The sequence below is a fragment of the Pipistrellus kuhlii genome, unplaced genomic scaffold (assembly GCF_014108245.1).
Source record: "Pipistrellus kuhlii isolate mPipKuh1 unplaced genomic scaffold, mPipKuh1.p scaffold_m20_p_5, whole genome shotgun sequence".
In the NCBI taxonomy this organism is placed as follows: Eukaryota; Metazoa; Chordata; class Mammalia; order Chiroptera; family Vespertilionidae; genus Pipistrellus; species Pipistrellus kuhlii.
The window spans coordinates 56,143,148-56,287,326 of NW_023425551.1; the positions used below are offsets into that span (position 1 = coordinate 56,143,148).

The window sequence follows — 144,179 nt, forward strand, 5'->3', positions numbered from 1 at the left end:
ATAGTCCACTGCATTCTGTCTATAGGTTTTGCAAGCTTTCTTCCTAATTTAAGTGTAGCCTGAGGCTTCTGAAGGCCAATCTCTGTAGCTGAGTGAGGCCACAAAACAGCAAAGGAGGCCTTAGGGGGAGGGGGGGGGGCCAGGAGTTCCCATCCTTCCTTCACCCCAAATCTGTAAACTGGACTTGACTTCTCCTGACCCAGTTAGTTATCCAAAGGCCACAGGGGTAGGACCTAATGAGTCATCAGAACCAAGCTGGTCAATTCTAAGCACTGCTTTTTTCATATTTGCCCTCTGTACTTGAATTTCATGTTTCACAAATGAATATATATATCATCAGTTCACCTATGCAAATAATCACTAATTTTCCAACCAATGGCTTTTTAATACTTTTTATACTCATATAAAACAATTTCAACTCAAGTACAGTCAAACCTCATTTTTCAAATGTCTCCTATATTGAACAATTCCATTCTCAACCAAGTTGTTCACAGAAAAAATGTCCCAGTTGTCTAACTGACAACCCTTTCAAACTGATACCTCAGCATGACAAAAAGTGTCTCTCAGTCAACAAAGGAGAAAATGCTTTTGTGTCTGGGGAAATAAAAGATTAGCACAATTTTAAAACATAAAAAGGCCATCAAGAATGCTAATGTTGCCAAGGGTGTGAAAGAAACAATGATCAGAGACCAGTGAAGAGGTAGAAACACTGCTGTTCATTTAAGGAAAAGCAGGTAGCCAGTGACAGCCATTTTGGAGGCAGTGATATATGAACAAGAAAAGATGCTAAAAAAAAAAAAAAGCTGCATGCTGACCTAAAAGACTACCCTGGACTGAGTGTTGAAAGTGATGTATTTGCCCTAACCAGTTTGGTTCAGTGGATAGAGTGTCAGCCTGCAGACTGAAGGGTCCCACGTTCTATTCCGGTCAAGGGAATGTACCTTGATTGCAGGCACATACCCATATGGGGTGTACAGGAAGCAGCTAATTGATGTTTCTCTCTCATCAATGTTTCCAACTCTCTGTCCCTCTCCATTCCTCTCTGTAAAAAAACAAAAAAATATATTTAAAAAAGAAAAGGAAAAAAAAAGGAAAGTGATTTGTTTAAAGCTAGTAGGGGATGGTTCGATAAATATAAGAAAAACAGTGTTCACTTATAGACTAAACAGTGTATTAGACATGTACTGTATATAAAAAAGGTTAAAACAGAATCATTTTAGGGTCTGGAACAGATTACTTCAATTTACATTATTTCTTTTGTTGTTTGGTTAATCCTCACCTGAGGATATTTCCCCACTGATTTTGAGAGAGAGTGGAAAGGAGAGAAACATCGACAGGAGAGACACATGCCCTGACCAGGGTTGGGGATTGAACCTGCAATCCAGGCATGTGCCTTTGACCAAAACTGAACATGGGACCCTTCAGGCCGATACTCCTCTGCTGAGCCAAACCAACTACGGCTTACATTAATCCTAATGGGAAAAAATGATTCGGTTTTCAAACAAATAGCTTCTGCAACAAATTAACTTTAAGAACAGAGGTTCCACTATATTTCAAATTTCAGTTTCTTAATCCCCCCCCCCCCCCCCCCCCAGCCACCCCCCCTACACACACATCTTGCAGGAAGCCTAGAGACTTGGCAAAGTACACTCACGACTTAAGGACTAACATTACTGAGAGGTACATGCTATGTACTGTGCCAAGTGGTTTTCAGGTTTTTATTCACTGAATCTCAACTGCTCAGTGTGGTAGAACTAATTTTATTTCCAACTTACACATACAGACACTAGAACAGAGAAATTAAATAACTTACCCAAGGTCACATAGCTAGTAAGTAGTAGAAGCAGGATTTGTACCCAAGTAATTTGGCTCCAAGTTAAAGACTCTCTGTTATTACTGTGGCTTTCTTAGATATAATGTACTACTTAACTCACTTTTAAAAAAGTCAATATCAGCATCAAACAGAATGTAAAATTACAGCAGGAAGGTTAGGGAGAGGTGGGGGAGATAAGAGATCAACCGAAAGACTTGTGTACATGCATATAAGCATAACCAATGGACGCAAAACTCTGAGGTGCGGTGAGGGCATGTATGGGGGGGGCAATGGTAAGATGTATACATATATCTAATAAAAAAAATGAAATAAAAAAAAATGAAAAAAATATAAAAAATAAAAAGTCAGTATCATCTAGCACAAGGCAATACAATCATTTTTAAAAAGTTGCTTTATTTACATTTGCATTTTATAAGCGGCTGATTAAACTAAGACATGATGAAAGAAGTGTACAATTCTAATCATCACTTATATATTCCAATACATTTAAGTTAAAATTAATATGTTAATGCAGAAATATTTTCCGTTTCCTAACTTATGGCAGCATATTTTCTTCCAAAGCCATCATGTACTAGTGTACTTTTAAATACATTATAGAAATTAGAATATTAAAGGATATGCAGCAGAAATAAATTAATTCAGATGTGTGTATTCAGAAAAAGATAGAGATTAAAGAATATGCGGCTTAAAAATCAATACAGCGTCCTTTTCGTTCCCAGTCTCCATATCGGGTAGGTTCTGGGCCCCTGGGTCCACCTCTTTCTTCGGTCACAGGATTAACGTCATCTGGAAATCCTGAAGATGTGAACAAAGCAGTCAATAGAGACAGGAAAAGCAGTATGGTCAATTTTGAAGACAAGGTTGCTCAGTTATGCAATTAAGAGGCTGGACACCATGACTGAGCTACCGTGCAGTCTTGAAATGTGAGCAGCTTTACTGTACTTACTGGTCAGTGGTTCTTTCTCTAAATGGGTATCATCTTCTGGTGCATCAAAACGGCCTTGTGGTAAGTTTGGCTTCTTTAGGGGTTGTTTGGTGGGCTCAGACTTTTCTCCTTGAGAAGAACTTGTTTTCCTCAAAGAATGACACAGAAGGGGGGATCCTAGCAGAGTGATGATAGTGGAAAAATAGAAGCTGTTCATTTATTTTACTTTTAAAATTTAGTAATTTTACTGAATTTGTTTTTAGTTTATACATTCACATTTGTCAATTTTCAAAAAGTAGAAAGGCACATACAGTGAAAATTCTTCCCTCAGTCCATATTTTCCAGACAACCATTTCCTCTCCTTGGAGGCAACCATTGTTATCAGTGTGAAAACAAGAGCTTTGAAATGAGCTGGTTAACCATTATCAAAACAGTAGAATCAGTTTTAAATACTGATTCCTGTCTGAATGGAGATGCAGAAAAAGAAGCCCCTTGTGATATTTTGAAGCCACTGGGCTGACCACATCTTTGTTATACACTCTCTGCGTGGCACATATCCCCCCCTCCACACCAAGAGGGGCATCTTACTGTAAAGGGGGCCCACGTTGAAGTACTCTGACATATGGCAAAGCAAAAGCAAATTCTCTGAGGAGAAATAATTTTTCAATCCATTTCTCATGAAAGTCTCACAGAATCCCAGAAATTCTGGAGCCGAAGAACTCAATAATGAAATGAGGAATGTATGAGATCGCACGGGAAATAGAGCAGTCCAGATGGAAGAGAGAATTAACAACCTTAAAGGGAGAAACCTAGCAATGACCCAGGAAGATGAAAAGAGAGAACTAAGAGGTTTGGGTTTTTTTTTTGTTTTTTTTTAATGAAAGAACTCTATCTCACTACATCAGAGGGAGCAACATAAGGGTAACAGGTATATCAGAAGGAGAAGAAAAAAAGGGAACAGAGAGCCTACTAAAAGAAATAATTGATAAGAATTTCCCAAGCCCATGGAAAGAATAGAACTTTCAAATAGAGAACACCTAATTATAACAATCCAAAAAGATGTTTTCCGAGACACATTTTCCAAGACACATTTTATTGAAACTATCAAAAATTAATGACAAAGAAAGAATTCTCAAAGCAGCCAGTGAAAACAAGACTGTACCATTCAAAGGAAACCCTATTAAACCATCATCAGATTGCTCAATAGAAACATTGCAAGATAGGAGAAAGTGGAAGGAAATCTTCAAAATATTTTTTTAAATATACGTTTATTCCTGGTCAGGGCACATGCCCAGGTTGCGGGCTTGATCTCTAGTGTGGCGAGTGGAGGAGGCATCCGATCAATGGTTCTCTCTCATCATTGCTGTTTCTCTCTCTCTCCCTCTCCCTTCTCTCTGAAGTCAATACAAATTTTATATATATATATATATATTTAAAAAGCTGAGGTTCATTTACATTACTGAAAGATCTCTTACCCTTTAAGACAGCATGGAGGGACCCGGAGGGTATTATGCTAAGCAAAATAAGCCAGAGAAAGACAAGACTCGCATGATCTCTCTCACATGTGGAATCTAAAAAACAAAATGAACTGAAGAACAAAATAGATCCAGAGATATAAAACATGGAACAGACTGTAGAATCTCAGAAATAAGGCAGGATGGGTGAGTGGATGGGATGAGATTAACCAAATAACTTATATACACATATGCATAACCCATGGACAAAGACAACAGTGCAGTGAATTCAGGCCTGGAATGGAAGGTGGGTTTTGGATAGAAGTGGCCAGTGGGGGGGGGGGGGGGGGGCAGACATTCATAATACTTGCAACAATAAAGATTTTTAAAAAATTGAGCAGTATTAATCAAATCCCAACAGGAATTTTATTTATTTTTAAAAAGAATTTGATATGAAAAGCAGATACCCGAGAATAGACACTTCTGAAAAATCAAGATAAGAGGTCTTACCCTACTAGATATCGAGATAAATTACGAAGGTAAGGTTATTAAAGGCAGGTGGCATCAGTACATGAACAGACAAATACAGTAATGCAACTGAAAAGAGTCAAAGAAATAAACTCAGGAATATGTATAGTTGAGGCCTGATGCAAGAAACTTGTGCAAGAGTAGGCCTTCCTTCCCCTGGCTGCTGGCACCGGCTTCCCTCTGGCCCCAGCTTCGTCCAGAATGACGTCCGGTCTAATTAGTATGATATGCTTTTATTATTATAGAGGATTATATATATACATATATACATAATACATACATAATATATAAAATGTAAACTTGATGTATTTTATTTATTTATTTAAATTAGGGACTTATTTTTTTAAATATATTTTTACTTCAGAGAGAAAGGGAGAGGGAGAGAAACATCAATGATGAGAATCACTGATCTGCTGCCTCCTGCGGATCCCCTCAGCCTGCAACCCAGGTATGTGCCCTTGACCGGAATTGAGTTCAGGACCCTATAGTTCGCAGGCTGATGCTCTATCCACTGAGTCAAACTAGCTAGGGCTACATGTAAACTTGATTTATGAATAGCTGGTAACATATCAGTTCGAGAAAGGGACCTGGGACAACTGGTTATTGCTATGAAAAAAAATGAAATTGGTTTCCTGCCTTACACCATACACAAAAATCAATTCCTGGTTAAAACAAAACAAAACAAAACAAAAAAAAAAAGGTTTAAGTATAAAAGACAAGACTATAGAGCTTTCAGAAGAAAATATAGAAAAATATATTTATGACTTTAGGGTAGAAAAGACTTTATTAGACAAGATCACAAAGCACTGACAATAAAAGAATAATAAGATTAAAATAATGAATCAAGACATTTTTGAAGCTGTGTGATTGTACATACAGATTCATTGCTGTATTCCGTCTACTGTCTTACATGACTTAAAAAAAACAGACACCATACAAGTCACAAAAACAGCTCACAAACTGAGGTATTTGCTACTTACAAAACTAAAAAAGGGCCAAAACAGGTTTGGCTCAGTGGTAGAGCGTCGGTCTGCGGACTGAAAGGTCCCAGGTTCAATTCCAGTCAAGGGCATGTACATTGGTTGCAGGCACATCCCCGGTGGGGGGTGTGCAAGAGGCAGCTGGTTGATTTTTCTTTCTCATCGACGTTTCTAGCTCTCTCTCTCTCTCCCTTCCTCTCTGTGAAAAATCAATAAAATATATTTAAAAAAAACACCAAAAAACTAAAAAAGGCTTAGTATTAAAATATGTGGAAAATATAAATAAGACAAACAATCCATGAAGAAAACAAAGATATTTCAGAACAAAACTAACAGTTTGAAAGATTTTTAATTTATCTCACCATAGGGAAGCAAAATCGCAGTAAGATACTATTTCAGCATCCTACAGTCACACAAAAATGAAAATTTCTGATGATATCAAGTGTGGGCAAGTATGTGGAGCAACAGGAATTCATATTCTTCTGGTAGAAATGTAAGCTGCCAGTAAGAATGGACAATGAATGCCTTTATAACTGGCATCGTACTGTAAAATTGGACAGATCTATACCTTATGTCCCAGGAATTCCATTCCTTGCACGAGAGCACCAATCCTATATAATAAAGAGGTAATATGCCAATTGACCATCAGGCCCTTGCACCAGATGGCCACCACAAGTTGGTGGCAGGGGAGGACATTTGGGGGCGATCAGGCCAGCAAGGAAACAGGCATCCATCAAGCTGGCAGAAGAGTCGTTAGGTGGTGGTGAGGCTGGCAGGCAGGTGAGCATTTGGGAGCCAGCAATCCGATTGTGGGAGGGATGTCCAACTGCTGGTTTAGGCCCGATCTAAATGGGCAGTCAGACATCCCCTGAAGGATCCCAGACTGGAGAGGGTGCAGGCTCTCCCACCCGCTCCCAGCATGAATTTCGTGCACCCAGCCCCTAGTAACATATAAGAATGTGTAGCAACCAAACCTGGTGTTTCTAGAATTATCCAAATGCTCATTGAGGAGAATGGAAGAATGTATGATATGTTTTCATAATTGAGCAAATAACTACAACCTCTAACATCACTATGGATGAATCTCAAAATACAGTTAAAAAAAGCAAGTAAAATAAAACAGAAAAAGGGTTGTTGTGTGAACACAACAAAATGTTAGTGTTATTACCTTGGAGTTTGGATAACGTGGGGCTTTCACTTTTTATATTATTCATTCTGGACCATTTAAAATTTTTACTCTTAATAAATTATATGCTTGGGGAGAAATGATTACAGAAAGGAAAACCAGCTGCATAGAAACTTGGGACCCACGAGTACGAGGGGCAGTAATCCTGTTTCCAATTTACACATTTCCTCCCAGATGTCCTAAATTAAAACTATGCTTAGCATACATACTCTGTGGGTTAAGTCTGTACTACACTGAGAAAATGTCCAACCAAAAGGGACTAAGAAATACCGGTTTTCACTGCCAGTATCCATACTTTCCCTGCATTAACAATTCCTAGCTGCATCCCATTTTCATTATTTATTTGCCTGTGGCCCGCTTCTGCACTTTTCCAATTTTTTTTTCATAGTGTAAACTGCACAAATCCTCTGTGATGTAAATAAATAACTACACGAATGACTCCCATTCCCGAAGGGCCCACTTCTGCCACAAGCACGGGTTTAGTGCGCTGAGCAAGTCCCCCAATACGCCACCGGGAACGTTTGCTGGGGTCCCCGGGTCAGAGCAGCGCCCGGAGGAAGGGGGCGGCCGGCGGGAAGGGCGTAGGGATCGTCCCGCTCCGGTCCCAGCCCCGAGGGCCCAGCCGCCCGCACCCGCCGGGGCCGAGCGGAGTGACCGAGGAGCTCGGCGGCCTTCCGCACCCTCTAACGCCGCCGACACATCGGCTTCCCCTTCCTCGCGGCGCCGGGGACCCCGCCCGCGACCCCGGCTCCGGGGCCGGGCGCCTTACTTGCCGTTCTCCACGCTGTAGCCGGCGCGCGACCTACAAACCCCGCGGCGGCCATGGCGCGGACTCCCTCCTGTAGGAGGCGGGACTGCGTGAGTCCGGTGGGCGGGGGCCTACGTGAGTGGGCGGGGCCTCCTCGTGGGCGGGGCTTCCGACCTCCCGCGTTCGGAGTCAAGAGCCTTTGGCTCAGGGTTTTTGTAGACAAAGGAGGCCCGGAGGGACCGCAGCCCAAATTACTCCGAAGCCCGTGGTAATTAAACCCCCACATCGTGGCTGAAGTGGGATGAGGCAATAATTTCGTTTATATATCTAAATCTAAGGGACTAGGTCTCTAGTATACAAAGATTGAGCATCTTTTACCCTTTTCCCTCAGTGCTCCCTCTCGGTTACTTTTTAATCTATTGTTTAGTGAACTCCTCATTCGTCAGTCATTAACCAAATGACCTGAAAGATGAGTTTTGAGTGAAGTACAGAGCAAGGAAAAGCTTTACGTCTGGTCCAGGCTGCTGTGAAAGGAGTCCTGCCAATTGGCCCCTTAAGTTCCAACAGTTCCAATTTGTTGGGAGCATATGTGGCAGACCAGGAGGCTTCATGTAACCCGTGGAAGTCTTTTTAAAAAAATTTATTTTATTTTAGAGAGAAAGGAAGAGAGAGGGAGAGAGAGAAGCATTGATGGCAGAGAGGAACATCCATGGGCTGCCTCCTGCATGCTCCCTATTGGGGGTGGAGCCCAAAACAGGGAGAGGGGGTGGTGGGGTGAAGGGGAGATGTGCCCTCACCAAGAATGGAACCAGGGACCTCTTGGTGCATGGGTCAATGCTCAACCACTGAGTCTCACTGGCCAAGCTGGAAGTCTTAACAGAATTATAGTATAGAGCTCCAGACTTTGTCTGACCACTTGACGTCAGGTGGCTATGCAATCTGAGTTTCCCAACATGAACTGGTTATTATCTTGTTATCTGGTCCTTTTAGATTTTTTTTTTTTTTTTTTTTTTTTACTAAGAGGAAGTGGTTTATACAGAACAGGGCCAGAGACCCCTCCCCCCCAAACAAACAAACAAAACAAACCACAGCCAATTTTCATTAGCATACTTTTGACCCAGAGCTAATATCTACAGTTTAACAAGGAGTTCCTTGTGTGAGAAAAAAACCCTCAAAGATGGATTACAGCCCTAACCTGTTTGGCTCACTGGATAGAGCATCGGCTGGCAGATTGAAAGGTCCCAGGTTTGATTCTGGTCAAGGGCATGTATCGATAACTGGGTTGCAGGCATATCCCCAGCAGGAAGTGTGCAGGAAGCAACTGATCAATGTCTCTTTCTCATTGATGTTTCTCTCTATCCCTCTCCCTTCCTCTCTGTAAAAAAAAAGCAATTATATATATTTTAAAGATGGATTACAGATGAGTTTGCTCAATGCACTGACCCAGTTGGCAAGGGACTGGCTTTGGCTTTTAAAGATCCATTTATGAGAGACCCTCAGGAACAGCAGCGAGGGGGAAAAAATTCTCCTGGAGGGCCGAAGGTTATCTTGTAATTTGTCTGGAAGAAGATATGATATTTCCTGGGCACTGATTTAGTCAAGTGGTAAGGGACTGGGAAAAGGCTTTGGGATACTTCTGTGGAATTGGACCTCTCATAATGGCCCCAAAGCATAAGAATATTTTGATCTGACTGAATGCTCAAAAAAGGTTCTCATTGCCAAAGGGCTCTTAATCAGAACAAGTTTACTTAATTGCTAACATACTATACCAAAATTTTATGGCTTAAAAAAACTTATTCTCTCCCACTTTTTGTGCATCAGGAATCCAGGTGCCAGAGTGCCTCTGGCTCTACCTCTTAAATGAGGTTACAGTCAAGCTGTTAGCTGCAGTTCCAGCCTCATATGGAGGCATGACTAGGAGAGGGATCTGCTTCCAAACTCACTCTCATGATTGTTGGCAGGGTGTTTCAGTTGAACTACATGCCTCCTTTAGTTCTTTGCTATGTGGGCTTCTCCAAAGGTCATCTCATAACAGAGAAGCTGCTTTTTCCATAGAATGAACAAATAAGAGGAAAGGGGGAGGCGTGTTTTGATCAAGACGAGAGACAGTCATTTTGAACCTCATCTCAGAAGTGACATCTATCACTTTTGCTGTATTCTAGCATGAGAAATAAACTAGATCCATCCCACTCTCAAAGTGGGGGGGGGGGGGTTACACAAGGGGTGAATACAGGCAGGTGGGGTTTTTTGAAGGCCATTTTGGAGGCTATCGCAATGACCCACTCTGTAGACAAGAGTCTCCTCCCACCAGTTTTCAGAGGCATCAATGCCATCAGAAATATAAAAAACCCCCAGGTCTTTTTGAGATTGGAACATGGCTCTGATTTTGCTCATCTAGCTTCCTTTATTTTCTACTGTTTACCAGAGCTGGTTCTCCAGCATTTCCATCAATTCTAAGAGCTGCCTAATATTCTTCTTAAGTTTATCTTATTTTCTGTTGTTTTAACCAAGAATCCATATTGGTATACCCTATATAATAATAGCCTAATATGCTAAGTGTCCGGTAGACCAGTTGGCCACTCAACCAATTGAAGTATAATATACTGATATGCTAAGGCCACTTAAATGCTTGCTATGATGTGCACTGACCACCAGGGGGCAGTTGCTCTGATTGGTCGGTTAGATTGCTGCTGGGTCCGGCAGATCAGGACTGAGCCAGATGAACCAGACACACTCTGGAGCCCTCCCCAGCCCTGATCATGCACCATGGGGTCCCTCAACCTGACCTGCACCCTCTCACAATCCAGGACTCCTCTGGGGATGTCAGAGAGCCGGTTTTGGCCTGATGGCGTTATGAACGGTGGCTATGATGCGCATTGACCACCAGGGGGAAGATGCTCAACACAGGAGCTGCCCCCTGGTGAACAGTGAGCTCCCACAGGAGAAGTGCTGCTCAGCCAGAAGCCGGGCTCACAGCTGGTGAGTGCAGCAGCAGTGGCGGGAGACTCCTGCCTCTGTCAGCACTAAGGATGTCCAACTGATGGCTGATGAACCCCCGAGTGCATGGATTTCATGCACCAGGCCTCTAGTGTTTTAATATACTTCAATCTCTAAAAGACAATTATTCTGTTTCAGATAATCATTCCCCAACCCACTCCTGCAATCTGAATTTGGAGGTGAATAGCATATAATAGTTTCCCTGGTGATCCAGAAGTAAAGTTTGTTACATTTTTGAACCATGATTATGGATAGGCTTTTAAAACTGTATTAATACAACCAATAACCAATTAACCAACCATGATCATAAGAGCCATCTACCCTTAAATACAATTATATGATTATGAGTAAAAAGAATCCTTTGATTATCCTGGAAGAGATTATTCAAACTTAGAAATAAGCATGGCATTTCAAATTCAGGGTCAAGATACGTGAAGATGAGAAATATGTGTGGCAAAACTGCATGATAGATAATACATATATTTACATTTTCCAGTTACAATGCACTTGGTATATTATTGCTTAGTCATTTCATTGAATTTTCAAGTACTTTTTAAAAAGTAAAGATTTATGGAGAGCAATCAATGAAATACTGTATAATATATGCAAAAGTTGTAAGTTATAAAAATACTTTACAAAAGCTATGTTATATAATCATACTGGCCTATAATTAATATATTCAATTATAAATAAAAATATACCTCTAGTATTCTGAAAATAAGCAAGTGTTTTTTAGCTGTTCCTCTAGTCATTTGTTCATTTATTAACACCAGAGGCAATGACACAATGCTAAAAATAAACATGCATCAATTATACAATACATACTTACAAAAACCTTACGTTTAATCACAACTGGTGAATAATGCAAGCAGACCTTCTATCCACCTTAGTGCACTATGATTTTCGCAAGTAAAACAATAAAGGAAAACAAAATTTAATGCTGTTCAGCACCTTTAGTAAAGTCTTATCATCTCCATATCAAAAACATTTGCATCTGTATCACCAAACATGTAAAGTTAGTTATTTTGTTCTATTTTTAACATGAATTATTTTATTTACATCACTCTATAGTTCAACAAAATTTAACAATATTTAAAAATTATCTAAATTCATAAAAGTATTTCATAAATTTCAACATGTAATTATTATGTACAGAAGTCCATGAAAAAAGTTAAAAGAAATGTAGTCAGAAAGTTCAAGCAACATTACCAAATTTAACAAAATTCCAACTAAAGGCATTCAAACATTCAAAAATCTCTAGATGTTGCTAACATGAACATGAAAAGTTCCAGTAATAAAAGGCAATGTGAGAAACAATGTTGAAATCACCAGTAGAAAATATATTTTAATAGGCATGACATATGTTTTAATAGTAGTAATGAATTTTTGTAGAAAACTTTTATAACATTGTCACTACCTACCTCATTTGGTGGGGCTGAAGAATTGATTAAAAAAAAATATTTTAGCAGCCATAATTTTATTTCCAGTTAAAACATAGTAAAATGTTAAAAGTAAAATTTGTAATTAACTAAATATACCCAATACTAGAAAATTTAAAATTCCATGCTGTTCTAGCAATCATGGCCTCGAGTATGATGTGTCTGAATATATGGACTGTGGAAAGCCAATAATAATCAGACATACATATGGGCTTAAAGTTTCACTGAAATACTTATGTAGCAAAATATATTAAAAAGTAATAGAAAAGTAAAAAGATAAAATTTAAAAAATATTGCACAGCCATGTTACCTATAAAGTAAAGTTGATGTTTAAAAAGCACTAAATATGGATGATATAAATTATCTTCCATATAAAAAGGTATAAATATTTCTTAGAACTTACCAACATCTATAGTTTAAATATAATACATTATTTGAATCATTGTTGAATGAGGTAATTGTTAAGTATCTTAACAATGTTTTATCCTACTGGAAATATTTGAGAGCAGCAACCAGAAAGAATTTCTCTAAAAATATTTCTGAATCAAGAACAGCTATATGTGCAGCTCTCCCAATGAGTGAGTCAGCTGTATTAGGCAATGCGTTGATGACATTATATCGAACCAAATTACAGTCCTTGCTTTGCAAAATTGGGCGAAGCAAATTGTGGATCATTTCTGAATAGATCTGTCCTATGGAAAAAGAGAAAAAGTAAAATTAGTTCACATGATTAACTGAAAAATATTCTATGCTATTGTATTTTAAAACTTTAATATATATATATAATTTCAGAGAGGAAGAGAGAGAAACATGAATGATGAGAGAGAATCATGATTGGCTGCCTCCTGCATGCCCCCCTAGGGGATCGAGCCTGCAATGGCTCACTGGGAATGGAACCATGATCTCCTGGTTCTTAGGTCAAACACTGAGCCACACCGGTTGGACTCTATGCCTAGTTTAGTATAATTTATAAAATTTAGTTACTTTATTTCTATTTAAAGTAGAAAAAGTTGTCCATGTCTATGTGTCATATATATATTTTTTGCTTAATCCCTTCACCTTTTCCCACTCAGCTCCCCAATCTTCCTCCCCTGATGTATTTATATCTTTGTTTCTATTGTTTGTTAAATTATTATTTTTTATTATATTATACTTTAAACCTGTATGGTTTTATTAATCAATATCACCTCAGTCGATTCAATAAAAAAAGTATTAAATGTTATTTTGAAAGATTTTATTTTCCTTTAATTATCATTTTTGAGACAGTTTTAAAGAAAACATGATTCCATTATTTACCTAGCCAAGTAAAAATAACATATTTATTATACATAATTCTTTCCAATTTAATATTTTTAATTCAAAGCAATAAATATAACAGAGCAAATAGTTTTCTTCAACATTAAGTCTCCTATGATTCATTAAATCATGAAAAGGTAGCCATGCTGAGACATTTTGATAAGGCAAAATTTAAAACTTGTCTACAGCAAGTTTCCACAGCAGTTGACATTTCCCCACATATTTCCACAATACAGGGATCGGTAAAAGTAGGTTAATAATAATAAATAATACAATAATTAATAGATAAATAATAATAAAGTAATTAAGGAATAAATAATACAAAAAATAAACTGTTCGTGTACTCACAACTGTAAACCTACTTTCGCCCATCCCTGTATTTTGAGAAGAATGCCAACTTTCTATACTAGTCGAAGAACAATGTGAGTTTGGCTCAAAGATCAAAGAGGATCCTTTTATTCTGCTCTGAGTATTTATTTAATTCTTGGTTATGCTTTTAATTCTAAAGTTATGCTTCTTTCTCTCTCTTTTTGGTTAATTCTTATAATGGACTTATTGAGGTCATGCTAAGCATAAAAGATCAAAGTTAGATATGTATGCACATAAAAACACAAACTACTTATAAGGAGCAAAACAGTTGTTAATGCTTATGCATTACTATATTACTAACAGATGAGTGCTAACACATATCCACAGAACCTATAAATTTTAGAAAGGCAGGTATTACATTTTGGAGGAGAGGCAGATAGGAATGAAAAGGCAATCATATATAGAAGTACAATTAGAGAAAGGAGAAGTATTTTAGAGGAAGATTAATATCAGATAGATTCACAGACAACCTCTTCTCTTAGTTTTCACTGCTAGTCAAGTTGGATTTCTGGTTTCAAGCTATTTAAAAATTATTCTTACATAGGAAGAAATCCAAACCTCTATTAGATTTTCCCTGTCCCCCAGCGGCAAAACAAAGGACATTTATCTAGTTTTAGTGACCCATCTGAATAAATCTCTTCTAAATTTTTGTCCAAAGTGGACTCTTGCTATGACAGAAGTAAAAACACATACACACACAAGTTATTCTGATGTCTCCAAATACTAAGAAAATATGTTAAATGAGCAGAGAGCCAGCACCCTGCTAGGCAAGTCTAATACCAATGTATCTAAGAGTCTCTGCCTAAAGAAGCTATTCACTGTCATAATGTTTAAGAATTTGTTTAAAATTAACCTTATTCCAAAAAAGGAACAGAGGCAACACAGAGGTAACACCCAAGTTCTTATCCTAAGCCTATAATTAACCACCAGGGACTTTGTATACTACACTTAGCATCTCTGGGCCCCAGTTACAAAGTGAGCAAACAGGACCGAAGTTTCCTTCTGGCGGCAAATAGCTATGATTTCTTTTGTTATTCAAAATTAGCAGAAGAATAAATAAATACATTCTTCATCAGCCACTATCAATAAAGTGGTGCAACTCCCTGTTGCCATTTGAGGTACAAAACAAAGGTTCAGATCAACATGTAGCTTGACCATTACCCCAATCACCAGTCCCAATAATCCTGAAGAAATCAAAGTACAAATTGTTTATGAGGCAGCAAAATGGAGAAGCATTTGTAATTAGATGAGCTATTTCATAAGAACTATTACTGTTTCACTGGTAGAAACAACTGATGTGGTGGGAGCAAAGAAAGGAAGAAAAATGGAGGAAGGATAGCTGTTAATATCAGTGGGTGGTCAACGAAGTAAAAGAAAAAAGAAGGATGAGACGAAGAAGAAAATGACAACAAGAAACGTTTGGGAGAAAACTCAGGTATAGCTATAACTCTTCAAAATACTTATAATGACTTTGTTACCTGACTGTTTGTCCTTTAAAGCTGTTTTACACATTTCAATGCGGGCAGAGTGATAAGGAACATAACGATCCTGCAGAGATCCCACTAGCACAACATTTTTGAAATAATGAAGCCCTGTGAAAAGAAAATACCAATTATAATGCAATAATTAACCAGATTTAGGACTTATTATTTTAAAAGTCTAGTTTTATTTTTAAAATGTATTTATTTATTTTAGAGCTAGGAAGAAAGAGGGGTAGAGACAGAAACACCAATGAGAGAGAAACATGGATGGCTGCCTCCTGCAAGCCCCCTACTGGGAATGGAGGAATCAAACCGGTAATATATTGCTTCATGGGCCAAGGCTCAACCACTAAGCCACAACAGTTGGACTAGTAGCATACTAAGTGACCAAAATATTTTATTTCCTCAGTAGCACTGTTTATGGTTTTTAAAATACCTACTGAATTTTCTCTAAATATCTATATATTACCTAAGCTTCATTTATGTAGTGTATGTGCTCATATGAGACGTGTTTTTGCAGAGTGAAAGCAAGGATTGTGGTGTGGTGGTATGAGCGATGGGGAGAAATTAGATATGGTGGACTAAAATTCCATAGGAAATATTTCACATTCTTACTTTTTAAAGGATATTTCTCAATATTTAGTAATATTTCCCATGAAACCTATATTCTTCCTTTAAAAACAAATGAAACATATGAATTCATTTAAAGCTTTTTAACTTTTTTATTTCACTCTTGCCTAATGTTCACATTTTTTCCTTACTTAAATATGATGTCAAGAGGATACATACTTTGATTTTTTTTTTTAAGTAATAATAATAATGGGCTTCATGACCTGTCAGATTCCTTTATTTTTATATTCTATTAAACTAAGTGATTTGTGATATTAACTAAGTACTGAAACTATGTTCTTAACCACTTATTGTGGTTAATGTTCCAGTTTTACTATTTGTCTCAGACTAGTAAGAAATAAACATTTTATGTGATTATTAAATAACATACAAATCAATAATGGCAATACATTACAATTAGAGTGTGTAGTGTATACAATTTTGTTTCTGGAATGTTCCAGATTAAAATTTTGATACTTCTTGTCCACTGAAATTCATATTTTTAAATAAACCAACTGTGGGAACTATTGTGGATCCAGAATAAAGGAAGCCTTTGTAACTAAGGGTCCTAATAATGAGAAGACTATAGATCCCCGTTCAGCCTGTTGAGACTGTATATAACCTTTATACCAAATATAAGACCATTTTCTTTTTCCCCCCCCCACAATGAGGAGATAACAGCAATTTAAGTATAGAAAATTCAAGGGATATAAGTAAAATAAACATCTACAATAGGAATTCAATTACACAATCATATTTTAAGGATATTAAGAAAAATTGATTTCCCCCTCCATTTTCACATTTCATGAGACAAATTCATTCTACTTTGGCTCCATTTGACAGCAATGTCTTCATCAGCAATTAGTGCTACTTTAGGAATTATCTACGTATCTTAGAGCAGATAGATCTTCAAAGTGGTATACATTTACCCCATAGGTAATTTAAGACTCTCTTAATTTGGAGGTGAGCGATAATTGTAAAGGTGTATAAAGTCCAAAGACAGGTTGATTGATATTTTAAAAATGGGAGATATTATAGTGGTTTGCTACTGACAAGAATAATCTGTACAAAAGAGAAAATTGATGTGAGAGAGGGATGGGGCAGCTATTAAGCCAAGGTTTTAAATAAGCAGGGGTAGATGGGCATGAATAGCTTTAAGGAAACTGATTTCCAAAATCCAACTTCCATATGAGCACTTTTCTATAAATGGCTTGTCCTGCTCCCACATTACAAGAAAAATATATTTCTCCAATTTATTTCAGATTTTATCATGATGTATAGCCTTGGGGCACACATCTTCCATAAATCGAATTAAAATAATCTTTATATTTTTATGACGACATATTTACAGTAAATATGTACAACTGGATATGTTAAAAACATATCCTCTGCAACTATTTCAAATGATAGTAACCCTAAAATTTTATTAGGGGGTATACACTTTTGCAAAAAATTTTTAGTGGTTAAATGAGCCAAACATGTGAAAACCGTCCTACTATATGTCATTACTTCCAAGTGGTTTTTGATACTGCACTTTGTAAATCTAAGTATGCTGCTGTTACTGAAATTTTATCCCAAGTTGCATGAAACTAGTCATATAACAAAACAATTAGCTTCTTTATTTATCTAAAAGGTATATATATGTATACTCCATAAAGGGCTACCATATTGCACAATTTTAGGGGCATAATTCATACCACACTCTGCATAAATAATACTACTTGGAGCTGTGCATTCCATAGTCTATGCTTAATAACGTTCATTTTTATTTTTTCCTATTTTTCCTTAAACTGCCAGCATCTTCTATCCCCTCTTCACTCTTGCTTTCTATTTCACTGAGAATATGATAGAAAAGAACTTCCACATACTCCCACCTTAACACAAACCCACTTACCATACCTGTACTTTCATGTTCTGCCTTCACCCTAGCTCCTTCTGATGAACTGTTCATGCTCCCACCTCAGGCTAGCCTTTTTTAAAAAAATTTCTTTATTGATTAAGGTATCACATATTTGTCCTCAACCCTCATTCCAACCCCCATTCCAACCCCCACTCCTCCCCACTCATGCCCCCATCCCCTATTGTCCTTGACATTGGTTAGGCTCATATGTGTGCACATAAGTCCGTTGGTTGATCTCTCCCTTTTATCCCCAACCTCTCTTTGAGGTCCAACAGTCTAACCCATGGCTCCTTATCTCTGGATCTGTTCTTGTTCATCAGTCTATGTTGTTCACCATTTCCCCTAGATGAGTGAGATCATGTCCTACTGGAAATATACTTATAATAAAACATGAGACAAGCAATAATCGTTTAGCCCTTATACTTGTATGCTAGTATCCCTCCTGCTTATTTAAGGCTATGACTCTAGTAGCTTTCCCATCCCCCTCTTACATTAGTTTTCTCTTTTGTATAGATCATTCTTATCAGTAGCAAAACATTATAATCTCTTCCATTAAAAAAAAAAATCAATCAACCTGTCTTTGGACTTTATACAACATTACAATTACCCCTCACCCTCAAATCCTTTTAAAAAATATATATATTTTATTGATTTTTTTATAGAGAGGGAGAGAGAGAGCTAGAAACATCGATGAGAGAGAGACATCGACCACCTGCCTCCTGCACATCCCACACCAGGGAGGTGCCCGCAACCAATGTACATGCCGTTGACCAGAATCGAACCTGGGACCTTTCAGTCCACAGACTGACGCTCTATCCACTAAGCCAAACCGGTTTCGGCTCACCTCCAATTTCTTGGTACATCTTTATTTATATAGTTATATCATAAAAATAGTAGGCATTACATTTAAAAATTACATTAAATATGCTTTTCAAAATAATAGCTTTTTGCAGAGAATATGATATACTTTAAAATATATATCTAAAATATATATATTTATATATATATTTATATATAGATATATATACATATATATTTATTGAGTTTGGAGAGGGAGAGAAAGACAGAAACATCAATGATGAGAGAATTACTGCTCGACTGCCTCCCACACCTCCCCCACTGGGGATCGAGCCCACAACCCGGGCATATTCCTTGACTGGGAATCAAACCATGATCTTCTGGTTCATAGGTTGACGCTCAATCATTGATTCAGCTAGTTTGGTTGATATACTTCTATAGAGAAATGACACTCAGGTTGAGAATCACTGCTTTAGACTGACATCCTTGAGGGAAGTGTCTATGTCTCCCCAAGTTCAGGCATCTCAATGGAAGAAAGGTAAAATCAATAATGATTAGATTGAGGACATTTCTTTTTTTTAAAAATTGATTTTTAGAGAAAGAGGAGGGGAGAGGGGGAGAGAGAAACATTGGATCAGCTGCCTCCTGCACACCCCCTACTGGAGTTGGATCTTGTAACCCATTAAGTGCCCTGACTGGGAATCAAACCTGCAACCTCTCAGTGCATGGGACCAACTCAGCCACACTGATGGGGCTAGTTGAGGGAATTTCTAAGACACTTTAAAGTGTTAGATTCCATGATGATGAAATAGAATAAAAGATCCTAATTCTATCCTAGCTGGTTTGGCTCAGTGGATAGAATGTTGGCCTACAGACTGATGGGTCCCTGGTTCGATTCCGGTCAAAGGCTCGAGGGCTTGATCCCCAGTAGGGGGTGTGCAAGAGGCAATGATTCTCTCATCATTGATGTTTCTATCTCTCGTTCCCTTTCTCTCTGAATTCAATAAAAATATATTTTAAAAAAGATCTTAATACTGATATAAATATATTGTCATATTTTGAAATGTGATTCCTAAGACAGTACTTTATTTTTAAAATGTATTTTAAATTTAGTAATCAATCTATCTCAATAGTTTTCAACATAAATACTAAAAATGTACTTTTGTTTAGATGATTTGATTTTGTGTTATCCAAGAACCAAGTTAGTTAAATAGATTGTGACTCTTTTTGAATCTTTGGGTTTCAATTCCTTGAAATTGTTTTGGCTGGAGAAGGCACAAACTCAACGTGAAACATGGTAGGCTCAGAGTCTCAATGGGAAGTAAGGGAATAGATAATCTGAGTTGAAGTCCATCTAATAAAAATGTCTGGAGTTTTTTTATTTTATTTTGAAAGCTTTTTATTCTAGGTTCATCTTCTCTGCACCTACACTGATTCTACAATACCTGCTCAAAGATGACCTAGTTAACGACCTTCAGGTTAGCACTTCCCTCACCCCTAAAGTGGCTAATTTTTGGGTGAAGTTACATCTAACTTGTGAAAGTAACAAGATTTTCACCATCTACAAAATGAAATAGAATTTAAAAAGTTTTAAAAATAATTTAGTTTACTTTTCAAGATTACCAAGAAAAAGATTAAAGTAAATCGTCAATATTTTTCTGTACTGTGTAATAACATGATTTATTATATATGAACACTGTAAGAGTGATAAGTTTCATTTTCATTATTATAGTCTTCCTAATACTTTTGATGTCTCATTTTTTTCTGAAACTTTAATGTTTTAAAGCAATTCATATTGATTCATTTTATCTACTTTTTGAAATTGGCTAAAGCCCTGGTTGTTTTGCATATTAAAGGACTTTTAGCAGAGTCTAGAGACATTTTTGTTGTCACACTGTGGACTGGGGGTTTTAAGAGTGCATGTTTTACTGGTATTTTGTGGGTAGAGGCCAGGGATGCTAAATATACCTACTATAATGCATAGGACAATGCATGATGACAAAGAATTATCCAGCCAAAATGTCAATAGTGCTGAAACTAAGAAAACCTTGTACTCATAAAACGGAATCTAAGCAATATTAAACTATTCTTATTATTACTTATTTTAAATACTATGTTAGATAGAATTTGCTTCCTAAAATGTTAGCTGATGCTGATTCGTTCCCATATTTTCAGAAACAAAATATAAATGTTATTTACAAATCAAGTGATACCTAATATTAAACACCCCTAGAATCTACTGGAAGAGAAAATTATCTTGAGCCACAGTAGCACAGCAGGAAGCTCCTTTATTTGTCAGAAAACAACCAGTGGTAAAGAGAATCTAAGCAGATGTTTTTGGGAAGACCTTAAAAGGATAGTATGTTTTTGTAAGTTTCAACATGAATAGATTCTTTTCTGGCTGTATTTGAGCCCTTATAATGGAATGTACAAGTGCCCATGATCCTTGTCTCTATGTAATCTTGACTACTTCACCATTGGTGTCACCTAATATATATATAATATTCATTTACCTTCCACATTGCTCTAGTTCCTTCATCTAAGACTTTGCACCTTTCACAGAGTGAAACCGTAAAAGAGAAATCACCACTAGGACTTTTTGTTTAAAAACACCTAATAATCACATTTTGGTTACTTAAAACGGTTATGTAAACATTGTTCTATGCTTTTTTGTTTTACTTATGTTTCTAATGTGACCCATATATTTCTACATTGTGAATAAAGTAATTATATGTATGTTAGAGGCCCGGTGTATGAAATTCATTCACTTGGGGGTTCCCTCAGCCTGGCCTGTGCCCTCTTGCAGTCCGGGAGCCCTTGGGGGATGTCTGACTGCTGCAGTGGCAAGAGAGGCTCCCGCCACTACCTCTGCACTGGCCAGCCATGACCACAGCTTCTGGCTGAGCAGCGAGCCCCCTGTGGGAGCACACTGACCACCAGGGGGCAGCTCCTCCATTAAGTGTCTGCCCTCTGGTGTTCAGTGTGCGTTTTGGCAACCGGTCTTTCACCATTTGGTGAATTTTCATATTATCCTTTTATTATACAGGATAGAATATACAGTGTAATAATTTCCTAGGAATTGACTACTCATTTCTCACAATTCTCTAAATGACAAAAAAGGGAGGAGGGGGACATGGCTCAAAACAAACTTGCTCCAACCCCTGTGATAATGTTATAATTTAAAAATCAATATTTGTTGATATTTAAAACTGCAATTAGAAATAGCCTCTAAAGAGAAATCATGTAATGAAAATATACATTAATGGCTTAACATAACATGGCTTGAACCATGCTTGAATGCTTGCTTACTCTGTGACCTGCAGCAAATCACTCAACCTCTCTATGACTCAGTGTCCTAATCTGTAGAATGGGGACAATAATAGTACTACTTCATAAAGCTAAATCAGCTAATATGTTTAGTATGCTTAAGTGGTATCTGGAATATAGAAATGTATGTGTCAGCTATTATTTGTTCCAATATTTTAGTATTATTTACTGCACTGGTCATTATTAGAAAAAAAAAACAGTCTTCTTTCATGTTATAGTCCAATAATATTAATTGAATTCAGGCATATATTAATAAACTTATATTTGGGTATAAGTAGAAATCTTAAAACATGACAACAATTTTCATAAGTCATTTGAATAATTTTTATGGCTGGAAAAATAGACATTTAGATGAGCTGATATTTTGCTGTTAATCCTCACTCAAGGATACTTTTTTCATTGATTTTTAGAGAGAGTGGAAGGGAGGGGGGAGAGACAGAGAGAAACATCTCTGTGAGAGAGAAATATCAATTAGTTGCTTCCGGCATGCACCTGAGGCCAGGGGTTGAGCCTGCAACCAAAGTACATGCCTTTGACTGGAATTGAACCTCCAACCCTCAATCTACGGGCTGATGCTCTAACCATTGAGCCAAATCAACCAGGCCTACTTGAGCTGATTTTTAAAAATTTTGTTAAAATATTTCCTAAAATAGATTCATGTGAGCAAATTTCTATTATCTAAAACACTAATATTATTTTAGTTCAGACACTTCTTCATTTAGAGCTATTTTTACTGTTTAACATTTATTGAGTTTTAATGCTATTCAGAATGGTAATTGTTTACATGCATTACCTCAAGTAATCTTTAACAGTCTTGTAAGGAAGATATTATTATTCCCATTCTACCAATGAAGAAACTAAGCTTATTTAGATTAAGTAACCTAGTCAGTGTTTCAACCAGAACTAATACCTATGTGTACCTTCAAGTTTGGCTGTTACATAGTGTTAGGCTGGTACAACCAGAAGCGAGGTGAGAATCTTGCCATACATTATAAATCAAATAATAAATTAATAACTTATAAGCAAAAGTTTTAACTATTCCTTTAGAAATAACTCAAGTGCAAAAGACCTACTCATATCTATTAATAATTATAATCTTAATTAGAGGCCCAGTGCATGGGAGGGGAAAGGGGAAGCTCCCTCAGCCCGGCCTGCACCCTCTCATAATCCGGAACCCCTTGGGGATGTCTGACTGCCGGTTAAGGCCTGCCTGTGGGATCGTCCCTAACCCCTCTGCCTGCCTGCCCCTGCCTAACTGCCTCTGCCTTGGCCCCTGCTGCTGCAGCTTCATCCCAAAGGACGTCCAGAATAATGTCCGGAATGACATCTGGAAGGTCGTTTGGCTGGCTGTCTGGTCTAATTAGCAGATTATGCTTTTATTATTATAGATCATACAAATCTGTTTGGATGAAGAATGCCATGGAGTATATAATTTTTGTACGATTTTATAGTTATGTTTTTATTTTATTTTTATTATAGTAGTACATATATCTCCTTTTTGTTTTTATTTTCTTATGTTGCTAATTAAATTTTACTTTGTAAAATGCACAAACCCTGGGAAACATTTATATTTAATTTTACCTTTCATATATTTCCTTACCCATTAGGAGCAGTGGTAAAAACTTCACACTACACAAAATGGTTCTAGTTAGTGTAAGTTTTTCTCACATGAGAACTATACACTATATTTAAAATTAAGGATTTTTATAAGAATATCTTATAGTTTTACTGATCATATATATATTTCTGTACACTGTAAGAAACTTATTGTTGATCTGTACCTTTAGAAACAAGGTCATAAAACTCAACTTATAAAAAGTTTCTTTCATTGATTCTAATAACAGACAATCCATGAAATAACCATCCCTGATTTTTTATCATATTAATAACAACATTTAAGGTAGAATCCTGAAAGGCTAAAGCAGGACTCAAATGAAGTAGCTATATTCAATTACTAAATCTGTCCAGTGTTCATATCAAATGTTTTAAGAGCAGGATGGAAGATAAAGGATAGATTTAAAAGACCAAAGATTAAGTTTATACAGTCAAGTTACTTCAGACTTGGAACTATCAGTCACCAATACACAGATTTGATTTTCAGCTTACCATATATCTGACCTGCTTTTGGATACTGAAAATAATATTGAGAAGATCACTCATTAATTCAATGGATTTATACCAAACAACTATTAGGAAGAACTATAGTAAATTCTAAGTGTATATATATATGAAGGGTGGAAAGGGTTGTTACAGCAAATCCTATTTAAAGAAAGGAAGATAAGATATATAAAAATGAGGCACATCAGATAAACTGTAAGGAGTATGACAAAATAGGTTCATATATAATATTAATAGGAATTCAGAGATATTAGCAATCTTGGGCTGTGGGACACAAAGAATCTTAGGCTGTGGAATCAAAGATGGCATTGAGGTGTTTCAAACCATGTAATTTAGAAGATAGAGTGCCCCTTAAAAAAGGATGAAAAAAGTGATTGCAAAAGAAGACAATATGTTCAGTAGTAAACATATTTAATTTAATATGTAAGTAGAGATGTCTAGCAGGCCAATGAGGATAGGAATTCATTGATGAAGTAAATCCTGGAAATAAAAGATTTGAGATATAAAGGCATATATTAGGTACTCTGAGAGCAGAGTAGCATTGAATCAGAGAGCATCAAGAAAAGCTTTTGATAGTAAGTGGTGCTTGACTTTAACTTTAGTTTTGAAAAGAAGGGCAAACACATCAGGAGAAACAGTAGTAGAAAAAGTATGGGTAAACATAAAGAAGCATAAAACATGTGTGGTATGACTAAAGAAAAGGATGTGTATGTGGGAAGAGTAAGATAGTAAGCAATTAAAATAAGTAGGGACCAGATTATAAAGGATTCAATGCCCTAAGCCTTAGGATTTAAACTTAAATTTAAAAGTTGCAAGGTATTATGAAAAGATTTTCAAATAGGAGCAATATAGTCTGATTTAATTTTTAGGAGATAATTTCATCTCATAAGGAAGTGAGACTGGAGAGAAGGGGTCATACAGGAGGCAGGGTAACCAGTCTGGAGGCCACAGCAATAACCTAATAAGTAAAAAGTGATGGAGGTTGAATGAGAGCTGTGGCAAAGAAAAGAAAGAGAAGCTAAAGAAAGCTGAATGTTTCAGGGCTTGATAACTCCATAGATATGAGGAGAAAGGGAGAAATTGGAGTCTGGAACAACTTTTAAGTTTCAGTCTGGGTAGATGATAATGGTGCCATTCCTATAGTTGTAAAATCCAGAGAATTAAATCTGAGTTGAAAGAGGGGGTGTCTGAAGCATCTGAGGTACCCATCCTTTAATAAAGAGGGAATATGCAAATTGACCATCACTCTGCCACAAAGATGGCTGCGCCTATAGCAGGGGTGGGGTTTCCTTAACATAAGATGGCTGCACCCACAGCAGAGGCTGAGTTCCGGTTATGAACCTTAACGAGCAATCAGCAGGGGACCTGAGGCTGCGCCTTCCACCCCCCGCCCAGCGGGGCTTGATGGGGGACCTCAGGACATGCTCCCCTTCCCGGAAGGGCTTGACGGGAGACCTCAGGCCACACCGCCCATCCTGGCACCAGGTCAGAGGACCTGAGGCTGGACCCCCCCATGGTGGGGCTTGACAAAGGTGAGACTGGCCAGGTCTGGATCTAGCCCAATTTGGGGAAAAGGGGAAGGGACCAGCCAAGTCTGGGTCTCGTGCAATTTTAAAGCCTACGTGGATGGGTGGGGACTTGACTGTGGGTCCTTTGGTGTGTCCCAGACTCTGACAGGAGAAAGGTTTTAATATACATTTTACAAATTTTCTTTCATCTCTGACATTTCTATTATAGAAAAAGGGCAAATAGCAATATTAAAATATTTCTTCTAATTAATCCTCTTTTAATTTGCATGAATTTCATGCACCAGGACAATTACTAGTTTAGTTATTGACATTTAAGTGAGTATATTCAGTATATTGGGTTTAGTAGGCCGTAGGGATACAATATCTGAGCAGTGCCAATCGTGAAGAAGATGGATATGAAATGATACTATCAAAGGAGAATGTACAGAGTGAGAACAGCAGGTGAGAGAGGCTGGAAAGGAGCCTATGTAGGAAGCAGAGAGCCAAGAATAAAGAAAACCAAGAGAGGCTGTTGTTACAGAATTGAAGGGAGGAAAATGATTCAAGAAGGAGGGTATTTTCATTAATTTATGTATTGTTTATGGCTATTTTTGTGATATGATGGTATTGTTGAGTAGTTGCAACAGAGATCATACGGTCCACAAAGCCAAATATTTGTTATCTGGCCCTTTAGAAAAAAAATTTGCCAACCTCTGCTCTACAGAGAAATAGGGGTGTGTTATTATCTAGGTTTCAGTTATATCTCTACTTTTAGAAGAAAGAGAAGATAACATTCTTGGAAGAAGATAAAGATGGAGATTTTTAAAAAATTTATTGATTTTTAAATTTGACTTGTTATTGAGAGAGAAAGGGAGAGGGAGAGAAAGAAATATCATTGATAAGAGATAATCACTGATCAGCTGCCTCCTGCACGCCTTCTATGGGGATTAAGCCCGCAACCCGGGCATGTACCCTAACTGGGAATTGAATCCTGACCTTTTCAGTGGAAAGAATGTATAGGGAACCAGTTCCTAATCACTCTGCAGCTGGTTTTTAAGATTGTGGAACATTCAATTCTACTTTTGGTGCTTCTAATATTACAGAAGATAGTAAATTTATTATTTAATAACAAGCTAGTAAGAGATGAAGAACAAGACTCGTAAGTGGTAACAATGTGAAGAAGGAATAACTGTTACTAGTTTAGTTATTGACATTTTCCAGAAATGTTTGACAGCCTTAGAACAGGAAAGTAGAACAATAGAACAATATGTGTCAGTTTATAAGAAGATTCAAGATTGGGGTACGAGGCAGCTAGAAGGACAGGAGGGCTAGGATATGCAGAGGACTCGGTAAAAAACTGACTAACTTATAACTGGTATGGATTACAAATGGTAAAAATTTTAGGATAATTTCAATGTAGCTGTGCAGCTCTTAAAAAATAAGTATGATCATGTGAAGAAATTAAACCAATTGCTTAGTTTTAAATGTGAGTCTGCTATTTCATTTACCAAGAAGTTACAATTGACTAATACTTTTTAATCAGCAGAAAGACAGTAGATAATTTACTTGCTAAAGGTTTTTCTAAAAAGGATTTGCAAGTCAATGTTTTTATAAACTGTTACTATATACTTACCCGCTTTATTACTAAGCTTGTATAAGAAAGTTTGGCGAGGGTCTGAATGATCTCGACATGTCAATTGCAAAAGAGAACCTGATTTTTTCCATTTCTGCATAAACCACAGACCTAGAAAGTTATAAATGGTATGTGAGTAAAACTAGAAATATACAGTAACATATGCCAAGGTTATTAATTTTAATATATTTCATTTCAGAAGAGACATCCTCCAAATTAGCATTCTGTTGGCTAATAAATATATTTACATAATATTTTCATTTTTTTATAACAAATGTATACACATCCACATATAGGTTAACTGTGGGTTAACGGACGTTAAAATGGTTATTTCTTTCTCTATCAGTAATAAAATAGATAATGATCTATGAAGAATAAATCTGGGAAATTGATTTTGTCTTTCATTGACAAATTATAAAGAAGAAGGGGGAGATAAAACTTCAAAGTAGTAGATCTGAACACCTAAGTACTGAGACTTTACACTATAATTATAGTTAAGTTATGGCAGACTGATTATATAAGATCAACTCTGAGAACGAGGACTTGATTAATGTTTGTTAGCAATAGCTGAATATAATTTAACTTTCATATTTAACTGTATTTCTTTATATTACCAGTTACCCATATTTAAATGTATTTTCTGTGAAACTCTAATCATTCTGGAATTGGTTTTCAAGATTATGGAATATTCAATTTTACTTTTGGTGCTTCTAATATTACAGAAGGGAAGAGGAGAAATTAAGAAAAAAAACTTAATTGATTAAATCTGATCACTGAAAGCCTATTTTGGAGAAAGTTTAGTGAAGAAAGAAATACAAAGTATTGCATCTTATTTATATGGGTTCTATTTTTTTATTATTATTTATGGATTTCATTTTTCTCATGTCCTAATTTTCAATCTGAAAACATTTAGAACTAGCTATATTTTGGAAACCAGCTTTTAAATAAGACACAAAAGAAACATTTTTGTGTGTGTGTGTGTGTGTGTGTGTGTGTTTTTTGTCAATGAAAGAAGTGAAAGACAAAATCAAAACAATACTTTTAAGGCTCAATAAAAAACAAAAAAAATGAAATATAGTTTATCCTCTCAATAGAAATCAACTGACTAAATTATAAAAACAATTAAAAAAAAATCTAAGGAAAAACAAAGCCAAATAAAAAGTAAATCAAGAATGAGGGCCCTAACAGGTTTGGCTCAGTGGATAGAGCGTCGGTCTGCGGACAGAAAGGTTCCAGGTTCAATTCCAGTCAAGGGCATGTACCTTGGTTGTGGGCACATCCCCAGTAGCGGGTGTGCAGGAGGCAGCTGGTCATTGTTTCTCATTGATGTTTCTGGCTCTCTCTCTCTTCTTTCCTCTCTGTGAAAAATCAATAAACGATATTTAATAAAAAAAGAATAAAAGAATGAGGTTAGTGATGTCCTAGCTGGTTTGGCTCAATGGATAGTCAGCCTGCAAACTGAAGGGTCCCAGGTTGAATTCCGGTAAAGGGCACATGCATCGGTTGCAGGCTTGATCCCCAGTAGGGTATATGCAAGAGGCAGCTGATCAAAGATTCTCATTATTGATGTTTCTATCTCTCATTCCCTTTTCCTTTCTCTCTGAAATCAATAAAATATATATATATATATATATTTTTTTTTAAAAAGAATGAGATTAGTGAGAATATTTTTTCTAATCAAAATGGGCTCTTAACTTTCATTTTAATTTCTTTAAAAATTTTAGAATTTATTTCCTCATAATACCACTGTTAAAATCAGAGTTAACATTTTATATAAAATATTTTATAACTTATATATTAAATATAGACATTTACTGGCTATCTGTTTAACTGATAGAACAGAATAGCCTGTTTATAAGATAAACATTTACTAAAAAGATTTAGTTTAATTAAAAAAAATGCTCTAGTTCCTTTTTACAAATGTCAACTTCAATGTAATATTCATTTTCTGAAATGACTGATCAGCTTATTTCATGGGCATGACAAAACAGAAAACAGCTACATATTTTTTTTCATGAATTTTCAAGTATGTGACCAATTGGCTCTAAAATAAACACACACTATATTTGACTTTTCTTCCCATACCATATTTTTATACTGAACAATAAAACTTTTTACCTGTATTAACAAGAGTACTGCTGTTGTAGAGTGTACCGAGGTGAGGTCCAGAAAGAGACAGAAATGTATGAAGTTTGTGGAGGTAATATTTAAACCTTGGCCTTGTAAGCACTGAACGAATTATTAAATTGCCCAACGAATGTCCAATAAAGCTTTAAGAGGGAAAAAAAAACAGACATTTCTTCCATATGATATTTTTAAAAACAAATATCAAAGTGATATGACTAAACATAGATGTAAAATATTAAGAGTTAAAAATTTTCTAGTATGTTTTAAAATTATAGTTTGATACTTTGAAATGAGATAACTTACATTTTGAAGGAAAAAAAATGTTACTGTAGTAGAAAGTTCCTATTAGTAATTTAAATTGCTTACTCTATGGAAACAATATAATATACAGATAATGTTACTTATACTTTGCAATTGCTTAGAAATAAGTATAATTGCTTACACTTTATAAATAATATACACTGACTAGGTAAATTTGTCTCCCTAGGCACACACACAATTATTTTCTTAAACAATAATTGAAAACAAACTTTTCTGGACCACACTCAAAAGTAGGCAGTTCTTCTGACTACTCTCAAGGCACAGCTAAAACGTGCATTTTCCTACTATAAGTCTAAGATCATTTATAAAGTATTTCACCTTTATTAAGAAATAGTTTAAACGAAAAGAGCCTTTATAGTTTAAATGAAAAGAAACCTAGCATTATTTTACAATAGATAATATATGAATTCCTGGGGACAATAACAAAAAAAGAGCCCTGACCAGTTTGGCTCAGTGGATAGAGCGTCAGCCTGTAGACTGAAGGGTCCCAGGTTGGATTCCTGTCAAGGGCATGTACTTTGGTTGCAGGCACATTCCCCGTAGAGGGTGTGCAGGAGGCAGCTGATCAATGTTTCTCTCTCATCGATACTTCTAACTCGCTATTCCTCTCCCTTCCTCTTTGTAAAAAAATCAATAATATATATGTATGTATATATAAAGAAATGAAAGATGTTTAAACACTGGTTTATCCATATAACTAGTGAGAAGTTCAGGACAAACTTTCCTCCTGAACTGATTTTCCTAAAGCTGTGGGGTGAGAGTAACAGTCCTCAATCAACTAGATCAGGCTTTTGGATAATGGGTGATTATAACTAACAACCTAATCTGAAGAGGGAATAGTTTTGTGGATAAATGAAAAAATTAAATATTTTTCTCATAAAATAGTAAATGAATAAAAAAACATGAGGATCACTGTAGAAAATTTAGTAAGCTAGGAGTATTTTAAAATTCTATAAGTGAAGAGGATTAGAATGAGAAAATAATTTCTTCTCCCAACATACTTGTAGCTATCCCCATATCTTAACAGAAATCTGTTTTGTGTTTTTCTTTAAACTTTAAGTAGAAACTTGTTTATCTATTTCCCTAAAATGCATGTTTTAGCTGTGCCTTGAGAGTAGTCAAAGAACTTCCCACTTTTGAGTGTGGACCAGAAAATACTTTTATACTTTAGACTGGAAACTACAAATGCTTATAGTATACAGAGCCAGCTTCTTCTTCTAACTTAATGGGGATATGAAGATAATTAGTTTATTCATTTTGAAGAATGAAGGTTAGTTTTTGCTAATTCCTAATATACTAGAAGAAATAAATATTTTTCTCTCTCCCATGTATATCCTCAATATCTGATTAAATAATGAGACATATTGGTTTAATCACATCTCTTACTTGTAGAAAACTAACTTATAGTCATAAAACTTTGAAAACATTTTTATTGTTTTATGTGTTTATATATCCATTTTCCTTCTAACTTCTCTTTTTTGTAACATCTTTTTTGATATATAATTCACATACCATATAATTCATCCACTTAAAGTGTATAATTCAATATTTTTAGTGTATTCAGAGTTGTACAGCCATTACTACAAGAAATTTCATAACATTTTCACTAGAAAGAAATGCTGTACTTTTAGCTATCAACTACCTACCTGCCATTTCCCCCCCACTCTAAACAATCCCTAATCTACTTCTGTCTATAGATTTGCAAATTCTGGAAATTCATATAAACAGAATCACATAATATGTGATCTTTTAAGTTTTTCTTTTCTCTTCCAATTAATTTGAATTGTGATCTCCTATATTCAGAATAGGATGACAAAACTGTCACAAAATTTTTTTAGGTTTTCTATAATTCATAGAGATATAAAAATAGTTGTGTAATATAGAAGTTACCTTATTTTTGAAACTGTTAGACTGTATATCTGAATATATTGTATTATCTCATCCAGAAGACGATCAGTCATGCTATCAAAATCAGCGAAAGTATCATTCTAAACAAAAGTAAAATAGACACATTACATACTGAAAATGTATAATCACATGAAAAATTGAACATAAATATTTTTAATTTAGGTACTAAAATATGGTTAAGACCAGAGTTTTTTAAAGATAATTTGGTGAATGTAATATTGATTATATTAAAATAAGCAAAAAATGGTGACTTTCTAGGGAAAAAAGGTTCAATGTTCTTAATAACACTTCATTTAGTTGTTTAACTGTTTAGCCAACTACCAGCATTTATGTTATTTATAATGATTTCATTAATGGAATATTTGCATAGAAATGTAAATCTAGAAATTCTGCATTTGTGAAGAGCTAACAAATAGAACTATCAATCATTTAATTTACTGGGGATATGCATTAATGTTAAATTTTTTAGAAATTAGAAAAAACATTTCTACTACTATAGGCATTTTGTAGTAAGCAAACATTTAGGTAGAAAGTAGTACAAAATTATTTGCTTCCATTGAAAATACTGTGATATCGTACCTGATTTCTCTCAGACATAAGAAAATCAACTCTTCCCCCAGGCAGTCCAAGTTCAATATAAGTTTTTACTAATCGCAGATCTGCACTGTTTCCTAGAAAATAAAGAATTCCATCTAAAGAAGATAAAGTAAAAGGCATGACTAACTGTGCCAGTTATAGACAGATAGTGCATTGTAAAACAGAGTCCTCAATTTTTATTTCAAAGCTGACTTCCATTGGCCAGACAATGTCTTTCAACAGTTTTATCTCTTAAGTTTTGGCCACATTGATGCTTTCACTTTCTTACCTAACTGTGTCTTTAATTGTCAGCACTCACTTGGGTGACTGACTACTGGTTATAGTAGCTGTGAATGACTGACTGAAGTACTCCATACCATGACTACTCTACATGATCATTTTACAAACTTTGAATTTATTTTAGACGTAGATTTAATCTGTTGACTTTCCTTTGACGGTGCTGGCATGGACGAATGAAAATAAAAATTCATATAAATAATCTAGGATGGTTTATCTTAATTACTAACTTAAATAGAAATAGAAAATATTAATACACAAAATAGAAAATAATACATAAATATAATTAATATAATTAATAATATATTAATATAAAATCATTATTATCTTTAAAAATTAGTTTAGTAGCTTATTTAGGAATGAGCATGTCATTATCAATTGTTGAATTTTTACCCTCTCTATATAAATCTTTTAGATATTTCATGCACTGACAGAGATAACTGTTTTATTCCGAACTTTAAAAGGAACACTTCTAGTGTTTAATTACTAAGTATATGTTTCCCACTGGCTGGAAATATATTTAAATCACATTAATAAAAGCTAGTGCTATTTAAGGCTTCAAGTTTGATGCTTAGTTGTAATAACTGGGAATACTGAATTTTATCAATAGTTTCTTACTTGATTTCTGATATATTAATAAATTTCTTTATATTTACTTGTTTCTGCATTCTGGGATTAAATCCTATTTGCTAGAGGTCTTTTTGACATTCAAAAAATTAATTGCCCTAGCTGGTTTGGCTCAGTGAATAGAGAGTTGACCTGCGGACTGAAGGGTCCCGGGTTCAATTCTAGTCAAGGGTACATGCCCGGGTTGTGGGCTTAATCCCCAGTAGGGGGCATGCAGGAGGCAGCTGATCAATGATTCTCTCTCATCATTGATGTTTCTATCTCTCTCTCCCTCTCCCTTTCTGAAATCAATAAAAATATATTAAAAAATAAATAAAAAAATAAATTATTTTTTGCGTATGGGGTGTGATACCTTTTTCAGACTTGATAACAAGGTTAGGTGAATGTTAAGAAACAAAATAAACTATGTTCCATCGTGTTTTTTTTTTTTCTTTCCATTCTGCAATAATTTATATAACATAGGGAAAATTTTTTCTTCAATATCAGAAATTCTACTGGAATTAGCCTTGGGAGCATATTCATGAAAATTTTATTACTGTGGTGAAAAAGGTTAGTACTGGAGGCATTTTATTCCTAGAGAATGAGTTGTTTTTTAAAGAACTTACTATCTCAATCCACTTTAGTATTTTTATAATCTATAAAATCTTTTGTCAATTTGTTCTTATGAAATAACATTATAGCAATACCCTGATAGTCTAGAGATACTTGGCATCTTTTAATATAATTTCTAATAAAGAAAAAAAAAATCTGTTGAATAATAAAAATAGCCATCATAAAACCATGGCACTAAAGCTAGGTATTTAGAATTTAAATTAATCCCTAATTAACTAGTGAATCTTTAATTTTTTTAAACAATGTATTTTTATTGATTTCAGAGAGGAAGAAAGAGGGAGAGAAAGACAGAAACATCAATGATGAGAGAAAGCCCTCGATTGGCTGCCTCCTGACAACCCACACTGGGGATGGAGCCTGCAACCCAGGCATAAGCCTGGACCAGGAATCAAAACATGACCCTCCTTGCTCATAGGTCAACGCTCAACCACTGAGCTATATGGCTGGGCTGAATCTTTAATTTTAAGGTGTTGACTATTCTAGTCCTGTGGTACCCATGAGGTTTAAAGCATCAAGCTAAAAGGGAACTAGGAAGACAATCAAAGGGAGACAAAATAATTGCTATGATCTAATAACTGGGGAAAAAAAAATCAACAAACACAAACAGTATCTCTGTACAGTGATGCTATACAGAGAAAAATCCAGTTAAAATAAATAAATGTTGGCACATGGATGTTAGTTCCATGTAAAATTTACTTAAAAGGAAATCTAATATTATACTTAGCACAATTAAGCATATTCCTATTTTAGAATATATTTAAAATTCAATTAATTTAAGCAATTTAAAAAATCCTTTTTGCAGTTCAAAGAGTAAATAGAATGGAATGAGATTTATTAGGGAAATAAAACATAATTGAGTTGCTATGGGTTACATCAGTAGATGCTTCATACCATCTAAACCATGCACGCAGACAATGAGATGTACTCCATCTTCAGAACCACCCTCTTCTTCCGTGCTAAAGTAAGGGGCTGAGGATGCCAGCAGAGGAGCATCACTGTACATAAATCCAGGGAGTTTAAGTTGCTTCAATTCTTCTTTTGCCTGAAGGAAGCTAAAGCAAATATATTTAGTTTTAGAACCAAAAAGATAATCTGTTGAATTTATGGAAGAGAAGAGGAAGCCCAGAAATTGATTTTAAAATAATCAAAATATGTGGGATCACCTAAATGATTTAAAAATCAGAGAGTAATTTTCTTTACTATTTTTAGTATATATTGTTCAAACACAACTACTATTTTAAATCTGAAATTAAATTTAAGATATTCTTTTAAACTTGAAATTAACAAAGAAAATTAGAGGAGTGGAGTTAATGCTTTCTATAAAATTTTATATTTTATGCATAGAAAAGCTGGAAAAAGTTTTGGAAAAATGACAATCTGATACTCATCCTGTAATCAAATCTTGTCCTTTTTACTCCTTTTTACTTTTAATTTTTGTTAATCCTCACCTGAAGATATTTTCCCATTGATTTTTAGAGAGAATGGAAAAGAGAGAGAGAGACAGAGAGAGAAAACATGACTGCAGTCTAACTGGGGCCAGGGATTGAGCCTGGGATCAAGCCTGCAACTGAGGTCCCCTGACTAGGGCCAGGGATCAAGCCTGGGATGGAGCCTGCAACCCAAGGTACGTGCCTGCAACCCGGAATCAAACCCACAAACCTTCCGTCTTGGGCAGAAGAATTATCCACTGAGCCAAACTGGCTAGGGTTTCTTTAATTTTACATAAATGGAAGGGAAGGAGCTGTTGTAAAAAGTGTAACAATAAGAATGAAGTTATAGTATTAAGTAGATTAAGTTATTTTATTTCCTCTAAACATATCAATCAGAAGGAGCAAAACCAAGAGGGGGAATGTGACTAAATATAACTGGTGACATATATTCATTTGGAATGAGTGACTACTCAACTTGGATGCTGCAAACATAAAAAATTATTTTAACATTATATCATTTAGACTGATAAAAATAAACTCAAAGAAGCTGAACAGAGTAGGATACACTAGGTGAAGACCTATAGACCATGTTTTTCATTAATTACTTAGGAACAGTTGAGGTACCCAGATGGTGATATAACCTTTAGTTTTCTATCATACTATAATTCTCTAATAGGCTGTTATCACCTATCTGGTTTCACTAGCTTTAGGAACTATAGATTTTAATTATGTTTATAATCATATTAATTTGGGAATTTAAAAAATCTCCAATAGGCATGCCCAGACCTTTCACTTGAGGGATTATATCTCCATCTGGAGAAAGACAGTACAATATTTTGAAAGCCAATGCCAGGCTAGTAAACCTATATCATCTTCACATTTTTCTGGATTTTTTTTTACTGGTCAATGAAATCTCAATTCTGGAAACCCTAACTTTGCTGAGGCAATCTGGGTCTGATAGGTTTAGGAAGTCTCTACTAACCACTTATTCATTAACTAATATTGCCCTTATTTGTTAGATGCACCTAACTTTTGTCTGGGAGTTAATGGGGCAAAATAAGGTAGTAATGAAAGAAGAGTTTTAATTGCAATTATTCCATACTTCTAACAAAAAAATAACCAATGAAAAATTTATATCAGGAATGTCTAGCCTATAGAATAGGACAATCATATGGGAAATTATAGGTCTGTCAAGTTGTATGAGTTCATTATTCCATTTTAGATAGCTAATGAAAGAAACACTTTTGTATTACAGAAACCAGAGAATATGAAATATTACCAGAGAAATACATATATTTATAATATTCATATAAAACATAAAAGCTATATGTTTCTCTCACTCTATTAGGACATGTTATTATGCTCCATTACTTACGCTTGTATTTGAGGTTTTGGTGAATTTTCATACCAGGAAACTGATGAAGTGAAGTTGAAAGAAGCGCTGCTTGGCTGCTTTGTAATGGCATCAAATTTACTTTTAGAAGGATGCTTAACACTACAAGGAGACTCTCTTGGTGCAGATGGGAAGGACAAACAACCAGAAGTACAGACAGCAGGCATACTTATACCATCCCTCAGAAATTGGCTGTTTATATTTTCAGATTTTATAAGTCTTTCTTCTTCTAGTGCATCACTCTTTGTATAGTGAGCATTTACAGTTCCATCCAAAGCTGAATAATCTGTTTCTTCATAATACCCATTTTGTACCATCTGTTGATCCTGCTCTTCCTCCTCATCCTTTTTACCCTGTTCCTGCTGAAGATTACTAATTCCCTTTTCAGGAGTTTCCTTCTGAGGGCTAAGTGAATTGTTAAAGCTAATAGCACATGTGTCAGAAATATCTGTACTGCTTTGACAGCCAAAATAATTTTCCACTAGCCCTTGTTTTACCATATCAGGACTAGCTGAAAACGGGTCACTTGTACCCAGATGAGTTTCACTTATAACTGTAGGGGCTTCTGAATTTATATGTTTGAGATCTAATACATCACTATTTTTTCTTTTCACAGTTCTATCTTCACTAACTTCTATATGAGTAGAAATGGAACCTGAAACAACACAAGGGGAGCCTAAACAAACCGGTTTTGAATTTAATGTAACTGCTGTTTCTGCAGGGTTATTAGATTTATCAGGATTCTGGGAGTCTTTACACATAGTGTCCAAATTATGTTTGGAGTTGCAACTACTATTTACAACACTGGAAGTATCTTCATCTGAAAAAACAAATTGTAAAGGGTCTTTAGTGCTTGAATTTAAGAAACTTATTGCTATAGTTTCATTGTCCAAATGCCCTGAAAATATGACACTCTGCTGTTGTAAAACAATACTTGAGTTTTTACTAGCATCACATTTTGGCAAATCAATGGTTCCCAGGTTTAAAACCGTTTTGCTATCACTTAAATGGCATTCGGGCACAACAGATTTCTTAGAATTTTCATCAGGTGACAGTTCATCATCAGAAGGTAGAGAGTTTATGGATGTCAAAGATGACTGTATTTCACTTACAGCACTTGTACTCTCAGTACAATGGCTTCCTAATGAAAATTTTATATTATAATCAGGTTTCATCAAAAGCTGAGGAAATAATCTTTCATTATTGTAAGGACCTTGCCCTTGAACAATTTCGAACACTACATCCGGGTTAGGATGTGTTGCAAAAGAACTTGGTTCACTTTCAACACCTGAATCTGAAAATCTAGATGAGGCATATGTGGCATTAATATCTGGTAACTTAATTGTGTCTCCACTTACTACAACATGATATTCTTTTGTAGAAGAAGCAGGTTGATTACTTCTTAACTTAGCTAATGATTCTCCAACAGAACAGCACTTAACTTCCTGCAAAGATTCCTTTTCAAGTGTTATGTCTATAGATTTAGATTTACCATTAGATTCTAAAGACTCAAAGTTGGGTAGCTGTATATTATCCACAAGTATTTCATCTTGTTGAAGCTCTGTCCAAGGACCTATTTTAACAGTTTTTTCCTCTGCACTGAAAGGATCTTTATTACTGGGATTTACTTCAATTGTTCTAATTCCTGAAGATGGAATTGCTTGATGATCATGGCAATCGTCTGATAAACTTCTGGTTGCCACACTGAGTTCCACTTGTGTAATTTCACTATCGTCCTGGGAGATATCAAGTTTACCTGAAATGGACAAATTTGCACAAAGATTTAGGCTGCCAGAGTTCAAAGGATTAAACAGGTCTGGTTGCATATTTTCAGTATCTGAAGACTTTTTTTCAGTTTTATTTGTTGGCAAATAGCTAGCTTCCTTTTGACTTGTCTGTCTGATGTAGGTCTTTAGGTCAAAATTATATCCACATACTGTGGTATCCAGACCTTCCTTCTGACTATGTGAAGGGTTGCCTTCAAAGCATGTAAAGAGATCACTTGATGCTGTACTTTTCAAACATTTGTAGCCTACCAAAACCACAGAATCCTTAGAGTTCTGTTTTATTAATTTTTTGGTATTTTCAGGTTTCATTGTTTTCATGAGTTTAGTGACCTTAACCTTGGATTTGTTTGATTCTTCATTCTTTCCTTTTAGAGATTTTGGTAGCTGCTTTTCACCTTCTGTATAGCAAAAACTGGAGGCACCAGCAGGTCTGACTTTCACCTCTGGGCTAGAAAGTCCAGCTATAGATCTTTCTTCAGTCTCATATTTATCCATTCTAGTGGACTCTGATCTCTGAAGATTCTGAATTCCCATCCAGGGTGCATCTAAGTCTTTTATCCAAAGAAAAAAAGATTCAGGTTTAAAATAAGGTCTGAGAACTCACATGATTAAGATTATTTTTTCTAACTATAACTTCCTAGTATCCTCAAAAATAAGTAAAACTGGACGGGAAAATAAATGGACCCACATTAGGGAATGGTTTTATGTATATTGGGAAAAATATACTGAAAACGGACACGACAGCTTATATATTTTAGTTAGATTATACTTACCTTCAATAACTGAATCTAAATACCTATCTTCAAAGATTATAGGTAATGAATTGAGATCTCCATCTAATTCACTACATTCAATAGGTAGGGGTGGAAGAGAACTGCAGAAGGAAGTATTTTTGATAGCGGTGCACATCTGTAGATGACTCTGAGCACTGAAAAATATTTCTTAAGTCAGACTGTAATATTTCTTAAGTCAGACTGTAAAAAATTACACCTAATTCCACTTTACAGATTCTATACCCATTCCCCTTCCCCTCACCATTCCTATGCTCCTTCCTCAAAATGTAACCTCATTATGAAAGAGCTCCTTGTTTAGAAAAAACTGGTAAGAAGGAAATTAGTTTGTTGACAATAAATTATTAGCTTATAAAATTATGGTTTATTAAAAATTTATTAATTTCCATTATATTCTCTTATACTTTTTAATGTTATTTCAGTGACTTATCTATGCTTGATGTCTGAACTTTCTAATTTGCTGAGACTAGAATAAAGGTGAAACTCAAATGCCTACTAAGGACTTGATGGTAGGAAAAAAATGTATTCCATTTCTATTGCTATACTTAACTCATATTGATTAATAAACCCAATCACTTAGCCTCAACAATTAACATAGTACCCTTCTTGTTTTATTTATACCCCTACTCACTACCTTTCCCCACACTCTATTACTATTAATAGTTATTTTTTAGGTAAATTCACATCTATTGAAATATACAAATCTTAGCTATCTAACAAATGTATACATAATACAGATTATTTTCATCTACCCGGAGAGTATCCTCATGGTTTTTCCACTCAAGTCAACTCCCAGCTTAAGTCAATAAGACAACCACTGTTTGATTTTTTCACCTTAGTTTTGCATGTTTCAAAACTTCATATAGATAGAATATTGAATCTACTCTTTTATGTCCAACTTCTTTCTGTGCAATTTCCTCAAAATATTTTTTAAAGCCAAAGAAAGGCAACTGAAATTTACTCAGTAACAGACACAACAGAACGTAGTTACTTTTACATATTACTTATGAAAATCTGTAATATGAATAATGAATATAAGAGATTCTGACCTGTGGAAATAGAGATGCAACAGGATGGCCAAATACAAAGCTGGAGCCAGAGCTGTATGGGACTACCAAGGTTATAGTAGATCTGATTTGGGGGGGGGGGGGGGGGGGGCAGAGATAAAGTGTAACACACTTCTTTATATGGGTACTTCATAAAGTAATTCATAAGATTAAACCCAATTTGATTAAAAAGGATCTATCTGAACACCAAATAGTTCTCTTTCTTCATTTTAAATATTGTATATTCTGTCACTAAATTCTACAATAGTTATCTATGTGAAAGGAAATAAATAATTTAATTTTGGATTTAAGCTACTCACTGAAGTTCCTGGTATGCAATGACAGCTTCTCTTGGATGTTCAAAACAAAAGAATGCCTCAGAAAATCTGCGTACCTGAAAAATTCAAAAAGGAAATTTGAATAACATTGCACATTTAAAAAAATCAATCAGGCATGGGATGGTAGGGAAAGAAACCCCTTCATTAGGCCTCCCATAACCAGCCCTGTGAGACTCAATATCCCTCCTCAGTGTTGCCAAAACACTGTATTTTGTGTGACACTGTGTGAAAGAAAAGAAACAATAGAATGTAGAATGAGGAATTTAGGTTTGCATTATAGATTTGTTTTATTTGCTACTATATCTGTTTGTCTTATAAGCTATTTTAATTGCCAATATAGTCTCACAATTAGTGCCCAGTACATGGGAAAAATGAATTTCTATTATGCCACATGTCAGGCATCCAAGTGTGTGCCAGCTGAACTGACTCACTGATTTATTGGAAGTGTAACTTTGGGCATTTCACCTGAGCCTTGGATGACTCAATTTTCAAATTCTGTTTAATACTTGTTTTCTGTAAAAGATTATTTTGAAAATAGATAAAAACAAACTGCTATCAAATAGTTTTTAATCTGGAAAGTGTATGTAAATATAAACTATTATAATTGCCATTATAAGCATTCACCACATTTTTCCTTAAAATAATTGCATATGTGAAGCCCTAGCTGGTTTGGCTCAGTGGATAGTGTCGGCCTGTGGATTAAAGGGTTCAGTTTCAATTCTGGTCAAGGGCACAAGCCCGGTTTGTGGGCTTGATCCCCAGTAGGGGGTGTGCAGGAGGCAGCAGATCAATGATTCTTTCTCATCATTGATGTTTCTATCCTCTCTCCCTCTCTTCCTCTCTGAAATAAAAAATACATTAAAAAAAATAATTGCATATGTGAATTATCTCCTCTTTAATGTGTAATGTTCCTTAGAGTAGGAACTATATTTTGACTAGAGGCCTGGTGCACAAATTCATGCATGGGTGAGGTCTCTCAGGGTGGCCTGCGAGGATCAGGCCAAAACCTGCAGTCCAGTGCTGCCTGCAGCTCTTCCCTGCCACTCCCGCTCATCCCGGCCCCATTGCGCCTGATGCAAGCTCATGCCCAATCAGTTCTGACTGGGAGAGGCTCACACCGCTGCTGCAGCAGCGCTCACCAGCCATGAGCCCTATATCTGGCACCTTCCCAAGAGAAGTGGCCTGTGGGATTGGGCTGAAACGGGCTCTCTGGCATACCCCAAGGGGTCCCGGATTGCGAGAGGGCACAGGTCAGGCCAAGGGACCCCATTGGTGCACAATCAGGGCTGGAGAGGGACAGCAGGAGGGCTCCAGGGTGTGTCCAGCCCATCTCGCTCAGTCCCAATGGGCCAGACCCCAACAGCAAGCTAACCTACAGGTTGGAGCATCTGTCCCCTGGTGGTCAGTGCACATTATAGCGACTGGTCTGTGTTCTGGTCTTCAGTGCATGTCATAGTGAGTGGTTGAGTGGCCTTAGCATATCATTAGCACATTACGTTTTGATTGGTTCAACAGTCGACCGGTCACCAGACAACTGGACACTTAGCATATTAGGCTTTTATTATAGAAGATGATTGTTGTTATTCCCCCAAATATATATCTTGGTATGTTACAGAAGCAAGTACTTGGGTATTGGTTGAATCTTCCATTATATTTGTATTTTGATCCTTACATTTTTAATTATGGAAGAAAAGGCTCTGTCAGCTATTGGAGTAATATAAAGCAACAGTAAGGAAATGGAAAAATGTTTTGCTTGGCAGGTACATGAAGGAGAAATGATTTTATATCTTGAAATTATATTACATCTAAGTTTCTTTTCTAAAGGGAAACATAATTTAGGATTCTTTGGTGTTAAACATATATTGAATTGGTGACATATTTTACTTGTTATCAAGATGTGGCCAGTTGAATTTCAGACTTATTACACTTGTTTCCCTAAGCTGATGAGATTAGGTCTTCAGAGGAACAAGACAGTGAGAGAAGTAGGGAGAGGAAGATATGAGGAATCTATGAGGATGCAACTTGTGCCTTTACTTTCAAATGTCCATTTGCCTCTTTATTCTCTCTAACACTAAAGATGAGGAGAAATATCTGTCTGCTTGTCTATCTATTAGAGATGTTTCACCTGAAGGCTATAAAATATGAAGAAATGCAGCCTGAAGTCATCTGGATTCCTGTAGTTGCAGCTGGGCCTGCAAAACTAGCTAGTTGCTTTTCCTTCTCTACCTTCTCTGATTCCTACAATAACTATCATTTCTTGATAGCATTCTACCTACCAGGCTCTGGGCTAAAAAGGCACATTATTGTCTCCCTCCTCTCCCCTCCACTCCCCTCCTCCTTCTCTTTCTCTCTCTCTTGATAATCCTCACCCAAAGTTATTTTTTCCATTAATTTTTAGAGAGAAGGGAGGGAAGGAGGTAGACACACACACACACACACAGACTGGGTGCCGGGAATGGAACCTGCAACTGGAATTGAACCCATGACACTCTGGTGACAGGTTGGCACTCTAACCATTGAGAAACCCAGCCATGGCTCAATTCTTTCATTTAAACCATATAGAAACCCAATGAGTGCGGAAGTGGGCCCAAAGAGATTATGTACCCAGCAAGTGATAAAATGGGATTCAAGTACGAACTTGAGAAATTCTAAATCTTGTGCTCCAAATTGCTTACTTCGTCCCTTCTATATAAGACTTCATTACCAGAAAGTCTTTTCTCTCCTCTATGCTACCATACAAAATTTTCTTTCTAAATTTTCTCCTGTCAATATTTTCATGCTGTGGCAATGTGTAATGAAAAAGCCTATTAACTGTATTGTGTAGGCATAATTAAGGTATGACTGCCACTTGATGGGGCAAAAGACATGCATAGAAACAATGTTAAAATTATAAATTCAAACGTAGGATATCAGTAATATATTTTACTAGGGGCCCAGTACACAAATTCGTGCACCTTGAAAGGAACTGTGGGCTGCAATAGGCACAGGTGAGGGTCTTGGTCTGTCCTCCGTGCCCCAGCCTGGCCCCTACCGCCACGGCCTCCCTGCCTCCCCTACCCTCCCCCCGTCTCCTGTCTGCTGGCAGCCCTGCTCTGCTGCCGCCAGTCACACGTAGACGGCAGTGGCCCCGCTTGCACCTGCTGCTTCCCCCATTGCCCCTCAGAAGCAGGGGGCAGTGGAAAAGCCCTCGGGGGCGATGGGGGCTGGCAGCCACCCGTACATCCACTGACGGCACCAAGTGATCAGGACCGGCACTGGGTGCAAATGTTGGCTCCAGTGCTGGCAGTGAGTGTGAGTGGGGCCGGCACCAGCAGTAGGTGTGAGTGCCAGGTGGGACTGTGGTGTGTGCAAGCAAAATATTTTCAGTAACCACCAGAGGCTTGCCCCAGTGACAGTGACTGGTGTCCCACCTTGGTTTGGCGCCCCTGCTCACCTGCTCCACCATCCTGCCGCCCACCATGTTCTGCGTGTGCCCCCCGGTGGTCAGCATGTCATAGTGACTAGTTGTATGTTCTGTGGTTAGGTCTATTTGCATATTAGGGTTTGTTTTTTTTAATATATTTTATTGATTTTTTACAGAGAGGAAGAGAGAGGGATAGAGAGCTAGAAACATCGATGAGAGAGAATCATCGATCAGCTGCCTCCTGCTCACTCCCCACTGGGGATGTGCCAACAACCAATGTATTATACATGCCCTTGGCCGGAATCGAACCTGGGACCTTTCAGTCCACAGGCAGATGCTCTATCTACTGAGCCAAACCGGTTTCGGCACATATTAGGGTTTTATATATATAGATAGAAAAGGAGGCATGTCACTTGGGCAGCTTCACTGCAATTTCACAGTCCTGAGGGAACAACCAGCCCATTCTGTACAGATAACTGGGGGAAGGAGTCCAACAAAAGAGAGACAGATGCATGCCCAGTGAAGTTATGGTGACATAGGGAAGGTACTTGCCCATCAGTCAAACCTGGGGACAGAGATCATTGACCAGAGTGGTGGAGCCAATACAAGCTCATGAATATTTGGGAATATATAATCCTAGACAAAGGAATTCTCTCTCTTGGTTCTCATGTTCACTATGGTTCCACCATTGCAGACCCCACATACAATGGACTACAACTGCGAACTATGTTAGCCTGATTCTGGATTGGACTATGCCCTACCATGGAACATTTAAAACCTCTAGACACTGCCTTTGATTTTAGTCTCTGTGAAGCCATAACTATACTCCTTCCTTGGTGGGATGAAGGAAATGGGACCTTAGAAACTCAGGGGTGTAATTCCACAGAAATAAAGCTTCTACAATATTTCATCCTCCCATGTGTATCTCAGGAAATTCTTTTTCTTGGGGATACCCAAGGAGCCCACTCCCATTAGCAACAGATAGGGAGAAGGACCTCTCCTCAGAGATAACAGAACTGCTAGGTTATAAGGCAGTTCCATTTTTAATTTTCTAAGATAACTCCATAATTGCTTTCCACAGTGGCTGCATCAATCTGCATTCCCACCAACAGTGCACGAGGATTCCCTTTTCTTTACATCTTTTCCAACACTTGTCTGTATACTTATTAATGAAAGCAATTCTGACAAGTGTGAGGTGATATCTCACTGTGATTTCAATTTGCATTTCTCTGGTGATTAGTGCCATTGAGCATCTTTTCATATGTCTATTGGCAATCTGTATGTCTGTTCTCTTTGAAGAAGTGTCTATTCAGGTCCTTTGCCATTTTTAAATGGGATTATTTTCTTGCTGTTGAGTTGTAGAATACTTTATAAAATTTGGAAATTAATCCCTTATCAGATTTATCATTGGTGAATATGTTATCCCATTCAGTGGATTATCTTTTCATTTTGTTAATGCTTTCCTTTGCTCTGCAAAAGCTTTTCAGTTTGATGTAGTCCCATTTGTTTATTTTTTTTTTTTTTATGTTTTCCTTGCCTAAGGAGATATATTGGAAAAGAACATTGCTATGTGAAATGTCTGAGATTTTATTGCCTATGTTTTCTTTTAGGATATTTATGATTCCAATGACTTACATTTAAGTCTTTAATCCATTTTAAGTTTTTTCTTTTGTATGGTGTAAAAATGTGTTCCAGCTTCATATATATGTGTGTGTGTGTGTGTGTATGTGTGTTCCAGCTTCATATATATATATATATGTGTGTGTGTCCAGCTTCATATATATATATATATATATAATATATATTGATATACAATATATTAAAATATATATATATTTTAATGTAGCTGTCCAATTTTCCCCAACACCATTTATTAAATAGACTGTCCTTACCCCACTGTATATTCCTGTCTTTTGTCAATATTAATTGACTATAAATGCATGGATTTATTTCTGGGCTATCGGGTCTAGTAATAATTAATGTCGTTTTTAAACATTCGTTAAAAATCTTGCTTGGCATTGACTTGTATTGACATAACCTTCAAACACGTGGTATCTACAGAACGTGTGAAGTGCAATTAACAAGTTTTGCTTGAAAAAGTTTGTGTTTGGTTTGGTTTTTGTTGCCAAACTAGGGCTAAGAAGATGGCGGATGAAGAGCATATTCGGCACTGCATGCTTTACGAGTTCCAATTAGGAAGAAAAGCAAGTGAGGCTGCAAAAAACATCTGTAGTGCTCTTGGTCAAGATGCAGTTAGTGCCAGAAAATGCCAGTGTTGGTTTGAGAAATTTCACGAGGGAAATTTTTCGTTAGATGACAAGAGTGGTCGAGGCCGTGTGTCCAATTTTGATCAAGAAGCTCTTCAAGCTCTTTTGGTGCAAAATCCTCAAATTACCCAACAAGAGCTTGCGACAACTTTAAATTGTTCACAAAAAACAATTTCCAATCAATTGCGTGCACTTGGCAAAGTCCAAAAGTTTGGAAAATGGGTTCCTCATGAGTTGACCGACAACAACCGTAATCAAAGAGTCACAATTTGCAGTTCGCTCCTCTCTCGTCAAAACCGTTTGCCGTTTTTAGAGCAAATTGTTACCGGAGATGAAAAATGGGTGCTGCATGTTAATTTGAAAAGGCGGCCTCAATGGTTGGACAAAAATGAGGCTCCGCAGCCCACGCCAAAACCTGACTTGCATGCGAAAAAAGTGATGTTGTGTGTTTGGTGGAATTTTAAAGGAATTCTTCATTATGAACTTTTACCATCTACCCAAACCATTGCAAGTGCAGTGTATAGTGCCCAATTGGAAAGGTTAGCCCAAGCTTTAAGAGAGAAAGAACCCGCGCTGATTAATCGGAAGGGCGTAATTCTTCACCATGATAACGCACGACCGCATACTACAAGAATCACTGCTGAAAAACTGCGCCAGTTGGAATGGGAAGTTCTCCCTCAACCTGCATATTCTCCTGATATTGCCCCTTCCGATCACTATTTGTTTCGTTCTTTGCAAAACTTTCTTCTTGGAAAAAAATTTAATAATGAAGAATGCCTCAAAAATGCATTGACCGAATTTTTTGCATCAAAATCACAAGAATTTTACAACAGAGGGATTAAAATGCTTCCTGAGCGTTGGGCACAAGTAGTAGAAAACAACGGCAACTATATTGTTGATTAAATTTTGTTGTATTGTTTAAATAAATTCGATTTAAAAAATATTAGAAAACGACATTAATTATTACTAGACCTAATATTTTGTTCCATTGATCTATGTCTGTTTTTATGCCAGCACCATGTTGTTTTTATTACTATAGCCTTGTAGTGTACCAGGTAGTGTGACACCTCCAACTTTGTTCTTCTTTCTTAAGATTGCAGGGGCTATTTGGGGTCTTTTGTGATTCCATATAAATTTTTAAAATATTTGTTCTAGTTCTGTGAGATATGCCATTGTTATTTTAATAGGAATTATGTTGAATCTATAGATTGCCTTAAGTAGTATGGACATTTTAATTATGTTAATTCTTCCTATCACTGAACATGGCATAGGCTTCCACTTATTTGTATTTTCCTAAATTTCGTTTTTTTAGTAACCTATAACTTTCCAAGTATAATTTATTCATAGGTACATTACTATTTTCTTTTTTTTTTTGCAATTGTAAATGAGATTGTTTTCTTAGTTTTTCTTTCTGATAGCTCATTATTGGTCTACAAAAAGGCCATCAATTTCTGAATATTTTGTATCCTACTTTACTGAGTTCATTTATCAGTTCTAGTAGTTTTTTTGTTAAGTGTTTAGAGTTTTCTATATGCATCCTTTCATCCGCAAATAATGACAGTTTGCTTCCACCTTTCCAATCTGGATGCCTTTTATTTCTTTTTCTTGTCTCATTGATTGTCTGGATAAAATTTCTAGAATTATGTTAAATAAGAATGGTTAAAGTGGTTATCCCTGTATTATTCTTGATCTTAAGGGAAATGCTTTCAGATTTTGTCCATTGTCTGTGATGCTGGCTGTGGGTTTGTCAGATAAGGCCTTTATTATGTTGACATATATTCCATTTATTATGACTTTGCTGAGAGTTTTTATCATAAACGAGTCATGGATTTTATCAAATGCTTTTTCTGCATCTATTGATATGATCATGTGATTTTTATCTTTCATTTTGTTTATATGATATATCATGTTTACTGATTTACAAATATTGGACTAACCTTGCATCCCTAGAATAAATCCCACTTGATCACAGTGTATGATCTTTTTAATCAGGTATGCGAATATTTTGTTGAGCATTTTAGCAGCAAGGTAATTTTTCAAGTGGGAATTAAATCTCAACTTACATAAGTATTTGTTCCAATACTGATTAAAAACACCAAAACTTATTCCCTTTAATTTATTTCACCATTTAATTGTTAAACAGAAGAAGCAGTTATTAGATTTTTATGCCTGGTTTTTGAAACGTTCCCAATAATTCAAGAAGCTTGCATTGGAGTTTATAAACGTTAGATCTCTTGAATGCAAAGTTTTTGTGCTAAGCCTCTGAGGACTATGAATTTTTAAATATCTAATATATACTGATATCAGACATGAGAATCTACTGTAAAATATATACATTAATTAATTTAGATTTAAAAAACATTTTCTTCTCCATTGCCATATGGATTTACGTCAAACATTTAATAAATTAGTGATTTCAAGAAAACTGGAGTCCTGTGAGGACATAGTGAGAAGACAAAAATCTATAAACCAGGAAGTGGGCTCTCGTCAGACATGAAATCTGCCAGTACTGGGAACTTCACAGCCTCCAGAATGATGAGAAATAAATATTTGTTGTTAAAGCTATTAAGTCTATGGTTTTTTTGTTATAGCAGCCTGAGCAGACTAAGACAGAGAGATGAATGTGGCTGATACCTTCCTTCTACCCTTTACTCTCTTGAAAGCTGATGTCTAGAGTCCTGGCAACTATTTTTAATTTTAAATTGATTTCAGGAAAAGAGGAAAAGAGAGGGAAAAATCAGTGTCAGGTGGAAACATCAATTTTTAAAAAAAAAAATATATTTTATTGATTTTTTACAGAGAGGAGGAGAGAGGGATAGAGAGCTAGAGACGTCGATGAGAGAGAAACATCGACCAGCTGACTCTTGCACACCCCCTACTGGGGATGTGCCCGCAACCAATGTACATGCCCTTGACAGGAATCGAACCTGGGACCTTTCAGTCCGGAGACCGATGCTCTATCACTGAGCCAAACCAGTTTCGGCTAGAAGCATCAATTGTTGTGTCCTGTATGCACCCTGACCAGAGATCGAACCTGCAACCTTAGTTATGTGCCTTGATTGGGAATAGAGCCCATGGCCTTTCAGTGTATGATAGGATGCTCCAACTGAGCCACACCAGCCAGGGCCAGGAAAGTATTTTTTAACTTTGAATTATGCACAAAGAGTATTGGCCTAGACTTTAATGACAATACTCCTTACATCCAAAATTGTTGTGTGAAAAAAAACACCTTATTTGAGTCACTGTTGGTTAAGTGTTCTATAATGTGCAGCTCAAATAGTAGACAACTACTAGAGATAGTATCCTACATAATAAAAGAGTAATATGCAAATTAACCACCACTCTGCTATACCCACAAACCATGCCCACCAGCCAATCAGAGCAAATATACAAATAAACCTAACCAAGATGTCTACAGCCACAGAGAGCAGGAGGGAGGCTTGGGTTTCCCAGGCAATGGAGGAAGCCAAGCTTTCCACCTGCCCTAGCTGGCCTAAGCCTCCACTCAAGGCTACAAAGTTTCAATTATAGATGGTAAACAAATCAAAACAGAAATGGCAGCAGCCACGGAGATAGAAAGAGTGGAAGGTTAGGGATGCCCTCGGCAATGGAAGAAGCAAAGCTTTCTGCACATCCTAGCCTGCCCAGGCCTCTGCTTAAGGCTATAAAGTTTCAATTGTAGAAGGTAAATAAATTACAGATACCAGGGCCTCCCCTTGGGTTGCCAGGGGGCATGGTTGGTCTACAAACCACCGCAGGCCCCTCTCTCAGGCCACCTCACATCCCAAGGGAACCCCCACCCTGATCTGGGACACCCTTCAGGGCAAACCAGCTGGCCCCCATCTATGCACCAGGCCTTTATCCTATCTAATAAAAGAGTAATATGTAGATTGACCATCACCCCAAAACACAATATGGCTGCCCTCATGTGGTCAAAGATCCTGCCCTATGTGGACATGAGATGGCCACCACAAGATGGCCAGCAAGGGAGGGCAGTTGAGAGGGACCAGGCCTGCGAGAAAGGGCAGTTGGAGACAATCAACCCTGCAGGGGAGAACAGTCAGGGGTGACCAGGCCAGCAGAGGAGGGAAGTTGGGGGCAAACAGGCTGGCAGGGGAGCAGTTAGACATCAGGTCTAAAAGGTCAGTCGGGAATCCCTCGAGGTGTTCCAGATTGGAGAGGGTTCAGGGTGGGCTGAGAGACACTCCCCCACCACCCCCGTGCATGAATTTCGTTTACCAGACCTCTAGTAATTCTATATGAAGCAATAATTTAAAAATACAAATTATGAATTAAACTGATTTCCTGCTTACATTATTTCAATATTTTCAACAGATATTTGCAAGAGTTGATGCCTTATAAGAAAAAATATAAAGTATCACTAGATCTTACTTAAAGACTTAACTATGAAGACCCTACTTACATAATATAGATGATAATAATTTTCACTGAGTTATCGGAGGACAAATACTAAAAGGATTCACAGAATTAAAATAAAGGATTCACAGAATTGTATTTTTATTTACAGTATCAAGAAATACTGTATTCTTGCCATTGTTAGATAGAGAATGAAACAAAATTTCTTTGAGTGTGTTTTTAAAAACTGATTTCAAGTTTTAAAAGCTCTTCATCCCAAGATTATACTAATCATTTGACTGGATATTTAAAAAAAAATCTTTTTATTGATTTCAGAGAGGAAAGGAAAGAGGGAGAGACAGAAACATCAATGATATGAGAAAATAATTGATTGGCTGTCTCATGTACGCCCCCTACTGGGGATTGACCCAAAACCTGGGCATGTATCCTTGACTGGAATCAAACCTGGGACCCTTCAGTCCGAAGGCCGACACTTTATTTGCTGAGTCAAACCGGCTAAGGCTGGAATTTTTCATTTTTATAGTCTTATTGTGTATTTTTGTTAACCATTTTAATCTGGCCAGAATTAATTTTTAATAGTGTGATGGTGTGAGAGAGAGATCAAACTTTCTTATTTTAACACAGTGTTCCCAACTATATATTGGGTTATTTATCCTCTCTTCATTTATTTGAGCTGCCACCATTCATCACTCAATGGTGATGTACATGTGTATATGTATACAGGATTGGGCAAAAATAGGTTTATAATTATGAATATGGAAAACAAAGTTTATCTTGCACTATTTTTTCTAGAGGCCCACTGCATGAATTTGTGCACTAGTGGTGTCCCTTGGCCTGGCCTGCAGGATTGGGCTGAAACCAGCTCTCAGACATCCCTCAAGGGGTCCCAAATTGCAAGAAGGCAAAGGGCAGACAAAGGGACCCCACCAGTGCATGATCGGAGCCAGGGAGGAATGTGGGAGGTTGGCCAGCTAGGGAGGGACTGTGGGAGGGCTTCAGAGCATGTCGGGCCCATCTTGCTCAAGTCTCAATTGGTTGAAACCCAGCAGCAAGCTAACCTACCAGTTGGAGCATCTGCCCCCTGGTAGTCAGTGCACATCATAGTGACTGGTCAACAGGTCGACTGTCTACTCCCTGGTAGTTAGTGCACGTCATAGCAAGCAGTTGATTGGTGTTAAGCATATCATTAGCATATTACTCTTTGATTGAGCAGCCTTAGCATATCATTAGCATATTATGCTTTGATTGGTTGAATGGCAGACTGGATGACTGGACATTTAGAGTATTAGGCTTTTATTATATAGGATTAATTTTATTATTTTTCATATGAATAACTATAAACCTACTTTTGTCCCACCCTGTACGTCTTGCTAAATTTGGAATGTTTTCGGTCATTATTTCTTTGAATATTTTTCAGCTCATCATTCTTTCTCTTCTACTGAGGATATAGTAGTATTTGTCTCACAAGTCCATGAGGCTCTGTTTTTTCTTTTTTTTTCTCTCCCTCAGTCTTTTTTCTCTCTGCTGTGCAGACTAAGTAAAATCTATTGGTCAGAATTCAGCTTTCTGGTTTTAACCTCTGTCCTTTTTACTCTGCTATTGAGCCCATACAGTAAGTTCTTATTTCAGTTATATTTTTAGTTTTATAGTTTACAATTTTTAACAAGAAATTGGTGTCTTTTTAAAATATATATATTTTTTTAATTGAGCAAGGGAGGAGAGAGAGAAAAATATCAATGATGAGAGAGAATCATTGATTGGCTACCTCCTGCAACCCTTTTAGGGGATTAAACTTGAAACACCCCCCCCCCACACAAAAAAAAAAAGAAAACTGTACCAGTTTATACAACAATTTTCTTCAATTAAAAAAGTTATATCATTTAAAAATTTTGCCAAAAATAAATAAAAACCCTGTTGAATATATTTGTGTTTTTTTTTCTTCTATTATTACCTTTAGAAATCAGAGACATTAACAAAATAAATGTCTCTTTTCTGATTTATCAACATATGAAGTAAAAATCAGGCTTTTCACTCATAAGAAATTTCTGAAGATAAATGTTAATACTTATTAAAATGCTCTAATAACACTTTTCTTTAACTTACCCTCAAAGTATGGTTTTCTTGTGCTAATAAATGATGTAGTTCTTCATGTAGTGTTATAACTTCCAGAAATTGTCCCCATAAAGCCATTAGAAGTGAACAAAGTTGTGCAAGATTCATATTTATATGTTCTGCCAGTTCATCAGGGTTTTCTATTTTCTGAAATGACAAAAAACAAACAAACCCTTAACTGCTCTCTGAGACTTATTATAACACACCTAAAAATAATACATTATTGAGAATATTAATACAAAGGCACATTTTTAGTTTTAAAAAGAAATATGTGTGTATGTGTAGAAAGAAAACTGACCTGTGGTTTTTTTTTTCTATTTGATAATTACTATAGCAATTTTAAATGACTTAACAAATATTTTAATATCTGAGGTATCTTATAACTGCAATAATGTCAAATCCAGTACAAAATTATAAATCAGGATTCTATAGAGCATGATCAACTTCAAATGCTAAAAACTTGGAATTTTAAATACAATATACAAATCATACTGAAAGTTAGAAAATTTTTGAAAGATGAAATCTTAATTTTTCTCTCTCTCCAATAAGCGAATGTAAAGAACTTAAAAAGATCTGTAACTTCTTATAAAGGACTATCTATAGTACTGCTTTTGCATCACTCCTATGTTTCTTACATTTCATTTTGCTGATGATAATTCTTTTACACAGTTGTCAAACACTTTTTCTCTTTATAATATTCATCTACTGTTTATTGAACACATTTTAAATGTTAGGGCCTAACATTCTACAGATACAAAGATTAATGTGAGAAGCTCACAGTCTAGTGAGGAAAAAGTGGTGGGTAAACAATTATGCTATTATGAGTGTTCTAACAGTGGTATTAAATTATTCCATTTATTTAAATATTCACCTAAACTGATGATAAGAGTTCTAGGTTATACTATGGAAGTAGATTCTATTTATTTAAATATTCACCTAAAGTTAGGAGTTCTAGGTTATACTATGGAACTACAATAGATTATACAGAATCTTATAAAAAGCATTTGGTTTTCTTGAATGATAAAATAAGGATTTTTGAATAAAGTATAAAGTGTGTGTGTGTGTGTGTGTGTGTGTGTGTGTGTGTGTATATATATATATATATATATATATATATATATATATATCACCAAGGATGACTGCTTCTCTTTTGGACAAGCATTTTTATTATGAGGACAGGTTTTTCTTTATTTCACCATGACGGTAGTCAGTTTTCAGGAAGATAATTTCTTACTGCAAAAATTTTGTATTCAATTACTAGTAATACTAGAACACCTACTCTAAATATATGGATAGATGCTGATTTCATTTCCCTATCCTAAAGAAGGCAGAAGCAGTATATCGAGTTTGAAGTTGAAAAGTCACTCCCATGGTACCATCTTAATACCACGGACAGCTAAATTTATATCTCTGAATCACATCTCTTTTGACCTATTACCTACTGGATGACTATACCTGGACGTGAAAATAAAGTTGCTCAAGTTCAAATTGTGCCAAATTATACTAATTATATCTCCATACCTTGTAATTATTAATTTTATTTCTCAGGGATTATGGCACCACAGTTTTGAGAGAGGACTTTAGTATGTTCATTTTGGGAAAGCAACTCTTAAAGTATAAATAAGCTACACTTCTTCTGGTTTATATAAATCTTTATACAAGTCTTAAAATGTTAATAATAAATTACTTTTATGTTAAAAAGAAAATTAGTATTAAGTTTGAGAAGGTATTTTATACTTATTAATGTCGGAATAAGATCTTACATTTGTGTTTTTTAAAATAGCCTTGATTATCATATCTTACATGGAATATACACTATGTAAAAACATGCATTGAGTTTGCTTGATTACAAACATTTTTTTAGTGCCATTTTCACTTAATATCACAATATGAACATTTTCCTACATCATCAAACATTTGTTGAAAGTACCATTTTAAAGTTGTGCAAAAATTTGACCTATTGAAATAAAACAAATTTTCATTTCTGAATATCATTTTATAAAAATATGCTAGTTTAAGTGATGCTTTAAAAACTTGTCTAGAAGTTCTTTGAGTAAACTAATTGAAAAAAAAGCACACTTTTGATCAGTTGACTGCTATTTCACTTATATGCAGAATAACATACATTTTAAAGATAATTTTAACTTCACGCTCCAGTCAAATGTCTTTTAACTGTGCTTCTACTATAATCAACAATTTTGTTTTTGCATTTTAGGAAAGATAATTAATTACTAAGTTTTCTTAGACACAACTTTTAGAATAAAAAGCACAATCCACTCAAATGACTTGATCATATGAATTTTAAAAATCCAAGTACCTTAACTTCTTCACATAGTTCAGTAAGCCGAGCTTCTACATCCATATCCTCTGAAAGGATTAAAGAGCAATTAGAGAAAGTATTTCAATGTTTTACCTGAAAACTATTTTTGAAATCATATAAATTAAATTACCTTTTAAAAAGCAGAAATATTTTGACTATATTCAATGAATTACATTTCAACATAATGTATATTCATAAATACATTAATCATGTGGGCAATGTGATAATCATTAAATTCTATGCTCTATTAAATAGAGTGCTTCAGTTCCTATAAGAGGCTAACACAGTCAAGGAAATATTGACTATTTACCTAAAATAACATGTACTGTAACATCACAGAAAAGACAAAACATATAATTAGGTTTTATTGTATTTCACATATTAAAAATTTCACTAAAGCTTAGTAGTGTCTTTTATTGCTTAAAGAGAGTTTAATTGATCCTTCTCACACAAAGGCAAGAATACTTTCTTTAAAATCCTGAATTCACTCATCAACTTACTATCTCATAAGGCATACTGAATGTTTACTACTTGATGAAAAGAATGATAAACATTTAATTTGATAAAATAAGCACTTACAATTATACAGTTAATACAACCAAACTATGCTGTGAACGACAGATGTTCTACTGGTAACTAAAACTAGTAGAACACATATGTTTTGTAATTGACAAAATATATAAATAAAATTATATTTAGTTATTAAAATATACCAAGAAATAGATTACAAATTTGGTCAACCCACTGATAACTAAAGAAATCTGGTAAGATTTCACAAATTATTTCATTGTCAAATAAATCAGCAGCTTCTACTATTAAGTTTTCCAAAATTGAAAAGAAATCAGCAGCAGACCCTGTTTTAAAATCATAACTTTCATATGCCAATACTGTTTTCACATTACTCATGATCTTTACCTGTGATAGAAAAAGTTTTAGTAGTTACATATCCTAGAAATTTTTTAAAAATGAAAAATTTTTTAAAGTTTGAGTTTTGATACTTTTTAAAATCTTTACATAAAGGATCCAAATGCATAAACTGATACATTTATATTATGGCTAGTGAAAGCTACTTCAATGTAACCAGTATCTTAAAGAATGTTTAAAAGCAAAACTTAACCTCAAAATCTTTTGAGTTCAAAAGACTTCAAAATCATTTACGAATGTTATCTGAGTTTAAAATTCTACTTCAATTAATTTTTCTTCTTAACATTATATATATATATATTATATATATATATATATATATATGTATACACACACACACAATTTTATAGAAATGTATAAATGTGATATATTATCTTACATAAAATAATTTATTTTAGCTCCTCCTGCTAATCCTAGGTTAGCACCTTGAACATATTTTTCAAACATACATACATATACATATATTAAGTTTTGGAGTTGCTGTTTTACAAAAATGGGGTATTTTATACATTTTCAGCAATTTGCCTTTTTCTTTCTCTCAGCACTCCATGAAAATCTGGAGCCCTAAAACATTTTCTAAAATGGATGCATAATATTCCTTTGTGTGAGTACCGCATAATTTCTTCTATACTCCACTTTGCCAGATGATGAACATTTATTTTGAGTGTTTTAACACTAAGAACAATATAACAATAAAAATGCTTATACATATATCTTTACATACTAGTACTCTTATTTCTGTTATATAGGTTAACTAAAGTGGGATTGTTAGATCAAAGGGTAAAGTCTATTTTCTAAATCCATCCATTCATTCATCTATTCTGTTATTCAACAGATATTTGTAACATAGCACAGAAAATGCCAATATAATGTTCGCATTTATGAATCAAAGATATCTTAATAGAAGTATTATTTAATAAAAGTATTAATAAAAATTATAATTTAATTCATTACAGTTCAGTTTTAAATCAAGTCTTTTCCCACACCCCTAAAAACTGCGCCCTTCTTTATATAGGCCTTATTACATAAGTAGCATTCTGTAAAATTATTTAAAATGTAAATTGACAGGCTTACAAGTTTATATGAGAATTTTATATATATATATGTTTTCTAGTACAACTGCTTATTCTTTTTTTTTAAGATTTTTATTAAAGGTATTGGGGGAGAAGTATATTTTTATTACTAGAAAGAACACTAACACATTTCAAACAATCAAAGCATAATATGATGATGATATGCTAAGACTACTCAACCACTCGCTATGATAGGGGTGTCGAACTCAATCAGAGAAGGGGCCAAAATATAAAATCCAGCCTAAATCGCGGGCCTAATGGTTTACTGAACAGTCATAAACTGTCATTGTGATGGAAACGCAGCGGAGTGCAGTGATGACAGCGCGGTGCGGGCCACATTGCAAGGCCTGGCGGGACGGATTTGGCCCGCGGGCCCTGTGTTTGACACATGTGCGCTATGACATGCACTGACCACCAGGGTTTAGACAGTTGACCTGTCAACCAATCGCTATGATGTGCACTGACCACCAGGAGGCAGATGCTCCAACTGGTAAGTTAGCTTCTGCTGGAGTCCAGCCAATCAGGACTGAGCGAGATGGGCCCTGGAGACCTCTTGTGATCCTTCCCTGGCTGGCCAACCTCCCATGTCTCTTCCCGGCCCTGATCATGCACTGATAGGGTCCCTCAGCCTGGCTTGTGTCCTTTGCAATTCAGGACTACTTGAGGGATGTCAGAGAGCTGGTTTCAGCCCAATCCTTCAGGCCAGGCTGAGGGACCCCACTAGTGCACAAGTTCATGCACTGAGCCTCTAGTGAGAATATAAAATTGTATTCCAAAGTAGTGATTATAACAAACCTTCAACTTTGTTTTTTCTTCCTGATAAGAAAATAATTTTCTCTCTTAAGTTTTAGTGAAAACTGACCCAACTTAAGTATCCTGAGCTAGTTTTCATCTGAGAAATGTTAAGGAAGATTTTGGCTCCTTAATTTCCTTTTGTTTATAATCCTAAAAACTAGGAAACATGGTGATTTTATTTTATTTTTTATTACTATAGTCTTTCATAACTTTTTAGAAATGTAATTGGGATGGTCTATCCAGCTCAAAGTAAAAACTTTCAATATACTTGTAAAAAAGATAGTAAATTAAATTCTAGTTAATAACAAACTAAAATATATAATGAAATATATCAATAAATTGAGATTAAAATATTTCCTTTACAACATGTAACATACTATTATAGATGGTACTGATACTACTTAACTTTTAAAATTTAGAATAAAAAATAAAAGCAAAATGATATAAAAAGCAAAACCAGATAATAAAGATGTTTCTCTTCTTTATTTCTGTAATGCATGAAACTAACTTCAGTTTTTAAACCATATTTCATTATCATCAGTCATACCTAAAGATAAATTGAAGGCAATATAATTAAATCAACAAATTCTGGCAATAAATATGGTTTCCAAAACGTGCTGTTTGTGGGATTCTAGAAGAAAATGGAAAGAGCCAAAGAAATCTTTGCATTTATCATTTCTAGTTTTAAATAAAAACTTCAATATTATTGTACAAATTAAGAAATTAACCAAAGCTTATCTACAAATCAAATTCTAAAAGTTCTTAAGTAACGGTGGTAGAAACACACTATATAAATACATATTTATAAAATTTTGACACTAATTTAGAGCAAAATTTAGTACTAATTAAAAGGGATTATTTACTTAACCTATTTATAAACATACCTAGACAGGTGTCTTTCTGGGATCGTGGCTGTTTTCTTCTGAGGAGGCGCTCATAAAGGACCTGCATGTTGGCTTTGGCTAGTTATAAGGATTGCACACAGCACTAGTTACTATACTCCTTTTACAACAAAATTTATTAGAATTTCCAAAGTTGTTATTAATAGATTTAGCATTGATCTGATAATGCAATTAGATTAGAATTCTGAAGCAGAATCTTTAAGTTAGTTAATTAGCTTATTAGAGTTACAAATGATGTACATTCAAGTTTATATTACTATGTTCTCTTTCCTATTTAAATGTAAGCGCCACTCAACATTTCATAATTGATATTTTCATGTTTTAATTTTTTAGACTCAGAATTTTAGAGATGGCAGTGATCTCAGAGATCAGCTAAGTCAAACCCTTACTTTTACAAGTGTGGATATTGGAGCCCAGACCAACACTTGCCAAAGCCTAGATTCCAGAACTTGTGACTCCCATTTTAGTAAGAGTTCTTGGCACCAAACCAATATTTAACTATATGCCATCAAAAAAATGTACATCATTCATCTAGGAGAAAATAAAAAGGCAAAAGCAGAAAGAAATTCAAGGCACATTTTAAAAGGCAAAGCAGAGTTTAGATACATTTTCAAAGCATGGTGGAGTTAAAGACTTTTACATATATTTATTTGAAAACTCAAGAAAAATGCTAAATAGTAGAAGGAAATAAAATAAATCTTTTAATCAAGAATTACTTTAAGTCCACTTATTAAAACTGGTGAATATGATGATGTTCAGACAACAGTGTTTTAAGGATGTATTATCTAGTGCCTATAATTTAATTTTGGTAGAATAAACAACATTAATATTAATAGCTAAAAATATGCAGTTTATTTGGAATAGTTGATAGTATTTTAGAGGTTCTCCTAGAAGATGCATTCAAGAATAAAATAATAAACTAAGTCAAAATAAATAGAAAATATAAATAGTAATGAAAAGTTTAAGAAAGTATTACCAATACATATTTATTGAAGAGGAGTCTTGATTTTAAAAATCCCTAGGAAACTGCTATAAGCTATGTATTGATGCCTATAAACTTTTCAAGTAACAACAAAAACTATATTATGCTGTTTTATTTATTCAATCATTCACTCATTCAATAAATATATTTGAGTAAATAGATGAATAAGGTAGTAATAATTTTATTCTATTACTATTATTTACTTATTAAAATTAAAGTTTGGGTTTGCTTTAGAACTTTATTTATTTATTTATTTTAAAATATATTTTATTGATTTTTTACAGAGAGGAAGGGAGAGAGAGATAGAGAGCTAGAAACATCGATGAGAGAGAAACATCGACCAGCTGCCTCTTGCACACCCCCTACCAGGGATGTGCCCACAACCAATGTACATGTCCTTGACCGGAATTGAACCTGGGACCCTTCAGTCCGCAGACCGATGCTTTACCACTGAGCCAAACCGGCTTCGGTAGAACTTTATTTTTTGATATAATATTAAGCATATAATTTAAAATAAAGTTGAAATTAAGTAAATATAAAAGCTCTTTTAATTATGAAATTTTCTACATTGCATCTAGAAGCCCAAAGCAACATATAGGGTAAAAAAAGCAATTCTTACCTGAGAGAAACTTAAAGGCCTTGTAAATAAATGATCACACTGAAGTTAGAGTAATAAATTAGCAAAAAAGTGCTAATATTGTCTAATATATTTGAAATAAATCTTTGCCTTTGAAAAGAGACGCCTGATTTCTTTAAACATCACTTTCTTTTAGAGGAAGATTTTAAGTTAAAATGTAGTTCATGTGTTATTTCATTCACAAATAATAATCTATTTGAAAATTAAATGCTCATAGACTTCTTCCTTATACAGGCATATATAGGCCCATCTCGTATGTAACTCTACATTAAAACCACAAGAAGCCCCGTCTTGCGGGAGAGCTTCTCTCATTCATCCCTATACTGAACTGATTACTTATTAAGGGAAGGGGAGAAGTCAAAGCTCTTTAAAGACAGAGACCCTATTCTTTCCTCAGCATCTGACACATTAGGTACTCATAAAAAGCCCAAGGAAATTATACCATTAAGAAATCTTATTCCTAGAGCTGCTTTATACCCTCTGTCTTTTGGATGTCTTCATCTTTCCTGCCAGACTCATGCACCATATTTGGTTCCCTTTAATTTCCCCTACTCCTTTAGAATGAAATTCGCTTTGCTAGTAAGTAACAGAAATGGCTCCAAACATGTACTCTTTAGCACTACAAGATAAGGCCTCCATAAATTCTACATCAAAACTATTAACAAATTTTTTTGTATAAGTAGCATTACACACGGCTTCTAAGTTTCACACCACTACTTTTTATAACATTACTTTTCAGGTATGTGGTACTGTCTTTCATTAATACTGTGGTTTAATAATTTTGTGGTCTGGTCATTAAATCTAAATTAACCAAAATTTATTGTATAACTAGAGGCCTGGTGCACGAAATTTGTGCCGGGGGAGGGGGGGTTGTGTGTCCCTCAGCCCAGCCTGCACCCTCTCCAATCTGGGACCCCTCGAGGGATGCCCGACTGCCCATTTAGGCCCAATCATGATAGAATCAGGCATAAATGGGCAGCTGTACATCCCTCTCACAGTCCAGAACTGCTGGCTCCTAAATGCTCGCCTGCCTGCCTTCCTGATTGCCCCTAACCGCTTCTGCCTGCCAGCCTGATCACCCCCTAACCATTCCTCTGCCAGCCTGATCACCCCTAACTTCCCTCCCTGCAGGCTTGATCACCCCCAGCTTCCCTCCCTTGCAGGCCTGGTGCCTCCCAACTGCCCTCCCCTACTTGCCTAATCACCTCCAACTACCCTCCCTTGCAGGCCTGGTCCCTCCCTATTGCCTGCCCCTGCTGGCCATCTTCTGTCCACATGGGGACAGCCACCTTGTATGTTGGGGTGATGGTCAATTTGCATATTATTCTTTGTCCCCCTCTTTTTTATTAGATAGGATTCTCCTAAGAAAATATGTCTGAGTTCCAAAGAACTAAGTTAAAAAATATATGCATCATAATTTTTCCATCAATTGAGGAAAAGTGATAGCCTAAATTCATCAATCCTACAAACAATCCTTTCATTTTAAAAAAATTGTATTTTAAGCAGGATTTTTTAAGTCTCTTACAGGATTTTCCTAAGGGAAATAGAAAGATTCAAAGTATAGGAAATAATAGTAAGGAAAAAGAAAATTTCAGAGGATAGTAATCTAAAGGCTTTCACACTTCCATTTTTATCTTTAGAAAGAACACATGAGCAAAAAAGAACAAACACACATTCCTATTGGTTGTGTTTCATGTATACATTGGGATTTTTGCATCAAATATCCTAAATAGACAATTGATACCTGCTTCTTGGTAAGTTAAAAAAGTTTGAACTGAACTAATGGAATTAATCAAACCCTCTGGAGTAGTTGATGATAGGGAATGGCACAATATCCAGCATTTTCTGACAGCTGAATTTAAGTAAGGTACAAATTATTATACTTTCTTATAGTTCTTTTGCATTCCCAAATAGGCAATTATAAAAATAGGCTAATTAGTCTCAAACCCAAGAACTATTTTCAATAACAGTAACTATTTTTAAATGCATCAATATTATAAAAAGACTGAGATTCTTGAGTAACAAAAGAAATAAACAAAGAACCCTGAAAAAATTTAAGATTTAAAATGTAACTTCTGATTTATTCAAATGTAAAATAAAAATAATTTACTCGGTTCCCAGGTTCAATTCTGGCCAAGGGCACATGCCCGGGTTGTGGCCTGGATCCTCAATAGGGGGCGTGCAGGAGGTACCCGATCAATGATTCTCTCTTGTCATTGATGTTTCTATCTCTTTCTCTCTCTTCCTCTCTGAAATCAATAATATAATATATATATTAAAAATAATTTATTCAGGCTGAAACCGGTTTGGCTCAGTGGTAGAGCATCGGTCTGCGGACTGAAAGGTTCCAGGTTCGATTCCAGTCAGGGGAATGTACATCAGTTGTGGGCACATCCCCAGTAGGGGGTGTGCAAGAGGCAGCTGGTCGATGTTTCTCTCTCATCGACGTTTCTAGCTCACTATCTCTTTCCCTTCCTCTCTGTAAGAAATCAATAAAATATATTTAAAAAAATAATAATTTATTTTGAAGAGATCACTAAAATGTGCTTTTATGAGCTATAACTTGATACTTTAAAATAAAAGCTTATTAAAAAACTATCATTGAAAGTCTAAGTAAAAACTTATTTCTGCTAATCCCAATAATTTGTCTTTTGTGAAATTATATATGTACAAGGATTTTGCAAACTATAAAGGACATACAAAGTTAAGGCAATACAATTTTTTAAAATTTATTTTATTGAGATAGGAAGGGAAGAGGGAAGAGAGAGAGAGAACTATCAGTGATGAAAGAGAATCATTGATTGGCTGCCTTCTGTACACCCCTACTGAGGATTGAGCCTGCAACCTGGGCATGAGCCCTGAGCGGGAATCGAAATGTGACCTCCTGATTCACGGGTAAATGCTCAACCAGTGGGCCACACCAGCTGGGCAAAACAATATAATTTTTTTAATCATCTACTGTAACATATATGCAGATTTTATTGTTGGATTAAAATTAAAGTTTAATTCTTTTTTGAAATGAAATAAATAAGATCTGAGTTCACTTAAAACCAAATGTACTGTATTTTTCGGACCATAAGACGCACTTTTTCCCCCCCAGAAGTGGGGGGAAAAAGTCCCTGCGTCTTATGGTCCAAATATAGCCTACACATATACTTTAAAAAAAAAGTTTTTTTACTTGCCCGGCTCTGTGTGGTCTCTGTGTGCTTGCCTGGCTCTAAAATGGTTCTAAATGCTGCTGTTTACTTTACAGGGTTGATTACATGTGTTTATGACTGTGATGTTGGGTTTTAATGCACATAAAATATTTTAGGACACTATTTGTTTCAGAATCTTTTTTTCTTCATTTCCCTTCTCTAAAAACTGGTGCGTCTTATGGTCTGGAGCGTCTTATGGTCCGAAAAATACGGTATATAAAAATGTCCCAAATACCTATACTCTTCTTCAATTCTTAAATATTTGGAAATGTGAGTTTAATTTATGTTCCCATGATTCTATATTTATATTTGCTTTCCAGTATACTTTCTGATTATAGTTGAAGTATATTTTTTAATAAAAGCATATGTTCATATACTATCAAAAGACTCATTTCAAACTTAGCATCAAGAAGTTAGTTCTCAATATCATAAATTGCAGAAAGTAATTACCAAATGTGGAAAAAGATGGAACTGAGAGAAGGAAAAGTGAAGCACTTAACATTACAGTTTTAGTATAGAAAAACTATGTCAAAGCTGATAACTAGTAATAGGAGAATGAAGAAAATTACTTGACTATAAGATAGGTCTGACTACTTTAACATACCTAGTTCTAGTTTCTGACAAGAGGGTATCTCTTCTGTTACCGTGATGAAGTAGCTGTGCAATCCCTTGAAGGCTAGCAGCAAAGTGGCACAAAGTGTATAATGAAAATTATAAGCATGATGTAGGAAGGAGTCTGCAATAATAAAGCTGCAACCCTAAATAAAGAATAGATTTGGGATATAGAGTGTTAGTAACCAAAATATAAAAATGTTACACTTGAAATTTCAGAGAAAAGAAATGAAAAACTTAAGCATTTACTAATTACAGCTTTCCTAAAACATAAGAAATATGGCAATATTTTAAGGAGTTGCTCTTACTACAAGCAATTTAAACATGAAATGCAACTAGCAATTTCAGTGACAGATTTTTAAAACAAGCAGATTATGAGGGTTTTAAAAAAAAACAAAAAACTTTGAGGTTCAAATTACATTTGGACTGAGGGACAGATACTCTACTTTTATAGTATAAGTAGTGTCCTGGTGCACAGATTTGTGCACAATGAAAGAAAATTAATTAGAAGAAATATTTTAATATTGCTATTTGTCCTTTCCCTATAATAGAAGTATCAACCAAATTCACGATTGACAATGACAGATTGATACATATGCGTGCGATTGGCACCAGGGAGAGCTTTATATGTATCATGCATGCGTGAGTGAACTTAGCCTTTTATATATATATATATATATATATATATATATATATAGAATAAACTTGCTTAATTAGACTTGCTTTCTGCTGTAGCTAAACTTTTCCCAGCCCAGTGAAGCACCCCAACTTCTCTTTCAGGTAATTGTTAGCAACACAGCAGTAAATACCAACACGAAGCAGATTATTATTATAGATCACTCAGGGAGAACAAAGGGTAAAATATTTAACTGTAGCAGTGTTTGACTGTATTCTGCACAGTGAGAAAACCTGAAGTCATTTTCAAGGTTTTCAGTTGGGTCAAGTTTCTAAACTTTCTAAATCTGTTTTCCAGCTAATAAAAAGAAAATAGGATCCTACTGAGTCTTCTATCTACCTACTTCAGGAGTTCTGTGAGGATCAAATGAAATGAGGCACATAAACATTTGATTAAAGTCGTGTTCCTGGGCTAAAGAAACTCAAAGGAGACTAGTTGCTAAGGAGAGGAAGCCGGGCGTTGCTATGTGATGTCATTACATGGAGCCCACAGCAACCTTTTCTGGCTGGGCTGTGGGCTGCATTTTGCGCCATGGGGTCTTAGCAGCACTGGCTGTGATTTGATGGGGTATTGCTCCAGGGTGGTGGCAGGGCCTCCTGGGGGAAGCCAAGTGTTAGTTTGTTGGTGCCAGGTCCGCGGTGCTGTTTATTTTTAAATGGCCAGTGCATGTCATGGCAGCTCTTGCATTGAGCATCTGCCCCCAGGTGGTCAGTGCGCATCATAGCTACTGGTCAGATGGACACTTAGCCTTTTCCTTTCAGAGGAGTAATGGCTATACTTGTACTACTACAAGTTGTGCCTAACTTTGCCAAATGTTCTTTACAGGCACTTTTGGAATGATTCTAGCAGGTCTGTTAAGAGAGCAAGAGGTGTCAGTTAGAAGTTTAAAAAGGCAAAGATCTCTATCTATTAAATTTGGTAAAATCTTTAAGTATCCAGTTAAAATTTCAAAATAAACAACTGGAACCAACCAATTTGTTAGAATCATATTTACTGTGTTTCCCCAAAAATAAGACATCCTCCAAAAATAAGACCTAGTGCATGGAAAGATAAGACATCCCCTGAAAATAAGACCTAGTGCAACTTTGGGAGAAAAAATTAATATAAGACACTGCCTTATTTTTGGGGAAACAGGGTAATTAGGTCTATAAGTTGTTGAGCTCAAAATATTAATATAAAAGAAATATCACATTCACAGATAAAACATTAAAGAAACATCTCATTTGAAATAAGAAGGAAGGATCTATAAACATATTAGTTCTTACATCTGGTGATAGCTGTTTTGTGTAGTTAATACCGAAGACCACACTTTCAAGAGTTGGAATCACAGAATCTCTGTTTTGTGCTGGTGCATTTCTATTTAACCAAGTAGTCTTCACAGGGCGAGGAAAGCTGGAGGAATAAGTACATTATGATCACAATAGTCTACTTAAATAATAATTTAAATATTTAAAAAGTCTTATAGGAATAGAATAAAAAGCAAGGGTTTTGCAAGTTTATGATTTCTAAAGTATTCCAAAGTAATTTTTCCTTTAGTAATTAAAATTATTATGAAAAGATACAATGAACATATATTTTTTAAAACTAAGATTAGATGCTTGAGATTATTTTTTTTTATAACTGGGCTTCAGGGAGCCTCAAAGGATCCCGAAGATAAAACAGCGGGATCCAGAGCAGTTAAATGACAAATGAGGGTCAAGCTTTAATTTGGAAATAACGATCTGTCAGAACTGGTTACCAACTTTATAAAGTTAACACTTACGTAATCAAATATGGATACTACATAGAGAAGTTGAGAGCTCCCACATTAAATGTAGGGAAATTACTAAATTTATTTGTGCCTCTATTTCTCGAAAAAGGGTATTTTCTTTCTCTTCACTAAAAGGCTATGAACTATAATAATTCTTCACCACGATAATGCACGACCGCATACTGCAAGAATCACTGCTGAAAAACTGCGCCAGTTGGAATGGGAAGTTCTCCCTCAACCTGCATATTCTCCTGATATTGCCCCTTCCGATTACCATTTGTTTCGTTCTTTGCAAAACTTTCTTCTTGGAAAAAAATTGAATAATGAAGAATGCCTCAAAAATGCATTGACCGAATTTTTTGCATCAAAATCACAAGAATTTTACAACAGAGGAATTAAAATGCTTCCTGAGCGTTGGGCACAAGTAGTAGAAAACAACGGCAACTATATTGTTGATTAAATTTTGTTGTATTGTTTAAATAAATTCGATTTAAAAAAGTATTAGAAAACGACATTAATTATTACTAGACCTAATACGCCCTTCCGATTAATCAGCGCATGTTCTTTTTCTCTTAAAGCTTGGGCTAACCTTTCCAATTGGGCACTATACACTGCACTTGTAATGGTTTGGTTAGATGGTAAAAGTTCATAATGAAGAATTCCTTTAAAATTCCACCAAACACAGAACATCACTTTTTTCGCATGCAAGTCAGGTTTTGGCGTGGGCTGCGGAGCCTCATTTTTGTCCAACCATTGAGGCCGCCTTTTCAAATTAACATGCAGCACCCATTTTTCATCTCCGGTAACAATTTGCTCTAAAAACGGCAAACGGTTTTGACGAGAGAGGAGCGTACTGCAAATTGTGACTCTTTGATTACGGTTGTTGTCGGTCAACTCATGAGGAACCCATTTTCCAAACTTTTGGACTTTGCCAAGTGCACGCAATTGATTGGAAATTGTTTTTTGTGAACAATTTAAAGTTGTCGCAAGCTCTTGTTGGGTAATTTGAGGATTTTGCACCAAAAGAGCTTGAAGAGCTTCTTGATCAAAATTGGACACACGGCCTCGACCACTCTTGTCATCTAACGAAAAATTTCCCTCGCGAAATTTCTCAAACCAACACTGGCATTTTCTGGCGCTAACTGCATCTTGACCAAGAGCACTACAGATGTTTTTTGCAGCCTCACTTGCTTTTCTTCCTAATTGGAACTCGTAAAGCATGCAGTGCCGAATATGCTCTTCATCCTCCATCTTCTTAGCCCTAGTTTGGCAACAAAAACCAAACCAAACACAAACTTTTTCAAGCAAAACTTGTTAATTGCACTTCACACGTTCTGTAGATACCACGTGTTTGAAGGTTATGTCAATACAAGTCAATGCCAAGCAAGATTTTAAACGAATGTTTAAAAACGACATTAATTATTACTAGACCCGATATTTGGCAATGTGAGAAAAGGGAAAAGACAAGAAAGTAAATCAGTTTTGCCATAAGCTGAGAATAGCCTTCATCTGCAAAATCAAAATCCCCAGTAAAGAAGGGAGCAAGTCAATGGTAAATTCCACTTGCTAAGATGCATTTTTGAGAATTGAGTTATAAAAGTTGTACATAAAGAATCTATAATAATAAAAGCATAATATGCTAATTGGAATGGGGGAAGCCAGGGCTGAAAGGGAAGCCGGGTCCCAGGTGCCTGAGGGAAGCCGGTACTGGCAGCTGGGAGGATGAAAGGCCTCCTCTTGCACAAATTTCGTGCATCAGGCCTCCAGTTCATATATAACAAACAGGTTACATAAAAAACAAGCAAACAAAGAAATCCTAACCCCACTTAATTTTACATAACTGATTTAATGGCTATAGTTGGGTTGATCATATAAATTGTTTAATGAAAAGGATATTATAAATTAAAATTTTTTCATTTTGTTTCAAGATAAAAAATTCACCTATAATAAAACTTCAGGAAAAACTTGACGAAGCATAATGAGGAATATTACCCTTAACATGACCCCTCTACCAGCACACCACCAGCAAAAAGCTGTCCCTTACCCTCTCCTTACTTCCCTTCTCCAGCCTCATATACAGGCAAAGAAAGGCAGGGAAAGATGTTGCTTCTTTCAGGGCAAAATTCTAGCAGCAAGAGAGGGAAATCAAGGCCCATGGCAGCTAGGTAAAGAACAGAGCCTCAGATGTTGCAGGCCCCTAATTTTCTTTCCCAATCACTAACCAGAGCCAACACTTAATCCTCTTGGCTTCTGATTCTGAGCCAAAAATGTCTTCTTCCAGCAAACAGTCTTTAGGAGATGAGGTGTCCCTTTCTCCTACTAGTCTGTGGCAAAAACTGCTGCATTACAAGAGGAAGTACACATTTAACTCACTAGGATTAGTATGAATATTGCTACTATATGTATTCAAGGCCTTAGAAAGCAACATTAATAACCTGAGCTAATCTCTATAAACTATGTATTTTTCAGAAGAAAAACCAAGTCAGTGCTATAAAGAAAAAAGAATGGTAGATTTAGTTTAGTTAGGGATTCTTATTGAAAATACAAAAATAAGAGCTTCATAAAACTACAGAAATGTATTTCATAAACAAACTTTCATCATTATAAACTAATATGCAATTCATATAAAAGTAGCATTACATACTACTTATTTCAAAGTTATATTTCAAAAACCACTTTCTTGTTAGAAAGTTTCATTCAGTTATCATATTACATATTAATTCAATCAAAATCTAAAAAATTTTGAAGAAGTTTATGATAAAATAATATATAATAGTACATGGTTCTATTTACAGAAGTTACAAGCAATCGAGAAAAAACACTCAAAGTGCCTAAGAGGTAAGATAAAGATGGCCAAAGATTAGTTACTCATTAGAGAACTAGATCTTACAAGAGAATAAGGAAGGCAAAGCAAGTCATCAAACAGATCTCTTCCTGGCCCTCTGCTCTCAAAGAGTTTATGGGAAAATACTATGGAAGAGGTTCTCACTTAAGTTTTTAAAACAATAAAGATATGCCACAGGAGGCTCTTACTTATGGGCAATATGTTAAATTATGGAGGTATTCTGCAAATTCGGAGGATAATTCTACAAAATTACCTACTCAATGTTCCCCACAAATTAGTCTAATATCATAACCTTTAAGCATTATCCCTAATATCAGTTGTTGGAATCAGATTTGTGTCAGAAATTATAAAATAGACAATTAAAAAAATCCAATGAATTTGGAGTCTTTTCATATATTACTGATTTGAAGTGTCCATGAATTTCCCATACCATAAGGAAAATGTTTTATTATAAAAATGAGAGCTTGAATTGTATTCTTACATTAACAAAAGAAAATGTAGTGGGCAGAACAAAATAACTTCTTCAATGCATTTATTATAATCAGAATTTTATGCACTTTTAAGCTAAAGTGATATACATAATTTTAAAAGATTTAGTCAAGATGTATTAAAATTGATTGAGTTAGAAGACAAGAATTATATTGTATAGATTTAAGAAGATAAAATTAGTCCACCCAGACAAGAGACAAACAAAAATCTAAGAAAAAATTAATATACTTTTCCAGAGGTTGAATAATTACAGTGTAGCACTGCATGAAAACATAAATTCAGACTAAACAATAATATACGGTTATTTCCAGACTGCATTATTTTTCTTGGTCAGTTTATCTGACAATGATTGCTGCATATTTCTGTTACAATAAAGTTATTATTCAAATGTTCCCATATTCTTCAATTTTATTAATTGAATATTTTAGTATAAAATGAAAGTATTTATTAAATAACTATGAATTAGAAATTCCTTAGTTCTTCAGTTATCTTTATCAAAGTATCTGTTTTCACTATAAAAGATATTACATTAATAAAGACCAGGTATTGGGTTAACTTTACCTTATTAGTGGCTGGTGTAGTGCAACCAAAGATGCATGGACTGTAACAGTCACAACAGAAAGGTGGAAATAATCAAACATAACATTAACATGATGATGAAGACCTCTATGGATGTTAAAGTGCAGCTTCAATGTTCGGCTACTTATTAGTTGCAAGGCATTCAGATCATCTGCCCTAGAAAAAGCAACATATGTGCAAATAAGTATAGAATATTTCCTAAAGGCTAATATTCTGTAAAGCTGTTTAAACTATTCAAACATTTAGTTACTTATTTTTTAAAAACTGATAATGTAAATAAATTTTAAAGCATGTTTACATATAGACAGCGATATAAAATCTTGTTTGATTTCACTACCTGAAGCTCATGGCATAAAGGAGTATGCTTAACCACTGGGGAAATGTTGAATTCTAAAAAGTAAATGAGGAATCTAATATTAACAGGTAATAGTTACGATTAACTATGGATTTTTAATTGTTTTCTTTGCCTACTTACGAATAATCTCCATCTGTAAAGTGCAAATCCAAGGATAACAGAAAACCCATTTCCTCAAGAGTTTCTTCAATCTGAAGAAAAATTATAATACAAAGTACTTTTAAAATATTTATAGAAATTATAAATATGCCTTGAGGCTTTACAAAAAAGTTATCTAAATATATATAAAGAGATATTTACCTTTTTTTCATCCAACAACATTTTAACTTTGAAGATCATAACATCATTTAAAGCAACCTCCTCATTTTTATATAGAATTTGAAATGTTTTACTGCAAATCAGAGAATCATGAACTGAAGCTGGAAAGGCTAAAGACGTACCTAAAACAAATAAGATACATAAGTGACAGGTAAAGGACAAAATATATTACAAGTAAATTAAAACTTTTACCTTAAAACACTGTAAACTTGATTATATCACTCCAATGCCAATATCATTTTATTTAGCAATATTAAAACATTTCTGATAATTTATTCATTTCTATGATTAAAAAATGAGAGGTAAGCACATTATAATCATTATTAAGTTGTACAATTATCTTAATCCAAGAAGGTAATATGGAAATCACAAAGTAGATATTTTAAAAGTAAAAAATAGATATGTATACCACAAAAGAAAGCAAGTTAGTTTTTCATAGCTTGCATAATAAAGAATTTGGTTTGCTTTTGTCCTGGTTGCTAGGAAGTAACCTCTAAACCCTGGAATAAAGAGATACTAGGTATCTCTAATACTACCAACAATAAAAATATACTTAAAAAATAAATAAAACAAAAGAATGACAAAAAGGAATCTGGCTGGTCATTGTCCCTGACTTCTGGAAGGTGATCTCTGAATCCTTGGAATTTCTCAGTGATAGAAGTGTCTCTGTTATTCATAGTGGGCTCTGAGAGTTTATGTTAATGAGGTGATTCAAGGTGGGCCCCTAGATAATTTATGCTAAGGAGATTCAGGATGGGAATTGGCCCCACAAGTAAGACCAACCACATGATTAGAGCTGGGACTTTGAACCACATGATGTAAATCCAACCTCCAGGGAAGGAAAAGGGGCTTGAGATGATAATTCAATCAACCATGCCTATATAATAAATCACAAATAAAAACGTTGGACATTAAAGTTTGGGTGAGCTTCCCTGGTTGGCAATATTCTATATTTTGTAACATATCAATATTCTGGGAGGGTAATGCATCCTGACTCCATGAGGAGAGAATAACAGAAGCCTCACAAATCTAGGATTCTCCCAGATCTTGCCTTATGCATTTCTTCTTTAGATTCTAATTTTATCCTTTTGCTATATAATAAAACTGTAAGACAAGTAGAATGCTTTCCTGAGTTATATGACTTATTCTAGTGAATTGTCAAACTGGCAGGGGTAATACAGGAACCAAACTTTATAGCCAGCTGTTCAGAAGTGAGAGTAATTTCAAAGACCATGTCCTTAGCCTATCAAGTATTTTCTGCCCTCTGAGTTGTTGTTATCAAGTCACTCCAACAGGCCACCTGCTGTCTTATTTCTCTATCCTAAGATATAACATGATATGAGGATCCATCAAAGAAACTGGAGATGTTTAAGCCAGAGATAAAGCAAGGTGGACATCTCTTTGGGTTAGCAAGCCCAGTGTGGGATATCAGGGTCCAACTGGAATATAGGAGGGTGGTCTATTCATATTGGGCGGTAGTCTGATGTCTGAGCCTGTGCCTGGTGAGAAGAGCAGCTGTAGTTAAGTATCAGAACCTGAGCAGGGTGAAGAGGGAAATCTAGGTGAAGGGGTGACTGAAAAGTGAGGTATTGGTAGCCACGCAAGCTGAGGAGGGGAACTGTATGGGAGGGTACCTAAAGTTGGAGAGCTGGAGTTCAAATTAGGTAAGGAAGGTGTCCTTGTAGATAGGCATCTGGTATAGGGTATAGGAGTCCAAAAGAGAAGACAAAACTTTCATATGGGGAAAGGGTAAGTGTGGACAGTCTGACACACTCTGATTGAGCCCAAGTAAGGTAAGAAGGGTGTCCACATAGAGGAGTCAGCTGATATGAGGTGTTGAAGCCCAAGTAGCCCATGATGGAAAGGGAATAGTGACAAGAACTGGCACATATAAGGGACTGATTAAATCAGAAAATGTATTAAGGATGTTTAAATATACACATGTGTACAAAATGCACTCACTAGCTGTGTCCACTTAAAGGGCCTAGGATCAGGACAGCCCCAAATACTGATTTTTAGATACTATTATCTAAAAAGGAATCAAGGCTTTTAGAGAAATGGCTGAATCCAGAGCTGTGGCACCAATCGGATGAGAAAAGCCTGGTCCATCTTTTTATACCAGAAAATAAGAAAGTGCTAAAAGAATGGGAGGGCACATAAAAAATACATAAATGGCTTCATATAATTCTGTAAATTACATCTGCACTGAGTGTTCCAAAGAAGAGCAGCTATAGGATCTTATAATATGAGAATGAGCCTGGTCTGTGGAGTCAGGAAAGCTTTTGTTGACAATATAGCATTTGAATTGAAATACCATGATAAAGTATTAGTTAAATAAAGATGGAAAGAAAGAGCACTACATTTCAAGAAGGAACTGAAATTTATTGAAGGCAAAGCTCATGTCTCATATTTCTTACTTCATATAATATGAACATGGTCAGCACTAGTGGAAAAAAATGGAACCCGTGTACACTATTGATGAGAATGTAAAATGGTGTACTTGCTATTGAAAACAATATGGAGGTTCTTCAAAAAACTAAAAATAGGACTATCATTAATCCAGCAATCCCACTTCTGGAAAATAGGATCTCAAAGACATGTATGCATTCCAATGTTCATTATAGCAATTTCACAGTAGCAAAGAGGTAGAAACAACCTAAATGTCCATTAATGGATAAATAAAGAAAATGAGGTATAGGATGGAATATTTTCAGTCTTAAAAAAGAAAGAAATAGTCATACAACATGAATGAACTATGAGGACTGAAACTACATGAAATAGGCCAGACAATGATTCTACTTGTACTGAGTTTATCTAAAATAGTCAAACCGACTAAAACAGAAAGTAGAATGATGGTTGCTAGGGGCTGAGAAGAGGGGGAAATGAAAAATTGCTTTGTATGATATAGTTTCAGTCACACGATATGAAAAAATTCTAGTGACCTTCTGTATAACAATGTGCATGTAGTTAACAACACTGTACTGTACCCTTAAACATTTGTTAAAAGCGCAGATTTCATGTTATGTTTTTGTTTTGTATTAGCCACAAAACAAAAGGAATGAATGTTTTACTCTGGAGTGTTAATACCCCAGGGCAATATCCTATAAAATAAAATCCCAATATGCTAAGTGTCAAATCATTCATTTGACACTTGACCAGTTGCTATGATGTATGCCGACAGGTAGGTTAGCTTGCTCTGGGGTCTGGCTGATTGGGACTAGACGAGATGGGCCAGTCACACCTTGGAGCCCTTCTGCGGTCTCTCTTGGCCTGATAATGCACCGGTGGGGTCCCTTGGCTGGGCTGTGCCCTCTCGCAATCCGGGACCCCTCTGGGGATGTAGGAGAATTGGTTTCAGCCTGATTCCCAAAGGCAAGGCCAAGGCACCCCACCAGTGCACAAATCCATACACCAGAAAAGCCCTGAGGTTTCTGTCCTAAGATAAATAATAATCTTCCTGACATTCTGAATTTGGGCCTGAGTGCCCATCTATACCACAGCTTACCCAATACAAACCTTTATCCCTGTTTTCAGGCTCACCGTTCACCTCCTTTCATCTATTATACCTGCCTAAAATTCCTGGAAGGTGTTCCAGAAGGTAGTTTAGCTCCCACTTGAGTTTTCAGTCCTTCAAAAATTTATTGAAATATTTGTCTGCTACTCCTTTTTGTGCTTTTATATTGCGATTACTAAAGAGTATTGGAAACAAAAAACCCAAAGCATATATGATGCTCAGTTTGTCTTGAGTCTGAAGCCCTCTTTGCTTTTAATATTTACTAGATGATACTCTGCCTATGAACTTAAAAACCACTTATATCTTTTTCATTGCTTTAATTTAAGGGTAAGCACTATGTTTTATACATAATAGGACTCAGCATTATATACTCAAAGGAAAGAAAAACAGAGTTTTCAATAGATATATGTACTCTCATTGTTTACTGCAGCATTTTTCACAACAGACAGGATACGTAAACACCTGAATGTATAAAAAGGTGTGATATGTATTTACAATGGAATATTACACAGTCATGAGAAAGGAGTATATCCTGCCATCTAACAACATAGATTGACCCTGAACACATTATGCTAAGTGAGATAAGTCAAATAGAGAAAGACAAATAGTATATATCACTTATGTAGAATCTAAAAAAGTCAAACTCATAAAAAAACAGTAAAATGGTAGTTATCAAGGGATGAGTAATTTGGACATAGCTAGTTTCACATTTTGTTTTGCCACCAGCTATGTATAAATTTAAGGTGTACAACATGTTACTTTGACACACATATATTGTAATATGATTGCCTTTGTAATTTTTTACATTACATAATTATAGTGAACTATTTTTTAATATATTTTTATTCATTTCAGAGAGGAAGAGAGAGAGAGTTAAAGAGAGAGATAGAAATATCAATGATGAGAGAGAATCATTGATTGGCTGCCTCGTGCACGCCCCCCCTGGGGGGATTGAGCTTGCAACCCAGGCATCAAGCCCTTGACTGGAATCGAACCTGGGACCCCCCAGTCTATAGGCCAATGCTCTATCCACTGAGCCAAACCAGTTAGGGCTGTAGTAAACTATTGTTGTCTATATACATTATACTGTGCATTAAATCTCCACAGCTTATTTACTACACAATGAAGAGTTGTACCTACCCTTAAACTGCTCCCCCTGCTGGCCTGATTGTCCCCCCTTTACCTCTCCACTGGCCTGCTCACCCCCGACGGCCCCCCTACTGTCTGCTCACTCAGAACTACCCCCTCCACTGTCCTGATCACCTTGAACTGACCACCACTGATGGCCTGTTCACACCCAACTGGCCCCCCTGCTAGTCTGCTTACCCCCAATGGCCCCGCCCTCCAAAAACCTGATCACCCACAACTGCTATACTACCCTGTCCTGATCACGCCCCAGCAACCCAAGCTCCCGGCCCCTTTTATTCTTTTCCTTTTTTTTTTTTTTTTCCAGCACCTCCTTGAGCAGAGGCCAGAGTCGGTTAGAAGCAGATATCTGGGATTTATTTATCTTCTATAATTGAAACTTTGTAGCTTTGAGTGGAGGTCAGGGCCAGCCAGCCAAGACGGGCAGGAAGTTTGGCTTCCTCCATTGCCGGGGCAACCCAAGCCTCCTGCTCACTCCAGTTCCATGGCCTCTGCCATCTTGATTGGAATAATTTGCATACTTGCTCCTGATTGGCTGGTGGGTGTGGCTTGTGGGCATAGCAAAGGTACAGTCAATTTGCGTGTTTCTCTTTTATTAGTGTAGATGAGCCAAAACTTGAGTGCTTCTCAGTCTTTCTCATTTCACCAAGAAGTAAATAATATTTTACATGTATAGAACCCTTTACAATTTGCTAAGAACTTTTAGTTATTTCACACCTTATTTAACTTATTTCAACAACCTTGTAAGGTGTAGGAAACACATTTCACAGATGAGAAACTGAAGTTCACACATGTTATGCGAATTTTCCAAGGTAATATAAAAAGGAAGCTGGAGTCCTGATTCCAAGTCACTACTTTATTAACTACAACAGAACCTCATCTTTGAATCTACAACTTCTAAAATACCAAAGATCTATATATCACAGGTGATCCAGATCAATACCAAAATGGTAACTAGAATTGTCTTGTTTTTCCAGAAACGTATGATCCTCTTTCTGTATGCTAAATAGCATTTCAATTTTATAAACCCTTTTCCCTGTTGTGTTACTATAAAAATGTAAATGTTGTTACTTATTTTAACATTTGGAACCAACCCATAGAAAAAGCACATAAGATTTAACTACTAAACAAAATATGAATATTAGCAACCTTAATAATATAAAATACAATATATCTAACAGGTTGGGAGGTAGAGAAAAAGAGAAAATTTGAATAAAAACACAAGATTGTATATTTCCTTACTTAATAAGAAGCCTGTCATATTTGATGAAACAAAATATGAAGCCTTATGTATATTATTTGAAGGTATAGTAATGGTAAGATATGCTGGTGGGAATGCAGACTGGTGCAACCGCTGTGGAGAACAGTATGGAGTTTCCTCAAAAAACTGAAAATGGAACTCCCATTTGACCCAGTAATCCCACTTCTAGGATTATATCCCAAGAAACTAGAAACACCAATCAGAAAGGATATATGTACCCCTATGTTCATAGCAGCACAATCTACAATAGCTAGGATTTGGAAACAGCCTAGGTGCCCGTCAGCAGATGATTAGATAAAAAAACTATGGTACATCTACACAATGGAATACTATGCTGCCATAAAAAAGAAGGTATTCTCATCATTTGCAGCACCCCGGATGGAATTGAAGAACATCATGCTGAGTGAAATAAGCCAGTCAATGAAAGAGAAACACCACATGACCTCACTCATTTATGGATAATAAAGAACATTATAAACTGATGAACCAAAAGATAGATATAGATAGATATAGATAGATATAGATATAGAGACAGTAAAGCAACAAGCAGGCTGTCAAATTACAGCGGGGAGGGTAGGGAGATATGGGGGAGATAATAAGTCAACCGAAGGCTTTTATACATGCATATAAGTACAACCAATGGACACAAAACTCTGGGGAGGGAGGGTATGTATGGGAGGGGGGGAGCAATGGTAAGATATGTACACAGATAATAATTTAATTAAAAAAACACACAAGAAATTTAAAAAAAAAAAAGATATGAGAATTACGGTGTATCTCTTCTTAAAAGTAGGTGGGGGAATAGTGTGAGATAAATTGTCATTTATTATAACAACTGAAAATGTCTATATAGAGTAAACAATTAGGACTAGAGAAACAGTAAAAAGTAGATGCATCTAGAAAATGAGCTATGGTTTTCACTACAAATCTTTCTGGACTAATATTTTAATTATTTGCCTGTATTATTTGCATAAATTTTTTTTTCAAAGAAAAAAGATATATGGATATTAAAAAGCAAATAAAATTATACACTTTTTAAAAAACACTATCACTATTAGAAATGGATATTTATTATTTGAAATTTTTGATGAAATTGTACATAGTCCTCTAAAATTTTAAGCTGGGGCCTAGAACTAGAATGATTTATCTGTTGCAGAAGTCTCTGAATGTATTCTTACTAATCAATTTCAACAGCCAAATACTTGTCTTTCATGACTGATGTTACCAAAGAGGACAGCTACTTCCTGACCCAAGCCTCTCACTGTCAGCATAATCTCACACTGGAAATGATTTAAAAATATTAAAATAAGCCATATAATACCATCTAATATTTCTCCTGCACATCTAACCTGTCCTACTGTGACTCACAGACAAAATCATTATTTTTTCAGTTCTTCTTGAACATTTTCCATAAATATACATAAGATGTAAGAATTATGATAAAACAGTGTTAGAAAGATAAGGTCTTGAAATAAAAGTATAAATCAAAGTTAGAAGAAAAACAGGGTATGCTTATATGTGGAATCTAAAACAAAACTAAAAAGGAACAGACTCAGATACAGAGAACAAACTGGTGTCTGTAGGGGGGATGGGCAAAAGAAATGCAGGAGATTAGGAGGTATAAACTTACAATTATAAAATATATCATGGGAATGTAATGTACAGCATAGGGAATATAGTCAGTAATATTGTAATAACTTTGTATGGTGATTAGAGGTAAGTAAACTTTACCTTGGTGGTCATTGCATAATGTACATAAATACTAAATCAATGTCATATACCTGAAACTAATAATATTATATGTCAATTATACTTCAAAAAAGAAAATTGAGGTATGTATAAAAAGAATAAAGAAAATCCAAGCTGTAATAATTTATTTTATTTGAATATTTTATTTATTTTTTATTAATTATCTGTGTACATATCTTACCATTGCCCCCCTCCCATACTTGCCCTCCCTCCCCAGAGTTTTGTGTCCATTGGTTGTACTTATATGCATGTATACAAATCCTTCGATTGACCTATTATCTCCCCCAGATCTCCCTACCCTCCCTGCTGTAATTTGACAGCCTGCTTGTTGCATTACTGTATGTATATCTATATCTATATCTATATCTATATCTATATCTATATCTATATCTATCGATATATCTATATCTATCTTTTGGTTCATCAGTTTATAATGTTCTTTATTATCCACAAATGAGTGAGGTCATGTGGTGTTTCTCTTTCATTGACTGGCTTATTTCACTCAGCATGATGTTCTTCAATTCCATCCAGGTTGCTGCAAATGATAAGAATTCTTTCTTTCTAGCTTCTTCGGATATAATTCTAGGAGTGGGATTACTGGGTCAAATGGGAGTTCCATTTTCAGTTTTTTGAGGAAGCTCCATACTGTTCTCCACAGTGGTTGTACCAGTCTGCATTCCCTCCAGCAGTGCACGAGGGTTCCTTTTTCTCCGCAACCTCGCCAACACTTGTCGTTTGTTGATTTGTTGATGTTGGCCATTCTGACAGGTGTGAGATGGTACTGCATTGTTGTTTTGATTTGCATCTCTTGGATAATTAATGACTTTGAGCATGTTTTCATGTGCCTCTTGCCCTTCCTTCTGTCTTCTTTTGAAAATATTCTATTTATGTCCATTGCCCATTTTTTAATTGGCTCATTTATCTTCCTTTTATTAAGTTGTATAAGCTGCCTGTAGATGTTGGAGATTAAACCTTTATCAGTGATAACATTTGCAAATATGTTCTCCCATACAGTGGGCTTTCTTGTTGTTTTGTTGATGGTTTCTTTTGCTGTAAAAAAGCTTTTTATTTTGATGTAGTCCCATTTGTTTATTTTCTCTTTAGCTTCCATTGCCCTAGGGGCAGTATCAGTGAAGAAGTTCTTTTGGCATATGTCTGAGATTTTGCTGCCTGTGGATGCCTCTAGTATTTTTATGGTTTCCCGTCTTATGTTTAAGTGCTGTATCCATTTTGAGTTTATTTTTGTGTATACTATAAGTTGGTGATCTAGTTTCATTCTTTTGCATGTATCTGTCCAATTTTCCCAACACCATTTATTGAAGAGACTGTCTTGACTCCATTGTATATTTGTGCCTCCTTTATCAAATATTAATTGAGCATAGTGATTTGGGTTGATATCTGGATTCTCTATTCTATTCCATTGATCTATATGTCTGTTCTTGTGCCAGTACCAGGCTGTTTTGAGAACAGTGGCTTTGAAATACAGCTTGAAATCTGGTATTGAGATCCCTCCTATAATACTTTACTCTTGGCTGACTTCTGTATGTAAGACACCCCTCGATTTTCAGTCTAATTTTAGAAGAAAAAAAAAGTGTCTTATACAGTACATGGAAAAATACAGTACTGCTAGAGAGATGGCTAAGACACTCCCATTGCTTTCTTTGTGTATCTAAACTGAAACCAATTCCTGAATGGCCACCTCTGGCTTGTGGAGTCCCACCTTTTCAAAAGCTGCTCTCAAGTATCAGCCGGCTTTCCAAAGATCACACCACTCTAAATGGAGGACTGCAATTTGCCACCAAACAGTTAAGCTGAACCTAGAGTAAAGCCACTCCCATCCTTGAATTCCTAAAACAGTTAAGAAAACAACCTGTATTGAACCCATCAACACCACTTACTCTTACAATGACTTCCAAAAGGCAGTTAACAAACTCCTAACTGCATCCCTGTAAAGATCCACCATTTGCTCTGATATCTCCTGCGCTTTCTAATTAAGAAAGTAGTACAATTTACAGAGCCCAGAGCTGAGAAAGGAATGCCTCCTCAACTAAACTGCCCTGTCCTGACAAGCTGAATATCCATCCAAGAGGCTCATTACTAAACTACAGGAAATAAACTTTTTGAGCACTCACTCTTGACAGACCCTGTGGATAAAACGAGAACTTCAATAGAGAATTAGTCAAAAAGGGCAATGTTGAAAAAAAAAATAGTCTATTCTCCATATTCAGTTCTCCCCCCCTCCCCCATTTATTATGCCTAACTGAATGAACTCTTACTAGGTATCTACTTATTAATGGGGGGGGGGGAGGAAGGTAGGCTACTACTTCTTTGTTATCCAACCTTCTTAACAGGCATTGTGGAAAGCAGGAGGTTAGCTATTCTCAAAAAATTTCCTAAGTAAACTCTTTTTTGACATTTATTTTTAGGGAGCTAGTTGAATTAAACTGAATAACTTGACAAAAAAAATGGTGGAAATATGTTTTATCTCCCAGATTTTATTTTTTTATTTTTTATTTTATTGATTTTTTACAGAGAGGTAGAGAGAGGGACAGAGAGCTAGAAACATCGATGAGAGAGAAACATCGACTAGCTGCCTCCTGCACATCCCCTCTGGGGTTGTGCCCACAACCAAGGTACATGCCCTTGACTGCAATTGAACCTGGGAACCTTTTAGTCTGCAGGCCGACGCTCTATCCACTGAGCCAAACCGGTTTCGGCTATCTCCCAGCTTTTATATGGAGAGGTCTACAATGGCGTTAAACAGGTACCTGTTCTATAGGGAATATATTTCCTGCTTCTTGGCATCCAAACTTTAGTCGAGAGGAATAAAACATATTCCAAAAGACCAAAGAAAAAGAATTATGTTTTCTATACTAACTGCCAGTGGCTTAAAATATTTCAGTCTGTATGTTTCCTGGAGTAGCACTTAATGCACTTTCCTATCCATTCCAAACTTTCCAGGATTGCTTCTAACTTCAAAGAAACTTTCTATGAAAAGTCTCAGCCTAATATAACCTGAAGTTAGAATTTTAGTGTCACTGTTTTCCTACATAGATTCACTTTAGATCTATTTGAACAAGAAAGTGTATGTACTCTTGTAACACTACAATGTTTATTTAGATGAGTCAAAATGTAGAAGTCAACATAAATAAAATGCTGGAGATTGGTCTTTTCACACACCTATAGTAAAGAGTGAAACCTGTGTATGATCCTGGTTAATTGGACATTTAAAGGATCAGAAAACAGATTGCTAAAGATTTATCATATGCCCCCTTATTTTTTAGTTTTGCTTTTTCCTATTCTCTCTTATCTAAGTGGCATCAAAATCTTAAAGCATTAATAGAATCATAAATTCTATAAATGTGTAGCAACTTTAGGAGGCAGAAGGATGTTTATAACCTACCTACAGGCCCAATGAAAAAAACTGGTGTCCAAGGGGCTCAGCCCTTGCAGCCCCGGCTTTGGCTTCATCTGGAAGTTCGTTTGCCTATCTGGCCTAATTATCATGTTATGCTTTTATTGTTTTTTTCCTAAATATATTTTATTGATTTTTTACAGAGTGGAAGGGAGAGGAATAGAGATTAGAAACATCAATCAGCTGCCTCCTGCATACTCCCCTCTGGGGATGTGCCCGCAACCAAGGTACATACCCTTGACCGGAGTTGACCTGGGACCCCTCAGTCTGCAGGCCAACGCTCTATCCACTGAGCCAAACAGGCTAGAGCAATGCTTTTATTATTATAGAAGATAAGTATTTTGCTGAGACTTAGTAGTCTTAAGGAAAAAAAGGAGAGGATTGTAAAAGGTAGAAAAAAATATTTGTTAGTGAAAAATTACTGAACTGAAACCAAATCATACTGTTTTTAGAAACTGTTCCTATGTAGATATTTTCTATGAAACTGGTTTTAAAAATGTTACAACCTGTTTTTTAGGGATAGGTGAGAAAGATAGGGATAGATTATAAAAACAACATAAAGTAGAACTGTCATGTAATTCAGCAAGCCTACACATCTACTTAATCCTACATAATAAAAGAGTAATATGCAAATTAACCATCACTCCTCTCCACAAGCAACACTCATCAGCCAATCAGAGTAAGTATGCAAATTAACCCCAAACAAGATGGCTGTGGCCATAGAGAACAGCAGGGAGGCTTGGGTTTCTATGGCAATAGAAGAAGCTAAGGTTTCCACCTGCCCTAGCAGGCCTAAGCCTCCACTCCAGGCTGCAAAGTTTCAATTATAGAAGGTAAACAAATCCAAACAGAAATGGCTGCAGCCAAAGAGTGAGCAGAAGGCTTGGCTCTGCTCCAGGCTACAAGGTTTCTTTTTTTTAAGTTGAAAATATTCCTTGTTTAAAATATTTCTTGGCTTACCTGTTGCATGAAACAAACTAGCTTCTACTCTGTGGGGAACTCTTGGTGGAATTTTCATAGATGCACGGATCTGGTAAAAACTAAAGCAAAAGAGACAAATAAACCATTTAAAATATGCAATGCCCCAATTTCTATATAGCTATACATACTAAAGAAATAAATTTGATCTGCTAATATCATTCTCCCATAATATTTACCAATGATAGAAAACAAAATATGAGATCCACAGATTAAATATTAGTGTGGGATAAAACCCAAAGGGAAATCAGTATATTTAAAGATAAATGGGAAAAATGTAAGAAATATAAATGGTATTTCTTACTTAAATGAGAGAATGCCATCACAACCAGAGGAATTAATAAGGCACTTATAGGAATTAATAAGTTAAGAATTTCATTGCTTAATTTTATTTTTTTAAAGACAATAAGGATAAATTATTCTATGTACAATTTTGAAAAATGAGTTACGTTAAAAACTGATTTCATACTATAAAAACCTACCCACTCAAAACAAATCTTAGATGTAACATGTTCTCTATCTGCCTAAAGTTTAATTACTGCTTAATCAATTATCACGTGACAACAATGGTGGCAAATTAAACACTAAGATATTTAGATGAGCAGGAAAAGAACCATAATGAAACATGCACAAGAAATGTTTCCTCACATTCATTTCCATTCACTCCTTATTGGGCTATAATTCCAATGTTATTCAGTAAGATATTTACTGATGTTATTATTTTTTTTTAAATATATTCTATTGACTTTTTACAGAGAGGAAGGGAGAGGGACAGAGAGCCAGAAACATCGATGAGAGAGAATCATCGATCAGCTGCCTCCCGCACACCCCCTACTGGGGATGCGCCCGCAACCAGGGCACATGCCCCTGACCAGAATCGAACCCAGGACCCCTCAGTCCACAGGCTGACGCTCTATCCACTGAGCCAAACTGGTTTCGGCGATGTTATTTTTTAAATATCACAATAAAATATTGCATAGGAATTACTTGAGAGTTTAAGTTTTTCATCTCAGTATCCTAAGTAATCATTTGAAAATAAACTAGCAAAGAAAATTTTATTTCCTAATGTAAATTTAGGTAATTTATGTATGTTTATCTACCAGAGCTGACAGTAACAAAACAGCTAAACACAAATTTGAAATTAACTAGCTTAAATGACAGAATTAGTAAGGACCCTAAGTAGCATAAAGAAAAGATGTAGCCGAAACCGGTTTGGCTCAGTGGATAGAGCATCAGCTTGTGGACTGAAAGGTCCTGGGTTCGATTCTGATCAAGGGCATGTACCTTGGTTGCAGGCACATCCCCAGTAGGGGGTGTGCAAGAAGCAGCTAATTGATGATTCTCTCTCATCGATGTTTCTAGCTCTCTATCACTCTCCCTTCCTCTCTGTAAAAAAATCAATAAAATATATTTAAAAAAAAGGAAAAGATGTAAAAGATTAAAAAAAAAAAGATAAATCAAAATAGAAAAAAAGAATAAATTATATCCTTGAAAATACTCTCACAAATAAGTCAAGCCTTATATCTAAAAACAGTAAGCCTCTCATCATTAGATTTTTAAAAGATCAGAAACAATATTCTTCAAAAGTCCTCAATTGATAGGGAATCAGATTGAAGAATAGCAAATTAATAGAAGCTGTAATTATACACGCTATATTTATGCTGGTTGACAATAAAAGGGAATGATAACTCACTTAATCCTTATACCCAGTTCCAAACCTCCAATTATTTATAAACTACCTCCACTAGGATATGTTAAAGAGAAAACCGCGGGCCCAAATAGTTATTTATGCTAAAACCCATCTCAAAGAACCTAGACTTAATACCTCACCCAAATGTAGTTTCAACCTTTTCTAGGAATGTTATCTTAATTGGTTAGTCTGGAATTTTCTGGCCACTACCTCAATGAGATAATCTGTCAAACAAGCCCTCTCCATCCACCAAAGGAAGTTCAGACAATCTGCCTGATAAGATCCCTTCTTTCCTATAAGATAACCTTACTTGAAATAACTCTATTTTCTAAGAGCTTTCTTGTCATAACTAGTTTCTGTCTAAAAGCGTCTTCCTTCTGGGGTTCCTCTCTACTTGCTAAATGGGATACTGCCTGATTCATAAATCACTCAATAAAGCCAACTGTTGAATTTTTCTTAACATATTTCATTTCAAACTCAACATAAATGAACTAATCTTGAGTCCTACACCCTTCATCTTCTTCAGTATTACTAATATTGTCTAAGTCAATGTGATTTAAAACTTCAGCGTTATCTTTTAAATCTCATATTACAAATTCTAAATCTGTAAAAAGTCAAGCAATGAACTGATATGCCCACTACCTATTTCCATCAATTAAAAAATGTTTGCCATGTTTGATTAAACAGTACTTTTTCCCTTTGTTGAGCTATTTCAAAGTAATCCTAGACATCATGCAAATCCATACCTCTTCATATATATCGTGTTTCCCCGAAAATAACACATCCTCCGAAAATAAGACCTACTTACAGGTTTCCTTCTGAGTGAAATATAAGGCATCCCCCTGAAAATAAGGCCCTCCTAGGCTAAACATGAGAGATTTGGTCCACTGATTCTGAAATGGAGTCACAAGAAATTCACCAGGAAATTCAGGAATTGGATTGTTATGATGATGTTCTAGAAGATAATGACATGATTGTCATTGAATAAATGAGTAAATTCTTGATACTGTAGGATTCAGTTTGTCTGGTTTGTGTTGACAACTACCGTACTACCGTACCATATACAGGTAATAAATTTCCTTTATTTTCATTTAACAATAAAAGTGTACCGTATGCTTCTTCATGGAAAAATAAGACATCCCCTGAAAATAAGACCTAGTGCATCTTTGGGAGCAAAAATTAATATAAGACACTGTCTTATTTTCGGGGAAACAGGGTATTATTAAGTGTTTTATCTCAGCATCATCCTCTAAATGGAATCACTCATTAACTCCTACTATTTATTCCCCAAAATGCCTCTAGAAATTAAGGTGTGATAGATTGATTTTAAAAGTGTTTCCAATTTTTTTGCCCATCCCTGTTTCTAAATCTCTTGCAATGTGACTTCCATTAAAAAGTGAGTGTAGTCCCCAACCCCTTGAATCTGGGCCGGCTTTATGACTTGTTGTGGGAAATACAATGTTGCAGAGATGACAGTATGCTAAAGCCTAGGTCTTACAACGCCTTCTTATATAATTTCTTTCCCTTTAGAAACCTGGTTTTTCCATGAGAATAAGCTGGAATATGAGGGGTCATAAACATAACTGAGTCCATCCAAGTGAGGCAGTAAGTAGTACCCAGCATCAACTAGTACCCAGCCAACCCAGAAAAGATTAGTCAAGCCAGCCCAGATCAGCTGACCCACTCAACTGATTTATAGATTTAAAGCAAAAATAAATGTTTATTGTTGTGATGCACCGAGACTTTGTATTTGTTATTAGCTGCATTACTGTGGCAATATAGAATTAGTACAGAAATTGGTGCATAACAAAAACTTAAAATATGTGGCACTGACTTGGAGACCAAAGTAACAGGTTATAGAGGCAAGAAAAATAAGGAAACTATAGGAGACTTATAAAATGGTAACACGTGTTATGTAGTGAAAACTTATGTAAATATAATGTCAGCAATAACTTAGAAGAATTTAGACAATGTACCTAAGAAATTTTTGTACTTAGCAAGCTAAATTCCAGGCAGAAGGCTAAATGTCACTGGCTGCTCTTACCTAAGTATAAGATTTTGCAAGAAGGAGATAAGCTAAAGAAACAAGTGGTCATCTTACAAGCAGAATCTAAGAGACCAGGACTTGCTGGGTTAAAATATAAAACTGTTTCCCTAAAGATTTTTCAAAATAAAATGCAGCCATAGACAAAGATCAAATCACGGGTATGGCTATAAATCCCTTTCTTAAGCTCTCTAAAGGAATTAAGGCAGTGTCTAAGTACACGTTTTGTTTGACAAGAGGGTTTTTGGGGAATTTAAGGGCATGATCCCACAGAATTCTGATCCTCCAGGAGTAGTGACTACATCTAGAGAATAGTCATGCCTTAAAATACAATTTTGGGTATAGGTTTCATGGAATGAGTTATATAAAAATATCGATACCCAAGAAAAAAGGAGAAGAAAAAGAAAAAATATATAGATATCCATAAAGTTTTAAATTTTATTGGCCAAAGAACCACTAGCCTAGACACCTTGTCTGGTCTTGTAACTTGCTTAGCCAATAGAATGCAGTGGAAGTAACAAGTAGGCCTATTCCAGGGGCCTTGGAATCCTCTGCTCTTTCTTGCTAACCTGCCTCTACCACGAGAAGCAGCCTCGGCTGTCCTACTGAGGGATGACAGATCATGTGGAGCAGAGCAGAGCACAATTGTTTTATATTTTCAACAAAATGGCAATGCCAAGCAAAAACAAACAAATAAAAAACAACAAAAGATTTCTCTCATTCTATTCCTGTTAAGTCACAGCTGCACTACTACCATTCTCAGTACAGACCTTTGGGTATATATCTTGAGTAAGTTCAAGCATCTCTAAACTTTTCTGCCTGCTTCTATTTCTTATACACAGCCAACCATCAATCTAATATATCATAGTCTTCATCAAGTTAGTAAGACCTTATTGTAATAATAGTAATAATTTCATTCTTACTTAGAAACCATCAATAGCTATCCTAGTCTCTAGTCTCAACTCTTCCCCAGATATTAAAAGGCTTTCACAAACATAACCTCTACTTTTTTTTTTTTTTTTTTTACTATCTTTTCTTCTAGAGAATATCCAATCTCCTAAGTATTTTTTGAAATAACGTATTAATTCCCAGTTCCAAGACTTGATTCATGCTGCTCTCTCTTAGATGTGTGGATCTCATACTTTTTTTTTTTACACTAATAATAAATATTAAGAGAGACTGATATTATAAGATAATTTACCCTTTGCTTATCCAAGTCTTATTCATACTTTGATCCTATCATTCCATAATGACTTTCCTAATATATAACTAGAAATATATTTTTCCTAGAGCACTTCCTACATACACTTACTGAACAGTCATCATTTTGTGTCCTTCTTTAGTGTTTCAGATATATATTTTATTTTCCCTGTATACTATAAGCTTTTTAAAAAGGCGAAATGAGATCTTATACATTTTCATTAAAGTTCTCTCAATTATTGGTATAAATATATAAACATGTTAAATATATCCAGTATTATCATTATATCCATGTAGATAATTCTCAAACATGTATTTAAAAATAAATTTCTCTGAGAAAATAATTACTTGAATATACCTCATTGTTTTCCTTATATATACTGGAACAAAAGTGTGTAATTAAATATAAAAGAAAATTGTACATATTATCTTATACAAAATATATAGTTTTCACATTAAAATACATACCCTCTCTGAAATAAATCCACATTGTAGAACTTGTTTAGCTCCACGGAGAATTCTACCATTGCTTGAATTTCAGTCATTTTTAATTTATATTCATAAGACAAATCTGGTAACACCACCGTGGCTAAAGAAGGGGAAAAAATAATGAGAAGCTCAACAACAAAATGCCAACAAAAACACTACCATTTAAACATATTTGAGTATCATATATAGGCAGACGAGAAAAGTGAAGCAAATTAGTGTATCTAACTTAGACTAACCCAACAAAATAGCACCAGAATCTATACTTACAAAGTATACTTACTAATAATATATTTAGTAGACTAGCATTCTATAATATAATTTAAGGTATGTCCTGTTAGAATGCTTTTTCTAAGATTTGTTTCCCTTCGTGGCATATGATAATAAATAATACACCAAATTACTAAAAGAAACTCTTGACTTTATCATAAGTAAAATAGTAACTCATTAAGGAAAAATAATAATCTTCTTCTAGTTCTACATTGCACATAAAGGCAACTCCAAAGTTAACATTCTTTTATCCCCATTTATACTCATGAAGGTTTTTCTCTGTTAGGTGAAGTTCTTAAATGATATTTCATCTTTTAAATTTCAAAAAAATTTTCTTCCTCATTACAAAAACCTGAAAGCATTCATCTTCAAAAATGTTAAAATATAGATAAGCAAAAAACACAATTCTATTCACTAAAATATATACTTTCGTATATATTCTTCATATGTATGTGCATTTGTACAATTTCTATAAAGGGTATCAAACCACATGTGTATTTTATAATCAGTTTATTTCATTTAATTTTTTGTTGTTAATTCTCACCTGAGGATATGTTTTTACTGATTTTAGACAGAGGAAGGGAGTGGGGAGAGAGAGAAAAAGAAAGAAGCATCCTGTGAGTGAGAAACATTGATCAGTTGCCTCCCGTATGCACCTCACCTGGGGATTGAACCCCAAACCTGAGTATGTGCCCTGACCAGGAGGAAATCAAACCTGTGACCTTTTTGTATACAGGACAATGCTCCAATCAACTGAGCCACATTGGCCAGGGCTCACTTAATTTTTTTGATGAACATCTATGTCAATAAATGTAGTTTTGCAACATTATTTTTAAGTGTTAACTATTACACTATGAATGTTATAATTGAAACAATCTCCTATTATTGGATATATCACTGGTTTCCATCTTTCCACTATTTAAAAAAAGCATAGCTATAATCATCTTTATGATAATACATGCTTTATAAAACAATTCAGAGAAGGAAGTATTGAAAGACAATTTCTAGAGTCTTGTGTTTTTGTATGTCTTGCAGGTAGAGACAATGACTACCTATTGTTCCAGGCTATTTTTCAAGGATGTGTTTAGCAAAAACTAAGGAAATCAGAGATAGTATTTCATTCTAGAACACAGGGCAAATATGTTTACTATCCCAAGTAAAAGAGATAAAGTGTCACCCTGAGGCATAAGTTAGGCAAGACTATTGTCCAAAAAAAATATTCAGGTACCCTTAGCTCAGGGTTCCTCTACTATAACACAACCTACTCATATATAGGTGTAGCCTGGTACTCTAGCTACTGTTACTAGTATAAACTGTCCTCCTTGATCCGAGTCTCATGTCTTTTGACTACATCCACAGCACTGGTGGCAGGCTAACTTGTTAGCTTGCAAGTGGGATAGAATCTTAGACCCTTCACAGCTCTTGAAATAGTTCTTCATGGAAATTTGACATACAATCTGATTTTTATTAATTAAATGCAAAAGAAATGCCATGTTCTTACCTCTACTGGTCAAAGCTTCATTTTAACATTATTAAATAAGAAATCTTGTATTTCCAGTTACTGATTCTTGTTAAAAATATATTGTTTCTCCTATGAAAAAGGAAAAATAACATCTCAAATAAAACAGTAAATATAAAAGTCCTCTTTAAGGAAACCTATGCTTTGTTAGTTATTTAATATTCTCAATATATCTAAGAGATCTATTGCAATATATCCTCTGTAAGGTTTAGGAATAAGTTTTAAAGATGCTGTTTTCATTCACAGTTTCATTAACTATTATATCTTTGTTAAAGATCCACTTGTACATATTTTAAAGCACAATAATAAACAGAATACTATTGATACTTTCTTCTGCTTAGTGGTTCAGAAAAAATCTTCATGAGTATCCAAAACATTATAAGTCTATTAATTTTTAAGATGTAGAACCCAGTTTTTAAATAACTCCATGGGTAGAGAAATGATTTCAAAATCATTTCTGAATAAAATATGTGCATGCACAAACACACAATAACACATGTGCTAAATTACCTAAAATATTTTGACAAAAATGTTGCCTAGATTTGCTGTAGTTTTTCCCAAACTCCAAATATTGCTTAAATTAAAAATGAAATCTTTTGCCATTGGTATAATTATTTTAGGTACTAAAAACCTATACATATAAAACCCTAATATGTAAATAAACCAAACAGTGGAACAACCAAACTGGTCGCTATGATATGCACTGACCACCAGGGGCATGCACAGAACATGGTGGGCATCAGCTGTAGGAGGATGGTGGAGCAGGTAAATGGAGACACCAGACCAAGGTGGGGTTCCAGTTGCTATCATCAGGGTGAGCCTCTGGTGGTTACTGAAAATTCTTTGCTCCCGTGAGCCATGGTCCAGCCCTGCACTCACTCCTGCTGCCAGTGCAGCGCTGGTCCAGATCTCTCAGTGCAATCAGCAGTTTCAAGCTGCAACTGCAGGCCCCAATCGCCCCTGGAGGCTCTTCCACCTCCCCTTGCTCCTGAGGGGCAATCAGGGCAGCAGCAGCAGCTGCTTACATCTACTGACAGTGCCAGCCCTGCTCTTATCTGTTGCTGGCACCAGTCCCAATCATTCCACACCGTCAGCGGGTATGAGAAGAGCCGGGGCCATCAGTGCATGGGAGCAGGGCCGCAGGCAGACAGCGGACTGGGGTTTTGGAGGGAGGGGCCAGGTGGAGGTGTGGAGGATGGGCCGAGACTTGCCTCTGTGCCCACCGCAGCCTTGTGTCCCACAGTTCCTTTTAAGGTGTATGAAGTCATGAATTAGGGCCCCCATTGTTAGAATAAAGACAATGTGTACTCTTTGGCAGATATTTTCTTCTCTCCATCGTAAAGATGTAGACTACCACCTTCCTTAACTGCTATTTTGAACCTTAATAGTCACATCAAAAAGCATAAGTTACATACAGTTATATATTGAGAACAATCAGCCAATGACATATAAATTAATCTTACATTTAAACCTGTTATCTGGTGTAATTCTGGCCACCTAAATTGTTTAAATCTTCATAGTTGGTTCAGTCTAAATATCTGTCCTATTTTTTGATGCAGTTGCATTTTGATTGGCTAAGGCCCTAACACTGCATAGTTCCCGCTTGTAAAGGTTAAATATGCTAAGTCACTGGATTATATCCTGCTTTAAAATGGCCAAGCCATCTGTTACTAGTCTGAATCTGAAAATCATCACCATTCAGATGCCTTCAGCCTTCTTTTGCCTTCACAATTATTCACATGCATACACACTTTCATCAGTGATATTTCATTTAAAAAGTGATTTACAGTGAAGGTGAGTTTATCAGAATCATTACAATAGAGGGGACATGGACAGTCACTGGTCTAGAAACTTTTGCTCCCACTCCTTGGACATCAAAATGAACTCCTGAGGGCCAGTCATATGCTATACTGCAGAAATTATAGAAATATTTAAGAAGATAAAATTCTTCTCTTTTGTGGAGAGAAGGTAGATCTTCAAAGGAAAGACAAAGAGAATAGCCTGATAGACAAACTTTTTAAAAACCTCTCCCTTTTGATACCAAATACAGACCAAATAACAATATAAAATAGAAAACAAACAGAACAGACATTCAAAACTTTTTGGAACACCTACTCTTACATCAGTTAACTTTAACTATGTTATTTTATTTAATTATCATAAAAATGCAAAAAAGCTGTTATTACTCTATTTTACAGGTGAGCAAACTAAGGATCAGAATGGTTACATAATTTATCCAAAGTCACATTTAGGAAATAATAAAAAACGACAAAAATCTCAAATGTATAAAACTCCACAGTTTGCATTTAAATTTGCATATTTCTAAAGCCTACACCTGAATTGGTATAGCAAACAGATTCAATGATCATCAAGCCATAAGATAAATATACCAATAATAAAACAAAAACTGAAATCAGAATGCAACAATGAAAAAACATTTGTCCTTGATAAATCACTACAGTCAATTTTCTATTTAATTAACATTATTCCCGAACCATGAAACATTCTAATTTCTCACATCCCATAAACACCATATCTGAAGTTTTAAAGGCATTGTTCTTGCCCTGGCCTGTGTAGCTTAGTTGGTTGGAGCATCATCCAGCACACCTAAAGGTCTTCTTGATCAGGGCACATACCTAGATTGTGGGTTAGATCCTTTACCCTGGTGGAGGTTGGGGGCATGTGGGAGGCAACTCTCAAAACAGAAAACTATTCATTTTGTATAAGTGTGTTAATATAATAGAAAATCCATATAAACTTATCTTTAAACATAATGTAAAAAAAAAGTTAGGAACTTTTGAGAGCCTTTCCATGGTTGACTTAGTACATGAGTATGAAAGTTAAGAAACAGAAAAAACTTTGATTGGTTATTATGGGGCACTTAATGAAAGCCACCTCTCACATTATATGGAAAACAGGATTTAAGTTATCAAAAGCAGTTCATATATATTTTTCAGAGATACATCTATACCATAAAACAAACCTGCCAGTAACATAAGACAGAGTGCCTTTGAATATATCATGTTATTATATGCCTTAAAAACACACACAAAAAAACAGGATAGCCCAAAGTACCAAAAACTAGTTACTCTTTTTAACATAAAGAGAAATTCGGAAAGAACTACAGTCGTCATCTACTTCCTAGTTAGGGAATCTGCCCAGCATTCCTTAAAATATTTAGTGTTATTAGTTATCTCACATACATGCATTGAAAATCACTTAAAACAACTTGGCTATGTTCAAAAACTCGATACATGGGTTCCTCACGAACTGAAAGAATCACAGTTAACGCAACGCATTAGCAGCTGCGATTTGCTAAAGAAACATAATGAAAATGATCCATTTTTAAAACGACTGATAACTGGCGATGAAAAATGGGTTGTTTACAACAATATCAAGCGGAAAAGATCGTGGAGCAGGCCAGGTGAACCAACTCAAACAACATCAAAAGCTGATATTCATCAAAAGAAGGTTTTGTTATCAGTTTGGTGGGATTACAAAGGAATTGTCTACTTTGAACTCTTACCACCCAACCGAACGATCAATTCTGATGTCTACATTGAACAACTAACGAAATTAAACAATGCAGTTGAAGAAAAGCGGCCCGAATTGACAAATCGAAAAGGTGTTGTATTCCATCATGACAATGCAAGGCCACACACATCTTTGGTCACTCGGCAAAAATTAATGGAGCTTTTAGTAGTCTCAAGTAAGAAAAAAGCTCAGAATGAGAACAAATTACAATCCTCTTTCTGAAAAATATTCTAAGAAACAATGTTTTCTTAACTGCCTATGCTTTCTTTAGTCTACATGTAACTTTGGTATCAGACAGACCTAGATTCTAATTCTGACTCCAAGCCTAAATTTTTTCAAAAAGAAATATTTATAATTGCTAGGTCAAACGGTTAAGGCTTAAAAAGATTAAATATACAAAATTTAAATGAAGCACTAAGCATGGCACTTGGAGCTCAATAAATTGGTGACATTTTATTTTATCTCAATTTTTAAATATGATTTCATTCAAGAAAATGTCTATTCAAAATAATGCAACTCAACTAAACAGGCCATTAGTATAAGTTTCAATTGCATGGTTTGAAAATATTTTCATGTATAGGCCATAGGACTTCAAAGGGAGAAGAACTGGCCTCCAATTAAGATCTTGGAAACAAAACAACAAAAAACAAGACAGTGAATATTCCAACTTTCTAATTCGAACAGTATTTCTATTTCATTCCTTATTGACATTTCTCTAGTTCCCCCTGCCTGAAGGACTATTTCAGAACTTCTTTACCAAACTGGGGCCCTTGGCAAGCATTACATTATATAATTATTATACTAACATAAAATATTATAGTTGTAAGATTAGAGAAGAGGACTGGTGACAGCCTACAGTTTAATCTTATTACCTGAGGAAAGTAACTAATTTTCAGTCTTAAAGTAGATCTGAGTAAGAATGAGAGTGGTTTTAAAATCTGGATTTTTCAATTCCAAAAGATAATAGTAATGGCATAGGCTTCCAAGGTCTTAAATTGTGATTAACAATAAGCCCTTTCTTTACTGCTTAGACATTTACAATTAGCAGTACATATTTCCAATTGAAGCCAATAACTTACTGGCAACTTGGAGACATCAAAGAGCAGGTGTCAGAGATAACACTGCTCTAAAAAACCAGTCATGAATGAAGCAGCTGCATCCTTTAAGGCAACTTCAAGGATATTTCAACAAGGGAATGCTTCTAGTTAAGAATATATTAAGAACTACAGCAAAAGAAAAATTAATAAAAATTAACAGAAATAATACTATCAATATCAGAACTCTACACAATGACATAATTGAGAAATACTTTGTATATTATAGATGGTCGAAGAGACCGAATCCCGTAAAAGGAAATATTTTCTCAGAATGCTCTCCAGTTGAAAGACAGTTCATAAAAAATATTTCATCAAAACAAAAATCACCTAAGGGTTATTCAAGTAGGAGACATCTCTTAATGGTATATACCTGACACCTTTACATTCCCATTAAAAAAAGACTAATTTTTATTAAATTTATCACATCATTGGTAACCACGTATGTACCTGTTAAAAAAAAAAAAAGCAGTAATCTTTAAAAATAAAATTTAAAACCTTTGTGGAGTTGTTTCACTCTATTCCTTCTGAAAAATCTAGACCTGATTAACAACTTGTGCACTTCATAACTTTTCTGAAAAAACCATTAGGTCCATTAAGAATGCTTTCTTCTTTACCACCACTCTGCTTCTTATTCTTATTCATCTCTAAACAAACCTTCTTCCTGACAAACAACTTAGGGGGGAAAAGAAACCATCACTCCAGCTGAAACCGGTTTGGCTCAGTGGATAGAGCGTCAGCCTGCGGACTGAAAGGTCCCAGGTTCTATTCCGGTCATGGGCATGTATATTGGTTGCGGGCACATCCTCAGTAAAGGGTGTGCAAGAGGCAGCTGGTCCATGTTTCTCTCTCATTGACATTTCTAGCTCACTATCTCTCTCCCTTCCTCTCTGTAAAAAAATCAATAAAAAAAAAAAAAGAAAGAAACCATCACTCCAGATCTATATGCTCCCATCTTTCACCCATTTCTTTAATGCACATGTAAACATCACAAAGCTTACTGTGAAGCATTTTTCCCTCAATACGTAGAGTTAAAGCAAAGGAAATCCTTGCCCTTTCTATCCTCTCCAATGTTTCCCAAACTTCTCTCATGATGAGAATCACCTGGTGGAGTTGTTAAACTACCGATTCCTGAATCCCTACTAAGAAATGCTAAACTAGAATTTTTGGTAACATATAGGTAAAATTGTATACTTAACTAGTGCTCTAAGACTGAGCACTAATTGTATACTTAACTAGGGCTCTAAGACAAAGCACTAATTGTATACTTAACTAGTGCTCTAAGACTGAGCACTAATTGTATACTTAACTAGGGCTCTAAGACAAAGCACTAATTGTATACTTAACTAGTGCTCTAAGACAGAGCACTAGTTAAGTATACAATTTTACCTATATGTTACCAAAAATTCTAGTTTAGCACTTCTTAGTTGGGATTCAGGAATCGGTAGTTTAACAACTCCACCAGGTGATTCTCATCCTGAGAGAAGTTTGGGAAACACTGAAACAATCCCCATTCTCAAGGGTCTATTACCTACAGTAAACAAAGCTAAAATTTAAGATAAGAGAGAGAAACATTGTAGGTAACCAAAGGTATAACTCTTACATTTTCAGTGCCAAATCCTGGCGAACCAAGGCCATAGTTGTTCATACAACTAAATGCTGTAGCGTTTGTTTTGCTGTACAGTGGTGCCTCGCATAAAGAACGCCTCGCACAGCGAACGCTGCACACAACGAACTTCATTTCATGATTCATACAACGAACTTCGTTTCACACAACAAAGTCGCCCGAGCTTCCACGATCGCTGCCGATGTATTGCATCCTTCCGCGCAGGCACTGCAGGCAGTCGTTAGTCACTGCGCTTAACTTAAGCACGTATCGCGGCAATCGTTCTTCATTACGAATTAAATCACGCACGTATCACGGCAGTCGTCCTTTTAAGTTAAACTCAATATTTTTTTTATATAATTTTTTTTTAAAAATTATGTTTTTAGATGTATCTAAATAAAAATAATAACAAAAATTTATCTTTTTTTATGTCATCTTAGCATATTTTATGCTACAGAACGAATTATTTTTTTTAACATGTATTGTTATGGGAAAACGCGTTTCACATAACGAACTTTTCGCATAACAAACTTGCTCCTGGAACGAATTAAGTTCGTTGTGTGAGGCACCACTGTATATGAACATTAATCTAAGCTAGTCCATAGTTCGCAGCTTTCTACGACTTTTCACAGAAATCTAAAATTAAAACAAAACTAAATCCCAGTGATTTGGGATTTAAGATTTCATTTACACACTACTACACAGTCTAAAAGAGATAAAATTAATACTTAAGTAGCAATTTTTGTCTATGGTGGCCCTAAGCATGTTTATAAATAATTAAGGCTTAGTCTGCTACTAAAAGATTACTGGATGGTTACTCCCCTCCACCCCCCCCCCCGACTCCCAAATTATAGATAGAGACACCAAGTCATAGAGGTTAAGTGGCTTCTATAACCAAATGTCATGAGTCATCATAAGAATTTAGATCTTCTGACTTCTAGTCCTGTACCTGCTATCAACCATTAATCCTTAATTTCTAAGAGCACAGAATCAACTCATTAAAAAATACCAACAAGAATTTGTAAGCATTTACTTTTTTAATGTATAGCTATCTAAAAATAAAAGACTTGCTTTTGAAAAAGCAGAAAGCTTTCTTCCGAAGCAACAGTTATCTACTTGCACTGGAAAAAAATCATTAAAAAAACAAACAAACTTAAAAGCTGAGGAGTGCATCACTGTACCACATACACAATAACTGAGGTTCTTCCAAAAGAAGTGTGGTTTAATGGCGTCAGAGCCTAACCTGTTTCTCTCTCTACCTTTACCTTTACTATCACTTTGAATAAGAAACTATTTTCAATACATTTTTTGTCTTGGTGTTTCCCTTTGTACAACAGAAACTGAAAATTTTAATTCCTACCTGACATAGACAGCATAGGGAAGAATTTACTGTTTGTGGACACCGATGAGATTCCAGAAAGAAATACATAATTAAGTTAATCTTAAACTCTGGGATAAAGGCAAACTTAACTAAAAGCAACTGCTTCAGGAGATGCCTTCAAAATAAGATATACTATATCATGATTTATATACAGACAAGTTTTATGTAAGCCAAATCTTGATCACAGGGAAATGGGGAAAATTTTTCCAAAACTGTTTAGAAAGTTCTTTTGCTCAATTAAAAAATTTAATATTTGTGTTCTCACATATTTCTCCTTCAGTAAAGCACACTAATTCTATTATTTAGTAGACATTGTAGGCAATTACTAAAGGAGATAGAGACCATCAGGAAAATGATGCAATGGACTGAAATAGCAAATGTATGAAAATAAACACCCAATTTTATAAAATAACACTTTGTTAAATCTCATTGAAGATTTGTTCTTGGACGACTGTATTTCCTGGAGGACAATAACACTTCCAAATTTTAACCTTATTAGTTTATAGCTCAGCCTTTTAACGAATCTTAACCCTTTATAATTTCATCCAATCTATACTCAAGTTGTTTCTCCTACTCTGTCAGGTACACCTAATTCTTAAAAAACGAAAACTTCAACCAGTAAGTGTAACAGGTTATTGCCACTGCCACTCTTTTGGTGACAGTTCCATTCGGTGAAGAAAGACGACGAAGAGATGTTATCAAACTGAAAGCTGAACTAAAAAAAAATTGAGTGGACAGTCACCTTAGTAGCTTAGGGAGAAAGCAGAAGGGACCAGAACTGTTGAGTGAATACAAAGTTCAATGGACTGAAGTTAAGAGAACAAATAGGAAGAAAAAAAATTCTAGGTTTGTGTGTTGGGAAAAGGGGAGGGGAATCAAGACTAGAGACCAGAATGGGATCAGAGTGGGAAAAGACAGGCGGAGGGGCAGGGGCCACAGCTGGACCGCGGCCGACCGGGCTGGGTACCAAGGGAGGGAAGGGCCGGGGGAGTGAGGGCCTTCGAGGGGAGGGAAGGAGGGGAGACAGAATCAGCTCAAGCGATGCTGAAGCAGCAAGACGCACAATCGGAAACTAACAAAAGACCAGGAGGATGAAGCACCGAGAGGACGCATACAGTATAGGAGGATAAAAGGCGGCCAAGGAAGAAATCAGAGATGTGTAAATGAAATCTTAAATCCCGGAGTGAGAAACCTGGTCCGGGAGAGAAATAAACATCGATCGAGGGCCAGACCGGGGATGCAGAGCGAGAGGGGAGAAATCGAGGGGGAATACCAGGATGCCCTGCCTCCCTCCGACCCGGGGACCGACCACCGAGGCGAAAAGGCACGTGGGAGGCGGGGGTGAAGGGGCTGCACCCCGAAAGGAGGCGTAAAGACAAGGGACGGAGGAGCAAGGATGGAGCAGAGGGCGAAGGGCAAGCAAGCTCCGTCCGGGAAAGGGACCGCCGAAGGGAGGGAGCTTCAGGCAAAGTCGGCCAAGGGACGCCTCCGATCCGGATCCGAGGCGGCAGGGGGGGAATGGGGGGGATTCCGGCGAGCGGCGCGCCGCGAACCCCCTCGGCGCCCCCCGAGCGCACTCGGCACCGCCGTCCCCACCGACCTTCAGCGGGCCCGGGACCCGGCTCCGAGCGGGAGCCGCCGAGCCAGGAGCCGGGGCGGACGAGGGGGGACAGCGAGGAGGAGGCCGTTTCCTGCCCGGCCCGTGGGAAAGAGGGGCGGCGGGGGGAGGGGAGGGGAGGGGGCGGCGGTGTCGGGACACGGAGAAGAGAGTGAGCGGGGCTTACCTCTCGCCTGGCTCGGCCACCCCCACCGCCTGTCGGACGGAGGAGCTCGTAGTCCTATTGGAAGAATACGGCCCTTCTTCCCGGGGAAGCACCATCCCGCCTCGGGCCCCCCTCACATCGCCATCGCAGCCCCCGCAACCACCGTCGCCGCCGCCGCCGGTTCGTCACCGCCGCTCGGCTACTGGCCCGACGAGGCCCCGGAGCATGCGCACTCGCCCCCGTCCCGAGGGAGCCCGGACCAGTCGGCGCTACCTGCGATCAACAGGTCCCCGGGCCGCTCGGCCCCGCCCCCCGCCTTCCCTCGCCGGCCCCGCCCACCTATCCCCTCCCCTTTCCGAGCCTAGGCCCCGCCCCCTCCCAGCCGGGCGCCCCGCCCCTCCTCCTCTCTCCTCCTCCTCCTCCGTGGAAGCCCCTCTCGGCCACGGCTTTGGCTCCCAGGCCAGCCAACGGAGATTTCGAGAGGCTTGTCCGCCCCGGTACGGCTCCCGCTCCCGAGATCCCGCGAGAATTGGGAGAGTTGCGTCAATAAAAAGCGCGAGGCCCAAGGGTCCGGCGGGGCTGCGGGCTGAAGGGAACTTAGAAGAGCACAGGCGAGGAGGCGGCGGATGCTGCAGAAGAAGGAACCGTAGGAGGGCAGAAAGGGGGCGTTTCTCACGTTGACCTTGATTCTTCCCTCTTCACATGCCCCCTGTGGTGCCGGATAAACTGCCGGTCCCTGCCCCACGCCCTCTGGGGAAAGGAAGCCGCGGGAGGCCCACGCGGGCTCTCGACAGCTGTCTTTTAGGGACTTGGTTGTTGCATTTCTTTGGGGAGATGTGGGTGCTGCTGCGGGTCCTTGTCAGTGACTGATGCTCCCGAGGGCGGGCGCGGGGGAGGCGATGAAGTGAACCTTTGCCTCATAATGCCCACGACCGCAAGCAGATGACGGGTAGCCTGTGAAGGGTCATCCTTCAGTGACTAAGCTCACGCATCCGGGGGTCATGAGTGGAGCCCCACGGAAAGCTTTGTGGTACATAACGCCCAGTAAGTTACTAAAACAAAGTGAATGGGAAGAAGGAAGGTGCGGCTGCAGCCTGTGTGTTAGAAGTGGATGAGGGTGATGGCTGTACAACATTATGACTGTACTTCATGGCAATGAACTGTACTTTTTATAAAGTGTTGAATTGGCACATGGTATGTACGTTGTATCATAATAAAAATGAATTTGAAGGAAAAGCTTTGTGTGCCTGTTTGGGAATATCTTCACGCCCCGTAGTCTAGGCCATTTGGGAGGCAGGTTTGGAATATCATTTAACCACTGATTTTTCTTCATCTTGGTATGTATTTTCAACAATAGGAAATGTCCTGTTGTACCAAAGATAACAGCCAATGTCGTGCTTTCCTGGTTCTTAATCTTGGTCGTTCTTATTAATAGCCAAATCTCATTCGACTATCCTTTCTCATAAGGGCCTTTGTTATTTGTTTTGTGATCTGAATTGTATCCTCAAAATTGAAATCCTCTTCTATTTTTTTAAGTTCTGTCTCAGGAAAGTATACCAAATATTCACTTATTTGCATTTCTACATCTATGCCTTTCCTGAAATGCACTCTGTGCCAAGATGACTTCCCTGTTACTTGTTCTTTTTATTCAAATCACATATTAAAATCATCTATGTGCCATTCAGTGTACTAATCATAGAGGATACCACCAAAACAATTTGGTTGGAGTATTTGCATAGTTACTTTATGATGTGAGAGAACTAATGGCTGGTTGTCAGAAGCATTAATTCAGTTGAGGTTGGGAGAGGTTATAAGTCAGGAAATATTGCAGGAGAAAATGACTCCAGAGAGTTATTGAAGTCGGATGTGTGAGGGGGAGGTGGGAGAGGTGAGAGATAAAAGAAGAAAGGATCACTTGAAGGTAAGAAACCATACGTTGAGAAACATCTTCACACCACTAAAACGAAGAACAATCTGATGCCATAATTCGAGGAAGTGAGGCTAGAGAAGTAGGCAAAGGTCAGGTCATGGTGAGCATTTTAAGGATTTTAAAAATTAAGGATAAATTTAAGTAATATTTTTGAATACTAGTGTGCACCAAGTATAAGGTCCAATGAGGATTAAGATTCAGTTCCAATTGTAAGAGTTTACAATCCAGTATGGGTAAGACAAGTCATCAGATATCAGTGAATTGTCTCTGTGCAAAGTATTGATTTAATCACTTGCAGGCACTAGGTGAGTGCCCCCAATACTCAAGGGTAAGATTTTTAAAAATTATATAATCTTAACAAATATGAGATGGAGCTAAACAAGGTTTCATTGAGGACTTCCCCATGGGTTAGTAACAGCTACAAACCATGAGGACAAATGTACTGTATTACTCCATAACAATGTTGTAATGTTACTTTATGACTTAATAGCCATGCCTATCTAGAGGAACCGCCATATAAAACTCAATTACCAAGTTTTTCTTCCTTGTAATGTAATAGCAAACTCTTAAAGATTATTTCTTTTTTATTTTAACTGACAATGTTGGTTGCTTGTGAGAGGGAAATTTGGAGGCCGGGTGTTTGGTGAGGGGAGGGAAAGGACACTTTTATTGTATATTTTTCTGAGTACCGGTACACAATAGTGAGTGTATTAAAGAAAAATATTTGAGTCTCTGTAAAATGAATGCGGTTTTAAAAATGCATATACCGCCAAAACCGGTTTGGCTCTGGATAGAGCATCAGTCTGGGGACTGAAGGGTCCTGGATTCGATTCCAGTCAAGGGCATATACCTTGGTTGCAGGCACATCCCCAGTAGGGGGTGTGCAGGAGGCAGCTGATCAATGTTTCTAGCTCTCTATCCCTCTCCCTTCCTCTCTGTAAAAAATCAATAAAATATATTGTTTAAAAATGCATATACCATAGTCTTTGGTAATGACATTATGGAAAAAACCCTGATAGCTATATAATTGATTAAATGACAAAATTTTTTTTCTATAAAGTGTGAAAGGTGCACTAAAGCAGTAAATTCTTGATTGCAGCTCAGATTACCTGGATTTCCCAAAAACAGAGTGTCTGCTCAGATCATTCAGAGAGAATCTGTCAGACAGAAGATATTCCTCCCACCACCATTCTACTGAATCATTTCTGTGAAGGATAAGTATCTAGTATCAAATGACAGTAATGAAATCATTTCTGAATATTTTATTATATATTTCTGAATATATAATTTCCTTATATACTGAAGCTTACTGTGGTTGTTTTTAAAATAATATTTATACTTGATGCTAATTGATGTGTGATAGCAAACATGTTAGGGCAATTATCTCTCTCTTATAATTATCTTGATTCCTGATCTTTAAACCAACTCCAGGCACATAGCGACTGCTTCATATTAGATCCTGTCACTTAGTTTACCTGTTGACTCCTCTTAGTCTATCCCAAATGCAATTCATCCTGCTCGTCTTTCCCTATTACACACAACTCCATCTTTCTCCCAACCTTCTAGTTTTTATTGATGATCCCCCCCACCCATTTACCTAAGCCAGAAACACACAGCCATATTAGCACATAATCAAACTTCAAAATATTTTTCTGTATCTGTGACCCTATACATTTACATAACTTTATTTTCTAATTTCCTGATCTGTAATGTGGCTCCTATATAATAAAAGCCTAACATGCAAATCAACAGAATGGCATAACAACTGCAGCGATTGGATTGTTGCTATGACATGCACTGACCATTAGGGGGAAGATGCTCAATTCAGGAGCTTCCCCCAGCTCCCAGGCCCCAGGCCAGCCAAGATGGATGCCAGTGGGGAACTCCCCAATTGCCCCTCCAGTCGCCCTGCAGAGGGAGGTGACCAACAGTGGCAGCTGGCTAGCTGGTAGTGCCAGGCTGGTCTAGGTAGGTGCCAGCGGTGACCCCTCATCACCCCGCCGGTTGCCCCGCAGATTGGCCCTGATTGCCAGCCAGGCCTAGGGACCCTACCTGTGCACCAGGCCTCTAGTATTATAATAATAAGAAGCTGCTTCATCCAGGTGTTGTGAAATTGATTATTACAAATATCCTTTCCAAAAAAAAAAAAGTATTTCTGATTATTCCTATCACTGACAGAAGTAGTGAAAAGTAATGACAGATTAATTAATATATCAATTGAACTTAGAATAAAAGACAACTATAATTTGTGCTTAAGTCCCTCTTAACAAATAAGATATACAACTCTAAATTCCTACAATTTGCAAGACTCCATAGGGAATGTAAAATTAACTTCATGGTTTAAAATCTCTTCAGCAGAAAAACTCTTCTTTAGTTTCTGCATTGGGAATATTGATGGGAATGCAGTAAAAGGAATAAAAAACTACAATAAAGTTATTTTTCTACATATAATTATTATCAACCTTTATTTCTTTCAGGGCCAACTACCAAATTAATTTATACTTATTTTTTTTAAATGTGTAAGACTTGCCAAATTTATCTTGGGTACAGGAAAATAAAAACTTCTCTGTTTTAGGAAATATGAATTGCATTTACTATTTCCATTATGTCTTTAAAAGCTACAAACCACCCTTTTTTTCTCCCAATTTGCTCAGGAAAAAAAAAAAGCAATTTAAAGTGATCTTGGAGATGAATAAATAACTTTTGGGTGATTCTATATAGGAATCTTTCCTTGAAGAGAATATATGCCTATGTGCTTGCTTTTACAAGTTAAGGAAAAATATCATTGGTAGTTGCTTTTTTTGTTTTGTTACTCCATCTCTATAGAGAATGTAAGAATTAAGAGTTGACAGGAGATTTTAAGTTACTACTTTAAAAATACCTTTACTATTTTTTATCTTGGTTTAAAATGATCATATAAATACTATATTGTCATGATTAAAATTTGCAGATAAAAATTGTACAACGCTTTAAGCAAATCTTTATTAGATTTTAAAATAATTTATTGAGATGCAATAACATAAGCTACACTTATTTAACATGCACAGTTTGATATGTTGTTGCTTGTAAAATCATCACCATAATTAAGATAAAGAACATATCCATGACCATAAAAAGTTTCCTTGTGCCTCTTTGTAATCCCTATATCCAACCCCCTTCCCTACCTATGCCCATACCTAAGCAAGCACTGAACTGATTTACTTCATTATAGATTAAATTGAGTTTTCTATAATTTATATGAATGGAACCATACAGTACATACTTTTTTGTCTGACTACTTTCACTTAGCACAATTATTTTGAGATTTATCTATGCTATTGCACATACCAATAGTTGGCTCCTTTTTATTGCTGAATAGTAAATAGTTCATTGTACTAGTCAGTTCTGGCTGCCATAACAAAATACCACAGACTCGGTGGCTTAAACAACAGAAATTTATTTCTTACAGGTCTGGAGGCTGGAAGTCCAAGACCAAGGCGCTGGCCTATTCAGTTCCTGGTCAGAGTTTTGTTCTTGGCTCTTAGACAGCTACCTTCTTGCTATGAATTCACATGATGGACAAAAGGAAAAAAGATAACTCTTTCTTCTTCTTTTTATAAGACCACCAATCCTGTTGGATTAGGGTCCCACACTTATGACCCAATTTAACTTTACCTCCTAAAAGACCTTTTTTCAAATACAGTCATATTGATGGCTAGGGCTTCACTTTGGTTCATGGGGGTTAGAGAAGGGGCACAATTCAGTCCATAGCATCCGTTATGTGTATTACTTTATCCATTCCCTCGAGTATGGTTCTTTGGGTTGTTTCCAAATCTGGACTGTTATAATTAAAGCTACTATGAACATTTTAACATGTATTTATATGGACACATGCCTTAATTTCTCTTGGATAGACACTGCCATAGTTATAGGCTATATTAGAGATGTTGATATGCTTGTTTTAAATTTCATTCTGTTCAAAATACCTTTTAATTTCCTGTTTCACTCCATCTTTGCCTCACAGGATAATTAAAAGAATGGCATTAAGGTTCAAAATATTTGAGGATATATTAGAGATATTTATTTATTTATTTTAAAATATATTTTTAATTTATTTTTTGCAGAGAGGAAAATAGAGGGTTAGAAACATCGACAAGAGAGAATCATCAATCTGCTGCCTCTTGCACACCCCCTATTGGAGATGTGCCTGCAACCAAGATACATGCCCTTGACTGGAATTAAATCCGAGACCCTTCAGTCCACAGGCTGATGCTCTATCCACTGAACCAAACCAGTTTCAGCAGAGATATTTACTTATTGATTTATAATTTTATTCTATTGTGGTTAGAGAATATACTTTGTATGCAGGAATTCTTTTAAATATATAATACTTTTTAAATGGATCCTATTATCAACTATTTTTATAAATATTCTATGTGCACTTGAAAAGTCTATATTCTGCTATTATTCCATGAAGTATTCTAGACATGTCATTTTTGTCAATTTGATTAATAGTATGTTGTCCAAATATTCTATACCCTTACTGGTTTTCTGTCCACTGTTTCTATAAATTATCAAGAGTCAGATGTTGAAAATTCTAATTATAATTGTGGATTTGCTATTTCTACCTGTGGGTTTATATAACTTTTTATCCTTTTATTTTTAACCCATTTGTGTCCTTGTATTTAAAGTGGGTTTCTTGTAAGTATCATATAGATATGTATTGCTTTTTTATCCAAACTGACAATCTGCCTTTTAATTGGGATGTGTAGACCATTTTCATATGGTGTAATTATTGACATGCCTTAGTTTAATTAAACTTATCATCATTCTGTTCATTTTTTATCTGTGCTATCTGTTCTTTGTCCATGATTTTTTTGTACAACCCATGCACTAGGAATAGTTTTCTCATTTTTAAAGGTTTCAGTTTTTTTTACAAGAGTATGTGATGAAAATATTAAGTGGCCTATAAAGCCTAAAACATTTAATATCTGGCCCTTTATAGAAAAAGTTTGCTGATCCCTGTTCTAAAATTTTGTTACTGATTTTTTTAAATTTTTTTATTATTTTTATTTTTTATTGATTTTGTACAGAGAGGAAGGGAGAGAGATAGAGAGTTAGAAACATCGATGAGAGAGAGTCATCGATCAGCTGCCTCTTGCACCCCCCCCACTGGGGATATGCCCACAACCAAGGTATATGCCCTTGACCGGAATCGAACCTGGGACCTTTCAGTCCCCAAGCCGACGCTCTATCCATTGAGCCAAACTGGTCCCGGCTTGTTACTGATTTTTTAAATATATTTCCCATATCTCTATTTAACATGTTCAATATTTCCTCTAGTTTTATGAATATGTGAATATGGTTATAACTCTTTTTTAAAAATCTTCACCTGAGGATATACTTATTGCTTTTAGACAGAGATAGAGAGAGAAAGAGAAGCATTAATGTGAGAGAAAAACATCAGTTGTTGTTTCCTGAATGTGCCCTGAACAGGGATCCAACCCAAACCTTTTGGTGCAGTGTTTCCCAAACTTTTGACATATGTGTACCCCTTCTATTGGGTCGGCAAGTAAGTAATTGCGGGTTTCGCACATATATGGCTTCAGTTGAATTTTTAGGTTTGCAGACGTAGTACAAATGTAAAACACATTTTGTTATTTGATAGTTGGCTATTCAGCTGTTAATCAGTAAAAAAAGTTTTTTGATCTGTTTTGTAGTTTTCGTTTGGCGTTCGTTGAAAAATGGAAAATCAAAAGGAACATTTTTGTCATATTTTGCTTTTTTATTTCCACAAAGGGAAAAATGCATTGCAAGCTCATAAAAAGTTATGTGCTGTTTATGGTGACGAAGCCTTAAAAGAACGGCAGTGTCAAAATTGGTTTGCCAAATTTCGTTCTGGTGATTTTTCACTCAAAGATGAAAAACGCTCTGGTCGTCCAGTTGAAGTTGATGACGCCCTAATCAAAGCAATAATTAATTCGGACTGTCACAGTACAACACGTGAGATTGCAGAGAAGCTTCATGTATCACATACATGCATTGAATATCACTTAAAACAACTTGGCTATGTTCAAAAACTCGATACATGGGTTCCTCACGAACTGAAAGAATCACAGTTAACGCAACGCATTAGCAGCTGCGATTTGCTAAAGAAACGTAATGAAAATGATCCATTTTTAAAACGACTGATAACTGGCGATGAAAAATGGGTTGTTTACAACAATATCAAGTGGAAAAGATCGTGGAGCAGGCCAGGTGAACCAACTCAAACAACATCAAAAGCTGATATTCATCAAAAGTAGGTTTTGTTATCAGTTTGGTGGGATTACAAAGGAATTGTCTACTTTGAACTCTTACCACCCAACCGAACGATCAATTCTGATGTCTACATTGAACAACTAACGAAATTAAACAATGCAGTTGAAGAAAAGCGGCCCGAATTGACAAATCGAAAAGGTGTTGTATTCCATCATGACAATGCAAGGCCACACACATCTTTGGTCACTCGGCAAAAATTAATGGAGCTTGGTTGGGATGTTTTGCCACATCCACCATATAGTCCTGACCTTGCACCATCTGATTACTTTTTGTTTCGATCTTTACAAAACTCCTTGAATGGTAAAAATTTTAATAATGATGATGATGTCAAATCGTACCTGATTCAGTTTTTTGCTAATAAAAACCAGAAGTTTTTTGAACGTGGGATTATGATGCTGCCTGAAAGATGGCAAAAGGTCATTGATCAAAATGGGCAATACATTACAGAATAAAGTTATTTAGTTCCATGAAAAAATTGTCTTTGATTTTCTTTAAAAAATCCGCAATTACTTACTTGCCGACCCAATATAATTTTCGTAACGCTGAGTACCCCTCGTGCTCATGAGAATGTAGAATTAGGCGCAGCTAAGCACGGTGCAGTGCATATCCCCACCAAACTCTTCCCTTACCCCTGGGGGTACGCGTACCACACTTTGGGGAACACTGGTAGGGGATGACAATCCAAACAATTGAGTTACCCTGCCAGGGCCAGTAATAACTCTTTTAATACCCTGTATATTAATCTGTATCTTATCATCTATATCATCTCCAGGTTAATTTCAATGAATTGAATTTTCTTATGATGGTTTGCATTTTCCTGCTTATTTGAATGCCCACTATTTATTTGATTGCCAATATTGTAAATTTTATCTTGTAGGGTTTGAAAATTTTTTGTTCCTTGAGCTTGTTCTGGAAAACAGTATGATTTTTTTTTTTTTTTTTTTTTTTTTTAGTTCTTGGTTTTTGTTTTGACATGTCATATAAGAGCAGATTTTAGTCTAGGATTAATTTATCCCTAATATGAGGTACAACCCTTTGAGTACTCTATGGAATCCTGCAGATTGTGATGTTTCTATTCCGTCTGAAAGGAAGAGGCATCATTCTCAGCCCTGTATGACCTCTGGGGATTGTTTATGTTAATCCTTTTCAAGGGTTTCCTTCCCAGTTTCAGGTGGTATTTTCACACATATGCACTGTTCAGTACTCAGATGAAGATTTGTGAGGGACTCACTGAAGATTAGCTCTCACCTCCCCTGTACTCTACTCTGTGATTTCTACCTACCACAGCTTCTCTGGACTCTCATCTCTATCTCCTCACTCAAGGAGCACACCAGGCTTTGCCTGGGATCCTCTCTCTGATTTGCACTCTGAATACTCTCTCCATAAAATAAATTAGAGCAATTGTGGGGATCTTCTTATTTATTTCTTGTCTCTCAGGGATTATTGTCCTTTCTTGTGTGATATTCTTTTTCTTGAAAATTGTTATATATATACATACATATATACAAGAGGCCCGATGCATGAAATTCATGGAAGAGGCTTGGCCACTGCAGCCCTGGCTGGCCCTCCCAGCCTCACCTTTGTCTGGAAAGTCATCCAGACAGTTCTGCTATTCGGTCTAATTAGCATATTAGCTCTTTATTATATAGGGTATTTATTTAGTTGCTTTATGCAGGAAGTTTTGGGTGGGCAAGGGAGTAGTAATTCCAGTTCTTGTTACTCCATTCTAGCCTAAGCAGATGTTCTTAAAATTTTAACAATATTTTAAAGTTTATTTTAGAGAGAGAGGAAAGGAGAGAGAGAGAGCACTAAAAACATTGATAAGAGAGAAATATCAACATCATTTGGCTGCCTCCTGCACACCTCTTGCTGGAGATAGAGTTCAAAACCAGGGCATGAGCCCTGGCCTGGAATTGAACTGATGACGTCGTGGTGCATGGGTCAATGCTCAGCCATTGAGCCACTCTGGCGGGGCTCAGATTTTTTTAAGGCCCTTCACAATTAACATCTACCTACCATTCCAACTTAGCCTTTGTCTTAGCTAAACTGGAGGTATTTCAGTATTGGCATTTTGTTCACTTTCCTCTACCTGAGTTTCCTTCCACCTTTTCTAAATTTGACACAACAAGACTGCTATGGTTTGAATGCTTATGTCTCCCCCTCCTCATGCTAACTCTTACGTTGAAACCTAACCCCCAAGATGATGTCATTAGAAGGTGGGAGTTGATTTGGTCATGCAGGCTCTATTCTCATGGATAGCAGTAGTGCCCTTATAAAAACAGCCCAAGAAAGCTCCTTTGCCCCGTTTTCTCAGTGAGAACACAATGGAAAGATGCCATCTATAATCAGAAAGTGGGCTGTCAGCAGACATTGAATGTACTAGTGCCTTGATCTTGGACTTTCAGCCTTTAGAACTATGAGAAATAAGTTTATATTGTTTATAAGCCGCCCAGTTTATGGTATTTTGTTACAGCACCCTGAACAGACTAAGACAAGAAATAGATACCCCAGGCTTTTAGTCTCTTAGCATTAGGGGTCTTCTAGTTTCCCAGAGAATTTTTACTTTAGATTGCCTTTGCCATACCATCAGCATAGGAAAATAGAAGGGACCAAAAGTGGAAGATATTTTCTCTGAAACTCCTTTCAAAAATACTTTGCATAAAGCAGAAAAAGTTTGAGATGGACTGCACTGCACCTAAATATAAATAATTTACTACTTAGGTTTTTCCAGGGAGAACTAGTCTACCTGTTGATTTGATACAAAGAAAAGACTGCTATTGAATTACTTATCTGAAAAACTAGATTCAAACCTTAGTGTGTCACTAACTGTGTTAATCTGGACAAGCCATGTAACCTGCACAGAAGCTGTATTATTTGGCATTGTCCCGCTACAGGCTGCTGTATGAAAACATAGCAGGGAGTCTAGTGTTTCTCTTAGTGGAAAGAAGGGCATATGCTTCCAGGGCCGTTTTTCTTCCAGGTGGAGGAGGAACTGTTGAATTTTCAGTTTTATTTAATCACCATCGACTCTCACTTTCTATTTCTTACTTCCACACTCCCTTCGTTAGGATGCTGCTCTGTGCTTTATGAAACAGCTCACCGCTTCATCTAAGTCAAAATGAACAAATATGTATTGCTCTTTTATAACAAACAAGGCGACATAATTTGAAAGAACAAAAAATGATGATGTGGACAATGCATCTTTTTATCTGTTAGCCACAGTGCTTGTGTAGAAATGGAGATTGACATTCGGCCTTTAGCAGCAGTACTTAGGGCAGATGAGTAGTTTGTTGAAATATGATTATAAAAACACCTGACTCAACAAACTATTTCCTACAATAGTTAGCTGGGTGGAGGCTCACCAAGTTAATAACTAAACCCAACCCTCGAGTCTATTGGCAGAGAGCATATTTCAGCTTAATGACTCTGTATCCACCCAGAAAGATAAAGTTGACTGTGAAGAGGAACATGACTCATTAGGTGCCTGAGACACTGAATGAGTGGCCTGTATTGGGAATCTTCTGAAAGGTGAGTTGAAGTACGAAAGCAGTCTTTTGGAGACCGCACCACATTAAGCCTGAGGCAGATGATGATTCAAAAAGAGAGACAACCTTGTGCAAGAGAAACACAGAGCAAAACTAATAACCTTTGCATCATGAACACTTGAGTTAGAAAAAGGAAACTAAATAATGTACCTACACAAGTTTAGAACATTTCCTATCTAATTATATCATTAAAGGACCTAATGTATTTAAAGGATATAGTCTAATGTCTGGCTGGTATATAGTGTCACTGAACATATGTTTCTTCCCTTCATCTCTCATCTGAGCTTTTTTTTTTTTGGAGAAAGAGCATCCTATCTAATAAAGAGGGAATATGCAAATTGACCATCATACCCTCACAGAGATGGTGGCCCCCACAGGGGAGGCAGGGTTTCCATAACACAAGATGGCTGCACCTACAACAGAGGCTGAGTTCCCGTAAAGAGCCTTAAGGAGCACTCAGCAGGGATCTGAGGCTGAGCGGTGCTGGGCCTGAGCCTGTGCTCCCCTCCTGGTGGGGCTTGATGGGGGATCTGAGGCTGTGCCCTCTGCCTGGCAGGGCTTGATGGGGTGGGGCCAGCCACGTCTGGATCTTGCCCAATGGGGGTGGAGCTGGCTGGGGCTGGGTCTTGCACAATTTTGAGGCGCCATGGGTAGGCAGAGACTTGATTCTGGGTCCCGCAACATGCCCCAGACTCTGACAGGAGGAAGATTTTCATATGCATTTTACTGATTTTCTTTCATCTCTGACACTTCTATTATAGAGAAAGGGCAATTAGCAATATTAAAATATTTTCTCTAATCCTCTTTTAATGTGCACAAATTTCATGCACCAGACCACTAGTTTTAAGATAATATCTCTAACAGTTTCTAAGGTATCAGTGTCTAAAATCTAGCTCTCTCCATTTGTTTTACTCTTAACAGTAACCAAACGTGATAGCAATATAGTTATCGGTATCAGACTTTTGCCATATAGCTGAGCAACTATTTTGGGGAACATTTTGGAATGAAGAACATTAGTTTATTTTGGTATACTTCCCATGATTTTTTCTCCCCAAAACTGCCCATGGCCAAAATGTGAATTTTTAAATATCACTGATCACTCCATGTAGTTACTCATTTTTTAATGCTCAATCTGGAACCAATCTTTCTAGTTCTTTCCCTGAGAAAACAAATAATGCTTGAAATGGTAACAAATAAGAGCATCGTTTTAGCTCTTCTATGATAAATTATTCCATAAGTACCACTAAAAGGCCTTGCATTCTGGCCCTGGCTGGGTAGCCCAGTTGGTTGGAGCATCATCTTGTATACCAAAAGGTTGTGGGTTCTATTCCCAGTCAGAGCACATACCTGGGTCAATTAAAAACACAATATTTCCTCAGGTGAGAATTAAGAAAAATGTCCTTACATTCTGAATTAGGGTGACAAACATTCTCATACATTTAAAAAATATATATAAGGAATAAACAACCTGAAATATTTGCCTCTTTTTCAACTCTACCCAGTTACTAGTTTACTTAATGTGTATAGCTAATATATAAAGTTCTATATATTTAGAAATATATTCAGTTCTATATATTTAGAACTTTATTAAACTTAAGTTTATGAAATAACCTTAATATAATTTTTGTCAATGGCATTTAATCATATATCTCTCATTTAATGATGTTTTACTGAAGTTTTCTTTCTAGAAAATGCTAACATTGCTCTCCTCTAGAGCAAAATAGCAGAAAAAAGGTCACGAGGATTTACTTGACTGAGTATATATGGGCTGGATTCTAACTCTCTTGAGAATCCACTTTCTTATTTGAATTCCCCCTTTTCACTAAGTCCTTTTGACCCAGCACACACCCTTTTGGGTGAGTTTCACTTCAACAGATACAACCTTGTTGTTGGGCCAGTCTGTCAACGGACAGGATGTAACTTGTATTATAAGAGAAGCAGCATCAACAGTGTGCCAGAAAGACTGAGGTGGCCAGCTGAGGGGCAAGTCTGCCTCTTCTCTTTACTTTGCTCCCCAGTATTTGGGTTCCTGCAGAAGCAGACTGCTGTAACTCAGGAGCATGAGGAGCTGTGACTGATAACAGGCTCTTCGTAAGGAAGAGGGGAGAATGCAGAATGCAGGATCGTTGAAGAGCAGGAGGTGCTTCCAAAAGAAGGAGAAAACAGCTATGAAGGGTGGTTTGAAGACTTCAAAGATTTAGCAACTTCTTATCTAGGGCCAGTGTGGGGTGTGTGTGTGTGTGTGTGTGTGTGTGTGTGTGTGTGTGTGTGTAGGTGCCCGTGTGAATGTGTATACAGGAAGGAACTAGCATTGTGAAATATCCTTAGGCACCATTGATCACCCTGCCTGTTTTTGTAACACAGCAATATAAAACAAACTATTTTGAATAATTTTGTAGCAGGAAGTAACGCACTGAAAACTGGAGAATGGTGATATGGAAAAATCTAAGAACCTAGAACAACAGAAGCTAAATAACTTATTAACATACTATATATAATTGAGGTTAAGAGTAAATAGAAAGGGAGTTTTAGGCATCCAGTTTAGTTTACTAGGCCTCAAACGCAACTAAGAGTCAACTATGTGCCAGGCTTTCAAATATATTAATAGATTTTTAATCTCTCCTCTTCAAATAATTGTAACTCGTGTTCTTTTTGCATTGCTGCTGTCTTAAATTCAAATAATAGTAGTAAAAATTGTCAAAGGAATTGACAAAAACAAAAGTGTTGGTAATTAGAAAAATCTAGCTAGCAAATGAGTGAGTTATTATAGAAAAAAAAGGCATATTTCACATTTCACCTTAGTCAAATTAGAGCAAGTTTTTCTTCTGGTTATGAGTAGAGATGTCATGGTTGGCTACTTATTAGACAACCATTGTTTTTTGTCTTATAAGAATTACTAAAAATACAGTTCTGAAAATCATTTATACCTACATATAACCTATCTGATTATAAGAAGAGGATACCGGAAGTAATAATACATACACAAACAATATCACGATGAAAAGTGTTAAGGGATATGGTTCTTGGCCTATCAATTCTAATTCATTTATTATTTTCACAGTCTATCTCATTTCAAGACCTGTATTTTCATTTTCTTCTTTTAGACACAAAATACCTCTGTTGTCTTATCATGAATTCCTTCTTACGTGACCTTTACCTTTGTTTCCTTGACAGAATGTCAAACAAGGGAGGAAGTGGAAAGAAGGGACTTGAAGATGTGCTTCTGGTGAAAACAAATTTTATCTATTTTCCAATTCTACTAGTGAGAAGCCTCCTAATTGTCATTTGCGCTATGCTTCCGAAGTTAGTGGACGTGTATGAGGAACTAAAGTTCAGGGGCAGCTCTTCATAGGCTTATTGTTAAACTTGGTTTATTCTGAAGAATTTGCCTTACAAATGTTGTTTATAAAATGCACTTTATGTTCTTATATTAATTTTTTCCTTATCACTACTCTTTATCTTCACTTACCTTGTTCACCTCAGTTTGATTTATTATCTTTCAATAAATTGTCTTGTCCCTCATTCACTGACCTATTTTAAGATGCTGTATTTTTTATATTGACAGTAGATTCCTTGGGAAGAGGGAAAGTAGTGATTGGTGAGCTTAACTATACTTCTATGACAATGTTTTGTGAGTAATGTTTGAGGTATTAAATAAATTCTATCTTTGAAATGATCATTGAAAAGATTGCTTATTTGTACTCAAAAGAATTTACAACAAAGGACTGGATACTAAAATTGAACAAAAATGCATTTATCTACATGAACTATTCAAAATAATTAATTCTAAAATGTCTGTCATGCTGGTAGTGCACTCTATGAGAGGTTTAAACCATTCAGATGGAAGACAAAAAGTCCTCCAGACTTTCATACTAACCGTGAATTCTCAGGTATGAGACTGATGTTTCTGTGACTAAGACTTGTACTTTGTATAGCTTGTTACATAATCAGTTATAACCATTTAGAGTAGTTGAAATTAAAACAATAATCTTTCCTTTTCCAATAGCTAGCTTACATGTTAACAAGTTAACTCAACCTTCTTTCTCATTAGTTTTAAAAAATTCTAGGAAATTCTTTCTATTGTATGCTATGAGAGATTTTGTTATTGGATTAAAATCTTTTCAGTAGATAATAGGTACATGAGTATTCTATATCATAAGCCAATACTACACTGCCAGGTAAATCTTAAATGGACTAAATTTGATTATTTCTCCTTTGTGTTATGGTAAAAATAGCCATGTTTTAAATTTTGCATACCACATCTCAAATTCTCCATTCTGAATCAATCTAACCACTTCAGGACACTGGGAAAGTTCCTTGAGGGAAAATTTCATACTTTTCATTAAATGTCTGCTGAGTCCTCATGTGGTTGAAATATAGTGGCAACCATACTTTGGTAAAAACTGCTGTTTGAATTTTAACCCTTCTAGCTTGGCTCTTGTACCTGATTAAACACGGGGGTGGGGGTGGGGAGGGGGGGGGGAAGCTATTTACCTTAGCTTTCAGGTGGCTAAGGCAATTTTCGCTTGCCTGGGACCAGGACCACAAGAGATTAATTCCCACTAACTCAGTAACCTTCAGAGATAGAAACTGTAGATAACCTCTGAGCTCGGCTTCTGTGTTATTGGCTATCACAAGATAGGGCCACATTCCAATGTCCAGCAAGATGTGACTAGCAACCACCCTGTGGGCTGACCCCAGTCTTTAGAATGTAGTCTTTAAGATTTAGAATTTAGAACAAAGGAAAATTCCTGTGGTGAACCTTTAAAAGGGACTTCCTACCCCTGAAACGGTGCAGTGTGGAGACCATCTGCGTGTGGTGCTCTTGTGGCTGTTCTGGACAGATATGTCAATACATCTTTGCCTGCTTTTTAATCAATCATCAGCCTCTGGTAGTCTTATTCTGAACCTGGGGTTCGACCCCGCAACATGGTTTGTTTGGTTTTGGTTTTTGAGAAGGCACATCTCTGGCTATCCTCCTACATTAACTATTCCTAACCCTCTGTTGCACCGACTGCCCACATTTGGCCACAGATAGCCTTGCTCTTTCTTCATTGACAAAACTGAAGCAGGAGTCGGGAACCTTTTCAGCTTTGCTACCATTTGCAAACTTACGTGCTTCTATGCACATTCTACAGTTGACTTTTTCTGCAAGTGGAAGGGGTGTCCTCCTTCGAGGAAGGCTAACCCACTCATCGGTGTTCTAGATCACAGGCCCTCCAAAGTCTTATGCCTTTGATCCATCACTTACCCTCTCCCTCTTCTTCTTTATTTTTTACTGGTCCCTTGTGACAGACCTTAGTCCTCTACCCAGTCCACAAATTAGGATGTTCCACAGGTTCCGTTCTCACCCCTTTTCTTCTCTCACGTGTAACATCACACAGGAAATTTTATCCACACCCATGGCTTCAGGCTCACATCAAAGGCATCTGCATCTGCCTCCAGGCCAACTTCTCTCCTAAGCTCTTGGTGTCCACAGAATATCTCTATCTGCCCAAAGATAGAGATATCATCTCTATCGTTAAATCATTAAATGTTCAAAATGAACCCTTTCCAACTGGACTGTTTTATAACCTTCTCTTCCAACTGAAAAGCACTACAGTTTGTCTAACTATGAAATCTAGAAATCATTTTTATATCTTCCCTCTCTCTGATTCTTTCATCTTCAGAGATTTGCCAAGCTCTGTTGAATTTATTTATTTAATTTTCTATATATTTTTATTGTCTGTTAAAATTAATAATAATTAATACTTCTTAATATGGGCCAGGCATTTTTCTAAGAGAATTACGTGTGCCATCTCATTTCATCTTCGGTCACCAAATTATGTGGGTGGCTATTATTATCTCCATTTTAAAGGTAAGAACACGAGGCACAGTGAGCCAAAATAATTTACCCAGTTCACTGGGTAGTAAAGGACAGAGCTGGGATTTATGCCCAGGCCTTTTAATAATCACACAATGCTGCCTTCCAACATGTCAGGATCCCAAATATCTCTTCAATTCACTTCCTCCTATTCTTTCTCATTGTGGTGACTTGATTCATGGCTTCCTTAGTTTTTGCTGGTGTAACTTCCTATAACTTCCTGCCCAAAGTCCATTATCTAGGATATGTCTGATTAATCAGTCTTAACCCAATTTTTTGGGGGTGTTGGCTAAACTATGTCTTTTTAATCTATAGTTTTGATTCTTAATTTTAGGAACATTTATTCAATTATATATTGAATTTTCCTCCCATTCCATGTATTTTCTTCTAGAACAGTGGTTATTTATATGTTGTCTATATTTATCATCTTTTTATAATTCTCTCTCTTTGTTCTTATCCATTTCATTTTATTCCTCAAGCCTGCCCTCTTTGTCTTTGACTATATTTTTATTCATATCTATTTTACCTTTTGATTCTAATGAGAAGCTCACATCTGTAATAGTTTCATTTTATTCTTCTATTAATTCATTTTTCATCTTCTATTTTCTTTTCATCTCTCTTTTTAAAAAAATCTCTTATTAGTCTTTCAGGCTTATTAATTTAGGAAGGCCAAATTGCTTTTAGTTTCTTTGAATCTTGGGAGAACTACTTGTTTAAAATTGACCCATTTTTCTAGGAAAGGTCCTGTAATTTTGTGTCCTTTATTTAACTCTTGTTTGTCTCTCTCCTTTGAGTTTTTCTTCAATATCCATGTTTTCATCAGCAAAATGATGTTTTAGAAAGAATAACATATAAAGACACATGATAACTTGGCAGATGGAAGTCAGGCTGCTATACATGGAAATGGTAAGTGTGAAGGAATATGAGGTATGCCTGGCTTTTACTTCCCAGGTGGCAAGGATGCTGACTTCACATGACCTTTGGTTATGTGAGCCAATCAATTTCTCTGGTGGCAGGGCTCTGTGACATAAAAGCGGAGGCAGAGAGAGGACCAAGCAGAGATGCGGAGGGCTGCAGCCAGAAGGGGCAGAAAAGAGGTGGTGTCAGCAATGCATAAGCCAGAAGAAAGAAGTGAGAATTTAAAAGCCATATCGTGCCGAAACCGGTTTGGCTCAGTGGTAGAGCGTCGGTCTGCGGGCTGAAGGGTCCCAGGTTCGATTCCGGTCAAGGGCATGTACCTGGGTTGCGGGCACATCCCCAGTTGGGGGTGTGCAAGAGGCAGCTGGTGGATGTTTCTCTCTCATCCACGTTTCTAGCTCTCTATCTCTCTCCCTTCCTCTCTGTGAAAAATCAATAAAATATATTTAAAAAAAAAAAAAATAAAATAAAAGCCATATCGTATTACACCACAGCTCATTTATGCTGAACATACGCAATTTATTCATTTCTGTCTATAACAAATCTGGTCTTTGGCAAAGCTTCTAGCTTCTGATTAGTAGAAAAATATTAACATTTTAGGCCTATGACATTTAAAATTTGCTGTAGCATGTAACCTAAATAGTCCTTCCAAATAAAGTTCAGTCTCATGGAAGATAACTCCTTCCATTCCCACATCTCCTGCTAGTAACTCCTCCACAGGTCATGTCTAGGTCCCTGGAGAGAGGTGTGCCTTACTTGACTTCCTAATGGTGAGTCACAGTCCTCAGATGTAATAATCCCTTGGTCCTCTGGTTCCCATGTGTTTTCCTTTATATCTATGTAAGGTTAAACTAAGGTACATTTCATTTAGCCACAATCCACAAGACACAATTGGTTATAATTCTTTACTGGTTTTACATACACTAGTGCATATTTGCTATCTGCTTATTATCTTTTCTGGCAACATAGTCTCTTATTCTCTGGCCACATAAGTGGTCATGTGACCTAATCAGATAATCAGAGTGCCTCACCTGCTAATCATAATTACCTAAGGAATGGTCTTGTACCTCCACTGGCCCAGTCAGAGCTCTTGGCTGGAGTTTTTATTTTTTTAAATATATTTTATTGATTTTTACAGACAGATAGAGTGTTAGAAACATCGATGAGAGAGAAACATTGATCAGCTATCTCCTTACACCCCCTACTGGGGATGTGCCTGCAACCAAGGTACATGCCCTTGACTGGAATTCAGAACCTGGGACCCTTCAGTCCTCAGACCGACGCTCTATCCACTGAGCCAAACCAGTTAGGGCTTGTCTGGAGTTTTTAATCTGAAGCTGAGAAGAAATGGGGAAGAGGTGAAGCTAGAACTACAGAAACAATGCCCCTTCCTTGATGGAGAAACTGTTCTGAGAGAATGAGACCATCATTCATTGAGAAGCAGAAATAAGCACTAGAGAAATATTCTAATGAAATTAAAAATTTTGCTTCCAATCAACCCCCCAGGCCAACTCTACCTTTTCCTTGTCTACTGTTTGGTTATGTGAGCCAATTATTTTCTCTTTCTAGAATTTGCTTCAATACTTGTAACCAAGACAATCAACAAGAGAAAGTTAAAATTGTTGCTTTATTTTAACTGTGGGAATGAAAAGTGTAAACTTGTATAACCACTTTGGAGAAACAATTTGTATTATCTACGTACTAAAGTTAAAGATATCCATACCTATTACCTAAGAATTCCACACCTAGATATTCACTTCTAAGAAATGTTTGCACAGGAATACCAAGAGACATGACTAAGAGTGTTTACACTTACAGCATCATTAGCTCTCAATCTGGTAACAATCCAAGAGCCTTCTATAAGTATGAACATAAGATGAATACTTTATGATATATATTAATATTAATACAATTGAATACACATTGAGAACAGATAGATTTATCAGCATGGTAAATAAAAAGTACAATGATGAATAAAGAAAGTTTATTGAAGAAAACTAGTACATGATTTTAATTATATAATTTTTAAAAATATGTAAAAATGAACAATAGACATAATTATATGTACTGCATACATGTGGTAAAACTGAAAAGCATGGTGTGAGATTGATGAAATTCAGGATAGTGCTTGTCTCTTAAAAAGGAGAAAGGGAACAAAGATTTTAGTTACTATGTGTTTTTTCTTAAGTTGTGTTGTGTGTACATGCATGTTTATTCTTTAAACTGCATGTATAAATTATACTTTCTTATTTGTATGATATATATTTTTTAAAGAAAAAACAATTAATTAATTTGGAAGTAGCACATTATTAGGTTGGGTCCATTTTCCGTCTTCTGGTAATAAATCACAGGAAATTAGAAACATTTTAAGAATTCAACGGAAGGAGTTGTTACCAACTCTGATAACAAATTGTTTTTATTTTAAATTTTTAATTATTTTATAATAAAATGAATAATAACAATACACATGGACACACAATTCAAAGCAGTCTTATCTAGAGGTTAAAACAGTGCTATTTAATTAAAATAATGAAGTGGTAAAAAAGAAAATAAAATGATATACCATAGCTATTGACTATTAACTACATTTTCATCCTCGAATGTCTTGTTTAAAGTTTTAGTTTAGTCTCTGGTGAAATACATCAAAAGCAAAATAAATGCAGGGATCCTTCAAAGTGGCAACATGGCAATGTTTGCCTTTGTAAAACTCAGAAAATGACTCATCTTCCATTTTAGGACATATGTTATTTCTTCATATGCGGTTGGGAACCATAGAAACTATGGCTGCAAACAGTGTTGGGACAAGCAAACATAGCTATTTTTAAGACTATGATGATTTTGAATATAATCAGCTCTGAACTAATAAATCATATGGAATTAGATTGGTTATATATTTAGTGTTGAGTGGATCCTGGCAACCTCTGGTCAAATGCTTTGCAATTAAACATCACAATACCTCCAGGTGTGAGTCCTCTGGGCCAGTACACAGATAAATATTTACATAAACCTGCTGCACAGCAGCTCTCTATTATCCTAGTAGTCCACGTAAAGACACAACTCAAACAAAAATAATAGGAACATCTAGTGCCTCCTTTGGGTTTTATTTACTAAATTTATCTTTTAAAAAACTTTTTAAATTTGATTTTGAAATATACATACACAGAAATGTGTAAAACAAAAATAGACAAGTGTTTCAAAGGGGAGACCAGTGTAACCACCACCCGGGCCAAGAAATAGAGGCCAGCAATGCGCTTTTCCTGGAGCAACCCCCTCGGCACCTTTGACAAGGAACCACTGTCTATCCTCATGTTTTTGCTAATTCCTTGTTTTGCTTTCTAGCTTGGCTTCCTAACAATGTATTACCAAACTACATAGTTTAGTTGTTGGTTCTTAATCCTTACAAATGGAATCATAGTGTTTATGATACTGTGTCTACCTTCTTTTGTTTATTATTATGCTCCATTAGCTCCATCCCTGTTATTACATAGAGTTGCTCTCATAAAACTCCTTAATCTTTCTTATATCCTCTGCCATGCTTTGTAATTTCTATAGCACTCTGCTGATGAGAGGAACCAATGATTCTACTTTGGTATGTATATAATTACAATCTTCCTGGCTCTCCCAGCATATAATAATATATATTTTAAATTATAACTTTTATTCACCATGTGCTAGGACAGCATAAAACACTGTTCATGTAGTATTACTATACTCAAAATAATTCTATGTGGCATGTAGGTTTAACATACTGTTTTTAGATAAGAAACTGAAATTCAGAAAGATAAGTTCTGGGTGTAGCCTTTCTGATATTTAGGTTCAGCAGCACAAATCTAGTTGTTGTTATTATTATTATTATTATTATTATTATTATCTTGCGATTTTAGTGACATTAAGTGGGTAAATGAGTAAACTTGCCATTTCATAGCAGTCTTTGTCTATCTCACAAAGCCCTTAGCATTTTGCCCTAAGGTTCCATTGGTGCTTGCATCTTTTTTAAAAATATATATATTTTATTGATTTTTTTACAGAGCGGAAGGGAGAGAGATAGAGAGCCAGAAACGTCAATGAGAGAGAAACATCGACCAGCCGCCTCCTGCACACCCCTCACCGGGGATGTGCCCACAACTAACGTACATGCCCTTGACCAGAATCGAACCTGGGACCTTTCAGTCCTCAGACCAACGCTCTACCACTGAGCCAAACCAGTTTCGGCGGTGCTTGCATCTTTTGTACTCCCTTTAAAGTAACAGTCCCCCCTCCCCCCCCCGCTATTATTCACACAGTGGTCACTTCTTTCTGGCCTATGACACCTGCAGAATATCTCTGTAAACTTACTTTCGTGGGAGTACTATTGAGGGGACTGCCTTCTTGTAGGAACCCAGGAGGAGGTCAGTCTAAACAGGCAGGGTGTCAGGGTGGGGAGAGCACAGAGCCGAGAGGCTACATCAGCCGGCTGTGTGACCTTGGGTAAGTCACTTACCCACGATAGGGCTCAGTTTCTTCATGTGTAAGTGAGGGGGTTGCTCAGTAATTTTCAAAGTGGAGTTCAAAGACCATCCTGAGTTCTGACTTTCAATGCAGTATTTTTGGACCTCATAAAAACCCTCCAATGTGGGAATCCATATGTGTAACAAGCTCCCAAGTGATTCTGACACCCATCAAGAGTGAAAGCTTGTAGAGGGCCCTCTGGGAAGGCACATGGACATTCTTTTAATTCTTAGCAGCTGAGCCCATGGCACTGGCAGAGTCCTGTTGCCAGTTACAACCCCCCAAGAAGGCAGGGGGTGTTATCAGTCATGATTGACCTTTGTCCAGGTTTCAGGAGAGGGCTTTGAGATATAAACCCAGTCTAGCACCAGGAAAGAGGGAATGACTAGGACCTCGGCCCACCCAAGATCCTTTGGTCCTAAGTTTTCCAGTGAAACCCCTTTGTACTTTGGAGGACAAATAAATGTGCTGTGCATTGTCTGTGAGTGTGACTGTCCCTCCATCAGAGTGACAGCCTCCCCCCGGCACTCAGCTTGTGGATCTATTTCTGCCTCTTGTCTCTTTCTTCCTTTTTTCTTAATCCCCAGCTCCTCCACTCAGGAACCTGCCCTTCTCCCTTTCCGTGAGGGATATGGAAAAAGGAGAAGCACCCCACCACAAAAGCCAACGAAGCAGGAGATATCTAACCCAAGTCTCCTCTAATTTTAAAATTCTGGGATAGAATTTGAACTTTTGGTTCCTTAGTATTTTTTTAAAAATATATTTTATTGATTTTTATAGAGAGGAAGGAAGACGGATAGAAAGCTAGAAACATTAATGAGAAAGAAACATCGACCAGCTGCCTTCTGCACACTCCCCACTGGGGATGTGCCTGCAACCAAGGTACATATATGCCCTTGATGGGAATCAAACCCGGGACCCTTCAGTCCCCAGGCAGACGCTCTATCCACTGAGCCAAACCAATTTTGGCGGTTCCTTAGTATTTTTCATTAGAGCTAGGTGCCTACTTATTGCAAAGAGTTCTGTTTGCTTTTGTTAACAAAAATAAATACAAAGCCATTAAAATTTAAGGTGCTAAATAAATACTGGCTATAATTGCTACGAGTAAACAATGATAACACAGGTCTAAGGTATTAGTCATCAAAACAGCTTGGGGCTGTTTGGTATTCATAAACTGGGGGGGAAAAAAAGATTGCTCTGATGGAATTCTATTATATCATTAAGAACTATTAATACAGTATAGCAGGAAAAGCAATATTGCCTGTCTACAGGACACAGCAGGGTCAGTGTAATTAGCAATGAATAATATAGAGTGCTATATAGTCATTAAAAAAACCTAAATAGTAATTTAGAGTCTCAAGACAACTTTAAGGCCAGAGGCGTGGCTCAGTGGTTGTGCGTGGACCTATGAACAAGGAGGTCACAGTTCAATTCCAGGTCAGGGCACATGTCTGGGTTGCAGGCCCGATCCTTCATGTGGGGTGTGCAAGAGCTAGCTGATCAATGGTTCTCTCTCATTGATGCTTTTATCTCCCTCTCCTTTCTTCACTATGAAATCAATTAAAATATATTTTTAAAAAAAAACCAACAACTTTAAAAGTCAGTTTACTTAATTGTGAAATATGCTAAATATATCACCCAACAGATTGGAGACAGTCTGTTGGCTGATTTATTTTTACTTTGATTATTACATTCCTTACATATTTTTCAAATTCCTTTGCAATTAATTTATAAGGGAGAGGGCTCTCCTTATACTATTTATCACTTTCCTGGAGCTATTCTTTATATCCTGAGGAACTGAGTCACCCAACTAATTGCTTTCATTTTTGTGTGATTTCTTTTTCACTGGGAATAACTAACCTGAAATTTCTGCCTTTTCCCACCCAAAATAGCCTGTAGTCATTCTCAAACCCATTCCTGAGCCCAGAGGTACACTCATCAGTAAGAAGACATAAACCACGGATTCTCAGGTGGGGGCTTAGCCCCCACAGGAGATGATAATGGGATCTCCAGGAATGTGTGTAATTTTGAAAAGCTCCCCAGGTATTTTTCTCTAATGCTTGAATCCCTAAGCTGGATCCAAAATCTATCACATTGCAGTTGTTCATATGTTCAGTAGCAGTCTAGAGACCTTTAATACAGGAGTTGCTATGCTGCTGTAAAAACAAGATATTACTCTTTGAAGTGAAGAGAAAACTTTAATATCAAAAGTATATAAATGCATGGACAGGAATAACACTTTTCAAAATCGTATGGTTATTGATCTCTACATTGATGTAGACATTTTTATTTATTTTCTTAATCAATTCCCCATACCTTCCCCCACTTTTCTTCCTTCTAGCGCACCAGAAAGGTAAAACAGACAAAATTGTTTAGTAATTATTCCTACTCTTTCTTTTTCACAGAAAACTTGTAAATTAATTTAGTCTTGAAGGATGAGTAGGCTTGATTACCTGAGAAAATGCAGACAGTGTATCAGTCAGAAGGAAGATGAGTGTGCTCAGTGACTTGGAATTTAAGAACAGTGAGAAGTCCATTTTGGCTGAAGTAGAGGGGAAGATGATGATAAGATGTATGCGGAGGACCAATCCTGGCCAAATGTCAAATTTCAGGCTTAAGAAGAGTATAAGAGAGAGGAACTGTTGAAGGTTTCTTTCTTTTATTTTTTTTTACTGTGTGATTCCACTTCATTTAAAAAAAATTCTTATTGTTGAAAGTATTACATATGTTCCCCCTTTAGCCCCATTGATCCCTTCTAACCCTCCCCCTCCCATCCCAGGCCTTCACCACTCTGTTGTCTGTGTCCATGGGTTATGCAGCTATGTGTACAAGTTCTTTGGTTGATCATTTCTCACTCACCTGAAATTTTCTTTTTATTAAATGATATATAATTGATGGTTAACATTACATTAGCTTCAGGTGTACAACATAATGATTTAATATTTGCATATGTTGCAAAATAAGCACTATGATAAATCTCGTTGGTATTCATTATCATGCATAGTTGCAATTTTCTTTGTGCGATGAGAACTTTTAAGATCTAGTTTCCTGCTGAAGCTTTTTAAATGGAGACTCACATGAAACAACTGATGTTCTAGAAGATTAATTTGGCAGCGGGGTGGAGTATGGCTTGGAGAGCAAGCAGAAGCAGGGGGAGTAGTTGGGAGGACTGAAAGCAGGTCAGAGACAAAGAAGTCTTGACAAGCAACTGCAGAAAAGAGAAGAGTAAGTCTTGAACAGAATTTAAATGAAATACCAATCGTACATGTTTGCTTACTAGACTGAGAGAATAAAGAAGAAACAGATGCAAGGTCTTCAGTCTGGGGGCTTCCTGAGATCCTGCTTCCTTCAGAGTAGCCATTTCATTTCTTTTTTTTAACTGTCAAACTTCTTTTGTTGTTGTTGTTTATTTGTTTTATTATTTTTAAAAAGCTTTATTCTTGAAAGAGTTATGCTCAAATGCTGTCTTTGCAACCTACTTCTGCTCCCATTCCTCCATTGAAACGGTTCTGGCAAAGATCTCCGACGACTTGGCTGCTTAAATGGAGCAGCCTCTTTTCAGCTCTTATTCTCTTAGCCCACTCTGGAGCATTTGGTAATGCTGACTTGTTTTTAGATTCTAAAATATTCATTTCCATTGTCTTTTATAACATTGTATTTGACTCCCCAGATTTTTGGTTATTTTTCAAAATCTTTTAATGATGGCTCCTCTTCCTCTGCCAATATTATAAATATTGGTATGTGTACTAGGCCACCAGAATTTCATCCTTAATCTTATCAATAATATTCCTTGAAACCACCCACACTACTGCCAAATTCTAACTTATCAACTTCTATAATTTGGCTTATCATCTATAACAATTCCCAAAGTTATAACTTATGCCCATATGGCTCTCCTGAACCACGGAATTGTGTTTCCATTGCCTTCTGGATAGCTCCACTTGGATGAAGCACAGATATTTCAAAATTAATATGTTCAAAACTGAACTCAATATATTCCACTCTAAAACCTGCTTCTCCATCTCAATTTCCATCTCAGTTAATGACCTTGCTCTCCGATTATGTGGCTAAGCTAAATCTATGCATGCTTCTCCACTAATGCTTACATATGGTCTGTTTTACATGGTCTTGCTCATTCTCTATCTTCCCTGCCATTGCCACTGAGTTTGTTCAGGTTCATGCACTTTCCCACTGAGACCCTTCCTAACTCATTCCAGTTCCTCCAGTCTCTGTCCACTCCATCTGTGCTCCACAGCATCACCAGAGACATTTGTCTAAAACCAATCTCTATTTATCTTCTGTGAACAAATAGCTTTCACTCTCTCTGGCCTTAAGATAGAATCCAATTTTTTTCATTATGGCATTCAGCGGATGATCTGACCACAAACAGCTTTTCCCAACTTATCTCCCATCATCGCTCAAAGCAATGCTCAGTTTCTGCTTCATTTAGGTTAAAGGTTATGTGAACAAAATACTTCATTTCCTGCCTCTGTGGTTTTCACACTTTGTTCTTTCAGGTTTCCTTCTGAATTCCTCACCAGGTAAATTCCTATTCCCTTGTCAAAATCCAACTCAAATCACCTCAGAGACTGGTCTGCGACTTGTGCTGGACCTCTCTTTGCCATCGATTCAGAGCCTGATCCTCCACTTAGCGAGACAGAAACCTGGAGTTTTCTGAGAGCTGAGATGAAAGAGGATTGATTTGTTAGACATATGGAATTCACATAAATACAACTTTGAACCAATTTATTAATTTACAATGAAAATCATAACTATCAAGCAAATTTTAAAGTTCATGATCACTAGTGTGGAACTCACTTATAGGAAAATCTCCATAGGAAGCTGCATTATAATTAGGTTGCTAGTTGACCATGAAATCAGTGCAAGAAGGCTACAGTGGATGATACTAATGGCTGTTGACACCAACACAGCTTGCTGCATCCATCTACGTCCTAAGGATATATGTGCCAGATAGGCTAAATGTGAAAATATGGCAGGAACTTGCCTACCTGGGATAATGTTAGAGACAGACTAGAAAAGCCATTGCTCCCTTTTCTTAGACAGCAGTGTTCACTATGTGCCTTTTGGTCCTGCATCTTTTCTCTATAGCCACGAAACTTGAACATCTCAGGCTTTTCAAGCTGTGATTATAAATGTAGTCATCATGATTGCAAAGTCTCTGATAGATCCTGCTGTCTGTCCCCTTCAGGGACTTCTAAGAATGCTTACTTGGGTTCATGCATAAGCCTTAGTCAAGCCCCTATGGCATAAACACTAGCCTTCACACATTGGTATTTCCAAATAGCAGCAGCTCAAATTTAGAATTCTGCTGCCTACCTATAATAATAAAAGCGTAATATGCTAACTAAACTGGACAGCCAAATGACCTTCTGGTCATCCTTCCAGACAATTTTTTGGATGAAGCCACTGTGGTGGGGGTGAGGCAGAGGCGGTTAGGTGTGATCAGGTAAGCGGGAGATCAGGCAGGCCGGTGAACTGTTAGGGATGATCAGGCAGGCAGGCAGAGTGGTCAGGGATGATCAGGCAGGCAGTTAGGAACCAGCAGTCCTGTATTGTGAGAGGGATGTCCGATGGGTCCTGAATTATGAGAGGGTGCAGACCAGGCTGAGGAACCCCATCCCTCCCATGCATGGATTTTGTGCACCGGGCCTCTAATGTATTAATGAAATTGTATATCTACCACCTTGTGACTATAATCACTATCATTTCTTGCCTGAGGTATAGCATCTTAGAGGTCTCTCTCTTAGCCCTCCTATAATCTATTTTCCATATAGTAACCAAGTACAGGCATAACTCAGAGAAATTACAGGTTGGATTGCAAACTACCTCAATAAAGCAAATACTGTAAAAAAGCAAATAAATTTTTTTTGTTTACAAGTGCATATAAAAGTTATTTTTATGCTATACTGTGGCCTATTAAGTATGCAAAAGCATTATGTCTAAAAAAATTTATATATTTTAATTAAAAAATACTATATTGCTAAAAAATGGTAACCATCATCTGAGCCTTCAGTGATTTGTAATCTTTTTGCTGGTAGAGGGACTTGCCTTGATGATGATGCCTGCTGACTAATCAGGGTGGTGCTTGCTGAAGGCTGGGGTGACTGCAGCAATTTAAGACAGCAATGAGATTTGTCATACCAATAGACTCTTACTTTCAGAGCAATTTCTCCATTGCATTCAATGTTGTTTGAGAGCATTTTGCACTCAGAACTTCTTTCAAGATTGGAATCAATTCTTTCAAACACAGTTGCTGCTTTATCACCTAAGTTTATGTAACATTCCCAGTTATTGGTTGTCATTTCAACAATCTTCCCAGCATCTTCATCAGGAGTAGAGTCCATATCAAGAAACCACTTTCTCTGCTCATCCATAAAAAGAAGCCACTAGAATATTATCAGGAGATTGAAGCAAGTCAGTCACATCTTCAGGCTCCACTTCTAATTCTGTTTTTCTCTTGCTATTTCCATCACATGTACAGTTACTTTATCCACTGAAGACTTGAACCCCTCAAAGTCATCTGTGAGGGTTGGATTCAACTTCTTCTAAACTCCTGTTAATGTTGGTATTTTGATCTCTTCCCATGAATCATGAATGTTCTTAATGACATCTAGAATGATGAATTCTTTCCAGAGGTTTTCAATTTACTTTGCCTAGATCCATCAGGAATTCACTCTCTTGCAGCTACAGCCTTACAAAGTGTATTTGTTAAATAATAATACTTGAAATTAGAAAGTACTCCTTGATCCATGGGCTGCAGAATAGATGTTGTATAAGCAGGCATGAAAACATTAATCTTGCCTGGCCCTCGTGGCTCAGTGGTTGAGCACTGACCTATGAATCAAGAGGTCACGGTTCTATTCCCAATCAGGGCACATGCCTGGGTTGTGAGCTCGATCCCCACTGGGGTGCATACAGGAGGCAGCCAATCAATGATTCTCTCCCATCATGGATGTTTCTATCTTTCTCTCCCTCTTCCTTCCTCTCTGAAATCAATAATATATATCTAAAATAAAACATTAATCTTTTACATCTCTATCAGAGCTCTTGGACAGTAATATTTTGAAAGGAATATTTCTTTTCCTGAGCAGTAGGTCTCAATCGTGAGCATAAAATATTTAATAAACCATGTTGTTATCCAGGCTTTGTTGTTCCATTTGCAGACCACAGGCAGAGGAGAGTTAGCATTCTTCTTTAGGGCCCAAGGATTTTCAACTGGAAAGTGAGCACTGGCTTCTGCTTAAAGTCACCAGCTGCATTAGCCCTTAATAAGAGTCAGTCTGTCCTTTGAAGCTTTGAAGCCAGGCAATGACTTCTCCTCTCAAGCTCTGAAAATCCCAAATAGCATCTTCTTCCAATATAAGGTTGTTTTAACTACATTGAAAGTCTGATGTTGAGTGTAGCCACCTTCATTATCTTAGCCAGAACTTCTGGATAACTTGCTGCAGCATCTACATCAGCATTTGCTGCTTCACCTTGCATTTTTACGTTATGGAGCCTGCTTATTTCCTCATGAACTGACCTCTGCTGGCTTCAAACTTTTCTTCTGCAAGTTCCTCACCTCTCTCGACCTTCATAGAACTGGAGAGATTTAGGGCCTGGATCTGAGTTAGCTTTAGGTTTAAGGGAATGTTCTGGCTGGTGTGATCTTCTGTCCAGACCCTAAGACTTTCTCAGCAATAGGGCTATTTCATGTTCTTATAATTCCTGTATTCACTAGAGTAGCACTTCTAATTTCCTTCAAGAACTTTTCCTTTGCATTCGCAATTTGGTACTGTTTGGTACAAGAGGCCTAGCTTTCCACCTTATCTTAATTTTCCACATGCCTTCCTAACTAAGCTTAATCATTTCTAGCTTTTGATTTAAAGTGAGAGATATGTGACTCTCCTTTTCACTTAAATATTTAGAGACCATTTTAAGGTTATTAATTGGCCTGATGTCAATATCGTGTGTCTCAGGGAATAGCAAGAGGCCCCAGGAGAAGGAGAGAGACAGGGAAATGACAGGTTGGTGGAACAGTCAGAACATACACATTTATTAAGTCAGCAAGTTTCACGGTTGGTGGTACCCTATTACAATGGTAATATCAAAGATCACTGACCATGGATCACCACAACAAATACAATAATAATGAGAAAATATGAAATATTGTGAGAATTACCAAAATGTGACACAAACACATGAAGTGAGCAAATGCTGTTGTAAAAATGGCACCTCAATACAGGCTTGCTCAATACAGGGTCCCCACAAACCTTCAATTTGTAATAAATACAATATCTGCAGATTGAAGCACAATGAAATGAGGCATGGTGGTAATTGTTCAAAATCAGGTCAGCTTATGTTATTCCTTTGCTCAAAACCATCTAATGGCTTTCCCCTTCACTCAGAGAAGGGTTTGTCTCCTTTCATTCTCTCCCTGGATAACTCTGCTCCAGCCACACTGGCCTCCTTGATATTCTGTGAACACACTGGCACACCCTGACCTTGAACCTTTGCAGTTGCTGTTTCCTTAGCCTAGTATTCTTTTCCCTTGATATTCTCATGGCCTTCTCTCTCACTAAATTTAAAAATCAACCTTCTTTATCTCCCATTTTGGCTTTATTTTTCTTCATAGCTCTTATACCATTTAGTTCACTGTGTATTTGTTTGTCTATTATCTGTGTCGGGCTATTAGATGATAAACTCCATGAAGTCTGAGGTTTTGGTTTAAAAAATATATCTATATTTTATTTCAGGGAGTAAGGGAGAAAGGGAGAGAGAGAATGAAACATCCATGATGAGAGACAATCGTTGATTGGCTGCCTCCTGCATGCCCCCGACTGGGAATAGAACTTGCAACCCATGCATGTGCCCCAACAGGAAGAAAACCATGACACAAGATCTGAGGTTTTTGTCTCTTTTGCTCTCTGCTACATTCCCCCTGAGAACTGGGACAGTGCAGGGTCTGCCACGTGGCAGGTGCTCCTAAACGTCTGCTGAGTAAGTGAACCCAGAGTCTTTGCTTTCACTCCTTTCATGAAGGTACAGGTTTGTAAAAGCAATAATAGGACCAATATTTCTATTTATCTCTTTTTTTTTGTTTTTTTAAAGAAGAAAGTGTTTCTTTTTGGCTCTTGGATTAGGGTTTTTCAGAGAAACAGAACCAAAAGGATGTGTATGTATATAAAAAGATCTATCTATCTATCTATCTATCTATCATCTTTATATGAGATAGATATTTGAAGGAATTTACTGGTGTGATTATGGGGCTTGACAACTCCATATCTGAAAGGTCGGGCAGCAGGTGGGAGACCCAGGCAAGAGTTGATGTTGCAGCTGAGTCCAGAGGCACCCTGCAGACAGAATCACCTCCATCTCTCACCTCCTTCTCGGGGGGAACCTCAGTCTGTTTTCTCTTAAAGGCCTTCAGCTGATTGCACGGGGCCTATCCACATTATGGAGGATAATCTGCTTACCTCTAAGATTACTGGTTTAAATGTTAACAGCCTCTAAACAATACTTTCACAGGAATATCCAGACTGGCACTTGACCAATATCTGGGTGCCATGGCCTAGCCAAGTTAGTACATAAAATTAACTATCCAGTTTCCTAGTCTTGCTTTTTCTGGCTCTTGGCATTCAGCGAGGATCTACTGATAGCCTTTGTTCATGCAGCAGATGTTGTTGGTAGTCTGTTGAACCTTGTGGTTCTTTTATTTTTCTGTATTAGCAGAAAATTTATTAATTTACCAGATTACTAGTTTATTCATTACTAACTTGCTTTTACCTTAGCTTATTCAATGTTTTCTCATCAGTAGCTTATTATTACAGTTCCTATAGCAACTAATTCTCTACTCCTCGTGTCTTCTAAGCTGATTTTAATACAGATTACTTTGTGAAAGAATAGACTTTTAAAATACACATAAATTTTAGGTTTAAAAAATACATTTTAAATTATTTCATTAAAAGCTATCTGAGGTCTGAAAACAATAACAAAAATGTATTTTGGACATAATGTGAAAGCAGGAATGTATTTTATACTGTGGTTTCTTCAGTAATATACTTTTGTTTTCTGAAATACTGTTAACCCCATCATTATTCTTACCAACTGCTTTTATCTGAGCAGTTACTCTTTGATTATTAACTCTTCTGACTAAAGCCTAGCAGATGCCTGAGTCACAGGTTCAATTCTTATGTATCCAATTAGCCAACTTGTGTTGGTGTCTGCTGGCCCACTCCTAGGCCACCTGCAGCCATTGTGCAAATGTATGAAAACATTGGTTCTCAACCTTTCTAATGTTGAGACCCTTTAATACAGTTCCTCATGTTGTGGTGACCCCCAACCATAAAATGATTTTTGTTGTTACTTCATAACTGTAATTTTATGGTTGAGGGTCACCACAACATGAGGAACTGTATTAAAGGGTCTTGGCATTAGAAAGGTTGAGAACCACTGGTCTAAAAGAATGCATTGATGTTTGCAAAGCTGTAGTGATTCATGGAAAATCAATTGGAAGTCCATCACCCTATTCACAGTGATTTAGTAGTGTACGCAAAAGCACTTTGGAAAAAAGGGTGCTTTATTAAGTGTCTTCAATTATTTATTTGTGTCTTCCTCCTTAAGAACAGAAGAAAAGAATTCCAATGGAAATTTTCTTTTATATTCCTTCTCCTAGACATTCTGAAGATTTCTCTAACATTTCATGGTGTTTTTTTTGTTGTTGTTGTTTTTTTCCCCCCCGGAGTAAACTTTTATAGTCATGTGAAAATCACGATCTCTTAGATTTCCCTTCTGAACATCTTCAGTGAGGTAGGTAGGACTTCTGTAAGGTATTTGGAAATAAACATGACTTTATCTTGTTTCTTCTAGAACATTTTTAGATTAAATAGAAAAACTTTGGAAAGCTTTGAGATATCTGGCACACAAGTAAGTCAATTTCTCACCTTTTTTTCTTTTTCAAAAATAATTTTTGCAATCGTGACTAGTAATATGATAGATGATTGAGGGAGAAATTTAGTTGGATGTTAGATATAACATGTTAGAAATAACTTAAAGTGATTTGAAAAGGGTGATTAAGAAATTAAAAAATGAATAATTACTTGATATTTGAACTTTAGGTTGTGCTCTTAACAGCATTCTTAGATCACCAGTCATCCATCATGTCCTGTTTGTCCTCTAGCAGTACAGGTACCTCTGACTTTAAGGGTTGAAGTGAGGCTGCATCATTAATCCTAACTCTTCAGCTAATCTCTGACAGAGACCTCTTTTCAGATTTTATCAAGGTCAGGTGAGAAACTGCTCAAAACATTTTTTTGCTGAGAACTAAAACTCCAATGGAATCTAGGATGCAGCTTTTTCATTTAGCAGTACTTAGATCTTATCCCTTCCCACGTCAGTGAAACAACGGACTTGTAGGGACTTGCAGAAAATTTGTGTTAGAATTTGGTAGCATGAATTTGTAGGCCTTTAGCCATGGTTTCCATAGATTCCCAGTTGATAAACTGGGCAACATTATATTTCTGTCTTTTGGAACTATTTTCACATTAATTAGCACAACTGCTTAAGAAGTAGTGTTTTTTTTTTTTCTTTTTCAAGCCTTTATTTATATTTTTCTTAGATAATTTAAAAATGTTTACATTTTTTTGTAAGACAACAAATTTAAATACTGAAGTCCAGGTGCCCTGTGACCACTCCTGCTCCCTGGTGCCTTCTCCAAAGGCAATCACTGCTATTACTAGCTGGGGTGTTTTTTTGTTTTTTTGTTACAGCCCCTTCTCTATGGGGTTATATATTATACATATATGTAGAGGGTATACATACTTAGGAATGTAGTATGTGTGGAAAGAGGCAGTCAAAAATGTGTCTTATTGTCCTCATTTCTATTTTAGATTTTTTGCTGCCCACAATATTTATTATACTCAAGGTTTTGCTACACTTGATTAAATTTATCTGTGGACTTTGTCAGTTTCCAGACTTCCTTGTCCTTATCAGGTTCCCACACATTTCTAGTGATAGCCCTTTTCATTTTCTTGTTCTTTTGGCCCCATGATATAGCACAATATGATACACATTTGCAACATTCACATACCTATCTTATCACCAAACATATTCTAATCTCAGCTAGCAAATTAGGGCAGGATCAACAAAATTGGCCAGGAAAAAAAACACTCGTTTTCTTGCAGTCTTTCTCTTTTAGTTTGCTGGTCATGATAGAAGTTTTTGAGTGGAATGGAATACCAGTTAGGGACTTTTTGGAAAAAGGAGTTGTAATTTTTAAACACCTTCCCTTTTCTGGAGTCACAGAGAGTTTTATGACCTTGGCAGTCTGAATCTATCTAGAAAGACTCATACTCTGAGGCAGGATTGTTGTTTCATTGAAATGGAACAGGTAGCTCAATTAGTCAACAATATCCAATAGTGACCACCCTACAGCCAAGACTTAACAGTAGATTTGTTCCTCATAAAAGTTAAGGCCCCGAATTTGTACAGAGCATCATATTTTACATAGAGGAGGAGATTTTTAGCCAGGAATTCTTGTTGCAAGATTCCAACCCAAATCATTAGATTCTTAAATTCTGAGTCTGTACAGTCCTTTGTTTCTACTTTTTTGTCTGCAATGTTCTCCCGTCTTCATACTGTCCTCACCTCCGTTTTCCCCAACCGTGGCCCGCTACGTGCAGTTTCTGTTCCCTATAACTGTAGCATGCATTCCGCTTGGTTTTGCTGTGGTATACATTTGCTGTGGCTCAGTTCCAGAAACACACACAAGTGGGCTTGCTTTGTTTTTGTTGCATCAGTCTTATGGTCAGCCGATAAGTCAGCCAGCCGTGGGCAGTCTTGGTCCAATCACGTGTGCCTGGGGTGAGGAATGAAGTTACATACTACAAACAAGGATATCCTTGGGTGGGTTACAGGTAAAGGTAGTTTGCAGAGGCAGAGGCTGTGGATGGGGCAGATAGGGTTGCCACTAGGAGTAATCACAACTATTTAAATGAAAGCCTTTTGTTGATTCTCTAATTTTTTTTTTATTTTTTATTTTTTACATAGACATTGTTACAATAAAGTATGTATCGTTGCCAGCAAAGGCATGGTGTGATTAAAATTATTCGAATACAAAATGTGGGGATGGTAAAATTCACCACAGGAGCAAAGAGAAAAGCAGTTTCTTTTATTCTCATTTCTATCCTGTTAGGAAATGTACATTTTTCTCTTCTGTTTTATAAAAATACACGTAAAATACAATTTAAGATTTTATTTCATGAAGTTAACTTTTCTCTGTTACCTGTACTATCTGGTACTTCAGTAAGAACTTCTGATTCTCTCCTAAAATGTATCCTGAATCTGACTCTATCCCCTAGCCATTGTTACTTCTTTGCTTGAAACCAAATGTCTTCTCACTAAAGTGAAACCGACACCCAAACTTTTTATCATGTTTGACAAGAGCCTATATCCTCTCACCTCAGCCTACTTCATCTCACTTCATCCTCCTCCATCTATTGTGTCCCACCCTTATAGAATCTACCTCTTCCCCCAACAGCTAGGCTTATTCTCATTTCTGCGTGTTTTCACTTGCTTGTTTGTTCCCTTTGCCTGGAACTCTGTTTCCCCAGATCTGACACAGTTTGCTCCTTCTTATCTGTCTGGCGTAAGCGCAAATGTCACCCGCACATACAGACCTTTTCTGACTCTCTGAGCCAAAGTAGCCTTTCCCCCTCATGACTCCTTATTCCATCATCCTTTTGAATGTTCTTCATAGCTTTTTCCACTTCAAAAGGGAGCTGATTTTATTTTTAGGTATCTGTATTTCTTATCTGTATCTATCCACTACAAGGCAGGTAGGTCCATGAGTTAAGAATTTTGTATTGTTTATTGATGTATTCCAGTGTCTAGGATAAAGACTAGTAAACAGTCATCGCTATCCAAATATTTGCTGAATGAGTGAATAAAAGGAAGAACAAATGAATGCTGTCATGTTTCACATTCTGTTATGTTTCTTATCTGTATTAAAATATTAGGTGGGGCACACATTTTGAAATAGGCAGTCTTGTTTGTTCCTGGGCCTCCTTCATGTTATAATTACAAATCTAAATTCTATCTGTATGTCTATAGATGCAAGTATTAAGTGTTTGTTGGAAAATTTCATAAATGACTACTCTCTCTAGAGGACACAATAAAGAAGCCAGAAAATTGTTCTTAGAGACAGACAGATCTGGGTTTGAATCTGGGCAAGGTTATTAGCTTATTAATTTTGCCACCTTAGGCCAGTGGCTTATCAGATGTAAAATGCCTGGTACAATGCTCAGTGTGGGTGGAAATTGCTCTCATTACATTGTACACTGCTTTTATTAAATGAGTTTATGAGACATTTTGTGTGTCATCTGTATTGTTATTGGCAGATTAGGGTTAAGTTTGAGAAACAGCACTCATGAGAAATAAAATTAATTTAATGCAAACTTGACCATTTGGTCAGATGCTATTTCAATATAGGTAGTCTTCTAAGTAAGTTTCTTTTTTTTCATTTTTTTAAATTAAGGTATTATATGTGTACATATCTTACCATTGCTCCCCACACTCCCAATTATGCCCTCACCCCCCCGAGTTTTGTGCTTATATGCATGCACACAAGTTTTCTGGTTCATCTGTTATCTCCTCCACCTCTCCCTAACTTTCCCACTGTAATTTGACAGTCTGTTTGATGCTTTACTGTCTCTGTATCTATCTTTTTGTTCATCAGTTTATAATGTTCTTTATTATCCATAAATGAGTGAGATCATGTGGTATTTTTCTTTCATTGACTGGCTTATATCATTTAGCATAATGTTCTCCAATTCCACCCAGGTTGCTGCAAATGGTAAGAATTCCTTCTTTTTTATGACAGCATACCCTGTTTCTCCGAAAATAAGACAGTGTCTTATATTAATTTTTTCTCCCAAAGTTGTGCTAGGTCTTATTTTCAGGGGATGTCTTATCTTTCCATGCGCTAGGTCTTATTTTCGGAGGATGTCTTATTTTCAGGGAAACACAGTAGTAGTATTTCATTGTGTAGATGTACCATAGTTTTTTGATCCAAACATCTGCTGATGGAAACCTATGCTGTTTCCAAATCTTAGCTATTGTAAATTGTACTGCTATGAACATAGGGTAAGTAAGTTTCTTAATAGTAATACTTTTTATCAAGAGGCAAAATAAATAGATATAAAAAGAATAGTATATTTTATAGTGTCATGTCTTATAAAATTTACAAATTTTATAATTCATAAGTAAAATGTACAAAGAGAAAATGAAGGTAGAGCTACATAAACTGGCTTTTGAAAACAAAAATAATCAAGTGGATTTGTTTATTCATTAATTTATCAAAAAATTTTGAGTGTCTATTTAAGCCAGGCTTGGAGTGCTATATTGAAATCACAAATTCATTTGTAATATATAAGTGAATAATCTTAGTCTGTTTAAGTTTCAGGGAAGCACTTGGAACAATATTCTTGATTTTACTTTAAAACATATTTAAATTATATAAAATATAATATGTTACCTGGACCAAGACAATTCAACAATTTGGCAATAACAGTCTTTTGAACAAATGGTGCTGGGACAACTGGATATCCACATGCAAAAGAATGACATTGGACTCCTACTTCACACACAAAAATTCATTCAAGATGGATCATTGACCTAATGTAAGAACTACAACTGTCAAATTCTTAGAAGAAAACATAGGAATAAATCTTTATGACTTTAGGTCAGACAATGGCTTTTTAGATATAACATAAAAAGCAAAAGTGACTAAAGAAAATGTAGAAAATTAAGTTACATTAAAAAACAAAATCCTTTTGTGCTACAAAGAATGCCATTGAGAAAGTGAAAAGACAACCTTCAAGATGGGAAAAATATTTGTAAATAATATATCAGAAAAGGAATTTAAGTAAAAAAAATGTATAAAAACTTCATGGAACTCAATAATAATAAGACAACCCGATGACAATGAGCAAAGAATTCAAATAGACATTTCCCCAAACAAAACATACAAATGGCCAGTAACTACATGAAAAATGTTTAATGTCATTAGGCATTAGGGTAGTGCAAATGAAAGCCACAATGAAATACTACTTCACATTATAACTCTATGCTGCTATTAAAAAAACACAAAAATTGTACAACCTCCAGAAAATAGCACTTGGGACACTTGTTTATTGCTAGTGGGAATGGAAAAGGGTGCAACCACTGTGGAAAATGGTTTGGTGGTTCTTCAGGATGTTAAACAAATAATTATAAGACTTGCAATTACATTGTAAGTATATATATCCCAAAATTTGAAAATAGAGAGTCAAACAAGTGCTTGTATGCCAATGTTCATTATTTCAAGTATGCCAAGTAGCATTATTCATAATAGCCAAAAGGTGTAAACAAGTCCATAAATTGATGAGAGAAATAAAAATGTGCTTTATATTAATAATATCTAATAATGCCAATATGGTATACAAAAATTATATTTTAGCTATAAAATGGAATAAAGTTACCATTGGTGAAACTGGGTATCTGGGGTACATGAGGCTCTTTTGAGTTATTTCTTTAACTGCATGGAAATCTATAATTACCTTAAATAAAAAGTTTAATTTTTTTTAAAAAAGGAATGAAGTTTGGATACATGTTTCAATGTGAATAAACCTTGAAAATATTATGCTAAGTGTGTGAAGCCAGTCACAAAAGAACACATATTGTGTGTTTCCGTTTACATGAAATATCCTGAATAGGCAAATCTATAGAAACACAAAGTAGATTGGTGCTTGCTGAGGGGACTGGTTAAAGCAGGTGGGTTTTAATGGCCAATGGGTACAAGGTTTATTTTAAGGGAGACAAATTGTTCTAAAATGAGATTGTGGTGATGGTTATATAAATTTGTGACCATTCTGGAAAATATTGAATTGTATGTACACTTTCAATGGTTAAATTGTAGATTATGTGAATTTTATCTCAATAAAGCTGTTAAAAATGTTGTTTGGAGTAAAAATTACCATTGGGATTTATAAATGAGGAGCTACATTTAAAGACATTTAAATGACTGAATATGCCACCAGCTGGTTTCACTTAAAATTAAACTAATTTATTAATCTTTAAGTCTATGTTTCTAATAGTTGCATACATATATTTATCTGAGTTATCCCAAAGTAGATGGAGGAGAGAACCATGGGTTTTAATCCCTATAGTTCTCTTATTGTTTTTTTTTTATTGTAATATTTATCATAGTAAAAATTAGACAAATATCAGGAAATACATTTTTGCCTTTCACCAAATTTCTTTCCTACTCTCATATGTGCCAAATTATAAAATTCCAGTAGCTTAAATTTTCATATGGGAAATGTAAATCTGGTATAAGCAAAGACTCATTAATTCTTCTTTCCTGCTTTGACCCAAAGAAGTATAAATTTTTTTTCTTTGTGCTTACCATGTTATTTTTGTTTGCTGGTTTTTGTTAATCCTCACTGGAGGATACCTTTTCAATTGATTTTTAGAAAGAGTGGAAGGAAGGGGCAGAGGGTGGGAGGAGAGAGAAATGGGGGGGAGGGGAGAGAAACTTCAATTAGAGATAGATGCATTGATTGGTTACAGGCCAGGTATCTAACCTGCAACCTAGTACATACTGTTGACCAGGAATCAAACCTGTAATTCTTTGGTGTGAGGACCAACACTCTAACCACTGATCAACACTGGTTGCTGTGCCTACCATTTTTATAAGATTTTGAACAACACAAACTGATGAACAAAAACAGATCCAGAGACAGGAAAACATCCATCAGACCATCAAACCTCAGAGGGAAGGTAGAGGAGAGTGGGAGTAAGGGGGAGAGATCAACCAAAGGACTTGTATGCATGCATATAGGCATATCCAATGGACACAGACACGGGGAGTTGAGGGCATGAATGGGAGTATAGGAGGTGATGGGGGGATAAGGACACATATGTAATAACTTAATAAAGAAATGTAAAAAAAAAAAAAAAGGATTTTGTATTTTATGTTTTAACTTGTACTTTTAGGTCAAGACTGGGTCTCCAAGTCTCTGCCATCTAGTGGCAATATTGAAGAAATACAAGCTTTCTACACGCTTAAATGTATGTTTTTTATGTTAAAAGTCAAGAGTAGGATGTCTCTGCCTGGCTGGTATGGCTCAGTGGCTGAGTGCTGACTCATGAACCAAGAGGTCACAAGTTAGATTCTGGTCAGGGCACATGCCTGGATTGTGGACTGGATAAAGGGTGAGCAGGAGGCAGCCCATCGGTAATGTTTCTTTTTCATGGATGTTTCTATCTCTCTATCCCTCTCCCTTCCTCTCTCTCTCTAAAAATCAATAAAAAAATATTTTTTAAAAATCCCCTTAGAAAAATATTTAAAATGAGTTTTAAACAAACAAAATAATAGGATGTATAATTAATTAGCATGAATATATGCACTGATGGTAATGGCTTTATCTTCTGCTAACATGATAAGGAAGCTATTTTAAAGCCATCTTATAATATGTATATTAAATTCTCATAATAAGTTATTTCTGAGTGATCAACTTTTATAACATTTGCTTGGACCAGCTAATTGTATTCAATGAAAGAAAAAGACTTCTTTACTAAATGTGGAAAATGCTCATGGTTAGTTTAAAAAGTAAAATAAAATACACTGTAGATTCATTATAGCTCACTTCTGAATAAATGTTAATTTACTTTTAGAAAAGACATGTCAGACATGAGGGCAACATATTCAGTAATAACTTGGGTAGAAATTTTAATAAATCCACCTTCCAGATACTCAGCTGTAGCATTTATATTCAAATGAACCAGAGTCTTATTATTATGGATGAATTTAGAGAGAATAAGCTTAGAACTTAATTCTCAATCCCGTTTGGAACTGACACTGGCGGACTGTGAATCTTTCCATCTCTTTAGGAAATAAAATAATTAGCATATGCCCGTGTTCGTATATTATAAAGTTGTTCATTCTTAATAGGGTTGCACAGGGGAAGGAGTACAGGGGCTGGTGAAAACAACAGAACTAGTGCATTCTCTTTCTGCCTAGATGCATTAAGTGCTGCCATGTTCTATTGTAATACATTTTTCACAGTCCTAAAATTATGGACTGCGAGAGTTTTAGGACTGGAAGGGAACTTAAACAAGTCACCAATCAGGCCACAATATTTCTGAGCACAGCAGCACTCTGAGATGTAAGACCATCTTTTTTGTTGTTGGCACACCCTGACTCATGGCTACATGAACTAGGATGCCAACTGCCATAGCAAACCCTGTGCCAGCACCCAGGCAGAGATAATGCCCCTGCTTTTCATATTGGCTTGGTTTGTCTATCTATATACTTGCCTACTTTGGGGATGTGACTAATCATTATTTTTTCAGTTTTGATGAATTTCCAGCAGATGTTTGCTGGAGGTACACATGGGAATGATATTTTATTGTTTTTTTTCCAGAAAGATTATACAATTTTCCACGTAGAGGCCTGGATCTTATGCTGTGGTCATTTGGATGTGAGGGCCAGACAGCCAGTTAAACTATTAACTCCAGCCCAGAAATCTGTATAAATTAGGACTATGAAATGGAAAACAGTGAATAATGTAGAAGTGTAGGAAAAAAAAAAAGAGAGAAATGTTAAGTCTTGTAATTGACACCTATAAATTTTGAAAAACTTCCCTTAGGAATGAATATGGGGTGTCCCAAAAATGTATATATACTCTTTGAATAATTATAAAGGCAGTATTTATTAAAATACATGTCATTTTCAAAATTGAGTATATATTGTATACATTTTTGGGCACACCTATATATGGGAAAATAAGTAGCTGTCTTTATGGGAAAAGAAGCAGTTTGTCTCTTTGAAGATGTCCATTATTAATAAGAAAGAAGAGGAAATTCAGGAAAGAACTCAAGTGTCAACAGAAAAGTTATGGAAGAATCCAGAAGAGATAGCTGCCTCTGAAGCCAGACCAGAGAATAACTCAGTTCACAGAAACATGCACAAGCCAAAAGGAGAACAGAGCATAAAGGATTTTGAGCAAGAGAAGACTCTTGATGACTTTGGATTCCTGTCCAAAGGATGGGGCGGCTAGTCATTACCATCCCTTGATGACAGAAGGGGGCAGCAGAGAGCTGCTAGGGTGACCTGGTTGAATTAAAGTCAATTTAGAAGATGAGAAATGCAAAGAAGTTGCAAAAAGAGGCTGAGAGCCAGAAAGCCTCCCACAGATTGTTAAAGAAGTGCTGGCTAGGCTGATTAGGTCAAACATGTCAAATTCAAAGGCTAACACAGGACAAATAAGCAAGGTTTAACTTTATGTGGGCCGCAGAAAACAAAAGCTTCAATTTTCATAGAAATGCAGGTTTATTTCGATGGAGACATGCTGAATACAAAGGGCTGAAATAATGAGTAATCATTAACATAAAATAATAGAACATCTTTAAAAAATTAATATTTTTTCTTGAACATTAACTTACCAGACACTGAATAACTGCACAAATTAATACGCATAACACAAATAAACATATTTTTCTTGTTCTCTGAAAGCAAAATGTTTCCTGCTATGCACACCAAACAAGTCAGTACAAGGCTAATGATGTGGGAATCAACTGCTAGTATCAGTGGAGAGAAATAATGCGCCTGCGCATAAGGCACGTAAGGGAAATGAATGCAATACGATTATAGTAATCAGTCATTAGCGAACGTTGTCGTTTGTTATTAATAATTATGTATAACAGGATATTGTAAAAATTAAGTTACAACATTTTTATTAAAACATTCTTACATCCTAAACCGGTTTGGCTCAGTGGATAGAGTGTCAGCCTGCGGACTGAAAGGTCCCAGGTTCGATTCTGGCCAAGGGCATGTACCTTGATTGCGGGCACATCCCCAGTAGGGGGTGTGCAGGAGGCAGCTGATCAATGATTCTCTCTCATTGATGTTTCTAGCTCTTTATCCCTCTCTCTTCCTCTCTGTAAAAAAAATCAATAAAATATATTTAAAAAAAAATAAAACGTTCTTACATACCGTTATATTGACTGGGCCACAAATACATTCATTGTGGGTTGCATGCAGCCTTCAGGCCAGGAGTTTGACATACTTGGATTATGTGGTTAAGGCCTGTAAAGGAAGCTACCAGCACGATTCTCTAGCCACAGAATGCCCCCCCCCCCTTTTTTTTTAAAGGCCATTCAAATACCCACTTTGTCATGGCTGGGTAATAAATGGCTCAGGTCCTAAGAGAGATACCAGCCTGTAGTACTTTATCCAGAGCCTATTACTTACATTTAGCCACATGAGGGGTACAAAACCGGTGGTGATATCAATAGTGAATGAGACTGTCTTTCTATCAGTTGCTTCCACATAGGTTCCTCGCATTACTCAGTATTGTCTCTAGGTGTCATACTTGACATTGATTTTTATGTTACTGCTGCTGATCTTCCATCTGCCTGATCTCAACATAATTTCAGAAGCAAGTCTGG

At 36.4% G+C, this 144,179-nt stretch overlaps 2 protein-coding genes, 1 long non-coding RNA gene and 1 pseudogene across 43 annotated transcripts; 1 reads left to right on the plus strand and 3 right to left on the minus strand.

The window, feature by feature from the left end:
* The first annotated feature begins 1,818 nt into the window (after nucleotides 1–1,818).
* On the plus strand, nucleotides 1,819–2,477 carry LOC118705075. Its single transcript, XR_004983593.1, has 2 exons — nucleotides 1,819–1,944; nucleotides 2,179–2,477. It is a non-coding gene; the product is annotated as an uncharacterized LOC118705075 (long non-coding RNA).
* On the minus strand, nucleotides 2,217–7,956 carry SDHAF4 (succinate dehydrogenase complex assembly factor 4). The gene is made up of 3 exons (XM_036413289.2): nucleotides 7,677–7,956; nucleotides 2,781–2,936; nucleotides 2,217–2,629 (listed from the first exon to the last, which is right to left on the minus strand). Exons 1-3 carry the CDS (start codon nucleotides 7,939–7,941, stop codon nucleotides 2,520–2,522), a joined length of 531 nt encoding a protein of 176 aa, XP_036269182.2. The 5' UTR covers nucleotides 7,942–7,956; the 3' UTR covers nucleotides 2,217–2,519.
* A 3,614-nt stretch (nucleotides 7,957–11,570) lies between these two features.
* FAM135A (family with sequence similarity 135 member A) lies at nucleotides 11,571–99,961 on the minus strand. 41 transcript variants are annotated; one of them, XM_036413256.2, is made up of 23 exons: nucleotides 99,668–99,958; nucleotides 90,251–90,340; nucleotides 88,462–88,582; nucleotides 83,042–83,121; nucleotides 70,979–71,118; nucleotides 70,799–70,869; nucleotides 70,306–70,479; nucleotides 68,633–68,749; nucleotides 65,926–66,052; nucleotides 63,977–64,130; nucleotides 58,539–58,616; nucleotides 54,860–54,909; nucleotides 52,534–52,689; nucleotides 40,366–40,439; nucleotides 38,982–39,136; nucleotides 36,404–38,759; nucleotides 34,490–34,650; nucleotides 32,066–32,178; nucleotides 31,469–31,566; nucleotides 29,249–29,400; nucleotides 27,131–27,241; nucleotides 15,235–15,348; nucleotides 11,571–12,783 (listed from the first exon to the last, which is right to left on the minus strand). In XM_036413256.2, exons 3-23 carry the CDS (start codon nucleotides 88,536–88,538, stop codon nucleotides 12,578–12,580), a joined length of 4,764 nt encoding a protein of 1,587 aa, XP_036269149.1. In that variant the 5' UTR covers nucleotides 88,539–88,582; nucleotides 90,251–90,340; nucleotides 99,668–99,958; the 3' UTR covers nucleotides 11,571–12,577. The 41 variants fall into 41 exon arrangements, 39 of the variants coding, with proteins under 39 accessions (XP_036269149.1, XP_036269179.1, XP_036269150.1 ...); XM_036413286.2 differs by lacking the exon at nucleotides 68,633–68,749 and having other exon boundaries at nucleotides 32,066–32,157; nucleotides 36,404–37,241; nucleotides 37,914–38,177; nucleotides 99,668–99,952; XM_036413257.2 differs by lacking the exon at nucleotides 90,251–90,340.
* Nucleotides 99,962–128,675: 28,714 nt separating this feature from the next.
* Nucleotides 128,676–130,625, minus strand: LOC118705775 (annotated as a pseudogene).
* Between the last annotated feature and the right edge of the window lie 13,554 nt (nucleotides 130,626–144,179).

Excerpts from the sequence above, each read along its gene's own strand:
- SDHAF4 (XM_036413289.2), bottom strand. The coding sequence starts at position 7,941 with ATGTGGGGGTTTAATTACCACGGGCTTCGGAGTAATTTGGGCTGCGGT. Across the intron at positions 2,937-7,676 it reads TACAGCGTGGAGAACGGCAA|GATCCCCCCTTCTGTGTCAT; the intron begins GTAAGGCGCCCG and ends TCACTCTGCTAG. Across the intron at positions 2,630-2,780 it reads AGAGAAAGAACCACTGACCA|GATTTCCAGATGACGTTAAT; the intron begins GTAAGTACAGTA and ends TCACATCTTCAG.
- FAM135A (XM_036413255.2), bottom strand. The coding sequence starts at position 99,762 with ATGGTGCTTCCCCGGGAAGAAGGGCCGTATTCTTCCAATAGGACTACG. Across the intron at positions 83,122-99,667 it reads GTGGCCGAGCCAGGCGAGAG|TTTTTACCAGATCCGTGCAT; the intron begins GTAAGCCCCGCT and ends CTTTTGCTTTAG. Across the intron at positions 15,349-27,130 it reads CAAGCTTAGTAATAAAGCGG|GGCTTCATTATTTCAAAAAT; the intron begins GTAAGTATATAG and ends TTCTTTTCACAG.